At 36.4% G+C, this 133,496-nt stretch overlaps 2 protein-coding genes, 2 long non-coding RNA genes and 1 pseudogene across 10 annotated transcripts; 4 read left to right on the top strand and 1 right to left on the bottom strand.

Moving 5' to 3' along the window:
• LOC102145398 (leucine-rich repeat-containing protein 34-like) overlaps positions 1–7,670 on the top strand; it is an 8,179-nt pseudogene extending 509 nt beyond the window's left edge.
• Positions 7,671–22,408: 14,738 nt separating this feature from the next.
• Positions 22,409–58,932, bottom strand: LOC135966184 (uncharacterized). Its single transcript, XR_010579320.2, has 4 exons — positions 58,511–58,932; positions 42,822–42,999; positions 24,238–24,355; positions 22,409–22,486 (listed from the first exon to the last, which is right to left on the bottom strand). It is a non-coding gene; the product is annotated as an uncharacterized lncRNA (long non-coding RNA).
• On the top strand, positions 29,714–29,892 carry LOC135966085 (small integral membrane protein 30-like). Its single transcript, XM_065523504.1, is given in 2 exon segments — positions 29,714–29,756; positions 29,759–29,892. Coding segments are annotated over 2 exon segments (177 nt in total).
• Positions 58,933–58,985: 53 nt separating the features above from the next.
• On the top strand, positions 58,986–120,681 carry ETNK1 (ethanolamine kinase 1). Of its 7 annotated transcripts, none has more exons than XR_012420074.1 (10): positions 58,986–59,422; positions 79,768–80,027; positions 91,116–91,256; positions 93,088–93,230; positions 100,625–100,727; positions 103,288–103,371; positions 105,157–105,317; positions 111,790–111,976; positions 114,506–114,579; positions 114,909–116,884. XR_012420074.1 is itself a non-coding variant. In XM_045364860.2 (8 exons), the coding sequence occupies exons 1-8, from the start codon at positions 59,267–59,269 to the stop codon at positions 114,979–114,981; spliced, it is 1,092 nt and encodes a 363-aa protein (XP_045220795.1). In that variant the 5' UTR covers positions 59,007–59,266; the 3' UTR covers positions 114,982–120,681. The 7 variants fall into 7 exon arrangements, 2 of the variants coding, with proteins under 2 accessions (XP_073862496.1, XP_045220795.1); XR_012420071.1 differs by lacking the exon at positions 111,790–111,976 and adding an exon at positions 98,152–98,301 and having other exon boundaries at positions 114,909–115,399; XR_012420072.1 differs by lacking the exon at positions 111,790–111,976 and having other exon boundaries at positions 100,625–100,749; positions 114,909–117,785.
• LOC135966185 (uncharacterized) lies at positions 63,800–66,222 on the top strand. Its single transcript, XR_010579321.2, has 2 exons — positions 63,800–65,318; positions 65,492–66,222. It is a non-coding gene; the product is annotated as an uncharacterized lncRNA (long non-coding RNA).
• Positions 120,682–133,496: the final 12,815 nt, after the last annotated feature.

Below are 133,496 nucleotides of genomic sequence, written 5' to 3' on the forward strand. Positions count from 1 at the left end.
CAACTGCCACCATCATGTCTCATCTAGCTCACTGTATCACCTTGCCAAATTGTCTCCCTCCTTTCTTTAGTTACCTATGTTGTTGTGTTTTTTTTGTTTTGTTTTGTTTTTTTCCCCAACATAGCAACCAGAGTAATCTTCTTGAAAGGTCAGATCATGTCTGACTCTGGCTCAAAATATTCGAATGTCTTCCCACGTCACTCAAAATAAAAACCAAAATTATTACAATGGTATATTAATTACCTATTGCTGCACAAAAAAATCAACCCCAAAACTTAGTGCCTTGAAACACCATCCCTTTTATTTGCTTAAAATTTTATGGGCCAGTGCAATTTGAGCTGGACTCGAGTGAGATATTCTTCTATTGGTTTTGCTGGGAATTACTCATGTGACTGAAATTGTGAGGTAGCTTGACTGGGGCTAGATTGTCTGAAAAACGCACTTACATGCCTGGCGGTTAGTGCTGCTGTTGGTTGGGTCAAATGACTCCAGCATGAAGGCTACTAGCTCAGGCTTTTTCATATGGCAACCTCAAGGCTATAAGAGAGGGCAAAGCAAATCACAGGGCCAAGCCTGGAGTCAATGTCGTGTTGCAGGATACTTTCTTGACCCCTTTGCAGGACTTGCAACAGAAGTGCCCCATTAACTCAGTCCACCCCACTCAACCCCTCACAGGTGGGAGAACTTAGGTGCCGGCGGGAGCAAGCTCCACTCACTCAGGTCTGCTGTGCTGCAATCCTCAAGGGAGGGAGTGCTCAGGCGAGCAAGTGTAGGAACCAGCTGCTTTAGTACCAGCAGGAGCAAACTCCACGTAGGCCCCATGGCAGCATCCAGGTTTGGGTGCCTGTGACTCCAAGGCCCCAGAGGGTGTGTTACAATGCTCCCTTAGTTCCACTGTCCACGAACAGCAGTGTCACATGGGGCAGCTGCCCTCCACCAGTGAGGGCGAAGGGCCAGTATGACAGCTTTTTGGGGGTACCCATGCTTAGTGTATCCCGAATTCTTTTCTGGTGCCCAAAAGGAATGAGGTCATACAGACGACCTGAAGCATGGTGAATGTGTAGAATTTTATTGAGTGATGAAAGCAACTCTCAGTGGAGAGGGGAGCTGGAAAGGGGATGGGAAGGGCAGGTCACTCTCCCTTAAGGTTAAGTCACCTCTCTGCTTCTCTCTTCTGAAGTCAAATTGCCTCTTTCTGACATCCAGCTGCTTTCTCTGAAGTCAACTTGCTTCTTCCCAACATAAGCCACTTCTCTCCTCTGCCAGCTAAGTCTGGAATCTTTACAGACATAGGATGAGGTGGAGAAGGCCATAGACAGTTTTGGAAAAGGCAACATTCAATTGGTAGAAAGACATTATTCAGAAAGAACCAATAGGAAGGAAAAGAGTAGGCACACAGGGATGGAAGTTCTCACTTTGGGCACTGGATTTCAGGCTTTTCAGCTGGAAGGTGGGGTTTTGCCAGAGACCCGCCCCGTCTGCCTAGAATTTCTCTTCTTCCAACCTCTATCATTGGATCAGTGGGAGGGACTAACAAGGTATGAACCAGTGGTATGCCAAAGGTGGGACCATGAGAGCAGCCTATCCTAAGGCCAGGCACTAAGCAGATGTATTGTCCATTGAGAATCTTGAAACAGTACTAAAACCTACTGAAAATTACTTTTATTTTTATTAGCATAGTGAGCCATTAATTCTAGATAATGGCAATGATAACATACTCCTTCCTGAAAAATTATTTTGTTGGTTTAGTTTTAATAATTGTTGCAGATACTATTACATTTTATTTTATTTTATTTTATTATTTTTTATGAGACGGAGTCTTGCTCTGTTGCCCAGGCTGGAATGCAGTGGCATGATCTCGGCTCACTGCAATCTCTGCCTCCCAGGTTCAAGGGATTCTCCTGCCTCGGCCTCCCAAGTAGCTGGGATTACAGACGCTCACCACCATGCCCCAATAATTTTTTGTATTTTTAGTAGAGACGGGGTTTTACCATGTTGGACAGACTGGTTTTGAACTCCTGACCTCAAGTGATCCACCTGCCTCGGCCTCCCAAAGTGCTAATATTACAGGCATGAGCCACTAGGCGTGAGGTTGAGAAGTGACTTAACCTCAGGGGAGAGCAACCTGCCCTTCCCATCCCCTTGCAGCTCCCCTCTCCACTGAGAGTTGTTTTCATCACTCACCCAGCCACATTTTTATTACTTTTTAAATAAACATTTTATTCTACATGGTAGCTAATTCAGAGAACTTTCAATTATATAGTTGCCTCCAACATACATAGATTCAGCTACCTGTGTTGGTTGCAAGATTACATTTGCAACATTTATGAATAAATTGAGCTCCCTTGGATCCTGTCTCCAATCTCCATAGCACTACCTATTCCTGAATTTATACAGTAGATTCTAAATTGGAAATCAGGCTGGGCACAGTGACTCATGCCTGTAATCCCAGCATTTTGGGAGGCTGAGGTAGGAGGATTGCTTGAGCCAAAGGGTCAAAGTTCAAATGGTTAGGCAGACAGAAAAGCCATTAAATAAGTCATTGTGCTTTTTAGTATATATTTGCTCTTTATTTTTTATTGGCAGTATTATATAAAAGTTGAATAGAAGAACATTTTTAGTATGTTTCTTTTATGGTCATTATTAGGATTCATTTTATTTTATGATTATTTCTAAGAATAGTTTTTTCATGTCAAAGAGGGAGTTGTTAAAAGTTATCTGCAAGATGAAAAATTTCTGGAAATAGATGCTAGTTATGGTTGCCAACAATGTAAATGTATTTAATGACACTGAATTGCACACGTAAAAGAGGCTAAAATGACAAATTGTATGCCATGTATATTTTACCACAATTTTTTAAAAAAATACTTGCTTGGGCCACACTGCGGAGTATTCAATTGGTATCTCTGGGGGTGGGACCTAAGTATCTTTTATATTTGTTATTTGTAAGTTTGCTTTGAAAGTAGTAAAGAACAGAATAAGTACAGAGAAAATGGGATTTGTGATAGAGAGGGCAGATCTGAGAATTTTCTAAAAAAAGAAAAGTCCACAAAAACAGATCAAAATAATGAGAAAGGAGATGATAAAGATGGAGAAGAGTAAAAAAAAAAAAAAATCCCATTTAATAAGTATAGGATTGCCTGAGAAGCAAATGAGAACAACGGGAACAGAAACAAAAATCAAAGATGTAATTGAGGAAAATGTTGCTGAGAGAAAAATAAAAAGAAAACAACCAATTTGAGCCTATAAATTAGAAAAGTTTCCTGTATTTCAGGTAAAGTCAGTAACAAGGGACGCATACCTTTATAGAGTCTAAAGGGAATGACAGTTTATTTTGCATTACCAATACATTTTGTTTAAAAAATTGTTCTGTGGGTCAACTGTACTAGGTATACCACTGGTATGTATACAAGGTAGCATAATTCACTTGGAACAATTATGGAAACAATCTACCAGAAAGCCTTATGACATAGGTGACCACAGGTGGAACGCGGTGGCTCACCTCTGTAATCCCAGCACTTTGGGAGGCTGAGGTGGGCAAATGACCTGAGCCCAGGAGTTCGAGACCAGCCTGGGCAACCTGACAAAACAACGTATCTACAAAAAATACAAAAATTAGCTGGCCATGGTGACATGCACTTGTAGTCTCAGCTACTTGGGAGGCTGAGGTGGGAGGATCACCTGAGCCTGGGGGAGATCAAGACTGCAGTGAGCCATGATTGCACCACTGCACTCCAGCCTGGGTGACAGAGTGAGACTGTGTCTAAAAAAAAACAAAAAAGTGACCACATATCCTACTGCCTGCTCACTTTAGCATCTTCCTGGATTTTTCATTTTAAATAAAATATGATTATCATTTTAAATAAAATATTATAATGCAATAGATGCATTTTAATAATCTGAGATGATTTTGGTAAGCCTTCACTTTCTATTTCCAGCTTCTGTCATGGTCTCTTCTAGTAGTATGTGAGATGTAAGTGCATCAAACAGAGACTTTAGCTACACACATGTTAAATCTTAAATATGATCAGGTTATCACTCTTTCCCCAGCCCTTTCCAGACATAGAATAACTTATGCTCCATTTTGAAGATACCCATTCAGGGAATCTGTGAATATAAAAAAGTTCACTTGGACATGAGCGGTGAGGGTCAGCTGAATTTGGTCTCAGGTGGCAGTGAGTGAAGTTATTAATTAACACAGCTGTTCCTTCCAGCCACTTAGTTGATCAGCCAGTTGTGCCATGACCTGTGACTGGCATGTGTTTTAGCTTCCAAGATGCAAATATCCACCAGTCTGCCAGTCCCTGGAGATGAGTGAGAAATATAATAAATTGTTGGTTAGAAGTACATTAGTTAGAAGTACAGGAGATACATGCAGGGAATAAAGGCGGCACAGTCCTACTATAAAAGTGTATTGAGAAGTCTGGGAATTTTTTTTTTTTTTGGAATGAAGTTTTGCTTTTTTTGCCCAGGCTGAAGTGCAATGCTGCAATCTAGGCTCACTGCAACTTCCGCCTCCTGAGTTCAAGCAATTCTTCTGCCTCAGTCTCCTGAGTAGCTGAGACTACAGGCATGCATGGCCATGCCGGGCTAATTTTGTATTTTTAGTAGAGATGGGGCTTCTCCATCTTGGTCAGGCTGGTCTTGAACTCCTGACCTGAGGTGATCTGCCCACCGCAGCCTCCCAAAGTGCTGGGATTACAGGCATGAGCCACCATGCCTGGCCAGGAATTTTTAGTACTATATTTTGTCATTCATTGCACAATTCACATATAAAATAACTTACTTATGCTATTGAGTGGTAATGCGTTTTTATTTTATAATAAGCCTTTTTAACAATAATGTACTTAAAAATAATGTAAGCTTATTGTATTAGTCTGTTAAGGTTGCGATAACAAAGTACCTTCAATTGTGGGTTGCTTAAAGCACTTAAATTCATTGTCTCACAGTTCTGAAGGCTGGAAGTCCAAAATCAAGGTGTCAGTGGGATTGGTTCCTTCTGAGGGCTATGAAAGAGAATCTGTTCCATGCCTCTACCCTAGCTGCTAGTGAATTGCTGGCAAACTTTGGCATTCCATGGCTTGCAAAAATATCACCCCAATTCTCTGTCATTATTTTCACATGGTATTTCCCTTGTATTCATGTCTGTGTCCCAATTTCTCCCTTTTTATAAGGACACCGTCACATTGGATTAGAGGCCACTCTACTCCAGTATTACCTCATCTTAACTAATTAAGCCTAAAATGACCCTATTCCCAAATAAGATCATATTCTGCAGTACTGGTGCTAGGACTTTAATATACACATTTGTGGGGGTGGGGTGGGGCATAATTCAACCCATAACATACATGTTTAATGAAAAAATGACTGTGTTTCCATTTCTTAAGAACATTAATGGTGGACATGTTATTTGAACAGCACGTTTGCCACTATTTACATCTACCATAGGGACCGTGGTAGTATCACCGACTGCTGAAAATCCGAAATAAACAAATCAGTTAAAGAAACATTGGCTTCTACTTTAAAAGTGAATACTTAATTTTAAAAGACTGTACCCAGAGACAAAAATTTAAAATACGAAGATGTAGAAAGCCTATTTACATATCACTTTGTGAAGCACACCTTTGAATTAGATCAATGTTTCAATTAATTTTGCCCGTTTTTATTGAAACTTCTTTTGTGCACTTATGAAAAGTGGAGCAATAGCTATTAAGGTGTTGGCTCCATTAGCAGAAGGAAAGGCTTTGCAAACAGTTCAATGGTGGCTGTTTTTTTTTTTTTTCTCCCAGTGTTATCAGATGCTTAAAATAGAATATCAGTTAATTTCAGTAATAGAGTTTCTTCATTTGATTCTTCATTTATAGAATCAAAACAAATCTTTTGGAAGGTCATTTTTCTGTCTAAAGTGAATTACCTAACATTATTGTAAAGGCTCATCTCTTTACAATTAAAGAGATGAGGTAGGGACCTCATCTCTACAAACAATTAAAAAATTAGCCAGGAATGGTGGTGTGCACCTATAGTCTCAGCTACTTGGGAGGCTGAAATGGGAGATCACTTGAGCTAGGGAGGTTGAGGCTGCAGTGAGCCATGGTTACGCTACTGCACTCCAGCCTGGGCTGCAGAGCAAGACCCGGTCTCAAAAATTAAACAAATAAACAAACAAACACCCCCCCCCAAAAAAAACGAATTAGTATTGAATGGTGGCACAGCTGCTGCAGCCTGTGGGGTAAAAGGAGTACGTGGAGCAGCTAGTAGGATGCCACCTCTTGCCCTGGGTGGCTCACCCCCTCTGCCACCCATTGTGGCCACAACTCTGGCATTGACCCCAATGGGCATAACTAGAAGAAGGAAGCACATTAAATATTGCTGTTAATAATTACTTATTGCCAGTAAAAAGAGTAACAGGTGAAGATTTTTGGGTTCTTTCTAGAATTTTAAATAGTTAACTAGCCTGGATGCAGTGGTTCATGCCTGTAATCTTAGAAATTTGGGAGGCCAAGGCAGGATAATCACTTGAGCCCAGGGGTTCAAGGCTTCAGTGAACTATGATAGTGCCACTGCATAATCTTAATTCCTTTTTTTTTTTTTAAGAATCAGTTATATATTAAGAGTTTGGATGTTAGATACAACCTCATAAGTGATGTTGACACATACTATAGTGTAAAACTGCTTCAGAAATAACTTAATCTCATTTACTTAAACCTTATGTTTGATGATACTGGGCCTGAAGGAGGAGTGTTTTTTTGTTTTGTTTTGTTTTGTTTTAAACAGAGTTTCACTCTGTTGCCCAGGCTGGAGTGTAGTGGTACAATCTTGGCTCACTGCAACCTCCACCTCCCAGGTTCAAGCAATTCTCCTGCCTTAGCCTCCCGAGTAGCTGGGATTACAGGCATGCGCCACCATCCCTGGCTAATTTTTATATTTTTAGTAGAAACAGGGTTTCATCATGCTGGCCAGGCTGGTATCAAACTCCTGACCTTAGGTGATCCACCTGCCTCGGCCTCACAAAGTGCTGGGATCACAGGCGTGAGCCACTGCATTCAGCCAAGGTGGAAAATTGATTGGCAAAGCAGTAAATAAGAACAGAACTCTGAAATACTTAAGAATGACTGGAAACAAGATTAAAAATAAGAGTGGAACATTTTTTGCTGCAATGCTGCAAATTAATTCATCCTTAGAGAAAGTAGGTCTGGGTTACTGTGATCTGGGAATGCAAAGTCTGATAGCATTTGCTACAGTACTAACTAAAAACAAAGCCATTAAGGGAATAAACCTAAACTGACCTGTGCAGTATGGCAAACAGAAAGAGTCCACGGCCCACCTAGGCCATATGTTGAAAGAAAATAACTGCCTTGTTCAACTACACATGTGTAAGCATAATATAAAAAACTGTAGTATACAACATTTACATGTTATTCACTGTATCTGAACAGTAGCCTATGCTGCCTTGATATCAGCTGCAATCAAATAACTCAGGATGGAATTATGTATCTGGCTGATGTAAAAACAATATTACCCTAGATGGAGTAGATTTTTCTTTTAACAGAACAGAAATTGCAGGAGCAAAGTATCTCCATGAAATTCTTACTTCACACACTGGGAGTTTTAAAGCATTGTCAGTAGTCAGCAACAACGTAGAGGAGGACCTGCACTTTCACAATCAATGAAGACAAATCCCACATTTTCTAATATCTACATTTGGGGAAACAAATTTAGCCTGGGCAACATAGTGAGACCCCATCTCTACCAAAAAATTACAAAAATTAGCTGGCCATGGTGTTACGTGCCTGTAGTCCTAGCTACTTGGGTGGCTGAGTTGGTAGGATCACCTGAGCCCAGGGAGGTCAAGGTTAGAAGTGAGCTGTGATGGTGCTGCTCCACTCCAGACTGAGCAACGTGAGACCCTGTCTCAAAAACAAAACAGAACAAAAGGAAAACAAATTTGATGAGGCTACATGTGTATTATGTTCAGACATAATTCAAATAGGCCATCTAGAAACAGACAATAGGCCAGGTGCACTGGTTCATGCCTGTAATCCCAGCACTTTGGGAGGCCAAGACAGGCAGATCACTTGAGGCCAGGGGTTCGAGACCAGCCTGGCCAATATGGGGAAACTCTGTCTCTACTGAAAATACAAAAATTAGCTGATCATGGTGGCACACGCCTGTAGTCCCACCTACCTACTCGGGAGGCTTAGGCACAAGAATTGCTTGAACCCAGGAGGCGGAGGTTGCAGTGAGTCGAGATCACGCCAGTGCACTCCAGCTGGGTGACAGAGCAAGACTCTTTCTCATATATAAATAAATAAACAAAAGCAGACAACACAAATGTGGAGTTATTTGTGGTGGATGGGTGCTCACAGAAGTCTCCAATGACCTTAAAAAACATTATTATTGAACACCAACTTATGGAGAAGTTTAGAGCCTCTCATCTAATGCAGATTTTGCTCTTGTTCCAGTAAGTCAACATGTGTGAAAAAGAAGATATAAAATCTTTTTTGTTGTTGTTGTTGTGGGGGATAGACTCTTGCTCTGTCGCCCAGGCTGGAGTGCAGTGGCGTGATCTCGGCTCACTGCAACCTCTGCCGCCCAGGTTTAAGCGATTCTCCTGCCTCGGTCTTTTGACTAGCTGGGATTACAGGCGTGCGCCACCATGCTCCGCTAACTAAAATCGTTTTTATACATTTGTCTTATTGCTTTCACAGAGATTTTTATAGTTTATTAAATTTTTCTTTCATAAATTAAAACAAGTTACTTTTATCAATTGTATAAAAGGTAATCACTATATTAAACTTTGTATAACTGTCCATTGTGGGAAAAAGAAAGCTTTCAGCCCTGAAACATAATTTTTGCAAAAATTACTCATCCAAACACAGATGCTGGTGAGTCACAGAATGATGGTAAAGACAATGATCCTAATGAATTAAGAAATCTGTGGAGCAAAATGTACTAAGAATTGGTTTTGGTGCACAAAATTATGAATTTTATGCAGACATGCAGTTCATAAAAAGAGCTAAAGATGCAAATAAGCACATGAAAAGATGTTCAATGTCATTAATCACTAGAGAAGTACAAATGAAAACCACAGTGAGATACCACTATACAATCTGTACTAGTCTGCTTGGCTATCATAACAGAATACCACAGAATGGACTGCAACAGGAATTTATTTTCTCACATTTCTGGAGGCTAGAAGTCCAAAATTAAGGTACCAGCATGTTGGTTTCTGGGGAGGCCTCTTTTCCTGGCTTACAGGTGGTGCCTTCTTGTTGTGGTCTCACATGGCCTTTCCCCTGTGCATGTGTATTCCTGGTGTTTCTTCCTCTTATAAAGATGCCAGTTCTGTTGGATTACAGCCCCACCCATGTGATGTCATTTAACCTAAATTACCTCCTGAAAGGCCCTATCTCTAAATACAGTCACATTGAGGGTTAAGATTTCAGCATATGAATTTTGGGGAGGACAAAATTGAGTTCATAAGAACACCTATTATAAAGACTAAAATTTTAAAAAAAGTGAGAATATAAAATGTTGGCTAAAATACAGAGCAACTTGAACTCCCATACATTGCTAATGGAGATCCAAATAATACAACCATTTTGGAAAACAGTTTGGCAGTTTCTTATGAAACTAAATATACTGTTAACATATAACCCAGCAATGCCAGTCCCATGTGATTACCCAAAATAAATGAAAACTTATATTTATACAAAGACGTCTGCATGAATATTTACAGCACCTTTATTTATAGTAGCCCCAACTTGGAAATAACCCAAATGTCCTTTGGCTTGTGAATAAAAATAATAATAATTATATATATGTATACACACACACATACACACACATATATATGGCATACTACTTAATAAAAAGAAACAGGCCGGGCGCGGTGGCTCAAGCCTGTAATCCTAGCACTTTGGGAGGCCAAGACGGGCGGATCACGAGCTCAGGAGATCGAGACCATCCTGGCTAACACGGTGAAACCCCGTCTCTACTAAAAAAATACAAAAAAAAACTAGCCGGGCGAGTTGGCGGGCGCCTGTAGTCCCAGCTACTCCGGAGGCTGAGGCAGGAGAATGGCGTGAACCCGGGAGGCGCAGCTTGCAGTGAGCCGAGATCCGGTCACTGCACTCCAGCCTGGGCGACAGAGCGAGACTCCGTCTCAAAAAAAATAAATAAATAAAAAAATAAAAAAAATAAATAAAAAGAAAGAAATTTGTTTGTCCATTCACCTATTGATAGACATTTGGGTTGGATTCAGGTTGGGGCTACTATAAATAAAGTTGCTATAAATACTCAGATTTAAATTATTATGTGGATATGTGTTTTCATTTCCTTTGGATAAATGCCTAGGAGTGGAATTGCTGGGTGGAACTATATGTTTAACTTTAAAGAAATTGTTAAACTATTTTCCAAAATTCCCATACCATTTGCGTTCCCATCAGCAATCCATGAGTCCTGGTAGGTTCACGTTCTCTCCAACATTTGATGTTAGCAGTCTTTTTAGTATTAGCCATTCTAATGGATGGGCAGTGGTTATCTTATTGTGATTTAAATTTGCATTTGTATGATGACTTAAGATAATGGACTTTTTTTGTTTTCTTTTTTTGCTATTCATATATTTTCTTTTGTAAAGTGCCTTTTCAAATCTTTTGCTCATTTTTTTTTTAAAGGTGGAATCTTACTATACTGCCCAGGCTGGAGTGCAATAGTTATTCACAGGTGTGAGGATCGTGCACTAAAACCTCAAACTCCCAGCCTTACGTGATCCCCAACCTCAGCCTCCTGAGCAGCTGGGACTACGGGCGTGTGCTACCATGCCTGGCTTTTTGCTCAGTTTTAAGAACTGGCTTCTTTGTCTTTGTGAATTGTAAGAATTTTGGATGTAAGCTCTTTATCAGTATATACGTGTATGACAAATATTTTCTCTATGACTCACCTTTCATTTTCTTGATTGTATTTTTCAGAGCAAGAGTTCTCATTTCGATAAAGTCCTACGTATTCATTTACTTCTTTTATAGCCCATGCTTTTTATGTACCATCTAAAAAGTCTTTACCTATGCCAAGGTCACAGATTTTTATAACTTTTAACATTTACATGTAATTCTGTGACCCATTTCAAGTTAAGTTTTGTGAAATGAAAATTAAGGATTAAGCTTCATTTTTTTTCCCTCTTGTCTTAATCTGTTTTGTGCTGCTGTGAAGAAATACCTGAGACCAGGAAATTTATAAAGAAAAGAGGTTTATTTTGCTTATGGTTCTGCAGGCTGTACAAGAAACATGGCACCAACATCTGCATCTGGTGTGGACCTCAGGCTACTTCCATCCATGGTGGAAGGTGAGGGGGAGCTGGTGTTGCGGAAATCACACAGAAAGAGAGGAGGAAAGAGCAAGAGGGATGAGGTACCAGGCTCTCTTTAACAACCAGCTCGCTTAGGAACTAACAGAGTGAGAACTCACTTACCCCCAGGAAGGGCACTAATCCATTCAAGAGGGATCTGCCCCATGACTCAAACACTTCCCATTAGGCCACCTCCAACCTTGGGATCAAATTTCAACGTAAGATTTGCTGGGGACAAACAACCCATATCCAAACTCTAGCACTTCTGAATAACCAGTTCTTCCTGTACCATTTGCTGAAAAAGATTATTCCTTTCACATTGAAATACTTTGGCATCTTTGTCAAAAATCAATTGGCCGTGTATGTGTACAGTTCTATTTCTGCCTTTTATTCTGTTTACATCTATATTCCATATATAAAAATACATAATTTATATAAATATATGGAATATATATAGAATATATGTATATATATGCATGCCATATACGGAGTATATATAGAATATATGTGTATATTCTATATGTGTATATATATGCATATATGTATGTATGCATGCCATATATGTATATATTCTATATATATTCCATACACATACATATTTATTTTATATATATTCCATATATTCATATAATGAAGGTCAAGACTTACTATAAAGCTACAAAAATTAAGGAAGTGTGCATGCCAGTACACACTTTCTTAATTTTTGTAGCTTTATAGTAAGTCTTGCAATCAATAAGTGTAAGTCCTACAAATTTGTTCTTCTAGACCATAATATTTTTAATACAGAAAATATTCCCTCTACAGATTCTGAGGTACTTGGGAAATTCAGAGAAAATTCTGCTAAATGGAAGATATTATAAATTTTATTTCATTTGTATTGATATGTAAAATACTTTGGGCTCAAATATTTTCAGAAGTAAAGATTTTTAACCTCCATTCATATTATCTTTTGTGTATGTGTGTGTGTGTATGTGTGTGTGTGTGTGTGTGTGTGTGTAGAGATGGAGTCTCACTATGTTGCCCAGGCTGGTATGAGATTTCTGGCCTCAGGCAATTCTCTTGCCTTGGCCTTCCAAAGTGCTGGGGATTACAGGCATGAGCCACCATGCCTGATCCATAGTATCTTTTTTTAAAAAAGATTTTTTTCAAGATAGACCTTCTTAATTTGTCTCTAGGGTTTGTAAGAATAATTAATCAAATGTAGCTGTGGTAAAACTATTAGATTTATCAATTTCATTCTTTTCATTATAAAATATATTCAAAGAATGAACCTATTATGATGGAATTCAATTTTTGTTAATTTTACATTCTCGTTAAATGTTCTACTTTTTCTTTGCTTTCATAGAGGTAATTTTAATGTCTTCCTGGTTGAAAGTTTAGTTTTAATAATCAGAATTTCCTAAAAACTTAAAAAGCTGAAGTCTTTTGATTCTCCAATGTTTTAATTAAATTTTGCAACTGATTTTGAACAAAATTAAACCCAAATATAGTGTACTAGTTTGCAAAACGTTCAATACCATTATAAAACACTTAGATTGGTTCACAAAGTAATTATTAAAAGGCTCATTTAAAAAATCTTATTCATATTTGAGAACAAAGAGAAAGTATGTACTGTAATGCTAAAATTTTTGATTGCTGTATTCAACCTCAGCTTTATTTTTATTTTTTTATCTTGCTCTGTCACCCAGGCTGTAGTGCACTGGTGCGATCTCGGCTCACTGCAACCTCTGCCTCCCAGGTTCAAGCAAATCTCATTGCTCAGCCTCCCAGGTACTAGGAAAACAGGCATGTGTCACCATGCCTGGCTAATGTTTGTATTTTTAGTAGAGATGGGTTTTCACCATGCTGGCTAGACTGCTCTCGAACTCCTGGCCTCAGGTGATCCTCCTGCCTCGGCTGGAATTATAGACATGACTCACTGCAACTGGCCCAATTTCAACTTTATAACAAAAGTTTTTTTGTTTTGTTTTGTTTTGTTTTTCTTTTTTTGAGAGAGTCTGACTCTATCGTCCAGGCTGGAGTGCAATGGCGCGATCTCGGCTCACTGTAACCTCCAACCTCCCAGATTCAAGCAATTCTCCTGTTTCAGCCTCCCGATAACAAAAGTTTTGTAGTCAGTTTTTCTGAATGGATAGACAGAGAGAGAGATGGATAGATGGATCGGTGGACAGATAAATATAGATATTTATCTTTTATAACTACAATAAAAAATAGAAATAGAGACGATATCTCACTATGTTGCTCACATTGGTTTCAAACTTCTAAGCTAAAGTGATCCTTCTGCCGTGGCCTCCCAAAGTGCCAGGATTACAGGCATGAACCACCACACCCAGACATTAACTACAATTTTTTGATAACTACATATTTCTATTGGTAGAATATAGCAACTTGTTTGTACACAATTATTAATTATGTATGTATTGCAACCAATTTCAAGTACGTTTATACCTCATAAGTTTCTTAATTTAGTAACCACCATTTTTTCCTTAGTGCTATGCTTCTTTTAGACAGATACACACACATACATATACATATATTATTAAAGTCAGGTTTATTGAAGTAAAATTTACACCCAGTAAAAATCATCCTTTTTAGGTATATGGTTATATGAGACTTTATAAATGTATGTAGTTATGTAATGCCCATCACTTTGAAGATTTGGAATATTTTTACCACTGCTAAAGAACTTGAATCAGAATATGTGTAGCTGTTTTATTCGTAGCAGCTAGAAACTGGATCCAACCCACATGTCCATTAATAGGTAAATGGATAAACAAACTGTAGTGTGACATAGTCATTCAAAGTAACACTATTCAGAAATAAAAAGGAATTATGGATACACGTCTCAACATGGATGAATCACAAAAAAATTTTGCTGAACAAAAGACCAGACACAAAAAAGTACATATTATATGATTATACATTGTCTAGATAAGGTGCAGTTGATGAAGTCAACAACTCTAAATTAAATAATTAAATGCAGCCCTCAAAAAGATTACAGAAAAATGTTATGAAAAATATACTAAAACACCATGTTAGAAAAAAACACATTCTTCACAAAAGCACCAGTCACACTATATAAGAGACAGAGGGCTGAGCACAGTGGCTCACACCTGTAATCTCAGCACTTTGGGAGGCCAAGGTAGGTAATTACTTGAGGTCAGGAGTTCCAGACCAGCCTGGCCAACATAGTGAAACTCCATCTCTACTAAAAATGCCTACAGTCTCAGCTACGATCTTGTATTTAATAATAAAGGCATGTTAATTGCCTAAGTGCAAAAGGGCTATACCAGGTCAGGCGCAATGGCTCACACCTGTAATCTCAGCACTTTGGGAGGCCGAAGCAAGAGGATCACCTGAGGTCAGGAGTTTGAGACCAGCCTGACCAACATGGCAAAACCCCATCCCTACTAAAAAACACAAAAATTAGCTGGGTGTGGTGGCAGGTGCCTGTAATCCCAGCTACTCAGAAGGTTGCGGCCGTGAGGCTAGAGAATTGCTTGAACTCTGGAGGCAGAAGTTGCAATAAGCCGAGTTCATGCCACTGCACTCCAACCAGGGCAACTGAGCGAGACTCCATCAAAAAAAAAAAGGAGGGGAGGGCTATACCATTGACCCTTGAAAAATGGGAGTTGGTGCATTAACCCCACTTGCAGTTGAAAATCCATGTATAACTCCCCTAAAACTTAACTACTAATAGCCTACTGTTGGCCAGAAGCCTTACTGATAACATAAACAGTTAATTAACACATTTTTTACATGTTATATGTATTATACACTGTATTCTTACAATAAAGTAAGATAGAGAAAAAAACAAAGAAAGTCATAGGAAAGAGAAAATATGTTTACTGTGCATAATATTAAGTAGAAGTCGATCATCATTAAGGTCTTCAGCTTGGTTGTGTTCACATTGGGTAAGGAGTAGGTGGAAGAGGAGGAGTTGGTCTTGCTGTCTCAGAGGTGGCAGAAGTGGAAGAAAATCCACATATAAGTGGACCCAGGAAGTTTAAGCCTATGTTGTTCAATCGTATAATGTAAAAACACATAATTTGTAGCAATAGACACTTTTATTCCTGAGATATTTTTCACATCTGTCATAATTTGCTGATAGGAATGAAATTTTCTAATTTTAAATATTTTTCTAATCTTTCTTACATTCCACTTACACATAATTGTTACCACAGAGTTATGTCTTACTGTTCCATTGCATTTGTCCAGAATAAAATTTCAAATTAATTTCCCCCATAGCTCCATGTGAAACAGAGTAATAGCACTGAATCAACACACAAATAGTAGCACTTAAGATGAAGAAGGCAAAGATAAATTCTACTATGTCACCTGGTATGGATTAAGAAATAAGATTTATCTGAGAAATAAAAAATTAAGGGTCAGGCTGGGCATGGTGGTTCACGCCTGTAATCCCAGTAGTTTGGGAGGCCAAGGCAGACATATCACTTGAGGTCAGGAGTTCGAGACCAGCCTGGCCAACATGGTGAAACCCCATCTCTACTAAAAATACAATAAAATTAGCTGGGTATGGTGGTGCACACCTGGAGTGGCAGTTACTTGGGAGGCTGAGGCAGGAGAATCACTTGAGCCTGGGAGGTGGAGGTTGCAGTGAGCCAAGATCACACCACTGTACTCCAGGCTGGACAACAGATCAAGACTGTCTTTAAAAAAAAAAAAAAAAAAAAAAAAAGAAGGATCAGCACAAAGAGACATATATAAACTTTAGGCCCCACAAAATCCTAGATCTACTCCTTCCTGGAGATCTTGGGGCCCATGGGAAATTGTAACCTTCCTGCTAGGGAATAAGAAATCACCAGCCTGTGGATAGCTACGTTCATTGCATCCCCATCCACTGGGAGAGGGAGCTGTTAATTGTCTGAGAAGCCTACAGTGAGTTCTCTGGGTCACCTTTGGACAATTCTTGAAGTGCAATACTGAAAATGAAAAAATAAAACCCTCTCTCTTTAGCAGTGTATTACTTAAAATGCTTAAACACTCAAATAAAATTTTAGAATTGTAAATTTTAGCTATTAAATTAAATAGAAAAATAAGTCCAAACACACACACACACACACACACACACACACACACACACACACACACGATATTCCTTCATTGTATTCCTTTTCAATGAAAGCTGTTGTCAAAGGCATTTGAACCAGAACGATTCCGTCTTGAATAAGGGCTGGGTAACATGAGGCTGAGACCTACTGGGCAGCATTCCCAAGTCAGGCATTCTCAGGTACAGTTAAGGAAACAAGTTAATAATGTTTACCAAACAGACTCAGGACTTAACAGACATAGAAAATAACAAACCCGGGAAATGTCCTGAGGTCCCATATCTCAAGAACAAAAGCATTCTTAGTTTAAGAATAAATTTCACTTTAAAGATAATACAGGCCAGGCGATGGCTCACACCTGTAATACCAGCACTTTGGAAGTCTGAGGAGGGTGGATCACTCGAGCTCAGGAGTTAGAAAGCAGCCTGGGCAACATGACAAAACCCTGTCTTTACCAAAAATGCAAACATTAGCCTGGCATGGTGGCGCACACTTGTGGTCCCAGCTGCTTGTGAGGCTCAGGTGGGAGGATCACTAGAGCCCAGGAGGTAGAGGCTGCAGTGAACCAAGATGGATCCCTACAATGCTGTCTGGGCAACAGAGCAAGGCCCTGACTCAAAAAAAAAGAAAAAGAAAAGATAATATATACTACTGCAGAAGAGAGTAGTTACACAAAGAATAATAATCCTTTGTTACACGCCCTTGTAGGACAGCACATCTCCCCATTGGTGTGCTCCCCATTGTTTTCTTTATTATATTATATTTAAACAAGCCTCTACCTAAGGTGGATGTGTTCCTCCTCTTGCTTTATCTGCTCTTGAATGCCCTGCTCTATGTAGTAACCATTCTTACTATTCTTTTACTTCTTAATAAACTCGCTTTCACTTTGCTCTGTGGACTTGCCCCGAACTCGCTTGTGTGAGATCCAAGAACCCTCTCTTGGGATCTGGATCAAGATCCCTTTTCGGTAACACTGTTACTTAACACTGATGAACTTGATTCATTTTTGTCAAGGACAATATTTTGATGTTCTTGAGAATGACTCAGGAAAATATTACTTGAAGTTATTAAATTCATATTTGATTTATTAATGTTACAAATTCAAAAACCTATTTCTTAAGCTTTTAAGTTATGAATCAAATTATTAATTTATAAATCTGACAAATTTTAACAGTTACTTTTATGAGGCCTTTGATTTATATTTGGTTTCATTTACAATTTTAGTTAAATGTTTAAATTGTCCATTTGACAAAATTTCCCAAGAATGTATATGACTTGTAAATCTGGCAAATTAAATATGTATACATATTAATATTGAATCTCAACTTATTTTAGGGGTTAAAATGCCATTTATATAACTAATAACGTTACCTTATACCTTTCAACTTGAAATTGCAAGCCTGAATAAATGAGACATTTTGTATTGGAATCATAAAAGTAATCTGTAAGATACTAAATATACCAAACTTCTTAAAACATAAAACAGTAAAATATATCAACAACAAACAACTTATTCTCAAACCTACTGCAAATATATTAATACTATGACTTTTGTCTGCTTCATCATCTTACTATTTCTTTTTTTTTTTTGAGATGAAGTCTTGCTCTGTTGCCGGGCTAAAGTGTAGTGGCGTGATCTCAGCTTACTGCAACCTCTGCCTCCCAGGTTCAAACAATTCTCCTGCCTAAGGCTCCCAAGTAGCTGGGACTATAGGTGAGCGCCACCACGCAAAGCTAATTTTTGTATTTTTAGTAGAGACGAGGTTTCACCATGTTGGCCAGGATGGTCTCGATCTCTTGATCTCGTGATCCACCCACCTTGGCCTCCCAAAGTGCTGGGATTACAGGCGTGAGCCACCGCCCCCAGCCCTTACTATGTATTTCTTATTAGAATTATGCTGTATTTTGTCATGGAAGGACTATAATTTCTGTGTATATTAATATTAAATGGTATTCTAGTGAATATATTTGTCAGAATTTCGTCTATGATTTACATTTATTATAAGATATAATTTACAATACACTGACATCAAGGCTATTGGAAATTGGTGGAGGGAGGTAGACCCCACCTACATTTAATTGTTAGAAGCTACCAATATTTACAAAAATATTCTGAAAATTGCTAACTGGTGAAATTAAGTTTTCTTGCAACACTAACATTGTCTCTTAGCTCCTATCACAGTGTCTGGCACAGCATAGATTTTCAATAAATAGCTGTTGGATAAATCAGTGCTTAAATCAGTCTCTATAGATTACAAGCTTGGTAATTTTTCTGCTACTACATACTCTGGGTTCCCCTTTTCTAGTTTCCAATAATTGCCTCATTGCCTCTCCAGCCTCCTCTAATGCTCTTTTTGCTGTTTCGCCAGTCTTTATTGACAGCCTCCTCACTGCTTTTCCAGCCTCCTCCAACAGTCTCCTGGCATCCTTCCATTCTCTGTCCACCACCTAGTCCAAAAGCCATTGCTGTGTATTTTTAAGTTTTTGTTATGACTGAACTCCACACCCAGTAGCAATTTCTGTCTAAGTTTTCTGCTGCAGAAGATCAGACTCTCCCAAAAAGCAGAGATTAAACAACAACTAAAGGTTGAGATTCATAGAAGGTAATCAAATCACACAATGGCTATTATTCATCATTCTTTTGATTCCAAATGTATTTCATTTTATGCATTAAAAGTTATTCTGGGAGTCCATACACTTAACTAGAAGACCAATGGAGTCCACAGCACAAAAATAACTAAGAATTCTTTTTTTTTTTTTTGAGACAGAGTTTCACTCTTATTGCCCAAGCTGGAGTGCAATGGCGCGATCTCGGCTCACCACAACCTCCGCCTCCCAGGTTCAAGCAATTCTCCTGCCTCAGCCTCCCGAGTAGCTGGGATTATAGGCATGCACCACCACGCCTGGCTAATTTTGTATTTTTGGTAGAGATCATGTTGAGGCTGGTCTCGAACTCCTGACCTCAGGTGATCTGCCCGCCTTGGTCTCCCAAAATGCTGGCATTACAGGCGTGAGCCACCACGCCCAGCCAAAAATGACTAAGAATTCTTGACTTAGGCAATGGTGAAGAGACAGGATGGAAAAAATCAGGGCCAATTAATGACCATGTAGAGCAGAACCAGCCAGGAAACTTGGTCCAGTAGCCTCAGGATTACATATGAGAAAACTAAATACTTACATTTTAAGTCATTATTTGTTGGAGTATCTTTTCTACAACAGTTTACCTTAAGAAATATACAGGAACCCTCATCAACATAGCAATACCCTGTCTCTACCAAAAAATGGAAAATTAGCTGGGTGTGGTAGCATGCATCTGTAGTCCTAGCTAATCAGGAGGCTGAGGCAGGAGGATTGCTTGAGCCCAGAGATTTGAGGCTGCAGTGAGCTATGATCCCACCACTGCACTCCAGCCTGGGTGACAGAGAGAGATCCTGTCTCTAAAAAATTCTCCTGGGCTCAAACTGATCCACCCACCTTAGCCTCATGAGTAGCTGGGACTACAGGTGTGAACCACCACACCTGGCTGATTTTTATATTTCTCATAGAGGCAGGGTTTCACCATGTTGCCCAGGCTGGTCTCGAACTCCTGGCCTCAAGTGATTCACCTACCTCAGCCTCCCAAAATGTGGGGATTACAGGCATGAGCCATTGTACCTGGCCTAAAAAAAATTCTTTAATTAAAAGAAAAAAAGGAGTTTGCTCTCCATTCTTAGATCATCTCAGCATGCTTATTAGGCATCCATATACCTGAAGATACCTACACTACTGGTAGAAGTTCAGAACCTCTTTATCTGGATGTTTATTTTTTTCCTTTAAAGCAAAGGAAAAAAGAGAAGAAAATGTATGATGAGATCTACTATTTGAACAGATAATGAATAGGATATTCTAGAATTAAAGAATGTCATAAATCTTGAAAATCATAGTGTACACCAAAGTTTAAAATAAAATAATCTGCACTTAGACCCATCATAGTGAAAGGAAAAATAGATTATCTTAAAAGTAAACAGGCGCAGTTGCTCACACTTGTAATCTCAGCACTTTGTGAGGCCAAGGTGGATGGATCACCTGAGGTCAGGAGTTCAAGACCAGCCTGACCAAAATGGTGACACCCTGTCTCTACTGAAAATACAAAAAACATTAGCCAGGCATGGTGGTGGGTGCCTGTAATCCCAGCTACTTGGGAGGCTGAGGCAGGAGAATCCCTTGACCCTGGGAGACGAAAGTTGCAATGAGCCGAGGTTGCACCATTGCACTCCAGTCTGGGCAACAAGAGCGAAACTCCATCTCAAAAAAAAAAAAAAAAAAAAAAGTTAAAAAGATATCCAATGTAGCTGAAAACATTTTCTCTAAATATTGATATAAACTTTAAGATAATCTTTTCCTTAAACTTCTACAATTGTTTATTTCTCATGCCATTTAATCACATAGATACCAAAATTGCAAATGTATCATTTCTCTCTCTCTCTCTCTCTCTCTCACACACACACACACACACACACACACACATGCATTTTTTTAACTATAGAGACAGGGTTCCCAGGCTGGTCTCAAATCCCTGGCCTCAAGCAATTCTCCTGCCTCGGTCCCCCAAAGTTTTGGGACTATAGGTGTGAGCCTCAATGCCTGGCCTTATTTTAGACTTAATAGTAAACCTATGTCCTACGTATTTCTTTTTTTTTTTTTTTTTTTTTTTTGGCCGGGATCGTTGGGGCGCGGGGAGAGAGTCTTTGTCACCCAGACTGGAGTGCAGTGGCATGATCATGGTTCACTGCAGCCTCTTACTTCTGAGCTCAAGCAGTCCTCCTGCCTTAGCCTCCTGAGTGGCTAAAACTGCAGGCACACACCATCACACACAGCTAATTTTTAAATTTGTTGTAGAGATGGGATCTCACTTTGTTGGCCAGGCTTTCCATATATTTCTTAAGGCAAACTAATGTAGAAAAGATGTATTTTTCTTCAATCACACATATTAATAGAACATTTACAAAAAAAGAGAGCAAAGCCAAAGAAAATAGAAAGAAAAATAATGATAGAAAATAATGAAAGATGATCAAAGGAGACAATAAAAAATTAAGAAACGAATTTAATTTTTAATGACATTTTAATCATTAATAAAAAAGCAGTTTGGAGATTGCTATTTTTAATATAGCAATTGTGTAACATTTGTAAATATGCAAAATAGTACTACACAGTGTTAGTATATACATATATGGTTAAAAAAACACACAAACATGAATGGGAAAATTGTACATATCAGCTTTAGGCTGGAGAAAGAGGAAGGAAAACGATTTAGGAAGGCTCAAATTCTTTTTGTTTTTTTTAGAGAGAGAGAGTCTCACTCTGTCACCCAGGCTGGAGTGCAGTGGCAATATCTCAGTTCCCTGCAGCCTCTTCCTCCTGGGTTCAAGCCATTCTTGTGCCTCAGCCTCCTGAGTAGTTGGGATTACATGTGTGTGCCACCATGCCTGACTAATTTTTATATTAGTATTAATAAATTAGTCTTATTAATTTTAGTAATAAATTAGTAAGACTAATTTTAATCTTTCGGTAGAGATGGGGTTTCACCATGTTGGCCAGGCTGGTCTCAAATTCCTGACTTCAAGTGATCTATCTGCCTGTCTCAGTTTCCCAGAATGTTGGGATTACAGGCATGAGCCACCATGCCTGGCAGAAGGCTCAAGTTCTATAATGTTTTATTTCTTAGGAAAAATGGCTGCATGATAGTATTGGTTAATTATGTGTACATGGTTCGTTGTTACATTATTCTTGATACTCCTCTACTTGTTCTCGTTATTTCATTTTTTAAAAGTTTAAGACGTTTATCTCATGTGACTAAAGGAAAATGTTTGATTTAGAGAGGGTAATAGTGGCTCCTACAGAGACCATAAAGCCACAGTTAATTATACACTAGTTCTAATATTGACATTTGATTTTAGTTACCTCTTTAGCTTCATTCATTACCATACCAAAAGGGTGTGTCTTCAGAGTTTGTATCCTTGGGAACTGCATGGTTGCTAGGTTAGCCAATAACAGTCCTAAGATTCACATACTGTTGTCCATGACTGTTACTAAGCTAAACAGAGCCAAAGAGAGGTAGAAGAACTCGTATGTTCTGAGAAAATTAGTAGCATTTCAATCTAATGCTCAACTTACATATGGAACACCACATTAATCCCTTGGAAGAGTTCAGAAAGATCCAGAATGTTGTCACTGCTTTCAAATAAATTCCAACTCGAATTTTAGTTTATATACTTCAAATATAACCATAGGGGAGAGTATGAAAATGAGTGGTAAATATAACAGGAATTCAGAAGCAGAAAAACGTCTCTGTGGAGTGAGATGGCTGGTGAGATTTCAAGAGGAAAATAGAACTTGAGGTGGGAAATCAAGGGTGAGAACTATTCAGATAAGAAGGTGGCGCCGCACAGTGACTCATGCCTGTAATCCCAGCACTTTGGAAGGCTGAGGCGGGCAGATCACCAGGTCAAGAGATCAAGACTATCGTGTCCAACATGGTGAAACCCCACCTGTACTAAAAATACAAAAAGTAGCTGGGAGTGGTGGCGTGCACCTGTAGTCCCAGCTACTCAAGAGACAGAAACAGAAGAATCGCTTGAACCCAGGAGGCCCAGGTTGCAGTGGGCTAAGATTGCCTTACTGCACTCCAGCCTGGTGACACAGTGAGATTCCGTCTCAAAAAAATAAAATAAAATAAAAATAAAAAATAAAATTAAAAAAAAAAAACGGTAAAGGTAAAACAAAGTCAGGATTTAGGATGAGGAAGTCTGGCCATGGAACAGACAGTATAGGATTTGAATGCCTCTTGCTTTATTCACTTCTACTAACTCCAAATTACTATTTTTAAGTGCAAACAACACTATTTTACACATAGGTAATTTTCCTGAGATGTAGAGGTATGGCATACAGAGAATAATTTAGAGCTAAATTTCCATGAAATGAAAGGTAAAAGGGGGGAAAATCCAATGTGAGGTGAAAATTGTGCTTTGTTCTGGGGAAGGATAACATTTTTTTTCTCTTATAGAGACAGGGTCTGGCTTTGTTGTACAGGCTGGTCTTGAACTCCTGGGCTCAAGCAGTCTACCCTCCTCAGCCTCCCAAAGTACTAGTTTTACAGGCATGAGCCACCATGCCCAACCTCAACTAACTCTTTATGTGGAAAAGAGTACAAATATATTTATTATTTAACTCTTTATGTGGAAAAAAGTATAAATATATTTATTATTCTACTTGCTTCTGTATTTTATTATTTGAGTGCCAAGGGTTGGGGTTACCAGTTCAGATAACACCTTTCTCTATATTAATCTTAGGAGACATGCTGCCTATCCCTACCACTGGCCCTTGGATGAATAAAGCCTACCTTCTCTAGCTCAGCAGTATTCTCTAATTTCACACCTCAGAGAAAGAGGGAGCAGAATATTCCCAGAGAAAATATTTAGGATTTTTTTCCCCTCCCAGAAGGCCCTGGGTTCCTTATGCAAATGTGCCAGTAGTCAGTCTCACATTCCCAGAATCACAGTGAGTGACTGATTCAGTGGAGTCATAGAAGATATTTGCTATATCATCACTACAGGGCAAAGAACCCTGCTTGTCTTGCATTTGCATAAAAAATAGGGCCACTCTAGTGACTCTTCAACAAATAAATAATAGGCTGGATGCAGTGACTCATGCCTGTAATCCCAACACTTTGGAAGGCCAAGGTGGAAGGATTGCTGGAACTCGGGAGTTTGAAACCAGCCTGGGCAACATAGTGAGGCCCTGTCTCTACAAAAAAATTAAAAACTTTGTCGGTGTGGTGGTGCACGCCTGTGGTCTCAGCTACTCAGGAGGCTGAGGTGGGATGATCACTCGAACCCAGGAAATCGTGGCTGCAGTGGGCTATGATTGTGCCACTGCAGTCCAGCTTGGGCAATAGATTGAGACACTGCCAAAAAAAAGGAAAATAATAATAAGCTTCTTTTAATCAATATTTTAAAATGTCTTACCCTGCTGTTTATATATATCCATGATACTGCCTTGGCACATAATAGACTAATCAAAACATGTTAATTCTTTTCCCTTCTCTCTTTAGTTACCACCATTCCTGGTATTGGTCCCAGTTCTTCTAAGAATATTTTTGATCCAAAAGCCGTTTTATCTTGAATCCTACATCGCGTATTTTCCATTTTTCCATTCGAATAAACCAACAAGAGAACAATCGAGTGAAGAGAAAGGGTGTTTAAACCTAAATCCAAGACTGAGGTACAAGACCAAGAAAAGTGGGACAGAAGATGGAAAAGAGCAAGTGAAGAATCTTGGAAACAATTCAAAGGCACGTTGGATTCTTTGTTTGTAATAAGAAGTGCAAGTTGGTGTTACTTCTTAATGTCTAACGTTAAAATTTCTTGAATCTGATCTTTATCATATGCATAGTTTTTTCATCCTTGGATAGTTAGACTTTTTTTTATATGTCAGGAACTCATCTGTATTTTTTCATCTATATTTATTCTACATAAATCAATAAATCAAGATGTAATATAAAAACAACTTTGTTGACAGAAAACTTTAGTTTTAGAAACTTTATTTTTTAAAACAGCTCAAAATTGCCTTCATCATATTACTGATTTAAATATTATGGAGAATGTTAAGCACTCACAAAAGTGTTATAGAAAGACTAGCATAATGAACCCTCATACATGCACCACCCAGATTTTGTCATATGGGCTGGAATTTTGTCATATGGGCTTTAGCTACCCTTATTTTCTTTCTTTTTGTTGCTAAAGTATTTTAAAGTCCCTCCAGGACCTCATGGGACTTTATCCTACATACTTGTAATTCTACTGATTTTTAATTAAATTATTGATTAAGTAGTTAACAGAAAACAGGATATTACAGGAAGCATCTAGTGGGGTGCAAGGTCTAGCAATTAATCTTTTCTCATTTAATCAAAGACAGCAGCAGGCCTCTAGTAAAATCAATTATGTTTAGAAATTGAAATTTTTAAAAATTCAAAAACAAGGAAGCGTTTTAAGTATTCTTACAGCCCTCACTTCTGTCTTCCTTCCTCTTGACATATTCCCCATTAACAACTGGCTATTTCTCATCTCTTTTGCCCCTCAATGTAACCAGGATTTATGTAAATCATACGTCTTAACTCAGCAAGAAATTGGCAGGGTCCTAAGACGTAGTTCCAAATAAGTTTTATTTTCACGGTAAAATCCTGGCCCTTCTGTCTGGGAGACCTTTCTAGTCCTTTACATGTCAGCACCACCACTTATGCTAATGTTATAATTGTGTGTTTATCAGTATTTTAACATAATTTTTGTTAGTTTTGCCTGAAAAAGGAGACTAAGAAATAAAATGCCCAATGCTGATGCAGGTGTATATTATGGATATTTTCATGTATTTCTGATGGGAGTATATCTATTTGAACCAAAACCAGTTTGACTATAAGACTTGAGTACCAAGTTTCAATATTTGGTATCTTAAATTTTGTTAACTGGTTTATAACTAAACAGGATAAAAAATTATTAATGTGGAGATGAACTTCCCTCTACCACAAGAGACAATGCTGACTTTGTGTGTTTCATTCCGGCGTCCACCTCCTTTCCCCCAGAGAAGACTCATCTTCTGCCAGGCTGTAGTGATGGACTTTTGATATGTAGAATTCAAAATTGGGAAGGGGTGAAGGCAGGGAGAGAAAAACTAAATTGATCTGGGATAATTTTTAAAAAATAACTGATAGAGGGGGATAGAGAGAAAGAAAGCAGCTGACAAAGGGGGAAAAGAGAATATTGGATTGTGGTTTATAAGTAAGAGGATCCAGAATAATGTGGGGTTGCAGAGAATTGAAAAGAAGAGGTAAATGTGGGAAATGTCACTGAGGTATATGAATGGAATTTATTCACAATTTTAGAAGAGAGCCAAGTAAATTTTACAAGTCCTTTAAAAAATGTTTTGCCTATGTATACTCAGGCTGGAGTTCAGTGATGTGATCAAAGCTCACTGCAGCTTCCAACTCCTGGGTTCAAGCAATCTTCCTGCCTTAGCCCCCTGCTGATACACATTCTTTGACAACATCCTTTTTCTGGCGGCGGGGAGACGGAGTCTTGCTCTTACCCTGTCGCCCAGGCTGGAGTGCAGAGAGGCAATCTTGGCTCACTGTAACCTTCGCCTCCCAGGGTCAGGTGATTCTCCTGCCTCAGCCTCCTGAGTAGCTGGGACTACAGGCACATGTCAGCACGCCCAGCTAATTTTTTGTATTTTAGTAGAGACAGGCTTTCACCGTGTTGCCCAGGCTGGCCTTGAACTCCCAAGCTCAGGCAATCCACCCTCCCCGGCCTCCCAAAGTGTTAGGATTACAGGTGTGAGCCACTGCACCCAGCCGACAACATCTTTTTGATGGCAACATAACATTCTATCCATTGAATGTGCTGCAGTTAATGTACTATTCCTCTATAATTGGATTTATATTATTTCCAATTTTCTGCTATTTAAAAAATACACTGTGATGAATATGCCTATGCTCACAGCTTCTTACGATTTTTTTCACTAGGATAGATTCACAGAAGTAGAATTATGGTGCAGAAGTTATAAATGCTTTATTTTGTCAAATTATTGTTTGTTTAAATGTATCAATATACATAATCCTACCAAAAAGATATGACAATATCCATCATATATATCATCAACATTGACTATTTTGTATCTTAGGATCTTTTTTATGTAATTTTAAAAAAAATTTTTGATATACTTACCAGATCATACATTGGATAAACCTTCCTATTCTCTTAGGAAAACAGTGACTCATCTTAAATTTACTTTCCATTTACTTCTTGAAAAAATCTTTAACAGATCACCCCTTATGTTTTTCCCAAACTCTCTCTCTTTTCTATCATCCTTCCTTTCTGCCTATCTTCCCGCTTTACCTTCCTGCTTTATTTCTTTCCTTTCATTTTTGGTAAAGCTGTTTCGTATTTGTTTTGGAATAAATTTAAAAAGAACAAAAACAAGCTCTACCCTGATAATGATAATCTTGAACACTTTTAGCAATGCAAAGAGAACTCATTGACTCACAAAGTCTCCCTGTCCCATTTCATGTATCTTATTTGTGCCTGGCAGCAATACAAAAATAAGATCCAATCTGTTCTGTACAAAATGCCCTTCAAATATCTGAAGATAGCTGCGTAAGTAGTCTCTTCTCTATGCTAAAGTGTCACAGTGATTTTAACCTTTCCACAAGCAACAGCATTTTTGAATGCTTCACTAACCTGCTCAGGTTTCTCTGGACGCACTCTTAACTTTCTCAGAGCAGCAGGATTTCAGCTGTGGCATTATATATCATTCATACAACTACAACTGAAAATAATTGTCTATTGTGGAGGCAATGCCCTTTAGGAATGGATTCACACAATTACCTAATATTGCTCAGTTTTAGTAAGCAGTTTTTCCCTCCTTGAAGAGAACTATATACTGAATCATGGTTTTCTTTCATAGAGTGGTTGTGAAAATTAATGATATTTAGGCCAGGTGCAGTGGCTCATGCCTGTAATTCCAGCACTTTGGGAGGCTGAGGCAGGCGGATCACCTAAGGTCAAGAGTTCAAGACCAGCCTGGCCAACATGGTGAAACCCCGTCTCTACTCAAAATACAAAAAAAAAAAAAAAAATTAGCTAGGCACGGTGGTGCATGCCAAGTAATTCCAGCTACTCAGGAGGCTGAGGTAGGAGAATCGCTTGAACCCAGGAGGCAGAGGTTGCAGTGAGCCGAGACTATGCCACTGCACTACAGCCTAGGCAACAAGGGTGAAACTCCACCTTGAAAAAATAAAAAATAAAAAAGAAAGAAAGAAAGAAAATTAATGATATTTATAAAGTATCTAAAACACTGGCTGGCATAATGTTCAATAAATGTTAATTATATATTAGTAACTAATTTTTTTTTTGGCAGTTATCTGAGTATCTGTGTGCCCCTTGGTCTATGGATATAGACTAAGAAGAATAGAAGGATGGAATTGAAATGAAATAATAACCAAAAAAAATGAGAAGTATTGCAATGTCAAACCAGGTGGACCTCTCTGAGGGTAAGGGGTTGGCCTTGTCTTTCTTCCATGAATGGAATGTTGGCTCCCATATTTTTAGAAAAAGAAATAAATATTTTTTAAGGGTATATTTCTTAGTTATTATTTCTCTCCTTGATAAATGGAGGCAATATTTTAAAAATCTCAACAGCACCACTGGTGGGAAAAACCAACTGGGATGCTGTTTAACAAAAAGTGGAAAGAGAGGAGACCAAGGGTTGGACATTGTTGTTTTGCCACTGAGGGCCCCAAGCTCTCCTAGGCCTTTTGATCATATCAAGTAGGATATTCTAGAATCGGCCAGCAGCTGGGGCTCTAGAAGTCAGAGATCAGAGCCAGGCAAGGCTCTGGGCTCCCAAACCTGAGCCTTTCCTCTTAGCCGCAGCCTCCCACCAAGGGCCAGCCCCAGACATCTTTCCCACCTGACCTGCTCTCCATACAGAATTCCTAAAGGGTTACTGGCCAGGAGGCACAGATATAGGTTAGATTTTCTGGTTGTATTTCTCCACACCCTCATTAAAAGTCTTATTCTGTTGTATTTATTTTAGTGGCATTATAAATTAATAACAGGCTGGGCACAGTGGCTCGCGCCTGTAATCCCAGCACTTTGGGAGGCTGAGGCGGGTGAATCACTTGAGGCCAGGAGTTTGAGACCAGCTTGACCAACATGGTGAAACCTTGTCTCCTCTAAAAACACAAAAATTAGCCAGACATGGTGGTGCATGGTTGTGGTCCCAGCTACTCAAGAAGCCTGAGGCAAGAGAATAACTTTAACCCAGGAGGCAGAGGTTGCAGTGAGCCGAGATCACACCACCACCCTCCAGCCTGGGTGACAGAGTGAGACCCTGTCTCAAAAAATTTTTTAAAAATTAATAACAATTGTATAAACATTTTATTTGAACCCAATTCAGTGGAACTATTACTTTTCTTGATCGAGATGTTTCTTTTAGTGCAACCTAAGGATTTGTTTTAAATTAGAATAATTACTAAATAACAGAAATAACATTTTTCTGTGCTCTTATCATCTGTGTGTAGATAAGATAGTTATGCATCAAAAGCAACGAAAATGCTTTGATTCCTGTAATGACTGCTTCCTGCAAAGCAGCCTCATGAGGAACCTCTTAGTCTCAGCATCTGGAGCTCCAGAAAAGGAAAATTTCAAGTCAGATAGAATTCTATGTATATCATTTCTTTGGAACCTTCAGCCCTCAAGATTTCAACAGCATGACCTCAGTTTCAACATAGTTGTCCTTAGTTCTCAGGTCACTGTTTTGATGCTGCCTGTTGTTGAAGCAGAAGAAGCCAGTGATGTAATCGCTCTCTTGTTAGGTGTGGTTCTCAGCATTACAGGCATTTGTGCTTACTTGCAGGTATTTGCACTAGAAAGATATGGACACATGTGACTTTGAAGGGCCTACTGAATCAAACCTCAGCCTGAAAACCTTTGTACTATTGAGGCTAAACCTGAGCTTTGGTGTCTAAAAGTTTTCAAGAATCAGTAAATAGGGGAGTTTTACATTCTTCATTGTTTCTATGAAATGGGAACAAACAGATATATGTATATATATGGAAAAAGGAAAGTTTTCTTTACAACAAATTATGCACTGAAAAATTCAGCCTATGATTTGTATTTGCTGGTCAGAAAGGTGGTCAAAGAAGTAAGATGGCTGAAATTTTCATAGTAGTTCATAGTTTTAAAATTTCAAAGCACATAAAATAGAAAGAAGGAAGTTCTTGCCCAGAAGTCTAGGAAATCACCACTGTTCACCTGTAATCACTGCCTCCTGAATCGTTGCAGTCTTTTCTCCATATTTTTATTAGAATTTTGTTTTGTTATCTCCCAAGTTGATATTGTATTTAGATATCAAATAGTCAGCCAAAAAGGGGAACTTTTTATCTCTGGGGGAAAAGAAACATTTAGAAAAATGCATTCAGTGTATCTAATAATGAAATGCAGAAAAGATTTAAAGACATTGGCATAGAAAAGAGATTTAATGTTAAAAAAACCTTTATATTAACTGAGTAACATCCTCCTGATAAGAAGTAGTATATTAAATATAAACCCATTATGTTGCTGAAAAAAAAGAAAATCCTTTAATTATAGTTCAGTTTAAGTACTGTTTAAGACAATTAGTTCAGGTTCTTTTTTGGTAGATTAATTTATGTGCTAGGAAACAAAAGATGAACAAGACAGACGTAGATGTCTAGATTGTGGCTAAACTGAGTTTTCACTTAGAACTACTTCTGAAAATATTTCATCTTCATCTGAAAAATTTTATCTTTATATCAGAATTTTTTTTTTTTTTTTTTTTTTTTTTTTTGAGACGGAGTCTTGCTCTGTTGCCTAGGCTGGAGTGCAGTGGTGAGATCTCAGCTCACTGCAACCTCCACCTCCCTGGTTCAAGCAATTATCCTGCCTTAGCCTCCTAAGCATGTGCCTGGAATTACAGGCACATGCCACCATGCCTGGCTAATTTTTTTGTATTTTTAGTAAAGACGGGGCTTCACCATGTTGGCCAGACTGGTCTTGAACCCCTGAACTCAGGCAATCCATCCCCCTCAGCTTCCCCAAGTGCTGGGATTACAGGCGTGAGCCACTGCACCCGGCCTTATATTGGACACTTTACTCAAGTCTACAGATACGAAAATACCTGTAGTGAGGCTTGTAAAACTAGGATAGTAGCCAAATTAATACCAATGTCACTTTAGTTTAGAATTTAAAAGGTATACCATTCCATATAAGAATATAAATAAAACAATATTAAGTTTACTTTTTAAATAGAATCTTTTAAAAAATTAATCACTGCATTACTGTATTTACCTCTTAGAATATTTCCTTGCATGCATTTGAGTATGTGCTGAGTAGAAAATTCCATTGTTTTGAGAAAGAATGCACAAAGGCTTGCAAAGTTGAAATGAGGGCTTTATAACTCTGTCTGCACCACATTTGAAGTTAAAAGAGAAACACACCAAGCGAAAAATTTGAGGTAGTATCTCAGTGAATTAAGACAGCTCACACACAGTAGAGTATCTATTTTAATAACAGCATACAAGTGTGGAAGATTTCCCTGTTGCAAAAACATTTATTAGTCTATTTAGTTATTTCAGAATCATCCTGCACTTTGCTTAGTAAGACAAACAGTTAATGAGTTACTTGAGGAAGTTAAACACTCGCGTAGAATTGCAAGCCATAGGTCATATTCCACTATCCAGCTCACTATCATGTTACTGGGAAATTAAGATCTCTTAGAACTGTTCTTTGACTTCATAGTAATAAATGCATCACAGCCTGAAGTAAACAGAGTGATCTTTAAAAAGCCAACAGTTCAGATGTTTTTCATAATTTTTAATATCTATGTTAGAGTTGGCAATTTGGTGAGCAATAAAGTCAATTATCAGCTCTGCCAGTAAATCTCCTGTAACCTTATGAGAAAAGGTCATACTAAACAAGTACATTGAGCACCTCATGCTCATGAACATCAATGACTTTCCCAAAATATTCTAGTTATTCAAAACTTAATTTCAACTCTAATGATGAGAAATACAGCCATGCCTCACATAACAATGTTTGGTCAGTGACAGATTGCATATATGATAGTGGTCCCATAAGGTTATTATTCCTTTTAAAAATTATACCTTTTTCATATTTAGATGCACAAATACTTGCCGTGGTGTCATAATTGCCTACATATCCAATACAAAAACATGCTATTCAGGTTTGTAGCCTGGGAGCATTAGGCTATACCGTATAGCCTAGGTGTATGGTAGGATAGACTATGGAGGTTTGTGTCTATGATATTTGCACAGTTATGAAATCACCTAACAGTGAATTTCTCAGACTGTATCCCATTGTAAAGCAACGCATGACTCTATATATGACTGACTTATTAAATAACTCAGTCATTTATGAACTGCCTACTATGCGTCAGGCATTATACCAGGTAGGGAATACAAAAATAAGATATTTTCTTATTTTTGAAGGACACATATCTAGTTATGGGAAAAAAAAACCCAGATAATTAAAATACAATGTGATATAGAAGTATATTATTTATAACATTCCTAGAGGTGGCGTTTGTACTGGTCTGGAAATACAAGTATAAGTTTTTGTCAGGCAGTAAACGGAAGGAAGGACATCCTTCAGATCTCCTACTGTCTTTGTTATAAATTATTAAGCACAATTCACAAGTGGTATTTCTAGCAAGATAAAATTTAATGAAAAGATAACAATTTTATTACACTATGTATTTATTATACTGTTATTAATATTAATATCAAGTGATTTACATGTAGTGTAAATTATTTTCTTCTTAAGTATCATATGTCATAAGTAACATTAATTCTTCCTTGGTTTTAAGGTTCTTAAACTCTTTAATGGCTCTAAAAGTTTTCCAGATGTGATCAAGTACACTCAGGTGGTACGACCATGGACTTCAAAAGTTTTTAAAAGTCTTTCTGCCATCAAAATATGCATAACAAGTTTAACAAGCGATTTTTCTGCCTTAGGGTATAAAGGTAGAACTTTTTTCTAAATGACTTCAATTCTGTTTTATCAAATCCCCCTGACTCATGTCTTAATGATACCTCAGGAAAATCCCATAGATTTTCAGTCATATTCAGTTATTCAAAATTCAGCCTAGTTTGACCTGCTTTTTTTTCCCCTCTGAGACAGAGTTTTGCTCTTGTTGCCCAGGCTGGAGTGCAGTGGCGCGATCTCGACTCACTGCAATCTCCGCCTCCCAGGTTCAAGCGATTCTCCTGCCTCAGCCTCCCAAGTAGCTGGGATTACAGAAGCCCACCACCATGCCCAGCTAATTTTTTGTATTTTTTGTAGAGACGAGGTTTCAGTATGTTGGCCAGGCTGGTTTTGAACGGTGCCTAGTTTTACCTACTTCTGTGCACAAGTGTCCCTTCCCCATCAATGTTAGCCAGCTTGTTGTCCAAGGGACTTGAAACAGGAAGGGAAACTCCTTCCTTCACTCCTAGTTAGAGCTCTTGACAGATAAGTATGGTAGAGTCTCCTTCAGCCCAGGTATAATGAACGATAGACTATGAACTTCATTATTTGTTTATGGGAAGTCAATGAATCCATTAAGCCTTTTATCTACTGTTATCAACCAAGGCTTTCAGTGATGTAGGTCTTGTGTGAACTCAGAATATAACATTTCACAGTTTGTAGTATGTGGTAGCTGCTTTATAACCATACAATACTGTTCATTCAAGAAAGATTTATTACTTTTTGTCAGACACTGTGTGATGTAAGTCAAATGATAACACACGTACACACACAAATAGATTTCATTTGCATGCATCACATTTTAAAAGTGAAAACATGGTGCTAGTTAGTGAAAACAAAATATTTTATTTTTAATGATGTAAAATTAATTTAAGTGATCTAAGCCTCTAAATATCTCAAGGTCCCCACTGGTATTAAGAGTTCAGATTGACATAAACTGACCAGTACTATTAATAAAAGGAAATGTGTACTGAGTAGGTACTCTGCTTTTGTGTTAAGTGATTTATACATTGTATTTAATCTAGTTAATAATCTGACGAGCTAGTTAGTAGAATTATTCATATTTTACAATGTGAAAACTGAGTGTGAGTGGTTATTACACCAGCTTAACTTTACCTACCTGCTACGCAAGCCTTGAACTTCCATTCAGAAGCCAGCTGAGCAGGCCCAGTTGGCTAACTGGATCCATGCTGTTTGTGTAGATAACAATTCTCTACAGTTAAAAATTGGTTAAAAGGGTAAATTTCATGTTATGTGCTTTTTAACCACAATATAAATAAATAAATAAACAAATAAATAAATAAATGTTGTATGACAATAATATGTAGCCAACAAAATTATGCTGTGAATTTTAATCACATGAAAAAATGTATATAATGTGAATGATAAAAAAGCATTATACAAAACCTGATATACAATATGATAAAAATGATGTAAGATACACATGTATATAAAATTATATATAAGTAAATCCATAAATTCATATGTATTTTATGGTTGTATGTTACATATAGCAAATAAATATATATATATATGCATATATACATATATAGATATGTTTTTCTTTTTTGAGAAGGAGACTTGCTCTGTTGCCCAATCTGGAGTGCAGTGGCACAATCCCAGCACACTGCAACTTCCATCTCCTGTATCCAAGTGATTCTCCTGCCTCAGCCTCCCAAGTATCTGGGATTATAGGCATGTGCCACCACAGCCAAGTAAATAAATATTTTGAAAAAAATAGTTCAAACCTTAATATTCGTGGTCATTAGTTTTCACATATTGATTATCTGACTTTTTTTCTCTCAACTTCTTTATATCTAAACGCATTTTAAACAATGATGCTAGCCTTATGCTGATTTTTGTGGTCTTGAAAGGAGTTAGGAAGTGAATATCCAGTTTCTTTAACATTCCAAGAAGCTTTCCAGGAAGCCCATTTCAATCTCACCTCATGGGGATCCCTGAACATAAATAGAAAGGATTCAAAGCATACTACTACAGAAAAATCATGAAACCACAAAGTAAGACAGCAAGAAAGGAAGAAAGAAATACCGTCTCTACAAACAACCAGAAAATAAATTATCAAATGGCATTAGTAAGCTGTTATCTATCAATAATTACTTTGAATGTTGCCATGGTCTGAATGTGCCACCTGAAGTTCATGTGCTGGTAACTTGACCTCCAATGTGGAGGTGTTGGGAGGTGCAGGCCTATGGGGAGGTGTTTGGGTCATAGGGCTCTATCCTAATGAATGAATTAATGCCATTGTCACAGGAGTAAGTTCCTTATAAAAGGATGAGTTTGGCATCCTCTTGCTCTTTCTATCATCTATGTGATGCCTTCTACTGTGTTAGGTTGAAAGTAGGCCTTTATCAGATGCTGATCCCTTGATCTTGGACTTCCTAGCCTCCAGAACCATGAGCCAATACAATTCTGTTCATTATAAATTACACAGTCTGTGGTATTCTGTTATAGCAGTGCAAAATAAACTAAGACAAATGTAAGTGGATTACATTCTCCAATAAAAGACAGAGTAGTTGAATGGATTTAAAAAAATAGGACCCAACTATATACTGCCTGGAAGAGACTCACTTCACTTTTCAGGACACAAATAGACTGACAGTAAAGAGATGAAAAAAGATATTCCATGCAAATAGAAACCAAAAGACAACAGGGGTAGCTATATTTGTATCAAATAAAACAGACTTTAAATTTAAAAAAAACTATAAAAAGAGACAAAGAAGGTCATTATATATAATAAAGGGGCTAATTCATCAAGAGAATATAATAATTGTAAATCTATATGCACCCAACATTGGAGCCCCTAAATATATAAAGCAAACATTTAAAAACCTGAAGGAAGAGATGGATTGCAATATAATAATTGCAATAGGGGCCTTCAAATCATACTATCGATAATGAACAGATCATCTACATAAAAAATTAATAAGGAAACACTGGACTTGCCCTACACTTTAGATCAAATAGACCTAACAGACATATACAGAGCATTTCATCCAACAGCAACAGAATACACAGTCTTCTCAAGAACACATGTAACATTCTCTAGGATAAATTATATGTTAGGCCACAAAACAAGTCTGAGCAAATATAAGAGGATTGAAACATATCAATTAACTTCTCTGACCATGATGGTATGAAACTAAAAATCAATAACAGGAGAAGTTTTGAAAATTCATAAATATGTGGAAATTAAATAACATGCTCCTGAACAAGAAATGGGTCAAAGAAGAAATCAAATGGGAAATTAAAAATTATCTTGAGTTAAATGAAAATGGAAACATAATACACCAAAACTTATAGGATGTAGCAAAAGCAATTCTAAGAGGGAAATTTATAGCAATAAATGCCTATATCAAAAAAGAGAAAGGTCTCAAATAAACAATCTAATGTTATACTACAAGGAAGTAGAAAAACAAGAACAAACTGAGTCCAAGGTGAGCAGAAGGAAAGAAATAACAATGATTAAAGGGGAAATAAATAAAATAGAGACTAGGAAAAAAATAGAAAAATATAAAAAATACTAAGAGTTGGCTTATTAAAAACATAAAATTGATAAACATGTAGCTATAGTAAGAAAAAAAGAGAAGAAAACTCAAAATCAGAAATGAAAGAAGAGACATGACAACTAATACCACAGAAATAAAAATAATCATAAGAGATTACTTTGAACAACTATATGCCAACAAACTGGATAATCTATAAGAAATGGATAGATTCCTAGACATATACAACTTACCAAGAGTGAATCTTGAAGAAATAGAAAATCTGAATTGAACAATAATGAGGAGATTGAATCAGTAATAAAAAGTTTCCCATCAAAGAAAAGCCCAGGACTACAATAAAGTTTCAGAATACAAAATCAATGTACAAAAATCTGTAGCATTTTTATGTACCATTAATGTTAAAACTGAGAGCCAAATTGAGAATGCAATCCCATTTACAATAGCTACACAAAACAATACCTAGGAATACATCTAACCAAATAAGTGGAAGATCTCTACAAGGAGAACTATGAAACACTGCTAAACAAAATCATAGGTGACACAAAGGGAAAAACATTCCATGCTCATGGATTGAAAGAATCAGTATTGTTAAAGTGGCCATACTGCTCAAAGCAATCTATAGATTTAATGCCATTGCTATCAAACTATCAATATCATTTTTCACAGACATATAAAAACTATTCTGAAATGTAAATGGAACCAAAAAAAGCCCAATACCTGAAGCAATCCTAAGTAAAAAGAACACAGATGGAGGCATCATATTACCTGACTTCAAACTATATGATAAGGCTACAGTCACCAAAACATCATACCAAACCAGACACATAGACCAATGAAACAGCATAGAGAACCCAGAAATAAAGCTGCACACTACAGCCATCTAATCTTTGACAAAATTGACAAAAATAAGCACTGGGGAAATGACACCCTATTTAATAAATGGTGCTGGGATAGCTGGCTAGCCATATGCAGAACAAAACTAGACCCCTATCTTTCAACATATATATATAAATTAACTCAGTGTGGATTAAAGACTTATATTTTGTTTTGTTTTGTTTGTTTTTTGAGACAGAGAGTCACTCTGTCATCCAGACTGGAGTGCAGTGCCAGGTTTATAGCTCACTGCAGCCTTGACCTCCTTGGGCTCGGGTGATCCTCCTGCCTCAGCCTCCCATGTAGCTGGCAGATGCCACCAGGCCCAGCTAATATTTTAATTTTTTGTAGAGACAGAGTTTCGCCACAGTGCCCACGCTGGTCTTGAACTCCTGGGCTGAAGTGATCCACCCAAATCCCAAAATGCTGGGATTACAAGGATGAGCCACTGCACCAGGCTTATATTAAAAATTTAAATGTAAGACCTCAAACTATAAGAATTGTAGAAGAAAATCTAGGAAACAACATTCTACACATTGGTCTTTGGAAAGAATTTATGACTAGGACTTCAAAAGCAATTGCAACAAAAACAAAAATTGATAAGTGGGACCTAATTAAACCAAAGAGCTTCTACATAGCTAAAGAGACTAACAATAAAGTAAACAGACAACCTACAGAATGGGAGAAAACATTCACAAACTATGCATCCACGTAGGTCTAATAGTCAGAATCTATAAGGAACTTAAACAATTGAACAAGCAAAAAACCACATGACCTCATCAAAAAACAGGCAAAAGTCATGAACAAATATTTCTCAAAGAAGGTACACAAGTGTCCAAAAACAAGTCATACATCTGATAAGGGATTAACACCCAATATGTATAAGGGATTCAGAAAATTCATTAAGAAGAAAACAAATAACCTGATTGAAAAGTGGGTGGGCCAAGTGTGGTGGTTTATGCTTGTAATCCCAGCACTCTGGGAGGCCGAGGCAGGCAGATCACCTGAGGTAGGAGTTCAAGACCAGCCTGGCTAACATGCCAAAACCCCATCTCCACTAAATTAAAATACAATAAATAGCCGGGCATGGTGGCAAGTGCCTGTAATCTCAGCTACTCAGGAAGTTGAAATAGGAGAATCACTTGAACCTAGGAGATGGAGGTTGCAGTGAGCCAAGATCACACCACTGCGCTCCAGCCTGGGCAACAGAGTGAGACTCTGTCTGGAAAAAAATAAAAAAGAGAGAGAAAAGAAAAAAATGGGCAAAAGACTTGAATAGACATTTCTCAAAAGAAGACATACAAATGACCAACAGATATACTAAAAAATGCTCAACATCACTACTCATTAGGGAAATGCAGTTTAATACCACAAACAGCGATCACCTCATACTTGTCAGAATGGCTATTATCAAAAAAGATAAAAGAGAAATTTTGGTGAGGATTTGGAGAAAAGTAAACCCTTTTACACTGTTGATGGGGATGTAGCTTAATATAGCCATTATGGAAACCTGTATGGAGATTCTGCAAAAAACTAAAAATACAATTACCATATGATCTAGCAATGCCACTTTTGGTATATATGCAAAGGAGATGAAATCAGTATGTTGAAGAGATGTCTGTGCTACCATGTTCATTACAGCATTATTTGCAATAGCCAAGTTGTGGGATCAACCTAAGTGTCCATCAATAGACAAATAGATAAAGAAAATGTGGTATATATTCACAGTAAAATAGTATTCAGCATTAAAAAAAGAGGAAATTCTGTCATTTGAGACAACATGGATGAACCTGGAGGACATTATGCTAAGTGTACTAAACCAGGCACAGAAAAACACATGAACTCACTTAATGTGGAATGTAAAACAATCAAATACTTATATAGCCGGGCGTGGTGGCATGAATCTGTTGTCACAGCTACTTGGGAGGCTGAGGCAGGAGAACTGCATGAACCCAAGAGGTAGAGGCCGCAGTGAGCTGAGATCATGCCACTGCACTCCAGCCTGGGTGACAGAGCGACAGACAAGACATCCTCCCTCCCTCCCTCCCTCCCTCCCTCCCTCCTTTCCTTCCTTCCTTGCTCCCGCCCTCTCTCCTTCCTTCCTTCCTTCCTTCTTTTCTCAAAAAACAAACAAAAAAAAAACCAAACAAACAAACAGAAAAACAATCGAAGCCTTATAAAAGTGGAGAGTAGAATGGTGGCTATCAAAGGCTGGGGATAGTAGGGATGTTGGTTAAAAGGTAATAAGTTTCTGTTAGGAGAAATATGTTTTTTGAGATTATTGCACAGCATCATGACCATAGTTAATAATAAGTGGGAGTTGAACAATGAGAACATATGGACACAGGGAGGGGAACATCACACACCACGGCCTGTCAGGGAGTGGGGGGCTAGGGAAGGGAGAACATTAGGAGAAATACCTAATGTAGATGATGGGTTGATGGGTGCAGCAAACCACTGTGGCACGTTTACACATATGTAACAAACCTGCACGTTCTGCACATGTATCCCAGAACTTAAAGTATAATAAATAAATAAATAAATAAATAAAAATAAATAAAAAAAGATGTAAAAAGTTGCTAAGAGAGTAAATTGCAAATGTTCTCACCACAAAAAATGATATGTATTTGAGGTGATGGATGTGTTAATTAGCTTGATTTAATCATTCTACATTGTATGTATATATATGACATAATATCACTTTGTACCTCATATATACAATAATTTGTCAATTTACAATAAAAATATTGGTTTATATTGTTTATGTTGAACAATGACTTCTACCTTCCTAAATCCCTTTCTGAGCATAAATATAGATATATATGTGCATATATATGTATTTTTTAATTTTAGTTTTTTAACTTGAAAGCACATTACATACAGTTTGATCATCTTATTTTGTTTTTCATTTCAATGGATACTTTTCGTGACTACATTTTAATGTATTGACTGCCTAAGTTTATGCAGCCTGGATAACACAAATTTGTTTCCCACTTAGTATTTAGGTTATTTTTTAAATTTCAGTGTTCATATAGCTCAGACCTATAGAATTAGCTGAAAATACTTAAGAAAAACAGGAAAACCAACTGAAAAATTCCAAAACCAGACAAAAATTATTAAAGATATATAATGATTGAGAAATTGGTAAATGAAGCATCATGTATAAAAGTTAGTTACTGAGAATGTGTTTTGACCACTTTGTTGTTTAGACTAATCACTGTTTGGATTAAATTATTTTTAACGAAACTGTGTGGAGCTAATGTTATTTGTAATGATTGCCAAGTAGAAAAAAAGACACTCTTTCTTTCTTTCTACATTTTAATATTTTATAATTTTAAAAATGAGCATATGCCAAAGAAGAAAAAGTTCTTGCACATCTTTATTCCTGAGTAACTTACTCTTTATGCTGCAAATGCCTGTGCAATCTTTTTTTTTTTTTTTTTTTGAAAAAATATTTTCCCCTGAACTGGTTATTGGTGGCACAACAGAATCCCATTTATATTTGCACATTCTATTATAGCTGAGGTAGCCTTGGCTAAGCTGAAAGAGAGACTGCTCTTCCCATTTCCCCTCCCTGTAGGTTTTTGTTTTTGTTTTTGTTTTTGTTTTTGAGACACAGTGCAGTGGTGCTACCTCAGCAAACTGCAATCTCTGCCTCCCAGGCTCAAACAATCCTCCCACCTCAGTCTCCCAAGTAGCTGGGACTGCAGGTGCAAGCCACCATGTCTGGTTAATTTTTGTATTTTTTGTGAAGACAGGGTTTTACCACATTGCCCAGGCTGGTCTCAAACTCCTGAGTTCAGGTCATCTGCTCACCTCCTCGGCCTCCCAAAATGCTGGGATTATAGGCGTGAGCCACTGCACCCAGCCCCGATATTTTTTTAAATGTTAAGCACAGTGCTTATCTTCTCTTCTCCTATTCTGATAATAAAAAAGTTCTGATTTAGCAGTAGCCCATTTTTGTATATAGTTTTCATATCAATAAATTTGAAAATAATATCAGTGTATATATAGTTTGGATATTTGTCCCCAGTTCAATCTCATGTTGAAATGTAATCTCCAATGCTGGAGGTGAGGCCTGGTGGCAGGTGTTTGGACCATGGAAATGGATCCCTCATGAACAGCTTAGGCCATTCCGTTGGTGATAGGTCAGTTCTCGCTTTAAATTCATGCAAGATCTGGTCATTTAAAAGTGTGTGGCACCTCCTCACTCCACTCTCTCACTTTCACCTGCTTTCACCATGTGATGTGCCTGGTCCCCCTCCACTTTCCACCATGATTGTAAGCTTGGTGAGGCCTCGCTAGAAGCTTAGCAGATGCCAGCACCATGCTTCCTGTAAAGCCCACAGAACTATAAGCCAATTCAATCTCATTTATTTATAAATTACCCAAGCTCAAGTATTTCTTTATAGTAATGCAAGAATGGCCTACTACAATATATTTTAAATTTCCTTTTGACTCAGTTTTTACTTAGAAGAATATTCATTTGCTTCATAATATTTGGTCCTTGTTTTCACCCTCAGGTTGATAATTTTGGTTTTTTATAATTTGTCATGTGTACTGCTTTTATCATTTATTATTTTGTGATCAGCTCAAGAGATAACTACATTAAAGGAGTCAATTTGTATCTATCTAAATACATAAGTTTTGTATTCCTTTTATAGCTAATTAGGACATCTTATATTATTTAGGTTTTTCTACCTCTCTGCCTCTTTCCCTTTTCTCCTCCACCTTCCTTTTTATTTTTTCCATCTGAAGGTCTGTGTTTGGACACCTCTTACATATTTGTTTCAGACATATAGTTTTGGGTCAGGAAGGTGTACCTCAGTTTGGCAATTACTGTTTCTAAGCACTGACTCAGAGGTGTATGAGTGGGTAGAAACTCCTACGGTTTTTTGTAAAATGTCTCATCCTTGTCTCATATAAGTATATTAAAAATCCCTTGGACTGATCCTTAAATAGACCCATTTAGTAAATTTCAGCAGCAATAGTACTGTGAACCATTTGGATAAGAGTTCCAGTCAATTTTCTAATTTATAATACTGGATTCTAGACCATATGGTTTTAATGTGTTGATAAAAAGAAAGAATCACATCTTACCACAGTTCAAATATATTAAATCCAATGTTTCCTCGTTGTCACTAATGGTCTAACACTATCATAAAAGTTAATTAATTGGTACAGTAGGCTCTATTCTTTTAAAGCCATCAGGATTTCGCCTCATTGTACTTTAAACTCTTTTGGATGGTTATTACTGGATTTCTTGACAATCTGTTGTCTAGTGGTTACCAAGGCATCCTGGTTTATCTCGCCAGTTTACAATTAATAGGGCTACATTCTGCCTGTTTTTATAAAAACAAACAAACAAACAAACAAAAACAAAACACACACACAAAAGCACACTAGTATTTCATTTAACTCTTTAGCAATCATCAGAGTCTTCAAAATCAGGAATCCTCCAAATCCATAAAAGCCAATCTCCCTGTGTCTGCAATGGTTTTAGGTGACTTGCAGACATTATCTCTTAGCCACCAGTCACTGTATCACTCTTTATTCCTTGCTAGTGCTCTCTTTCCAGGTCATGTTACTCACAGCAGCTTTAAAATATACAATGGGAAAAAAAGGAGAGTAACATGAGCAGACTTAGTAGATAACAAAGGACAAGAGAAAGTAGGTCCTTGATACTCTCTTTACTTTTTCCCAGCATATTCCCTGCTAGCCTGTGATAAACTTACCCCAAGGAAAGAAAAGAAAAGCAGACCCCAAAGTTTTAACTCAGTTCTAGATTCTGAAGTTCTGGGTTCTGAACTAATTAAAGTTTAAACATCGGAACAATTTCCCTGGATTAAGTTAAGAACATCTTTTACCTCTTCTACTACTTACTAATAATAACATAACTCATGCAATAATAGCTATTATATACCATTTTATTTAATTCAGATAAATATTTAATAATATTGGCTCAAAACATATTTGATCCCTTCCTAGCACCAGGAATTATTTCAAAGACTTGACAATCATCTATTTAAATCTTCTCTGCATCACTGTTGTTATCACTGTTTTGCAATGGTTTTGCAGTGATAACAACAGAGATGAGGAAACTGAGGTTAAAAGAGATGTAATAAATTGCTCAAATTCGACAGCAGGACTGTCTAACTACAAAGTTCACATCCTTTTAATCCCCTTCACTACATCTCTAAGAGCAAGAAAGTCTTAAAAACATTGCATGCGTTGGAGCAAAGCCAAGTAGAATCTGAAGCTGGAAAAAATGGTTCTTGTGTGTCTTTCATATACTGCAGTCACACAAGTAGTTGGCATTAACCTTTTGTAGTTTGTGGGTACATAATTGCTCTGAAATCCTCTCTTCAAAATATCAAAACATTTTTGAAAACATTCCTTATGAAGAACCAAATAGGTGTAAAGATATTAAAAGTTTAACTTAGGAATTGGTGTTAAAGTGATTGCATTCATTTGGGGGAAAGTTGGAATGGTAGTAAAACAATAAAGGCTGATTATTCAATTCAGCATAGAGTCTGAAAAAGAAATTTTAAACTATAATGCAGAACATATTTAGTCTGTCACCAGTTTTATCACTCAACAATTAATTATTAAGTGGTTACTAAATGCCAATCATTACCTAAGCCCTGAGGAAAAATGGATTAAGAAACCTCCAGGATTTAAGCGAGCGAAGTATCTGTTTTTTCATCTTTAGAGTCGTGTATTTGTCACTGAGATACATGTATATTTGTTATATACATAAATATATATTTATAAATTCCTATATTTATATATGCACATATTTATATATTATATACATACATAACATATATGTGTTATATTATGTATGTGTATATATTATATATATACATGTATATATATACTGAATGTATGTATGTATATATTATATATATACATGTATATATATACTGAATGTATGTATGTATATATTATATATACATAATATATAAATATGTATAAATATAGTTTTAGAATATTATGTGTTTGCATTTACATATGCAAATATATATGCATATATTTGATATTTATATAATGATGAAGTATTTATCAGCACTTGTGAATTTTCTATTACTACAACTTAAGCAACATTGATTACTGAAACGACTTTACCAAAATCTGTGAAAAGTAATCTATCATTATCATTATTATTTTAAAAAAGGGTCTTGCTCTGTCACCCAGGCTGGCTCACTGCAGCTTCAACCTCCTGGGTTCAAGCAATCCTCCCGGCTCAGCCTCTTGTGTAGCTGGGACTCTAGGTTTGTACCATGGCCACATTCGGCTAATTTATTTATTTATTTATTGTAGAGACAGGGTCTTACTCTGTTGCCCAGGCTGGTCTCAAACTCCTGGGCTCAAGAGATCCTCCCTTGTTCAGCCTTTCAAAGTGTTTGGATTACAGGTGTGAGCCACTGTGCCCAGCCTCAATATTATTTTTTAATAACTTTCCCCTACTGAGTTAAAATTTTGCCTTTTTTACATTCTACATACCATATATCCTTGAATCTTTCTTTTTGTATTGATCTCTTTATTCCTGTGCTGACCTCACAATTTATGGCTTAAAGATGTGATCTAACATTTGTAAGGTACATCCTTTTTCATTACTCATATAATGATGTTTACAATTTTTCCCTTATATATTTTAGATTATGAAAATTAGGGACAGTTTGGTATGTTTCTTTGTTCAATTAAACCTACAATTATAATTTACAATATGTAAACACAGTGTTAAAACTGCTGAGGATATAAAGGGGAAAATGATAGAATTCCAGCTCTCGAGATAATCTTATGTATGAAATAGAGTTATAATTTATAACTCTATAATTTCTGATTCTAGAAATACAAAAAGAGACAAGATAGAATAAGAACCAAGAGGCAGGTTGTATAGAGTTAAATATTAGGTGTTATAACTGAGTACACATGTAAGTAGTAAGCCTTTCTTAGATGATTAATGTGGTTGCTGCAGCAGTTTTATAGATGACCAGATCCCTTAGTCTGTCTTAAAGTCGAAAAGTGCAGAATAGTGGCAGCCTCATTTTGACGTAGCATCTCTAAAAATCTCAGCCCTTAGTGGCCTTCTTTTTCCCTTGCTTTCATGGAAGGTGGGACAAAGCATGCATGTCTTTGAAGTCTGGTATCACAGATGTTTTGAATTCCTGAATATTCAGTTCTCTCTACAATGACATGAATTAACTGATTTTCTATGAGGTGTGTGAGAGTGATTTCATTTTGAACATGTTTGTAATTTGGTGGATGATCTAGCTGTTAGACATGCCTACATGATCTTGTTTCACAGAATGTTTTCTTCTGCAAATTCTTTATGTTGTTACTCTGTATTGGGGGAACCCACCCCCAATATTTCAATGCAGGTTCTTTCTATTTTCTGTAAGTGTCGGCCGGCTGAGAAATAAAGAGAGACAGTATAAAGAGAGGAATTTGACAGCTGGGCTGCCAGGGGTGACATCACATATTGGTAGGACCATGATGCCTGTCTGAAACTCAAACCAGCAAGTTTTTATTAAGGGTTTAAAAAGGGGAGGGGGTGTAAGAACAGGGAGGAAGTACAAAGATTACATGCTTCAAAGGGCAAAAAGCAGAACTACTAATAAGGGTCAAACAAAGATCACATGCTTTTGAGGGAACAGGACAAAGGGCAAAAGCAGAACTACTGATAAGGGTCCAACAAAGATCACAAGGCAAAGGGCAAAAGCAGAACTACTGATAAGGGTCTATGTTCAGCAGTGCCTGTATTGTCTTGGTAAACATCTTAAACAACAGAAAACAGGGTTCAAGAGCAGAGAACCGGTCTGACCTCAAATTTACCAATGTAGTTTCTCCCCACCTTAGTAAGCCTGAGGGTTCTGCAGGAGACCAGGGCATATCTCAGTCCTTATCTCAACTGCACAAGACAGACATTCCCAGAGTGGCCATTTATAGACCTCCCCCCAGGAACACATTCCTTTCCCAAGGTATTAATATTAATATTCTTTGCTAGGAAAATCATTTAGCGATATCTCTCCTACTTGGACATCCATTTATAGGCTCTCTGCAAGAAGAAAAATACGGCTCTTTTTGCCCAACCCTGCAGGCAGTCAGACCTTATGGTTGTCTTACCTTGTTCCATAAAAATTGCTGTTATTCTGTTCTTTTTCAAGGTGCACTGATTTCCTATTGTTCCAACACACGTTTTATAATCAATTTGTACAAGTGACACAATTATCACAGTGGTCCTGAGGTGACATACATCCTCAGCTTACGAAGATAACAGGATTAAGAGATTTAAGTAAAGACAGGCATAAGAAATTATAAAAGTATTATTTGGGAACTGATAAATGTCCATCTTAAAATGAAATCTTCACAATTTATGTTCCTCTGCCATGGCTCCAACCCCTCTGTTCAGGGTCCCTGACTTCCTGCAACACTTGGTAACTAAATCTAATCCCATTGTAATTAAAACATTTATGACCATGTCAGAAGCATACGAAGCAGAACAACTCCATCTTGAATAGGAGCTGGGTAAAATGAGGCTAACACCTGCTGGGCTGCGTTCCCAGATGGTTAAGGCATTCTAAGTCACAGGATGAAATAGGAGGTTGGCACAAAATACAGATCATAAAGACCTTGCTGATAAAATAGGTTGCAGTAAAGGAGCTGGCCTAAACCCACCAAAACCAAAATGGTGACAAGAGTGACCTCTGGTCGTCCTCACTGCCACCCTCCCATCGGCACCATAGCAGTTTACAAATGCCATGGCAACATCAGGAAGCTACTTTATATGGTCTAAAAAGGGGATGCATGAATAATCCACCCTTTGTTTAGCATATCATCAAGAAATAACCATAAAAATGGGCAACCAGCAGCCCTTGGGGCTGCTCTATCGAGTAGTTGTTCTTTAATTCCTTTACTTTCTTAATTAACCTTCTTTCACTTTACACTGCAGATTTGCCCTCAATTCTTTCTTGCACAAGATCCAAGAACCCTCTTTTGGGGCCTGAATCCAGACCCCTGTCCTATAACATATTTCTAGTGACCACAGGAGGGACTATAGTGTAGAAACCCGGACCCAACAGCTACCTTTGGGTAAGTGTTGGGGTCCTGTAGCATCTTTCTGGCCAATTGTGAAGGGACAATACTAAAGAAACCTCCCCCAACCTGAAGGAAATAGAATGCAACACTGATTGGACGACTTTGGGTAAGTGGTATGGTACCCAGATAAAGAATGGGCTTGTTACAGGCCCGAGTTAGTGGAGTTATAGTCTCTCCTAAGACAGAGTGGGTTAGAGGCCCCTCTTAATAAAAGGCAAGGATGCTTGACTGGCCTTGGGTTAGAGGCCCAACTTAGAAGGGGATTAGAGGTCTTCTAAGATTTAGGGAATTAGAGGCCCCTCTTGATAAAGTTCCTCTTGGCCAAGGACAGCTTCGGCACTATGGGTTGTTAACTGCTATTTTCTTTGGATTAATCTGCCTTGCACTCTATGCTGAGACCTGTGGGTGCTAGGATTAGGCATGTACAGGATTGGGTGACATGGGGAGCATTTTCCTCCCCAAAAGGCAAAACTTGAAAGCTGATAGGATTGCTGGAAAAGATCCCTGTAGCAGCCGCCTGACCTTTTCAGTGTCGATGCAATGGGTGGGTCTTTCTCTGGCCTCCCTGATCATTTTGCCTTCCCCACCCTGCCACAGGCAATGCTTTTCTTTCTCTCCTTTCTCTTTCTTATCTTTTCTATTATTCAGGGTGACCATCTTGCCCAGAGACCACATGTTGAAATTCCTGATCAGAGGTTGGATTAACCATGATGGGGCCCGACCAGGGGCAAGTTTAAGCCTTTCAAGTTTAATAATGGGTGCTAAGCAGAGTGGCTAATGTCTACATTTTGTCACATGTATTTTGCTCTGGCCAGAACAGAAAAAGATAATTTTCCTTTGTGTTGTGGCTTGGCCGTTGGGGCTGTGTACAGCCAGCTGGGTCACTAGGGCTGCTCGTGGAAAGGGAATCCAGAAGCCTGTAATGCCAGCAAAAGGATAAGAATTTCTTACCAGTCAGATTTCTGGTTTCTCTCTCTCTCTCCCCCCCGCTCTCTCTCTGTGTGTGTGTGTGTGTGTGTGTGTGTGTGTGTGTGTGTAAACTGGATGAAGTTTCTCTCTGGTCAGTTATGCCCTTGGGAACTTGACCTTGTAACCATGTGGTCATGCTTTCTCTTTTCACAATAGTGGCCTGGATTCAGGTTTCAATTCCTGGCCTAGGGGATGATCTTGTATCTTCTGTCTATGTATTTATATGTATTATGTTTGTGACATTTACATATGAAATAGCTTTACTTGAAAAATAATAAGAGCTTAATATTTTATCAGAAAAGTAAAAAAGTGTAATGACTTTTAGTCATGTGACTTAAGTAATCTTTGGGAACTAAAGATAGTTTTGTTTTGTTTTTTTAAGATGGAGTCTCATTCTGTCACCAGCCTGGAGTGCAGTGGTGCAATCTGGGCTCACTGCAACCTCCGCCTCCTGGGTTCAAGTGATTCTCCTGCCTCAGCCTCCCAAGTAGCTGGGACTACAGGTGCATGCCACCATGCCCAGCTCATTTTTTTGTATTTTTAGTAGAGATGGGGTTTCGCCATGTTGGCCAGGATGGTCTTGAACTCCAGACCTCGTGATCCACCCTCCTCAGTCTCCCAAAGTGCTGAGATTACAGGCATGAGCCACCGTGCCCGGCCAAGGTAGTTTTAAAAATTATTGGTAAGTAAAGATATTTGGTCTAAATTATGCAGGTCAGATAATAAGTTTACTAAATGCTTTAAGGTCATAAACTGCTTGAAAATTGTTCAATTTACCTATCTTAAAGCCATTAGATTCTAGATAAGGTCTGGGGACATGTGGAATTCACCATGCACCCTAGCTATACAAAGAAAATTATAAAAAAAGAGATTTTATATGAGAAATGATCTTGTATGGCCAATTCTTGTCTTAAAGTAAAATGACTATTGATGTTTAGGGCAAGTCAGAAAGTTCAAGAATGTCTCAGATAGTCTGTGTAAGTCTTGAAAGGATTTGTGGAGGGAATTTATGCAAGAAATGTACAATTCAAAGGTTGTTAGGCCTTCTAAATGCTTCATACAATGCTACCATGACTCTTACTGTACAACTTGCCTGCTTAAGTAAGGTAAGGCCTGGGAACATGTAGAATTAGCCACACCCCCTAGCTATGCTGGAGAGTCAGCTCTTATATGTACTTCTGCCTGGTGTGTCTTAGAGTAGGATCCACACTTAGTACATAATTAAAATCTCAGATTTACCAAGGTTTTCACCAAAAATAGAAGTTGCTAAAAGTTAACATTATAACATGTAATTAAAACTACAAAGAAACAACTTTACATGCAAGGTGTGTAAAGAAAGTAAAATGTGTTTTTGGTGAAAGAGTATAAGAAGTCATGGGAAGGTAGATTTTTTTCTGCCTAAAGTGTTAAAGGATTGTTTAAGAAAGGAAAAATGTCTAATGGTTTATGAAAAATTAACTCGTAAAACAGATTCTGTGTGGACATTGGCTAAAGTTAAAGGGATATTATTCAGTTTTTCTGCAAATTAACCACTGGAATAAAAGCACAACAGGTTTTCCTTTTTTTTTTTTTTTTTGAGGCAGAGTCTCGATCTGTTGCCCAGGCTGGAGTACAGTGGTGTGATCTAGGCTCACTGCAACCTCAGCTTCCTGGGTTCAAGTGATTCTCCTATCAAAGCCTCCCAAGTAGCTGAGTTTACAGGTGCATACCACCATGTCCAGCTAGTTTTTGTATTTTTAGTAGAGATGGGATTTCATTGTGTTGGTCAGGCTGGTCTCAAACTCCTGACCTCAGGCAATCCACTCACCTCAGCCTGCCAAAGTGCTGGGATTACAGGTGTGAGCCACCGTGCCTGGCCTAACAGGTTTTTCTTAAAGCAAAACCCTGCTTATGATCTGCTCTTTAACAAAAATTGTAAAGGGTTGTAAAAGGTTTATGAAAATCTTACCTTTGGTCAAACTGATAAAAATTAAATACATTTATTGATAAGGTTTCATTAAGAATTGGGTTTGATATCAATAATGCACTAATGCAACAGTGACATTTGGCTTATTTGGTATAAAAGTTATATAGGGCCAGGCGCGGTGGCTCACGCCTGTAATCCCGGCACATTGGGAGGCCGAGATGGGTGGATCGCGAGGTCAGGAGGTTGAGACCATCCTGGTTAATACAGTGAAACCCCGTCTCTACCAAAAACTACAAAAAAGTTAGCCAGGCATGGTGGCGGGTGCCTGTAGTCCCAGCTACTCGGGAGGCTGAGATGGGAGAATGGTGTGAACCCAGGAGGCAGAGCTTGCAGTGAGTCAAGATTGCGCCACTGCACTCCAGCCTGGACGACAGAGCGAGACTCTGTCTCAAGAAAAATAAATTACATAGGAAGCATTATCAAATATGAAATGGTGTTTGGTTTTCTTTGGGCTGTAAATGTGTTATTAATATATGTTCCAAAATTATGGGAAACTTCTGTAATTCTAATATGGCTTAGTGTGTGTTATGAGTAATTATATTGTTACATAAAATCATTTTGTGCCAGAGAGGTAACCAAAATTCCTTTGTCAATTGTGTTTTTGACTGTGGCTGTCCTAAGACGTTTTGTCATCCACAGACAATTTTTGTCTTGTTTTAACTCTCCATAGAAGCTGGTTTATAATCAGCTATAGAACTCTAACAGACATTCTTATATGCAGGTTTCTGACACTTTGAAAATTGTGACATTAGAATAGAGGAAACAACTTTCAGAACTGTCACAGACAGCTAAAGTGTTCATGAATATCAAGCAAAACAGGAGTTAACTAAATAACCAGAATCAATAAAAAGCAGAAGTAATCTTTGTGACTTTTTGCTTAAAACATTGCTGATCCTTTGTTTTTTTTTCCAGAGTCAAGAAAACTTTTCTTTCGAGCTATTTACAGCTTGTAGCAATTGAGTAAACTATACTGCTGTGAATAACATTTGGAGCATATTTGTTTCTCTCTATCTGATTTCTCCAGAATTTGGAGACTATTTGTGAGTATTCTTAACGTATGGCAATAAGTTAAGTGTGCTTATTTGCATAAGTGCAATAAGAATCAGTTTTCTTCTGCAACAGGACGCAATTGGAGAAATTGGTTATTTTACCAAGGCTTTAACTGGAATGGTGTGCTTTCCTTTAAGGAGTCAAACTTGACTTGTAAAACCAATGAAAGCCCTTTGGGGAACTGGACTCATACTTTGCCTACACAGTCCCTTGTACAGGTTTTCTACCTGTGGTAAGTAAAGAATGTCACTTTTTCTCAGGTCCAGAAGCCCCAAGTTATCTTGGGACCCCAAGAGGAAAGGAATTTACTCAACTTGGGTATTTGAGGGTACAAACCCATGGCAGGACTTGGCTCTAAAAAAGTCTTATCTGAGATTCCTTATGGAACAAATTTCCATCAAAGCCAATTAAAAAGCCTATATGGCAAATTATGATTTTTGCTACACTTTATACAAATAATCAAGCCAAGTATAATAAAGCAAATTGGTCTTACCATAATTTGTCTTTAGTAACAATGGGAAACTGGAGAGAGATTATGTTTCAGTAACTATGGTATACTTGCTATTAAACTCTAGTCTCATCTGTTGTTTTTCTTTCTGCAATTTAGGCCAGCCCTGCTTATTCCTGTAAACCAACTAGTGATCTCTGACTGCTGCTCAGAAGAAACAAGATGGATGGCTGATTAAACAGGTTGCAGTAAAGGAGCCAGCCTAAACCCACCAATACCAAAATGGTGATGACAGTGACCTCTGGTTGTCCTCACTGCTACATTCCCACCAGCACCATGACAGTTTACAAATTCCATGACAATGTCAGGAAGTTACCCTATGTGGTCTAAAAAGAGGAGGCATGAATAATCCACCCCTTGTTTAGCGTATCATCAAAAAATAACCATAAAATAGGCAATCTGCAGCCCCTGGGGCTGCTCTGTCTATAGAGTAGCTGTTCTTTTATTCCTTTACTTTCTTAATAAACTTCCTTTCACTTTGCACTGTGGATTCGCCCTGAATTATTTCTTGCATGAGATCCAAGAACCCTCTCTTGGGGTCTGAATCCACACCCTTGTCACGTAACAACCAGAGCACCCCTGGGTTCATATTCAGTGATCCTTTCATTCCCTCATACAAATGCTCATTATGTAACAAGTTAGAAACAGCTTTTCTAGTCTTTTGTATGTGGTATAATCATTATGACTTAAATCTACAATGTGGGTGTCATAAGGCAGAATTTTGTAGGTGTTTTAACAGATATATAAGAGGGAGAAGTAAATTTGGACTAGGAAAATCCAGATAAGCTCCATGAAGAAGATTGCTGGAGAGTTAAGCTTTGAAGGATGAGTAAGGGTGTAAGAAGCAGACATAGGAGGCAGGACATTCCAGGTATTGGAGGGTCCCAATGCCATGTGAAGTATGGGAAAGGGACTATTAAATGTGTTGTATACTTCAAAATAATGTTACATCTTTATAGCTATGTTATATTCTCTCGACCTGTGTTGCAAGATGCTGGAATATTTTACTGACACCCCGTAGCTAAGATTTTTTTCCAGACTCAAAGATAACTAGTGGGCTGGCCAGTGGCCTAGGAAATGATCAGGCAGGTGATTTCAGCATAATGAGTCAAGCGGATACAGCCCCTGGCTGAGTGCTATTCTTATGTGAGACTGGCACAGTTTCAGGACTAATTAGGTGGACTTAAGCATTTATTATCTTTTTATGTTCTAGGCACTATTGTAGGCAGTGGAAATGTGGCAATAGACAAGTTGTGGCTCTGCTTTGCTGGCATTAACATTCTAATACGTAAGAGGGACACTAAAAAGGTAAATAAAACATACACTGATTTTAGCTGATCTCATTTCACAGAGGTCAGCGCACTCTCCCCTCTCTGGGAGTGTTACTATGCTTAATAAACTTTTGCTGCTTTGCTGGGAAAATAAAAGTGAATACATTGATTCCAAGGTAACTCCCATTGTTTTATGATATATAAAAAATAAAACAGGTCGTTGTGATAAGGGAAGTGATGGATGGAAATGCCCCTCCAGAGAACAACTTTTGAGTAAGATCTAAATGATAGGAAGCCACATGAAAAGAAGCCAGTACACAGAAATCATGAGGAAGCAAAACCAGACAATTAGAAACAGAAGATAGGTAAAAACAGGTGGAGAGAAGAGACAGAGAACTCAACTAACCAGAAGGGCTGTTGGGTTTCCAGAACTATTGCTTGAATTTCGACTTCTAGGACCGCTGTTGCCTCCTGAATATGTGCATAAGTAGATGCATATGTTCCATTTGCCATCTTTATTCTGTCATAATATATTCCTATCTCTCTAACATCTAATGATCTGTTGATCTAACTATCCATCCACCTAATCATTTTCATATTGTGGGACAGTTAGACTGCTGCCAGTTTTTAGCAATACAAGGAGCAAGACAGCAGTGAACATTCTTGTACACACTTTATCATGTACATGGTATGGGATTTTCGCATCTACCTGGAATTGAAACCGCTGGATGGTAAAGAATGTCTACCATTAACTTTATAAAAATTTGCAAAATTGTTTTCCAAAGTTTTTACAAATAAATATACTTCTCCACAAGAAATGTATACTTGGCATTATCAGACTTCAAAATTTTTCCAATCTAATGGGTGTGAAATGGTATCTCATTATTATTCTAATTTACATTATCTTAATTATTAGACATTACAATTAGGGAGGTACCGTTTCAAAAGCTTATTGGCTATTTGGATTTCTTTTTCTTCAAACTGCTATTTGTTTGCCAGTTATTCTACTGGGTAATTAACTTCCTTATTTATTAGTAGTCCTGAATATAAATACTTTTTTGATCATACACATTGCAAATATCTTATCTTTTTATGGCTTGTCATTTATCTTCATGGTATTTTCAGTCATGAGGTTTCAAATTTTAATGTTTTCAAATTTATCAATCCTTTTTCCTCATAGTACGTGCTTTATGAGTCTGTTTAGGAATCCTTCTCTAACTTACAATCATAGAGATCTGATTCTATATTTTCTGACTGTTTTATTCATTTACATTTATTAACTACTACAGCAAGGGAGTATGTTGACTGACAAAAATACAAATATGAACTAAAGTCCACAATTTATATTCAGGTTCACTCTTTGTATTGCATAGTTCCGTGAGTTTTGACTAATTTATAATGTCATGCATCCACCATTATAATATCATATAGAATAGTTTCATTGCCCTAAAAATCTCCTATGCTCCATTCTTCCCTTCTTGTGACTTGATCCTACATTTCTTTTCATCATTCAATAATGTTCCATTTTATGGATGTAGCAGTTTTTATTGTACATTCATCTATTTTCTTGGTTGCTCCAATTTTTGACAGTTATGAATAAAGGTGCTAGAAGCATTAGTGTGCAAGTTTCTGTGTGGACATAAGTTTTCAGGTCATCTGGGTAGGTACCAAGGAACATGACTGCTAGATTGTATGGTAAGACTATGTTTAACTCCGTAAGAATCTTCCAGACTGTCTTCCAAAGTGACCGTACCATTTTGCATCCTACCAGCGATGATAGTTCCTCTTCACATCTTCATAGCATTTGGTTGGTTGTGTTTTGGATTTCAGCTATTCCAATAGATATGTAATAGTATCTCATTGTTTAGATATTGAATATGTTTTCACATGCTTTTGTGCCATCTGTATATCTTCTTGGTGAGATATCTGTTCTGATCTTTTGCCCATTTTAAAATTGGGGTTTTCTATTGTTAAGTTTAAAGAGTACTTTGTATAGTTTGAATAGAAGTCTTCTATTGAATATGTTTTGCAAACTTTTTTTTCCAGTCTGTGGCTTGTCTTTTCATTCTCTTAACTATCTTTTGCAGAGCAAAAGTTTTTAATTTTAATGAAGTACAAGTTACCAGTTTTCTTTCATGGGTTGCGCTTTTGATGTTGCATCTAAAGAGTAACTGCCAAACCCAGAGTCACCTAGATGTTCTGTTACGTTGCTTTCTAAGAGTTGTATAGTTTTGTGTTTTATATTTATGTCTACGATCCATTTTAAATTACTTTTTGTGAAAGGTGTAAGGTCTGTGTCTGGATCCTTTTTTTTTTTGCAAGTGTATATCCAGTTGTTCTGGCACCATTTATTCAAAATTTGAATTGCCTTTTTCCTTTGTTAAATATTAGTTGACAGTATTTGTGTGGATCTATTTCTGGACTCTATTTTGTTCCATAGATCTATTTATCTATTCTTTTGAGAATACTACACTGTACTACATGTCTTTTTTTCTTTTCTTTTCTTTTCTTTTTTTTTGAGACAGAGTCTCACTCTATTACCTAGGCTGAAGTGCAGTGGCGTGATCTTGGTTCACTGCAACCTCCACCTCCCAGGTTCAAGTGATTCTCCGGCCTCAGCCTCCCAAGTAGCTGGGATTACAGGTGCCTGCCACCACGCCCAGCTAAGTTTTATATATATATATATATATATATATATATATATATATATATATATATATATATATTTTTTTTTTTTTTTTTTTTTTTTTTTTTTGAGACAGAGTCTTGCTCTGTCGCCCAGGCTGGAGCGCAGTGGCCGGATCTCGGCTCACTGCAAGCTCCGCCTCCCGGGTTTACGCCATTCTCCTGCCTCAGCCTCCCGAGTAGCTGGGACTACAGGCGCCCGCCACCTCGCCCGGCTAGTTTTTTGTATTTTTTAGTAGAGACGGGGTTTCACTATGTTAGCCAGGATGGTCTCGATCTCCTGACCTCGTGATCCGCCCGTCTAGTAGAGACAGTGTTTCACCATGTTGGCCAGGCTGGTCTCAAACTACTGACCCCAAGTGATCCACTCGGCTTGGCCTCAATACTACACTGTCTTGATTACTGGAATGTATACTATTATTTTTTTCTTTTTTTAGACAAGGTCTCGTTCTGTTGCCCAGGCTTGGGTGCAGTAACTTGATCATGGCTCACTGCAGCCTCAATCTCTTGGGCTCAGGCAATCCTCCTGTCTCAGCCTCTGAGTAGCTGTGACTACAGGTGTGCACCACCACACCTGGCTAATTAAGTTTTTTTTGGAGAGATGAGGTCTCACTGTGTTGCCCAGGCTGGCCTTGAACTCCTGGGCTCAAGTGAACCTCCTGCGTCAGCTTCCCAAAGTGCTGGGATTACAGGCATGAGCCACTGCACCCAGCTATACTGTCTTCAAGTCTGTTTTCTGACTTTGTTTTTCTTTAATATTGTGTTGGCTACTCTGGCTCAACCGTAGATTAGGTTGATAAGAATTGATATTTCTTGCACATTTTTAAAGTTTTGCTTTTAACATTTAGGTTTTTAATCTTCCCCAAATTAATTTTTATGCCTAATAAGAGGGAGGGATCAAAATTTTTTTCTCATACAAAAAGCAACTGTACCACTTCTGTTCATTGATCAGTCTGGACTTTCTCATTAATTTGTAATGGTACTTTTGTTATATACAAAGTTCTCATATGTGTATGGGTTTTGTTCTGGGACTTCATTATGTTCTAGTAGCCTATGTGCCCATACCTAAACCAATATATAATACATCCTGGTAGGATTGGTCCTCCCAATATATTCCCTTATCTTACCTGTCCCCATTCCTCTCTCCCCAATTACAGCACTTTTCTTGGACCTTAACTTTTGATATGAATTTCAATGTCATTTTAACAAGTTCAGTAAAAAAACCCTTTTGAGATTTTAACTGGAACTGCATTATATGTACTGATTAGTTCAGGGAAAATTGAGTCCTTTATATTAATCTTTTCTCATTTATGAATATGGTTCATTTCTCCATTAATTTTATCCATGGATCCTGTACATTTTTGTTACTTTTTTTCTCAGGTACCTAACAGTTGTTTTTCTTTTTCTTCTACTTGTTAATGGACTCTTATTTACCATTACAAACTAGTGCAGTTTGCAACATAATTTTAAATTATTTTACAATTCTTAAAGTTTTAAAATTCTTAAAATGTCAACTGCTTAATAAAAATACATTTTATACAAAAATGCAAGGGATACTATCTGAAATGTGAAAGTATTAGTATATTTACGATTTCTCCCCCAAGTGGAAGGAACACACACTCTCATGTTTCTAGTAGAAAATTATGCCTAAATCGGGCAGGGCGCGGTGGCTCATGCCAGCGAGGCACCGCGCCCTGCCTATAATCCCCAGCGCTTTGGTAGGCCGAGGTGGGTGGATCACCTGAGGTCAGGAGTTCGAGACCAGCCTGGCCAACGTGGTGAAACCCGTCTCTACTAAAAATACAAAAATTTGTTGGGCGTGGTGGCACGCACCTGTAATCCCAGCTACTCGTGAGGCTGAGGCGGGAGAATCGCTTACACCCGGGAGGCGCAGGTTGCAGTGGGCCGAGATCGCACCATTGCACTCCAGCCTGGGTGCAGAGTGAGGCTCCGTCTCAAAACAAATAAAAACAAAAAGCAAGCCAAAAAACCCACTAAATTTGAAAAATGTTAAATCAACTTCTTTGCTGTTTTATAAAGCTCCATTTCCACCCCTCTTTTTAGTTTAGGAAGTTTACCGTTATAGGTGAAGTAATTATTTTGTGAATTACAAAGGTAAGTAGGTTCTTTCTTTAACAATCAGGATGTAAACTTAATGCTGGTGAAGTAATTAAACATTTTGAATGTTAATGAAACTCAGTCCAGTTAAGGGTTTTATTTACTACTAACAAACGTATTCACCAAGTACTAAGTGCTGCAGAGAATCCCAGACCGTTTTCCTCCATCAAAAAGGAAAATTAGGAGGCCCCAATACTTTACTTGTAGCTTATCCAGTTTCTACCATTCCCTGTAAGGCACTGAGACGCAAGATTTCATGGCCCACTCGGGGTACCCTGGCACGGACATCGGGTCGTTCTAGTGTTGAGCTTCAAAACTATTCCTTTCCTTCCCTTTCTTCTATATACCAGACTCTAACCTGTTCTCCCCAGCTTCTAATTATTTTCTGTATGGTCGAACATCTTACTCCACAAATAACTTAAGTGTTGCAGTTTTCTTACCCAAATACCTGAACTCAGCTTGTCCCGAGTACTGCGATCCCGTGTACTGTAATGGGAATACAGTTAACCCAGCTAGTATGAGGTCCCCAGTACACAGCAGCTCCAAGATCAAGGCGACTGAGTAACACTGCTTGCCTAGACTCAGCACAAGTTCGGAGAGTGATCCTAGGGTTATTTTAGAACGTGTTCCTTGCTTCCCACAAAAATTCAGTCTTTAACTCGAGCCCGGATCCCCACGATCTTTCGGATCAGGTGAGCTAAAGCTTCAATGCCTTGAGGGGCTTGGCAGGGCTCGGGCTCATCCCGGAGAAGCAGCCCGGCTTTCCAGACCAGCAGTTCCCAGGGATGGGTGTGTGCTAATCGCAGGCCGATAAGTCCATCGCGGTACAGCGGTTCCATTGTGACGGAAGGCGAGAAACCCCGCCTCCGCCCCCTGACGCAGCGCAGGCCCCGCCCCGCGCGTGACGCCAGCGTCAGGCCAGCCCCGGCATGCTCCGCGGCCGCCCGCGGTCGAGAGCCGACAACAGGAATTTTTCCCGAGAGCGGCCCGGGCTCAGTTTAGCTGCTGTCCAGACCCGGATCGGCGACAGTGCCGCCTCCAGACGTTCTCCTGCCGCTCGCCCGCCCGTCCGAGCGCCCCCAGCCCTCCTGCGAGGGCGCCCCGGGACGGAAGGATCCACCAGTCTGTCGGCGCCCGCCGTTCTCGTGGTCGCCGTCGCCGTCGTCGTGGTGGTAGTCTCCGCCGTCGCCTGGGCCATGGCCAATTACATCCACGTCCCTCCCGGCTCCCCGGAGGTGCCCAAGCTGAACGTCACCGTTCAGGATCAGGAGGAGCAGCGCTGCCGGGAGGGAGCCCTGAGCCTCCTGCAACACCTGCGGCCTCACTGGGACCCCCAGGAGGTGACCCTGCAGGTAACGCCCACACCTCAGCTCTGGGTCTCTTATGTCCCTCACGCGGCTGTGGGGGTCCTCACCACAATCGCCTCTGTCCCACGATGACCGAGGAGGACCTAGGGCAACATCTCCTCCCTAAGTCCGTTGGGAAGTGACCCTGTATTTCCCCTCACACCTAGGAAGGTCACTCCCCCTTCCCGTCGCAGTTGCTCTTTGAGATTGACCTGAGGGCACATTTTCTCTTTCCAGAAGCGGCTGCGTAAGTGACGCACCCATCCACAGGGGGGAGATTCCTGTTGATAGTTGCCCCTCCTCCCACTCCCCAGTCCACGGTCACTGCAAAATGAACCTCTCCACTCCCCTTGCACGGGGTCGTCGACTGCCTCCTCCCGTCCCACCAGTAATGCAGTCATTAATCCTCTCTGATCTTTTCCTTCCTCACCCCTCCCCCTGCGATGTGCTTTCATTGATGCCTCACACTGCGTTTTGTCTTCCCAAACCCTCCGATTGGCGAGCGTACTCTATTCCCAAAGTAATGACCACGACCATGCATCGCTAGGTCGGTTCTTAGGTAGCACCACACACATTGTTTTGAGTCGATATTTCTGAATTATTAAAGTCGTCTTAGTGAAATTAATACCTGATACTAGAAGGAGCAGTGGCTTGTGACTCTTTCCTTTTCATGGGACACCGTATTGATAGATAGAGAAAAAATTGGGAGGAGAAAAATCCCTGAGACTCTAGGAGTTTTCTGATAAGTTGGAAGTTATGATTTCCACTACGTGATTTTTTTTTTTTGGAATACTAATTTGTTTTTAGCTTTAGTTTCAGGAACTAGATACGAAAATAGATCTCATTTTCTCCTTTTCCCTTGCAAACAACAAAAAAACTCAGTAATTTTCGAGGCTGGGATATTTGGGATTTGTTCTAAATCTGAGCAATAATGTAAGAACATTCATTTGAATTAGCCAAACCATCTGCCTGGTTTGATGACTAATTTATTCACCAGTATTTGTTGATTTATTTGCTAAATTCTTTGCTGAACTAGCCAGCCACCCATACAGAGATGAATAAAACATGAGCAGTGCCTAGGGCTCAGAGCAGTTCCCGACACTTGGGTTTTCACGCGTTAGTTTCAGTTCTTATTGCCTAGAAGAGTTTTTAAAGCAGCTTAAAAGGACCCGTATGTTTTGGAAAAGAAACTGTTAGACAACACATTTTGAAATTTAAGGGAGTATTTGTTAGCCGAGTATACAGGAAATAGTGAACGCGAAGTGATTTTTATGTCATTTAAAAAATATATTTCCTTTAAAGGAAATGCATCTTCCAAATTGAAATTCAGTAGTGGTTTAGTTTATCAATTTATTTGTATTTTATTATATAAGGCTCTAAAATTTATTAAGATGCTTTATTTTCTGGCAGTTATTTACACATAAAATATTATTAATTAAAGAGTGCTACTTCCTGGTAAACTCCAGCGTTGGCAGATCAGTTACTTTTAAGCAGTGACTTTAAAGTTTGAAGCTTTGAAGACTGGAATTTCCTTTGATGTATTTGTCTGTAGAATAGTAATGATAGCTACTGTGGGGTTAGGTAAGTTATATTTTTTTATTTTAGTCGTCCAAACAACCATATTAGGTAGACACTATCTCTTTTTTAGGTGAAACTCAGTGAAGTAAGCCAGGATGTAGGTAAAAAAGGGCAAAATGTAGTGACATTCAACTGTTTTTGCTTGTTGGAAAGTAACTACGTGTGATTAAATATTGGTATCTTGTAGCAACTTTTAACCTAAAGACCTTTGGGTTTATAATCTGAATTTTTAATATTTGTAAGTGCAGGTAAATACAACCATTTATTTTTCCCTAAGATGATTATTAGTTAGAAATACATTCCCTCCATGTGCAAGCAAAGCTTTGGTCTAGAAGCTGGCCTAAAAGCATCTGCTAAGCTGAATTGATGAGTTCACCTTTCAGCTCAATAGATCTGGCGCCTTGCATTCTAGGTCATTACAAACTCTACTTTCATAATGCTTCAGAATTTCTTTAAATTCTGAAGTAAATTTCTTTCAGAATTTCTTTAAATTCTGAAAGTAAATCTCAATGGAAATATTTTCTTTTGAGATTTCATTGTATTTCCCTTGAAACAGATACAAATCATACCTCACATTTCAGAAGAAGTATGTATTATATAGTTAACAGAATATAATGTAATTTTAGAGCAGTCGAGTATCAGTAATTTAGCCTGTTTTTTTTCCTCAGTATTTTTCTAACATTTTTGTATGTTTAAGATATACTTGAAGTATACCTTAGAAACTTACTGTAGTGATACTTATCTGGTGATTGATTATTCCTGCAAGCTGAACTATCCAGAACATATCAGAAAATAAAAAGAAAAAACAAGCTAAAAAAAGACTAGAGTCAAAATGATAGAAAGCCCAGTCTTCGCTCAAAACTTGTGGGCACATGCAATAATATATCTCATTTTAGATAGAATTCCTGTTCTTACTAGATTAAAAGAATAAAGTATAAAGGAGGTGGTGAGGTTTTCAGAGTATAGTAACAGAATAGGCAGAGTAAATCTAAAACAACAATACAGCCACAGTGCTTTTGTATTTAATAGTCCTTTACTGTTTATAAAGCACTTTTCACATACATTCTCCCAACTATCCTGTGAGGTAGATGTAGATAGTACTGTTAATATATATTATATAGTTAATGAAACTGAATTTGCTGTTTACAAATGGCAGATCTGAGATGAGAAACCATCTTATGAATTATTGTTCTTTGACCAAGAGTTTTGTTTGTATATTATGATTAAGGCAGGGAAAGTGCTTCTGTATAAAATTAATTTCTTAAAAGCTTTGGCTCATAAAAAGATTCTACTTTCAAGTTCCCTTGAACATAAATTTGCATTACTTTTTTCATACGTGATACCATTTTAGGAAAAAGGGATCACTTCAGCTTTCCTTTAGGATAGTGACTTTTGTTGTGTAACAACTCTCTAACTTACTTGAAGATTTGGATTTTTAATTTTTGATACTTTTCTTTGGATAGTCATTGTATAAAGGAATAAAGAATCAAGTCACGTCTCAGGTCCAAAATATTTCTCAATGGACTCTTAAAATTGTTTTTCATTTTCTGAAGAGCCGATGAATTAGTGTTTGGAATATTCCAGTTATGTTGTCTCAGGATCTTTCTGTTTGCTGTATTAAGCAATGTTGTTTTTCTCGCTAACTTGTCACTGTGAATTTTTCTATTACTTGGAACTTATAGTAGATAATGACAAAGGCTTCATAGGTAGGATATTAACACCATAATTATTATTTAACCTTACAAAACTAATGTATTTATTCCTTTACTGGGTCTAAATGAGATTGTTTGCTATATGGTACCTTACCTTATAGCAACTTTGTTTTTCAATAACAGTATGTTACAGTACTCAAGAGCATGAGGTTTGAACACAGTGCTAGTTTTGAGTCCAGATTCTGTACTTTACTAGCTTTGTTACCCTGGTCAAATCATTAAACTTCCTGTCCCAGTATCCTGAGCTGTAAAATTGATCCAGTAGTTGTCCCTACCTCAATGGGTTATTGTGAGGGTAAAATAAATGCTATCTTTCATGATAATCGTTATTGCTGCTGCGCACCTACTATATATTGGATGCTTGAATCAAAAAACAAACATTTGCTCTTTGAAATTCCTAGTCCGATGGGGAAGACAAATAAGAAAATTATAACAACGTAATGTTTATGGAATGAACATTCAAATTTAGTTCACATGCAAAGATTACACAAGAAGTTTCAAAAATGTACTGTTCTTTCTGCTTTACTACAGGTTTTTGCATGTTTTTGAATGCATGTTTTTAAAAATCTTTTCATTATATTTTGTAAGCATATGTGAACTATCATGGAAACTTATGTTTGTGTTAGGTTGTGTAGCTACACAGCAGTTTTCATATCCTTCCTCTTTCTAACAGTGTTGGAGGTAGTTACCTAAATAGTCTATTAAGAACCTGTAACCACTCTTAATATTGATAGTTAATATTTTATATTGGTCTTTGTCTTAAAGGAAGAAGAAAAAGCCAGATCTATACAATTGCTCTCTTAAGTTATGTCTCCATTAGTGTTCTAATATAATAATCGATTTTCTTTTCTGTTTTTAAAAAAATGAGTTTGTTCCTTTCAGCGGTAGCTTCTGAAAAGTCTTAGGTAAGCTAATATATTAAGTTACGGCTAATTTTTTAATACATTAAAAAAGTAAACAATATATTAGTTTACTTTCCCTAAGAATTATAGGAAATCTTGAGTCCTGTAGATACGAATAAGGAGTCATAGTTTATATTCAATGTAACTTTTAATATTAGTGGTTATATCCAGTTTTCCGTTTCCTATTCCCTCCCTGTTTTCAGCATTTTAGAATAATAAAGTATATAATGTTTAATAGACGCCCATCAAAAACATGAAAAGTTTGTTAGGCTCCCATGTATTTTATTAAGATGTGACTATGCAGTCAGGAGCCTAAAGTGCTAGTTTGTTTTCATGTATAATAGCCGTGTAACTTGGACTATGTAAACTGCATCACGTCTTTTTGGGGACTGAGCATAATATGGAAAGAGGATGGTTTTTCAATATTATTTCCAGCCGTTTGTAACCTTTGGCAAGTTTTAAAGTCCCTATAAAATGGGATTACCTTGGAAAATAGTCATGAGAATTCAATGATATACCTACAATTACGCATAGTATGTTTTGGTACTATATTCCTCCACCTCTCATTTCCAGTTCTTCCATCCCAACTGAGAGAATTGTGAGCTCCTAAAATTCAGTAATTCTAACACATGTTTTTTGTACTAGGTATAATGCTAGTTTTCAGTAAGAGTCCTTGGACAACTAACTGTGGCCCAAGGTAGGCATGGAAGAATGTAGGACAGAGGGCTTCATAGAAGTGGGGGTACCTGAGCTAAGCTTTGAAGGGTAGATGAGATCAGACTGAAAGGAGAAACATTTCTGAGCAAGGAAAACTGTCTCACAAAGGCAATGAATCTAGACTTTGAGCAGCTTGCTCATCATTTAGGACATCATGGGAAGCCACTGGATGTTTTTATTTTTGTATTTTATTTTATTTTTTTTGAGACAGAGTCTCGCTGTTGCCCAGGCTGCAGTGCAGTGGTGTGATCTCAGCTCACTGCAACCTCCACTTCTGGGGTTCAAGTTATTCTCTCGCCTCAGCCACCCAAGTAGCTTGGATTAGAGACCTGCGCCACCATGCTTAGCTAATTTTTGTATTTTTAGTGGAGTTAGGTTTCACCATGTTGGCCAGGCTGGTCTCGAATGCCTAACCTCAAGTGATCCACCCACCTTGGCCTCCCAAAATGCTGGGATTACAGGCGTGAGCCACCACGCCTGGCCTGGACATTGTTAAGCAGGTAAATTATATCACGTATTAGAGAAGTGACAGGCAAGAATGTAGAGAAGGGTTGTTTGAGGGAAATGTTTTAAATAGGGAAATAAGTCATCACTCAGAACGTTGGTTTTGAAACTGGTGATTACCATACATTAATAGGATGCCAAATCAATACTGTCTTGAGACCATTTCAGTTTAAAAAGATGAGTTAGAGTACGTAATTGTAGAGGATACATCAAACAGCATTGCAAGTAGTAAGGTAAGTACTCTTTTTTTTTTTTTTTTTTTTTTTTGAGATGGAGTTTTGCTTTTGTTGCCTAGGCTGGAGTAGTGCAATGGTGTGATCTCAGCTCACCGCAACCTCCGCCTCACGGGTTCAAGTGATTCTCCTGCCTCAGCCTCCCGAGTAGCTGGGATTACAGACACCTGCCACCACGCCCGGCTAATTTTTGTATTTTTAGTAGAGACGGGATTTCTTCATGTTGGTCAGGCTGGTCTTGAACTCCCAACCTCAGGTGAGCCACCTGCCTCGGCCTCCCAAAGTGCTGGGATTACAGGCGTGAGCCATTGCACCCAGTGGTACGTATTCTTTTGTGAAGCATGCTTTAGTTTTATATAAAAGTATCTATGTACTGCCGGGCGCAGTGGCTCACACCTGTAATCCCAGCACTTTGGGAGGCCGAGGCAGGTGGATCACAAGGTCAGGAGATCAAGACCATCCTGCCTAACTCGGTGAAACCCTGTCTTTACTAAAAAATACAAAAAATTAGCTGGGCGTGGTGGCGGGCGCCTGTAGTCCCAGGTACTCAGGAGGCTGAGGCAGGAGAATGGCGTGAATCTGGGAGACAGAGCTTGCAGTGAGCCGAGATCGCACCACTGCACTCCAGCCTGGGCGACAGAGTGAGACTTCGTCTCAAAAAAAAAAAAAAAGTATCTATGTACATATTATATCAAATGATAAATATATTTCTTCCAGTGTATTGCATTTAAAAAACTTGAGGAAATAATTTGAGAGAGACTGTTGCGTTAGTCCAGACAAGAGGCGCTGGGGCCCAGATTAGGACAGATGAGATGGAAATAAGGTACAGATTTCACATTTCAGAATATAAATGTGCAGGACTTGTTAATTGATTGCAGGTTAGGGAAGAAGATTAAGGTGTTTTTTGTGGGGGAAGGAGTGGATGACAAAGATAGGGAAGTAGTAGAAGACCTTTATTTAAGAAATCAGAGGTTCTATTTCTCTTTATTTTGTTTTCTAAGGAGTTATTTTACTCTTTGATATACCAGAATGGCTATAAATACATTTTTAACATTCTTTTAAAAATTGTAAAAAAAAAAAAAAAAAGCAAACATGTAGAAAAATGGACGAATCATAAATTGTTGTAAAACGTTTACCCACCCCAACCCAGAAAAAGAAAACTAATTTCCAGCAACCGAGTATCTTCATTTTCCTTCTTAGTCTTGATCTCTCCCTCCCTCTAGTGGTAATCATAATAGCAGATTTTTTTTTCTAATTAACAAAATAGAATGTTTTGAATTAGTTATTTTTTTAAAGTAAGTACTCTGAGAAAAATAATAAGCGCATGAAGGTCTTTGTACAAGAAACGATATGAACATGAAATAATTTAGTTTTACTGAAAGGTTGTACCACGACTGAATAGGAGAAAAAAAATCAATTTCCTGTCATCAATATTCTATTCACAACTGTTTTATTTTTATTACCGTCTACTTCTCCTAAACCTATTTTACATATTTGCAATCATATATATAATTTTATATTCTTTTTTTCACTAACCCTTTATAAACATTTTCCCATGTTTGAATGGGAGTATAATTTTTGGTAGTCACAAACCTAATATTTGATGATCATGTTAAACATAATGTGACTTAGTTGTTATTTATTATTTTTTAAATTTTTACTTTTTTTTTTTAAGGGATGGGGTCTCGTGCTGCCATCCAGGCTGGAGTGCAGTGATGCTATCATAGCTCACTGCAGCCTTGTACTCCTGAGCTCACGCGATCCCTTCTACATCAGCATCCAGAGTACCTGAGACTAAAGGTGCATGCCACCATGCCTGCCTAGTTTTTAAATTTTTTGTAGCGATGTGGTCTTGCTGTGTTGCCAGGCTGGTCTTGAACTCCTGGCCTCAAGTGACCCTCTTACCTTAGCTTCCCAAAGTGCTGGGATTACAGGTGTGAGCCACTGTGCCTTGTGTCAGTGTTTTGCCTCTTTTTGAATTTTATATAATGGCATCATTTTTTTAAAATTTTGATTTGGCGTAGGCCCAGATTTTGAGAGATTTATTCAAGCGTGTATAGTTATTGTTCTTTTCCATGACTGACTATCATTCCATTTTAAGAATACACCTCAATTTATTTGTCTCCTACTGTTAATGAACACTTGGGTTGTTTTCATGTTTTGGCTATCACAAATTGTGCTTCTTACAAATACACTTTTTTTGAACACGAATATCCATTTCTGTTAAGTGAATACCTATAAGTAGACTTTCTGAGTCATCTAGTTTGTGTATTTTCAGCTTTGTTAGACGCTTTCAGTTTTCTGAAGTGATTGTCCCGGTTTATATTCCTAATAGCAATATGTGAGAGTTTCAGTTATTGTATATCTTTACCAGTAATTGCTATTGTCTGCCTTTATTTTTTCTTTCTGGTAGGTATTGGAGTATCTTATTCCAGGTATAATTTGCATATTCCTGATAACTACTGTTTTGTGAAAGGGCCATATATGCAAAGCAACCTCTAAATGTGGAAGGAGCTGAGAAACCAAAAAAGGAGGCAGACAAATCCAGTTCGTTGGTTTTGGGTGACTTACTAGGGGAAGTTAGATGCAGAAGTGTGGTCTTGGGTGGCTACAAAACAGGTAGATCTCTACCTCACAACCCCTCAGACCCACGTCTTATGTCTTGGGGAAAGTATGCATGCTCTGGAAGGAATGCGTAGGTGGCTATGGGTGTCACAACTTACAATTTCTGCAACCCAGCATCAAGGGTTGTTTTGGGTGAAACTTACAATGAATGGACATTTCTACAGAAAGACATTTTTTAGGCATTCGTGGACAACGGTTAGTCAGAAGTTACATGGTAGATTAACATTTTAAAATAAAGTTGCTCTTGTTTCTACAATTAGTGCATCTTTTTTCTGTGTGTGTGGGTTTTTTTTGTATGTGTTCTATTTTGAGGTTCCTGTTCAAGCCTTTTGCTGATTTTTCTGTTGGATTATCTGATTTTTTTCTCAATGATTGGTAGATGTTGTTTATATATTCTAGATGAGTCATCTCTTAGAAATATGTTTTCAATGGTTTGTAGATATTCTTTATATATTCTAGTTGCGTCCTCTTTTAGAAATATGTTTTCACGTATTTTCTCCTGCTTTGTGGCTTACATTTTCTTTTTTTTTTTTTTTTTTTTTTTTTGAGACAGAGTCTCATTCTGTTGCCCAGGCTGGAGTGCAGTAGTGCAATCTAGGCTCACTGCAACCTCTGCCTCCCGGGTTAAAGCGATTCTCTTGTCTCAGCCTCCTGAGTAGCTGGAACTACAGGCACACGCCGCCACGCCCGGCTAATTTTTGTAATTTTACTAGAGACGGGGTTTCACCATATTGGTCAGGCTGGTCTCAAGCTCCTGACCTCAGGTGATCCACCCACCTCGGCCTCCCAAAGTGCTGGGATTATAGGCGTGAACCACTGCGACTGCACATTTTTATTCTTAATATTGTCTTTTGATAGTATTAAGACTAACTTTTCAATTTTTTAATGGATAGTATGTTTTGTGTCTTGAACAAGAGATCTTTTCCAGTGCCAAAGTTATGAAGATATTCCTATTTTCTTCTAGAAGCTTTATTATTTCATATTTTACACTTTGATGTATAAGCCATCTGGTTTATAATTGATTGTTATGTATGGTTTGAGGTGGAGGGTTTATGATTCATTTTTTTCCCAAATGGCTGTCGGTTGATGCAGTATCATTTGTTGAAAATACTTCCCCATTGCAGTGTCACTTTTGTCATAAATCAGATGGCATTATATGTGGATCTGTTTATGAATTCTGTTGTTCTTTTTTTTTTTTTTTTGAGACATAGTCTCACTCTGTCACTGAGGCTGGAGTACAGTGGCGTAATCTCGGCCCACTGCAGCCTCACCTCCCGGGGTCAAGTGATTCTTCTGCCTCAGCCTCCCCAGTAGCTGGGATTACAGGTGCCCGCCACCATGCCCTGCCAATTTTCTTTTGTATTTTTAGTGGAGATGGGGATTCACCATGTTGGCCAGGCTGGTCTTGAACTCCTGGCCTCAAGTGATCTGCCCGCCTTGGCCTCCCAAATTGCTGGGATTACAGGCGCGAGCCACTGCACCCCGCCTGTTCTTTTCTTTTGGTCTGTTTTGTCTGTTACTGCAGCAGTACCACTCTGTGTGGATTACGCTCAATCATTGCTACAGGACTTGGTATTTGATGTAGTTATTATAGGCTTTGGTATAGGACTCCAGCTTTGTTCGTTTTTGAGATTGCCTTGACTATTCTTGACTTTTTAAGTTGCCATATAAGTTGTAGACTCAATTCTGGAATTCCCACAAAAGAAACTGGACAGGATTTTGATTATATTTTGTAGAATCAATAGATAGATTTGGGGAGAAGTGAATTCTTTTAACAAGATTGAATCTTAAAATTAATAAACATCATATATGCCGTTTGTTTAGGTTTTTAATTTCTCTCAAACTTTTGAAGTTTTCACTGTGGAGATCTCGTGTTTTATTTGATTTATCCCTAGGTATTGATGCTTTTTGATATTATTGTAAAGGGTGTCACTTAAAAAATTACTTTGTTGTTGGTATATAGGATTATAATTAATTGTTGTATATTGAATTTTTCACATTCTAAAGGTTTTTATGTAGATTATTTTTGCATTTTCTCTATGTAAAATCTGAAAATAATACATAATTGCTGTCTGTCCTTCTGTCTTTTTGTCTTACTGCACTAGTAAGGACCTCTCTAACACACTTGAAAAAGATGAAAGTTGATAGTGGGCATCCTTTATTTCCCAGTCTTAAGGAGAACATTTTCAGTAATTTATTGTTAGGTATGATATATGCTATAGATTTTCTTTAATGACTTTACCAGATTAAGCAAGTTTCTTTTTATTCTTTAAGTATTTTCATCATGAATGATGAATTTGGCCAAATGTTTTTTCTGCATTTCATGATGATTATAAGATTTTTCTTAATTTTTCTCTTATTGAGGTGAATTACTTTGATTTTAAAAAAATTTAAATGTTAAGTAACCTTTGCATTCCTGGAGAAAACCCTATTTGGTTGTATATATTCTCTTTTTTATTATTGTATCAATTGCTAATATTTTGATTAGGATTTTTGCAACTCTGCTTATGAAAGAGATTGGTCTGAAATTTTCCTTTCTTATAATGTCCTTGACAAGTTTTGGTACCAAGTTCGGAGGTATTTCTTTTTTTTTCTATTTTTGGAAGAGTTGCTTTTAATAATACATGTTTAAGGTCTGTAGTGAAGTTCATTTCTTTATCATTTGTGTCACTTTATTGTCTTCATACATTTTGCTAAGAAGTTATCAACTGTGTTAATCTTTTCAAAGAATAATTTTTGTTTGTTTTGAGGCAAGGTGTCACTCTGTTGCCCGGGATTGAATGCAGTGGTGCTATCATGGCCCACTACAGCCTCGACCAGGTGCTCGCCGCATGCCCAGCTTGCTTATTTATTTATTTATTTATTTATTTATTTATTTATTTGAGATGGAATTTCATCATGTTGCCCAGGCTGGTCTTGAACTCCTGAGTTCAAGCAGTCTGCCCACCTTGGCCTCCCAAAGTGTTGGGATTACAGGCATGAACCATCACATCTCAAACTTTTGAAGTTTTCAAAAGTTTGCTATTTTTGAAGTTATTAAAAAATAACAATTTTTGACTGTTGAGTTTTTCTATTTTATTGATAGTTTTGTCCTTCGTTATTTCCTTCCTAATCCTTTTTTTGTTTTCGAAGGTTAATTAGCTGTTATTTTTCTAGCTTCTTGAGCTAGAAGCACTAATTTTTTGCCTTTTAAATTTCTAATATATTGTTCATTACATGTCTTTGTAAGTATCCACAAGTCTTGACTTGTGTTGGGAAAGGCAGTCTCATGCACGCAGTCCTTCCATCCCTTCTCACCAAATAGAAATGGGTTTTGGGCCTGAAACACTTTCTTACCAAGAGGTAAGAGTCCTCATAGCCTGTGCTGGACCTATTTTTTCCTGTGTGGGAATATTTTTTCCTGTTTTACACTCAGTGTGTACTCCTTTGCTCTGCTTCAGCATGTGTGTCGTATGTCACCTGGCTCACCTACAGTGTCTCCCCAGTGGGGAGGGGATGGAGGGATGGGGTTGGTCTGCTGTAGCCCAGGAGGGGTTTGTGTAGGCCAGTTGTTGGCATCAGCTGCTGGGAGGCACTTGCCCACCATGGGAGACCAACACCCATTACTGAAGCTGATCTTGCTTTGTCTCCTCTCTGTGTGAGTAAAGCGTTGTTCCATGCAGTGCTTGACTGCGCATCGTGTGTTCTTTGGTGACTGTGATACCAAGAAACAATGAACAGAAAGAAGTTCTAAGACTTCTAGTGTTGATATTAGGTTACAGATACCACTTGCTTGACAATATGTGTTTATTATCATTTAGTTCAAAATGTTTTCTAATTGCCATGGTGGTGTTTTTTTTCTTTATCTCACTTATTTTACATGTGTATTTGATTCCTTTCCATTGAGTTGATGCATATTTAATTTTTTAAAAAAATTGTTATAAAAACATAAAAATTCATTATCTTAACCGGCTTTATTTGGTGTGTATGTTATTGATATCTAACTCATACCCACTGTAGTTTGAGAAGATACTCTAAGTGATTTTAATCCTTTGATATTTGTTGAGGCTTGCTTTATAATGAAGCCCATAGTCAATTTTGGTAATGTTTTGTGTAGCCTTGAAAAGAAAGTATGTTCTTGGCTGGGCACGGCCCAGCACTTTGGGAGCCTGAGGTGGGCAGACTGACTCCAGGAATTCAAGATTAGCCTGGCCAACATGGCAAAACCCTGTCTCTACAAAAAAATGCAAAACCTTAGCCGGGCGTGGTGATGCACGCCTTAGTCCCAGCTACTCAGGTGACTGAGGTGGGAGGATTGTTTCAGCCTGGGAGGTTGAGGCTGCAGTGAGCTGTGATTGTGTCACTGCACTGCCGCCTGGGTGAACAGAGTGGGACCCTCTCAAAAAAAAGATAAGAAAAAGAATATTCTGTTGTTGAGTGTAGGCTTCCGTGTATGTCAATTAATTTGGATTTTTAATTTTGTTGTTTAGAGCTTTTACTACATAATGATTTTTCTCTGCTCAAAAAAATGAGGTCTTGTAAAAAAAATAGTGTTATCTATAAACATTAAAAAAATTAAAATTGAGGTCTTGAATGGTGTGCTCAAATTTCCTACATTTATTATGGGATTTGTTTAATTCTGTAAGTTTTTGCTTTGTATCTTTTGAAGTTGTATTGTTGGATGCATACACATTTAGAATTTTTATATCTTCTGGGTGGATCAATCCCTTTGTCATTATAAAATGTCCCTCCTTATCTTTAGTAATATTTCATTAAGGTCTATTTTATCTGTTATGAGATAGCTAGCTACATCAACTTCTTCTCTATGTGTTTTGTAAGCAGCATATAGAGTTGTCCTTTCATATCCATGGCTTCTGCCTCCGTGGATTCAAGCAACTGCGGATTGAAAATATTAAGAGAAAAAAAAGATGGTTGTTTCAGTACTGAACACGTGTAGATATTTTTTCTTGTCATTATTTCTTAAACAATACAGTATAACAACTATTTACATAACATCTACATTGTATTAGGTATTGTAAGTAATCTAGTGATGATTTAAAGTGTATGGCAGAATATAAATAGGTTATCTGCAAATACTACATCATTCTATATAACAGACTTTCAGAACATGTAAAATAATATGAACAAAAAAATGTAAAACAAAATTTAACAGGCTTGAGCATTTGTAGATTTTGGTGTTGTTGTGGGGGTGGGGTCCTGGAATGAATCCCCCTCGGATACCAAGGGGATACAGTGGGGCCATTTGCAGATCCTCTAGAGTGCTGTCTCCTTTCTGTCTGTCTCCCTGTCTTTCCGGTTTACTACTCTGTCCTGCATACTCTAGCTGTTTTGATATCCTCCGATGCTCAGTTTATCTCAATTAATGAAGTCCACACAAGCTCCATCTGGGTTCTCTTTCCCTTTGCTGGGACCTGAGAATTCTCTCAAGACATTAAGCTGGGGGCAATCATAGAGTTCATATTGTTTGTTTCCCATCTCTCAGGAATCACTGTTCTCTCTAAAGTCCATTGTCTTAAAAATTGTTATTTCATATGTTTTGTCTGGTTTTTATTTGTGGGAGAGAGGTTGTTTCAAGTAAAAGGGTAAATCCTGTCCCCATTACTTTGCCTTGGCCAAGAGTGAAAGTGGCCCATTAGATGATTTTTATCAGTGATTTTCAACCTTTTCTATAGGGTTAGAATTCTTTGTTTAAATAAAATTTTGTCCCCAAGTGTCATGTATATGTGAAATAAACGAGGGCAAGATGGTGGTAGTGTAGTATATGCGCACATGTGCGTTTGTATGTGCTGGGGATATAGCAGAGCTTTTTTGCCCACTTGGATTCCCATTCCCATTCCTTGAGGGCTTTATAGCCCAATTTGAAAGTCACTAATATAGAGAGTACAAATAGGTATATTAAAAAGTAAGCAAATGAGAAAATAAGCCAGTTATTAGTTAAAGAGGAAACAAACTATCCGGAAAGGAAATTTACAGTATATCTCATGTTGGGGTTTGGCAGGATGTGTACAAAATAGTGTAATTGAAGATTGATAAAATAAAAAATCTGATATACTTATATTGGGTAGAGGAAGATAGGAGAAGTGACAGAGAGAGAGAGAGAGTATATGTGTGAAGAAAATAAGAAAGCTCAGTCTCATAAGAAGTCTCAGATAATGTGTAGACTTTACAGAAAAGCAGTTTAAGAATGGTATTTAAAAATAAGGAATTAAATAGCATGAGAGTTGAAAAGTAGTTTAGCAGGAGGTCTACTGTTGATTGATAAAAATAAAAATTACCAAAAAAAAGCAGATGGTAGGTTTGGAAGTGGAAATAATTGAATACAAAATTCTCTTGCAAGAAATTTGGCAGAGAAGGGAAGGAGAAAGAAGTTGGCCTCTAGAAGTGGGTGGGATACATGCCCGCATAATATATTTTTCCGTCCCATAACACTTGGACCTTTTAACTTTTTTTCCCCCTTTTTAACCTGTCTTTAAGGTGTTTTGTTTTGTTTTGTTTTGTTTTTTTGAGACGGAGTCTCACTCTGTCTCCCAGGCTGGAGTGCAGTAGAGCGATCTTGGCTCACTGCAACCTTTGCCTCCTGAGTTTGAGTGATTCTCCTGCCTCAGCCTCGTGAGTAGCTGCAATTACAGGCATGCACCACCACACCCAGCTAATTTTTGTATTTTTAGTAGAGATAGTGTTTCACCATATTGACCACGCTAGTCTCGATCTCCTGACCTGAAGTGATCCACCTGCCTCGGCCTCCTGAAGTGCTGGAATCACAGGCATGAGCCATCATGCGCGGCCTGTCTTTAAGTTTTATCATTTACTTGTTTTGGAATCTGCTAGCAAGTGAATGTTACATACTTGTGCTATATTATATTATGTAATTCTCTAATAGAAACTCTAGAATTTCTCCTTGATCTTTTATATTTTGTAATTCTCTAATAGAAGCTCTAGAGTTCCTCACTTACACTTTGATTAGTTGTATCATGCAAGTTAAAAACTATAATTTTCTAACATACTCAAAATTGAGAGAATAAAATATTTGTATATAATCCAGAATCCATATTTGCTTCATTTGGTTTTTAACCCCTTTAAAGTATTCTAAAGCAAATCTCAGTCAGACCTTGTCATTGTCTTTGTGTATTTCCATATGCATTTGTAAACATAAAAATTTTTTTTTTACATGATCACAGCACCATTATAACACCGAGCAAAATTAGTAGTAATGTCTAAGTACTGTTTAATAGCCAGTTCATAATAAAATTTTACCTCAAAAAATATTTTTATACATATTTGTTTGAGTTAGGAAACAAACTAGATGCATCTGTGTGTTTCCTAAGCCTCCGTAAACTAGACTGCCATACTATTGACTATTGGTGGGGCGTTTGTGTAGAAAGACCCACATTGTGGATTTGTATATTTTTTGTTGTTCCTCTTTGTGGTGGTTTTTTGTTTGTTTGTTTGTTTTTTTAGAGAAACGGGGTATCACCACGTTAGCCAGGGTTATCTTGAACTCCTGACCCCAAGTGATTCTCCTGGCTTCCAAAGTGTTGGGATTATAGGCATTCATGCCACTGTGGCCAGCCATGTGGTGTTTCTTAGGAATAGGAAGATCTGGCTGGGCATCGTGGCTCACACGTGGAATCCTAGCACTTTGGGAGGCTGAGGCGGGTGGATCACTTGAGATCAGGAGTTCTAGACCAGCCTGGCCAACATGAGGAAACCCTGTCTTTACTAAAAATACAAAAATTAGCCAGGTGTAGTGGCAGGTGCCTTAATCCCAGCTACTTGGGAGGCTGAGGCAGGAGAGTCACTGCGCGACTCTGTCAAAAAAAAAAAAAAAAAGAGAGAAGATCTAGAAGCTTGATTAGATTTCAAATCATGGGTAGTGCAGTGTATTTCATATTGCATCACATCAGAAGGTATAACATGTCAGATTGTTTCTTGAAATCAGGAGGTGACAAATGACTCCTACCATTATAAAATTACCTGTCAATCTTTCATCTAATGGTCTTATTCATTGAAGATTGTTTCCTGATACTTTTTCTGTTGTATCCTCCACATTTGTCAACTGGAATTCTTTGGTACATAACTTTCTCTCATTAATTAGAGCAGTTTGGATATTATGAAATGTGGTTTACATAAAATGTAGGATAAACGCTTAATTCTACTTAATTGCCAATTTTCATAGTAACATTGATAACTTCATCAATATTAAGCAGTTAAAAAATAGACTCCTGGGTTGTTGGAATTTGTTAAAGGGTAAGTTTAAATTGTATTTTTAACCAATATAGATGTTGTTTTTAAAAATTACGTGATGAGGTAAGGCAGAGAACAAATTGAGAATCCGTTATTAATTTTCCTAGTATTTAAAAGATGTTAATAATTAAACTAAAGATTAGAAGTGATTAGTAGCTAAATTTACTAGCTTAGTAGTATACATTTTAGGGATTAAAGTTTAACGGGATATAATTCGTCGTGCAAAACCAAATGCATATAGGGTAATACTAACTTGAGAGAGTAACATTGAATGGCATTTCTAACTAAGTTGAAAGCCTTTTTTTTTTTTTTTAGATGTGAAAGAGAATTTGCCCAGAAATGATATTTAACATTTAGCTATTTGGATTTAAGCTACTTTTAGAGACATATTTAAAGTATTGTTTTTAAATATTGTTTTAACATATATTTTAGTCTTAATTATTTTATAATTTCAACATTATTTTGCTGTTTTGTATTGAAATTTAAATGTATAATTGGCTACATTTACAAGCTTACTGAGTGCCAAGCACTGTTCTAAGTACTTTTATGTATATAACATATTAATCTTCAGAGCAATGCAAGAAGTAGATTCTAATATACTGATTTTATATATGAGATAGAGACACACAGAGGGTAAGTGACTTGCCTAAGTTTACTCGGTTTGTATGTAACAGAGCTGGGATTCAAACTCAAACTCTGGCTCTGTAGCTCATCCTCTCAACTACTGCCGTGTGAAATACTTAACAAATAGTGCAGGATAAGCCCCATTAAAAGGAGCTCACTAAGATTTATATTTTGTCTCACCTCTACTGAGGTGGAATTTTATATTTCTAGTATATATTTAAGATAGTATACATAGCTAGAGTGTGTATAGTGTATTTTAATAACATATTTTAGATGGTTCAGCACATTGAGTTACTTGTGGTTTATATATGAGGTGGGAACAATGCATAGGTAAGAAGTATTACCTGTACATCTTTAAACTGAAGTCATTGTTCTCCAGCGAGAGACCGGTAGAAACTCACCTGTAGCTGAAGAAGTTGGGTTTATTACTCACTGCAGTGAGGGAGAACTACATCATTGAGAATGGTGGGGATTTGTCTGTGATTTGGTGGAGGGTTCGAGGTAAACAGGGTATTCTCTGGATTGGATGCTGTCAGGAAGGAAGTGGGATAAGTCTATGACTTAGGGGTATCTTAATCTTACCTAGAAGGCTGAAGAAATGAAGCAGGGCCAAAGTTTGACTGGAAAAGAGCAGCAGTCCCTCATATTAGCCAGGATAAGGAGATATTTGGTAATTTTTGTCATTTGGACAAAGTTCGTATTTTTTTTCCACCTTCAGACATGATTACAGAGTGGTTTTGTTGTTTTCTGGATCCATTATAATCACAGAGTGACCTCATCTGATGTTGAATATTGATGTTTTGTAAAACTATGTTCAGCATGACTTCAAGGCCTACTGAGTGCCAGGCCATTGTTTTGCTACTGATTTTTCCACTAGTAAACCAGGTTCATTGCTGTAAAAATACAAGTTAGTAAACATACATAAGCCAAAAGATAAAAGGTTAAATTACTTACAGAGAAACAAAAAAATAAAGAAACAAGATTTAAACTACCTAGTATCTTTGTAGACAAATAAATCTTTATATATAAAATATTTTGATAAATGTGGAATTATATTATTCACATATCTTTTCATTCTAGAGGTTTCTTTGCCTATCATTTCATTGCCAATTATGTAGCTGTTGTGCAATACAGAAAGTTAGGGCCAGGGTCATTGGAGTTGTGACACTGTCATCTTTATATATGTTTAATTAGTGTTTAGTAATCTGTATTGAGTAATCATATCTGTCTCTAGCCCTTAAATGTATACATCTTTTTATGTTTGCACAAATAAATGTGTATAATATAGCATGGTCAATTTAGGGATATGTTTGATCATTATAGGCAAGAACAAGAGAATGCAATTTTTTTTTTTTTTTTTTTTTTTGAGACGGAGTCTTGCTGTGTCCCCCAGGCTGGAGTGCAATGGCCAGATCTCGGCTCACTGCAAGCTCCGCCTCCCGGGTTCACGCCATTCTCCTGCCTCAGCCTCCCGAGAATGCAATTTTTATAAGCTGGATGAAGACATTAATGTTGGTAACTATATGAGTTCTAGTGTTAAGCACCTAGTATTAAGTATTAAGCACCTACTATTTGCTGTGAAGATTCAGAAAATGGAGATGATGATTTCTGGAGTTTGAGGAGCCCAGAGTTTCATTCATTATAAACATTTCAGAATGTTAAAAGGTTTCTCAATCTTTATTACTGTATTGGAAATATTTTATCTATGACATCTGAAGAAGTTACAGAACAGCATGTGTGAATTGATAGTGGCATTGTGATAAGAAATAACATGTTTTTCATTGCAGATTTTAATAAAATTACAATTATGATAAAAAATACTCATTTTAAGTATATATACTTCCTGACAGTGTCTTTCATACAGTCTTTTTGAAATCTAGGTGGAAAGCAACACTAGTATGCACATATCTAAAAAATGGGGATATTCAAAATAAGTCCCTTTACACTAGTTCATGAAGTTTTACTGCATTATGTGAAGAAAGGTAACAGCTAAGACCTATATATAATAAAAACCATTATCTCAACACTGGTTAGTTGTATATTATTAATAGTTTTAGTAAATAGTTTGACATCTTTTTTCATATGTCATTTAATGTCATATCAGTCTAATTGAGATAGAAATAGTTACCCTCTTTCTCAAGCATTAGTTAAATGTGTATACATACTTTTAAAACTTCTGTTCTTTTTTCCTATTCTTGCCCTGTTGACATGGAAAAAATGTCCTGAATTCTTGCTTTCGCTTTCTTCTTTTCTCCCTTTGTTCCACTTGGGAGCCTCCAAAAGTTCTGAATTATAATAGAAGTGAAGTGTTAGTTCTAGTGTCAGATTAGTACAGAGGAAAATGAAAATTATAATTTTTAATAGACTTTTATAATTAGTATTGCTAATCACCTGTTTCCTTTTGAAATACACCTTCTGTGCTCAGATCTAAAAAAGGATTTAAAGTACTTGACTTAAAGGTCTTGACAAGCCCCAAAGTCTCATTTAAAAAAATACCATAGAAATCTCTACTTATCTCTTTTGTCTTTCTGTAAGGTTGTGTTTTTGTTTATAGCCATATTGGTTAAATTATAATAGTCAAAACTGTTATACCCTGAGTGCATAACACAATGTTTAATGCATGTTATGTTAGATAATCTTTAAAATTAATATTTAAAATTGAGTTTTTAGTAAGTTGGAGATTTGCCATAATTAAATTATGGTAGATTATATTTGTATATTTAGTAACAAGTCTATGAATGTTGTTAAGGACTTCTATAAGTAATGAACCATACCAGGAATAGGGCAGTGTTCCCATTCTCAGAGACTTTCCGATCTGTTGGACATAGGAGAGATTCCCTGTATGTGTACACACACACATATACACACACAGATGTGCAAAGATTGTGATACGAGGTGGACTGTAAGAAATGGCATGTATCAAAAAAGTTATATAGAAATATTGAAGATAGTGAATAATTAACACTTTGGATCAAGGAAGGCATGTTATATGAATTAAGGGCAACATATTAACATTAGTTGTCCCCTTAGTTTAAATATCGAATTAAAATTATAGATGTTAAATAAAATTGTATTCAAAGATGGTTCTTTTATGTTAAGAAGTTGGTGTTTTCTTTAATAAGTATTTAACTCATGATTTTCAATTTATCTCCTGTTCTGTAAAGATAGATAATTCCTTTTTTTCCCCCATTTTTAATTTTTATTTTTGGCAGCTCTTCACAGATGGAATCACAAATAAACTTATTGGCTGTTACGTGGGAAATACCATGGAGGATGTAGTCCTGGTGAGAATTTATGGCAATAAGACTGAGTTATTAGTCGATCGAGATGAGGAAGTAAAGAGTTTTCGAGTGTTGCAGGCTCATGGGTGTGCACCACAACTCTACTGTACCTTCAATAATGGACTATGCTATGAGTTTATACAAGGCGAAGCATTGGATCCAAAGCATGTCTGCAATCCAGCCATTTTCAGGTACATACATTTTTTTCTGAATTTTTCCTTTTGAAAAATATGGGCATTTAAGTGCCTTAAGGAAATATTTTTTAAAATTGCCTTTTCTTTGTTTGAACAACTATTTGGTTAACTTAGAAACTTTCTTTAGCTAGGGTTTTTGTTTTTGTTCTTGTTTTCCCTAAAAAGAAAGAAGTAAATTTCTTTATATCTGCAGTTCTCGTCACTGACTCTTTGCAAAGGAAAAACTACAAGAGCTTTTGGATTAACCAGCTGCAGAGAGTCGAGGCTTCTGCTTAGTGTTTTCGAGTTAGTATTTGAGTTGACGTGTTATACATTTGTTACTAACAATTGCTTATTACTTAATTATTCATGTTTTCAGAGTTCTTGCTTAGTAAAATTTTATTAATTTGGTTAACAATTCTTTGTTAAGTTGTTCATTATTATTGTGCTTTCTATAAAGAATAATGTCATATATGCTTGATCATTTTTCCAAAATCGCCAATTTAAATTCTCTTTCTGCTCTTGAAAACTCTAGAAAATGGCCTTTTTTTTTTTGAGACGGAGTCTTGCTCTATCCTCCTGGCTGGAGGGCAGTGGCGTGACCTCGGCTCACTGCAAGCTCCGCCTCCCGGGTTCACGCCATTCTCCTGCCTCAGCCTCCCGAGTAGCTGTGACTACAGGTGCCCGCAACCGCGCCCGGCTAATTTTTTGTATTTTTAGTAGAGACGGGGTTTTACCGTGGTCTCGATCTCCTGACCTTGTGATCCGCCCGCCTCGGCCTCCCAAAGTGCTGGGATTACAGGCGTGAGCCACCGCACCCGGCCTAGAAAATGGTCTTGATTGGAAAACAGCAGGTTACTTCATAGGTTAAAGCAGCAGTTCGCAACCATTTTGGTCTCAAGACCTCTTTATAGCTCTTTGAGGCTGGGTGCCCAAAGAGCTTTGTTTTAATATTTGATTAACGTTTATTAATATTTGCCATATTAGATACTAAAACAAATTTTTTAGAATAAAAGAATATCAAGTACATGTCCTGTTAGCTGTCATTGTGATGAAATTATCACATATCATGTAACCTCTTGAAAACTACACTGTACACTTGTGAGAGAATGAGAGTGAGAAAGGTAAATAATATCTTGTGAAAATAGTTTCAACTTTACAAAATTCCTGAAAGGGTTTTGGATGGCCAGGGGCTCCCTGATCATAGTTTAAGAATTGCTAAGTTAATACACTGGTAAAAATGGAATGTACCAGTATCACTTACCTATTGTAAACCTATATCAAATAATATATTAAAATATTTTGGCATAGAAATCTGTTCAAACCCTAGTTTTTAGCCATTACATATATTTTCTTCTTTTACATGAGTCTGATCTTTAGATGTATTAAGAGATTCTGATTAATACATTTGTGTTTACTGTATATCAATTGTTCGGTAATCTTTAGGCTTGCATGTATTTATAAATCCTCAATCTGTTCACAGTGGTTGGCAAATACCTATATAACAGCAGTAAAAATGAATAGATGCATAAATTGGATCCCCCCCAAAGCTGGTTTTGTATATATACAAAAACATATTTCATGAAGTTCCTAGAGAAAGGCCACATGAGTTTCCTTCTAACTAAAGCAAAGAGTAAAACATGATTTATCTTTTTCAGTAACCTCAAATAGAAAAAATAAATTATAGTTTTTGATCAAGAACAGTGAAGGTTTGTCAAGGCCGACTTTGGTATTTGATACAATGTTATAAACATGTTTTCAGTAAAAGTATCCTTTTCTATGCTTTTTGGTTAGATCTACTTATATATTATTTCTTTCCAAAATGCCAAAGCCTTTGTTTATTTTTCTCTACTTAGATCTTTTTAAAGATATATTTTTTATTGATACATCCTCTACAGACATCCTCCCTCATTATGAATATCAGAGTGGTACTTTTGTTATAATACACAAACCTATATTGATACACCATTATCACCCAAAGTCCGCAGTTTACATTAGGGTACACCCTTGGTGATGTACATTCTGTGGGTTTGGGCAAATACATAATGCACGTATCCACTGTTAATAGTGTCATACAGTGGAGTTTCACTGCTCTAAAAAAATCCTCTGTGCTCTGCCTATTCATCCCTCTTTTCCCCTTAACCAGTGGCAACCCCTGATCTTTTTACTGCTTCCCAGTTTTGCCTTTTTCAGAATGTCATATATTTGGAGTCATTTAATTAAGTAGCCTCATTAGATTGGCTTCTTTGACTTAGTAATATGCATTTGTTTCTTCCATGTCTTTTTATGGCTTATTGGCAGTTTTCTTTTCAGGGTGCTGAATAATATTTCATTGGATGTACACCAAATCTATTTTGTTCATTCAACTACTGAAGGACATTTTGGTTGCTTCCAAGTTTTAGCAACTATGAATTAAGCTGCTATAAGAATCTCTATGCAGATTTTAATGTAGACATACAAATTTTTAACTCCTTTGGGTAAATGCTGACGAGCATGATTGCTGGATTGTATGGTAAGAGTATGTTTAGTTTTGTAATAAACCGCCAAACTTTCCCAGAATGGCTGTGCCATTTTACATTTCCACTAGCGATGACTGAGAGTTGCTGTTGCTCCACATCTTCACCAGCATTTAGTGTTGTAAGAGTTTTGAATTTTGGTCATTCTAATAAATGTATAGGTATCGTATTGTTTTTGTTTGCATTTCCCTGATACGTAATATGGAATATCTTTTCATATGCCTATTTACCCATCTGTGTATCTTTGATGAAATGGGGTTGTTTGTGTTCTTATTGCTGAATTTTAAGAGCTCTTTGGTGTATTTTGGATAATAATCCATTATTGGATATGAGTTTTGCAAATATTTTCTTCCAGTCTGTGCTTTATCTTTTTATTCTTTTGGCAGTGTCTTTTGCAGAGTAGAAAGTTTTCATTTTAATGAAGTCCAGTTTATCTGTTCTTCCTTTCATGGATCATGCCTTTGTTGTCGTTTTTTAAAAGTCATTGCCAAATCCAGGGTCATCTACATTTTCTCCTATGTTATCTTCTCACAGAGTTTTAGTTTTGGATTTTACATTTAGGTCTGCAATCCATTTTGACAAAATTTTAATGAAGGTGTAAGGTATATGTCTAGATTCATGTTTTTGCATGTGAAGGTCCAGTTGTTCAGCACAATTTATTGAAAAGTCTGTCTTTTCTCCATTTTATTTCCTTTGCTCCTTTTCAAAAATCAGTTAACTATTTATGTGGGTCTATTTCTGAGTTCTGTATTCTGTTTCTTCATCTGTTTGTCTAATCTTTTGCAGATATCACACTACCTTAATTACTGTAACTTTATAGTAAGTCTCGAAGTCAGGTAGTGTTAGTCCTCCAACTTGTTCTTCTCTTTCAATATTGTGTTGGCTATTCTAGGCCTTTTGCCTCTCTATAAAAACTTTTTTTTTTACATTTTAAAATTGACTTTTTAAGAATTTATTTTTAATTGACAAATAATAATTGTGTATATTTGGGATACATTATTCATGTAAACTTTAGAATCAGTTTTTCGATATCACAAAATAACTTGCTGGGATTTTGGTAGGAATTGCGCTGAATCTGTAGATCAAATTGGGAAGAACTGACATCTTGGCAGTATTGAGTCTTTTTATCCATGAACATGGAATATCTCTTATTTAGTTATTTGCTTTCTTTTATCATAGTTTTATAATCTTCCCCATATAGATCTTGTACATAGTTTGTTAGATTTATACCTAAGTATTTTATTTTTGGGGGTGCTACTGTAAAAGGAGTGCGTTTTATTTTCAAATTTCACTATTCATTACTGGTATGTAGGAAAGCAATTGACTTTCATATTTTTTTTTTTTATCCTGCAAGCTTGCTATAATTGCTTATTCCAGGAGGTTTTTTTGATCCATTCTTTTAGATTTCCTCCGTAGAAAATCATGTTGTCTGCAAACAAAGACAGTTTTTTTTTTCTTGCCTCTTATTTTTTTTTTTCTTGTCTTAATGCATTAGCTAGAACTTTCAGTACAGTGTTAAGAAGGATTGGTTAAAAAGTGATGTTCTTTCTTTATTCCTGATCTCAGTGGGAAATCTTCAAATTATTTGTCATTAAGTAGGATGTTAGCTGTAGTTTTTTTGTAGATATTCTTTATCAGATTGAAGATACTGTCTCTTTATTCCTAGTTTGCTGAGTTTTTATGATAATGGGTGCTGGATTTTGCAAAATGCTTTTTCTGCACATGTTGATAGGTTCGTGTGATTTTTCTGTTTTAGTCTGTTAATGTAATGGATTACATTAACTAATTTTCAAATATTGAACCAGCCTTGTATACCTGAGATAATCCCACTTGGTCACAGTGTATAGTTTATTTTTATACATTGTTGGATTTGATTTGCTTATGTTTTGTGTCAGCAAATATATAAAAAAGAAACATTTAAAAATAATGTTTTAAATAAATAGGAAATACAAAAATGTAGTGTTTTCTGTTGTATATGATATTTGCTAATAGAAAACAATTGAGGTACACTTGATTAAAGTGTTTCTAAGAACTCTTCTTTTTCAATGAGCATTTTATTTAGTTAATAAAAATTTGATTTGTTTATAGTTGTTCTGAAAAAATTTGATTATGGTAAGTACAACATAAAATTTACCTTTGAAGCAGCATTTTTATCTGGGGTAATACCTGAGGTTGGTTGTCTCACAGCTACAGAAAACTAGGATGCAGACAACCAGAGTGAGATTAAGAGCGCAAGTTTAATAGGCAAAAGAAAGAGAAGAGCTCTCTGTGCAGAGAGGGGTCCCAGAGAAAATGGGTTGCCAGTTCTGTGCTGAAACGCACGGGGTTTTATAGATTAACTGGAGGAGGCAGTGTTGGATTTGCATAGGGCACGAAAGATTGGTTGGACCAGGTGTGCCTTTTGCATAAAGCGTGTAGAAGCTGGTGGCCCCACTTTAATCTTTTATTATGCAGATGATTCTCTACCTGGCCAGTGCCATGTTGCCTGCTTCTTTTACTGGACACATGATGACAAAGAAAAGGGAAGATGTGGAGGCTCCATGTTGAATATACCTGGCTTCCAGGTAGCCCTTTTCTATTGGCACAGCTGCCGGCATTTACCTATGCAAGCTTCTAGCTTGCTTATCTATGTCTGCAGCTTGAATTTTCAGGCCACTCTGTTAGAAGTGATTTGGGGGCTGCTTTCTATTAAAAGGGAGCCCTTGCCAATAACTCCTTTACCTTCACTATCTGCCTAAATAATTTCTTCCTGGCTCCTGTGTCACCATCTTAACTGTTTTTTAACATGTACAGCTCAGTAGTGTTACTGCATTCACATGGTTGTGCAACTAATTTCCTGAAAAATTTTTTTTTTTTATCTTGTAAAATTGCAATTCTTTTTTTTTTTTTTTTTTTTTGAGACAGAGTCTTGCCATGTCGGCCAGGCTGGAGTACAGTGGTGCAATCTCGGCTCACTGCAACCTCTGCCTTCCAGGTTCAAGCGATTCTTCTGCCTTAGCCTCCCAAGTAACTGGGACTACAGGTGCTCACCACCTCACCCTGCCAATTACTGTATTTTTTAGTGCCCACCACCTCGCCCTACCAATTATTGTATTTTTTTAGTGCGCACTACCTCGCCCGGCCAATTATTTTATTTTTTAGTAGAGACGGGGTTTCACCATGTTGGCCAGGCTGGTCTCGAACTCCAGACCTCAGGTGATCTGCCCACCTTGGCCTCCCAAAGTGCTGGGATTATAGGCATGAGCCACCAGGCCTGGCTGATTCTATGCTTTTTAAACAACAAATCTTCTTTCCTTCCTCTAGCCCCTGGCAACCATCATCTACCTTCTATCCCTAGGAATTTGACTACTTAGGTACATCATGTCAGTGGAATCAAGTCTTTTTGTGACTGGCTTATTTCACTTAGCATGAACACTTCAAGGTTCATCTATGTTGTGTAGCATGTGTCAGAATTTTCTTTTTTTTCAAGGCTTAATCATATTCCTTTGTATTTATATACTACATTTTGTTTATTCATCCATGGATGTATACTTGGGCTAGTCAGTTTTGGCTATTGTGAATAATGTTGCTGTGAACATGAATATGTAAATATGTTTTTGATACCCTGCATTCAGTTCTTTTGGATAAATGCCCAGAAGTGAAATTGCTAGATCATATGGTAATTCTGGTTTTAATTATTTGAGGAACCACCATACTGTTTTCTGTAATAGCTGTAGCGTTTTATATTCCCATCAACAGTGCACAAGGGCACCAATTTCTTTACATTCTTACCAACAGTTATTTTATTTTTTATAGTAGCCATTCTAATGGATATGAGGTGGTATCATATTGTGCTTTTGATTTGCATTTGCCTAATGAGTAGTAATGTTGAACATATGCTTATTGACCATTTGTTTACTTTTTCTGGAGAATCACCTATTCAGGTCCTTTGCCTATTTTTTCATGGGGTTATTTGTTATTTTTTGTTGTTGAATTGTGGGAGTTTGTTACATGTTCTGAATGTTAACTCCTTGTTAAATACATGATTTCCAAATATTTTATCTTATTCTGCAGGTTGCTTTTTCAGTCTTTTGATTGTGTCCTTTGGTGCATAGTTTTTAATTTTGATGTGGTAGAGTTTATTTTTACTTTTGTTGCCTGTGCTTTTGGTGTCATATCCAAGAAATCAGTGCCAAATATCCAGTGTCATGAAGCTTTATCCCTGTTTTCTCATGAGCGTTTTAATACTTTTAGTTCTTACGTTTAGATCTTTGGTCCATCTTGAGTTAGTTTTCGTATATGGTATATGGTGTAAGGAAAGGGGCCAGCTTCATTCTTTTGCATGTGGATGTCTAGTTTTCCCAGTACGATTTGTTGTCCTTTCCTCATTGTTCTTCTCTTCCCATTGTTGTCCTTTCCTCATTTAAGGTTCTTGGCACCCTTGTTGAGTACTGTTTGACTGTATAATTGTGGATTTGTTTCTGGGTTCTCTGCTCTATTCCATTTATCTATATGTTTTTCTTTGTGACAGCATCATACTGTTTTGATTACAGCAGCTTTGTGTAATAAGTTGAAATCAGGAAGTGTAAGACTTCCAACTTTACTCTTTTTCAGTGTCATGGACTCTCGGGTCCCTTGAGAGTCCATGAATTTTAGGATAGATTTTTCTGTTTCTGCAAGAATTGCCTTTGGGATTTTGATAGAGATTGCGCTGAATCTGTGGATCGCTTTTGGTGGTATTGAAATATTAACAATATTGTTTTCCAATCCATGAACATGGGGTGTCTTTCTGTTTATTTGTGTATTTAATTTTTTTCAGCAGTGTTTTATTATTTTCAATTTACAAGTCTTTCACCTCCTCAATTACGGTTATTCCTGAGTGTTTATTTCTTTTTGATACTATCGTAAATGGAATTGTTTTCTTAATTTCTTTTCTGGATTGTTCATTGTTAATGGTGTAGAAGTGCAACTGATTTTTCTGTGTTGATTTTCTGTTCTGCAGCTTTGCTGAATTCGATTTTTAGTAAAAACTGTTAATTTTCTTAAAAATCATTCTTTAAAATTTTCATGCTTTGTTCAGTCCTTATTAATTAAAAATTTTAGATGAGTATGGAACTTGTGATTAGGTCATAATTTTTTAAAATCTCTTCAGAAAGCCTAGTTTTTAAGTGTATATAGGTGGCTGCCACGGTTACAATCGAAGTATACTTATTTCCATGAGAAGATTTGTATTGTAAATCAACTGCCTTCCTTTCTGCTATGATCTGAATATTTGTATCCCCTCAAAAACCTTTTGTTCAGACCTGATTCCAGTGAAATAGTATTAAGAGGTGTGTCCCTTTGGCAGTATTAGTCATGGGGGTGGCGCTCTCATGAATGGCATTAATGCCCTTATAAGAGAGGCCCAAAGAAATTTGCTTGCCCCTTCTACCAGGCGAAAACGCAGCAAGAAGGTGCCATCTATGAGGAACAGAACTGTGAGAAAGAAATTTATGTCATTTATAAGCTACCTTGTTTATGGCATTTTTGTTAAAGCAGCCTGAAAGGACTAAGACACTTTACATGTTAATTGTGTTATATAAAAGATAAAAAAGACCAGTAATTTTGAGACCTGTAGATACTGGCTTGAATTCTGGAGTATGAGAAGAAGGTGATGTGGCTTTATTATCAAAGAATAGGCAGTATTTTAAGTGGATGCTCATTTGGTTTTTGTGTAAGAAAACCTTTTTGTTTGTTACAATTATTAGTGCATGAGATTATTAAAAATCCAAAATAGATTTTAATCCACCTGACATTTCAGTTACTATCAGCTGAGTAACTGGACAACTTCTAACATTACATTTTTTTAGTACACAGAAAATTGAAGTAATTTAAAAACTGCTTTAGATTAATCTTGAAATATATATTTGCTCTGGAATGACCATACTGCAGCATGATTCTCATGAACTTCAAAATACTTTATTTAAAAAACAACTTGAGGCAGCAAAAGTATTATAGTTGTCTGACTTTATCCGTGTGATGTGCAGGGCCTCCTTGTCTCTTGATCTCAGTAAGCTCACACTGATCGTTTCAGATCAGAAGAGCAGAAACGGCTTAGTTCTAAAGGGACTGCTGGGAAAACATTTCCAAATAACTGCTACTTCCCTGAGTTTTGCTTATTCACTGAAAGCAGAACTACTGTGCCGAGCCCTCCAGTGACACGGGCCTTCTGCTCTCCCAGACATTTGCCTCTTTTCCCACCTGCTCTGAATCCAGCATGGAGCAGATGAGGAAGTCATGGAGTTCTGTCCGTTCCAGCATGTGTGTCCCCTTTGCAAAAAGGAAAATTACATTTTGTAAGAGACCCCAAATCAAGGTCTCATATAAACCCTGGGGTAAAACTGTTAGAAATGATATTATTATTCATTTATTTTTTAAAAATCACAGCAAATAAAGTTTGTTAGAGTTAAATATGTGTGACCCCCTCCTAAATCATCTGTTTCATTTCTTTAGTAAATATTTCTAAGACATAATATTCTGTTGACACAGATCACCCCTTGTGTTTCATGTAACACAGATTGTATCTTTATTCAAGCTTTTTGTTTCCCCCTCTTCTCTGAAGTTTTAAAACCAGTTTTAACTGGCTTAAAGTGTGTGTGTGTCTGTGTGTGCATGCGTGTACATGCATGCATTTGTACTTTCCTTTGTTTTGATTTTATCACCACCTGGCCTTTTCATCAAGTTGCCTGGTGCTTAAGTACCACAGTTCATTTGGGCTTAGCTTTCTGTGTATATATGCGACTGACATAAAAATAATTTGTTTTCTGTATTCTTGTGGACATGAGTTTATGGTCTTAGGGAGGGTCATTCAAAATGATTTAGTTTGTAAAAGTAAATGTTTATTTACTCATTTGTTTGAGAGGTATGAACCAAAGTACACATATATAAAAAGGTTATGGATTTTAATATTTTAATAATGTATTAGATTAAAGATGAGACTAATACTGTTGATTGAGGATGATAATTTGACAATTTACAGTGACATAAAGGAGAAGGAATTTATTGGTACTTGTAATTGCGAATACTGAGTTCAAACATGGGGTAAATCCAGGGACTCTAACAATGTCATTAGGAATATCACTTTATTCTGTTTATTCTTTTACCTTTTTTTTTTCTTGCAAACTTTCCTTAGGATTCTCCATAATAATATCAGTTGGTTTCTCTGACCAGTTTAACCACCCCAGGGGGAAAATTTTCCTAATTTTCTAATAGCTTCAACAAAAGTGAGATCAAGTCTCTGGCTTGGCTTGGGTGATATGTGCTGAACCAGCCTGAATGATAGAATGCTCTGAGCAAGTCAGGGTCATATGTTCACTCACTATTGAAGTGAGTGATGGACATGGGATGCAGTTAGGGTTGAAATCAGTTCTGTAGTAATGACATGAACTAAAAGTAAGAGGGACAGAAGTTTCTCCAAAGGAAAATCAGGACTCTTTAGTTACTAGGAATGAAACAAAAACAAGAATATTCACAATAATATAGAAATGTAATATTAAACGTGTTATTTAAGGATTGATATAATGCTAGATTCTCTGTGGGCCTTAAGTGGTTTTCAAATGTTTTTACATATTAAAATGACTCGGGAAGGTTTTAAATATCTCAGTGTCCTGGCTGCACACCAGGCCAGTTAAATCAGAATTTTGTTAGTTCCTGTGTAATTAATTTGTTTTGAAGTTCCTTAGGAAAATCATGCTAACAAGAACTGGGTAGACAGAGCTGGTAGAGCCGAGGTTCGAAAAGATGGATTTCAGGGGACAGAGAAGTTCACATGGGAGAAGCAGGATCCAATGGAGAGAACAGAGGGGCCTCAAAGAGAGACAGAAAGAAGGACCTCCAGCCTAGGAGGTACCTTTCAAAGGAAGCCTGGGACTCAAATCTAGTTTCAGAGAGTACGCTCAAAATCTTAAGTATTAAAGTTCTTACCAGCTTCAATGGATATTCAGTGGTTCAGGAATCTGATTCACCAATGGATCCCCATCAGTCAGTCAGAAGTGAATTCAAAAGTGCAAACATAGGGTCCTGGGTCCAGTGATGAATTTGATTCTGAGTCACAGCACCATAACTGTTAAAGAAAAAATTATTAGTGATACTTGCTAAAGCATGATAAGGCCGACTTTCTTCAGAATCATTGAGTTACAGGTATAGGGACCACAGCAGTGGGATTTTGGAATTGGAGAAGAGAGACTGGGCCCAACTCCAAATGCAGCATGCGCAAGTAGGAATGTATATCCAAGGAGCAGGGTAGGGGTTGGTGGGTGGAAGATTAAGAGTAACATCAGAGTAAGGGGTTTCTGGGTAAAACAACCTAATGGTTCTTGCTGAAGATGGCCAGAGTAATTAATTTGGGGAATGGTGAAGGATAAGGAACCTGATCAGATATCAAGGGTGGGGATACTCTCGCTAAACGGACTCAGTAGGATTCTTGCTAAAACTGGTTTTAACAACAGGGAGCACAGGTAGGTCTACAAGAAGATTCAGGAGACTGACTCAAGTTTCATCAAGAATCTTTGTCAGTAGACTTGACCTTTTTGATACTTAAGTTTTTCTTTTTATGCGGTTTTGTTTTAAACAGGCTAATAGCTCGTCAGCTTGCTAAAATCCATGCTATCCATGCACACAATGGCTGGATCCCCAAATCTAATCTTTGGCTAAAGATGGGAAAGTATTTCTCTCTCATTCCCACAGGATTTGCAGATGAAGACATTAATAAAAGGTACAATTATTTTTACATTTGAAATTATGTTTTATGTTGCTTTGCTTTATGATAGGGTTTCAAAGGTAATTGTAAAGTTTCATTGTATAAAATCAGGTTTTCTTTCTTTGCATTGAAGTAAAATAAGCATTGATTCTTTGGCTGTCAGATGGCACTACAGAAAAAACTGCCTCTCTATCCCCCTCAGTGTCCCCTTCCAAAAAATATGCCCTACAACAGCAAGGGGCAGAGGTGGAAGTAGGGGAACACCATTTAAAAATAAAAAGGTAGGTGGTAATGGTGAAGCAAGATTTTTCTTGACTTTTTAAGATACTGCAGAATTGAGAGGCAAGTCTAGTATTATATAGAATAAGAGCACAAGAGCCTGGAGCCAAACAGATTAAATCTCAGTCCTACTGGTTAACATTTCTGTTGTGTAACTCACTCAACTAGGGAACTTACCTAACTGTTTTCTTATCTATAAAATGGAAATTACAGTAGTAGTGTATTAACCCTAGAGAGGTTTTGTGAAGATCGAGATAGTATATGTAAAGGTCTTTATAACAGTGCCTGGTCATCATGTAAGTGTTGAGGTAGCTGCTGTTTTAAAACTTACTATTGTTATTCAAATAAGGTTATTAGAGTTGTATTTCTTTCCTAGGCTCTCCAAGGTTTATTTGAAATCCTTAAGGTTAATGATTGTTTGGAAAAGCTGGAGGTGTACTATGGTAAATAATAGGAAGAAAACCCTTACCCCAGTAGAAAATAATACAGCTAGAACATAACACACAATTAAAATATTAAATACATTTTGTATTTCTTTTATTCCATTTTGTTTGTTCATGATTATAAGTTTTATAATCCTTTGAATCCCACAATTTTCATTCAACACTACCTTTAAAAAAAAAAAAAAAAAAAAAAAAGCACTGCATTTTTGACCAGTCATACCATTTTGAAAAGAGCATATGAGGACTACTTGTGGAAGTTGTATGTAGAGAAGAATACAGTAGTGGGGAAAATATAGGTAGAAACCACCTGAACAGGCAAATTAAGTAATGTAAAAAGAATCTGTGTTTGTACTGTTAATGGAGAAGCAAGGAGTAATTCGAGAGACTTTGGAGAAAGAATCAAGACGTCATCAAGTATTAAGGGAAGGAGGGAAGGAGTATAGCTGTTTTGTAAGCCTGATTGGTGCTATTGAGGAATGAGTGGTAGCAGCCAATTTTGTTTCCTTTGATTTTTTAATTAAATTAATACAAGTGTAGATAATAATCAGTATAGATGAGGACAGGACAAAAAGCCACAATTTCTAGTCCAGCTCACCATGCTGCCTCCCACCCTTCACAGTCTCACTACTCTGTGGCGATTTCTGTAATAGTTCTGTTTTTAACATAACTGGATTATATAAGGATAACTTTATTTTTTATCAACTTTTATAGACAGTAATCTTTTGACTTTTCTGAGAATTTAGATTTATATTGCATTTACCCTTTCAACCTTGAAATACGTATTTTTAATTTTTAAAATAGTCTTTGTAACTTTAAATAACATTCTTAAACTTCTGTTTATTAAATGCTTTGTCTCTTTGTTTTGTCATCTATAAAATTGACATAAATGTAAATTACTTAGAATAGTACTTAGTAATTGTTAACTATTACCTATGTATATCACTTAGAAACACAAGTTTTTAGTGATTTTTTTTTTTAACTTTTGTCCTACATTTTAATTGCTGCTCAGTTTCTTTTATTCATGTCTAAACTTACTATATAGATTTTCTTTATTCTAACTTTTGACATAATCAAACTTGAAAAAAAAGTCACACCAGATATAACTCTTCTTTTAAAACTAAAAGGTTCCTAAGTGATATCCCAAGCTCTCAGATTCTTCAGGAAGAGATGACTTGGATGAAGGAGATTCTTTCCAACCTGGGCTCACCTGTTGTGCTTTGCCATAATGACCTATTGTGTAAGAATATAATCTACAATGAGAAACAAGGTAGGTATTTGACCTTAGCAGTAAGTAAAATTGATTTATTTTATGTTCTTAATGGTCATTTCATCTCTATATCAATAAAATAAATTCAAATGCAAGGAGTGAGATCATGCATGAAACCTTTAAAGATTTTCTTTTAGGTTATCAAGTTACGGTAACTGTGATAATTTAGGATATATATTCTTTTAATATTTGTATAAAATATGTTTTTTAGAATTGGTTAGAAACAGATTGTGATTTCTGTGGGATTTTTAAGTATAAAATGATGAAATGATTTTGTTTATAAATTTAATTGCAAAACTTACTTGGTTGTTCATGAATTGAACATGTACCTGCTTATAACGGGGGATGTGGAAAATCAACAAAGTGACATTGAACTGCTTTATAAATAGAAAAATTTTCTCACAGTGTTGGGAAGGACAACAGTATTAAAAACAAATGTGTCTCCAGGTTTCTCATTATCTATTTATTATGTTGATTTGTTAGTTATTTTGATGCTAAGGAGAGAGCTAGAGATGGAGGAGATATTATTTGTAGTTTCTCAAATTTATGTCTACTAAAGTAATCAAGAAATCTTGGTAAATAATGTCAACGTTTTTTGAGGTAGCCTGATACTTTTTGGTGAAATGTTTTTGTGTTCATATTTGTACACTGTATTCAATTTCTTTCTGTTTTCATATTTAAGAACCACTCGGTTGTATTATATTACTGGCTAAAGTGGTTTGAGGTTTGGTTGCTAAATGATAGATGCCCTTCAACGCTAAATTGAAATTTTAAAATGAAATTTTAGTTGAAGGATTCTTACTAACAAAAAATGTTTTTGAAACTGTGTTTTCATTTTATAGGAAACTAGTTTTTTTTACTTTTTTATTTCTTTTTTGAGATGGGGTTTCGCTCTTGTCACCCAGGCTGGAGTGCAATGGCATAATCTTGACTCACTGCAACTTCCGCCTCCCAAGTTCAAGTGATTCTCCTGCCTCAGCCTCCTGAGTAGTTGGGACTACAGGTGCACATCCCCATGCTCGGCTAATTTTTGTATCTTCTTTTTTTCTTTTTTTTAAGAAGAGAGAGTTTCCCCATGGTGGCCAGGCTGGTCTTGAACTCCTGACCTCAGGTGATCTACCCACCTCGGCCTCCCAAAGTGCTGGGATTACAGGCATGAGCTACCGTGCCCGGCCTTCTCTGTTTTGTTTTGTTTTGTTTTTAAAGTGATGGGATCTCACTATGTTACCCAGGCCTGGAATGCAATGGTGTAATCATGGCTCACTGCAGCCTTCAACTCCTGGGCTCAAGCAGTCCTCTTGCCCCACCCCCCTGAGTAGCTGGGACTACAGGTGCATGCTACCATGCCTGACTAATTTCAAAATTTTTTTTTTGTAGAGATGGAATCTTGCTATGTTACCCAGGCTAGTTTTGAATTTGTGGCCTCAAGTGATCCTCCTGCCTTGGCCTCCAAAAGTGCTGGGATTACTGGCGTGAGCCACTGTGCCTGGCCTGAAAACCAGTTTTTGAAGATAGTTATTACAGTTGAAAGAGCCGATTTTGAATCAAAATTGCGCTGTTGTAAATATACTAAAGCCTAAGAATTCACATTAGCATGGTCATAATTATATTAAATTACTGTTTATGACCCTTCTTAGAGTGTAAGGCGGGACTATTCAAATACAAAGGTTGATAGATATAGCTGACTTTCACTTTAAGAAAACGAAAGGTACACTGTCGAGTGGTAGGCTTACGCACATATTGCCAAAAATATATTCGAGAATTTTTTATGTTTGATATTTCAATGTCGATTAGAGATCTATTTTTCAAAAACATACTGAACTAACATTTTTGTTTTGAATCATCTTGAAATGCTTGTGTGGAATCATTTTTAAAATTTCGAGCGTACCCTAAAATATTAAGTACTTGACAGTGTCCTTTAATGTCTTTTTGTCTATTATGTATAATTATCATAGTATATATGCACTACATTATATACTGGTAACCAAATCTCAATGCCATTTGTGAGACTAGAGCATTAGTTACGCATTAAAGCAGTGTATGAGCTTGTAAATTCAGTGCAGGACCTAATAAAACATTTTATATAATGGAATTTCAAGTGAGGGACTTCATCTTACATTTGAAGTGGACACTCAGCTTTATTTTTAACTGCAAGTTGATCAAAGAGAATCTGTTATTTCCTTTAGAATATAATTTTAAACTTTCATATTTTTATTTTTATAAGTTTCTTTTGCATATTCATTTCACAGAACAAACTTGTTTATAAAACCAAAAAATAAGGGACCAAAAAAATCAGATTACTTTGTCTTGGGTATTAAAAAATACATTTTCACTTTTTTATTTAAATGGTCACTTATCTCTAAACTATCGATCAGTTATGTGAAAAGTTCCCATGTTTTCACATAAAATCTTTATTCAATTCAGCCTTAAGAATGCAAGGTTGTCATTTGTTTTTGTGCCAAGTTACTTGAATCATACTTTTGTGTCAAATTTTCCTTTCACAGAAAATTTTTACAGCTGTACAGGTGAACTGTTTTGATACATTTTTTAGAATTTGCCTTTTTTATTGAAGTCTCTTTTGTATCATTTGTTTTTTTCTTAGTCTTTGTGGTTATGTATGTGTCTTACTTATAGAAATGTTCTGGTTTTTTTAATCTCCTTACCAGTGGTTTTATAATGTTCACTAGGAAGGCTAGTTTTGATCCCATGGTATCTGTTTAAAAAAGTAATTTCTGTGTGATTAGTTGAAACATAAGCATTAAGAAATATGGTTAGAATGTTCAAATAAAAATCTAAAACTAGAGTATGACAAGACACTTACTTAGCCTAGTCTTTAGTGTTACATTTGAAATTAGGAGCTGATGGTTTTGAGGTAATTTAACTATATGACATGTTTGAGTGTTTACTATAAGTAGAAGATACCATGCCTTAAAAGGTATGAATTATATTATTTAATAAATTTAATAGACAAAAATAGTCAATATTGAGTAAATTTAATATGCAAACTAGTTATATGTTTGCATTTAATATGCAAATAATATATGCATATAATATAACTAGTAGATATGTTTGCATATTAAATGCAAGCATATAACTGGTAAATATAGGACTTAATTAACAGATAGATATGACATGACGATTCAGTTCACTAAAAGTGCAACTTTTAGTTTCTATCTTAACTATAACTTGAGAGATTAATTTTGAGATTTATATTAATCTCTATAATATAACTTGAGAGATTAATTTAGATTAATTTAGAATTAAGATGTGTATGTATATGGGTATATGTATACATAACATATTTATACGCAAGGCACACACACTATGAGCACCCTGCAGTTTGTAGGCATTTTTACATGCAAATGTTTTTGGAACCGATAGGCATCACAGGAATAAATTTTATATATTTGAGATTGTAGCATAGCATTAACACTTATGGCAGCAATTTTGAAAAGGGTAATTAAAGCTAGAGATACAGACTGCAGTTATTTACCTTCTTAAACTAGTTGCCTTATTATAGCGTATAAATGCCATGTTGACTCTTTTGAGATAAAGATAATTTCCATATAAAATAAATGATTAAGCTGCATATTCACAAACATGTTTGATTTGTTATTACTTCTTAAGTCATTCATATGACTTGAGCTCCGGGTTTCATTATTGTGTACCCATCTTTGAGATACCAATAGATAAAACATAGTAAGATGAAAGCCAAGGAACTGGCCTTGAAATCATCAAGCTCAGTCTTTGTCTGCAGTATGTTTCAGACCCTTAATTTCTCAGAAGTACAAATTTTAGGCAAACTTCTTAAATTTATACTGGATTATCTGGATGTCTCTGCATATATGTTTAAACCATAGTAACTTAGATTTTGTACTAGAAAATCTCTGACTCTTAAAAGCAGATACAATTAAAGCTTGGTTACTACCAAGAGAAGTCAGAAAGAGTATAGATTTTGGAAGTAAGCACATTTGAGTTTAGATCCCTACCCAGTTACTTACAGAAGTAAGTAGTATTAGACATATCATTTTATCTCTTTATGTCTTTATGTAAACACAGACTGTTCTTGACAATTTACATCAGAATCACCTATGGTACTTGGGAAAAATTTGGATTTCTGGGCCCCACCCATGACCAATTAAACAATAATTTTTATAGATAGGCTTAGAAATTTTGTGTTTAACAGATTCTGAGGCAGTTTTTGTGCTACTGATAGTCTAGAACTTTAGTTTGCTTTATTTGTAACTTAGAGACAGTATCTACTTCAGATGGATGCTAACAAGATTTTAGATTATGCATATAAAATATATAGTACTGGACCAAGGACTTAGCAGCTCTTAGTTGTAGCTATTATACTGACAAAGGGGTTGGCAAACATTTTCTGTAAGGAGCTGTGTAGTACAACTTTTAGGCATTGTGGGCTGGATAGTCTCCATTGCAACTTTTCAGCTGTGTGTTGAGGCATGAACACAGCGATAGACAATACATACCTAAATGAGTGTAGCTGTTTTCCAATAAAACTTTTTCCAAAGATAGGTGGTGGATTGGATTTGGGCTGAAGGTACATGGTTCGCCAACCCTGTATTATGTTTATAGCGTTTGTTTTACAAAGTGTATCTGATTCTGAAAAAATGAAAAATGGTTATTATAGGCTAGATGGTAGGACTAAATTAACAGATAGATATGACATGACAATTCAGTTTGCCTTAAGTGCAACTTTCAGTTTCTATCTTAACTATAACTTGAGATATTAATTTAGAATTACAAATGTGTGTATATGTATATATGGGTCATATTTATACACAAGGCACACATACTATGAGCACCCTGCAGTTTGTAGGCATTTTTACATGCGAATGTTATTGGAACTGATAGGCATCACAGGAAGAAATTTTGCCTCTACCTACTCTCACCATGTCAGTTGACAGGACTCAGGACATGGGAGAAGAGTGAGCTTCCTTTCTGAAGTTGATGGTAGCTGTCAAGATTTTTGAAAAGTTAGTGCCAGGAATTAGGTGATTGGTAAGCAGCGGCCCATTCCTTGCCTTCAGTGAAATGACATCCTAAAAAGGTAAGAAAAGAATACTTAATGATAATGATGGTAGAATTTGATATATAATAAGGAAACCAAAAGCAGTGGTTCTTGCTCCAAAACTATAGGAATTATCAGTCATCTTTTAAATCAATCATTAATTTAATAGACTTTATATTAAGCAGAACAAATTGTAATATTGCCTATGACTAACTTTAAATCTAATATTTTAATTTCAACTAATCATTTAACTACTGACATCAAGAAATTACTAAAGCTGTTGAGATTTCTATCTCATGTCTTGATGCTCTCTCAGAATGTTTATTGGTCTCATGACTTTTGGTGACTTTCATTTCTCCTCCTCTCTCCCATTTCTTCCTAAAAGCTCATGTAAATACCTAATATGTAACTTTAAATGTCAGTAATGGCAATCACTGTTTATTTTCTCTGTCAGCAAAATACAAGAAGCTGATTTACAGCTGTTTAAGGAAATAAGTAGAAGAAAAGGAAAGCTTTTTCTGGGAATTAAAGAGTAAATCAGGTTTTGTTTTGTTTTGTTTTAAGAGTTCTACACAATATAAATAGAAAATGGGTGAGTCCCCATAGTCACTTGTTTGGCTCTAAATCTTATCCACTGTACTATTACTCCTGAGAAAGCTTTGTAGTTATCATGTTATTCATGTTTTAATGACTGAGAAGAGTTTTTACATTGGTACTTTTAAAAAATTTAAATAAATACAAATTGATTTTTGTGTTTGGTAAACTGTGTTTTCTAGGGTGGTGTTTCTAAATGTAGTTTAATCTTTAACTCTGCTTTAATTTGTATTCTCAACCACTAGTTAGCAGAAAATAAAATGTAAGTCAGATAATAAAAAACTTAAATGAACTGTAAAAACCTGAAGCTATTAAGAAAGAGGGACCTAATATAGGTACTAGTTTGTTTGTTTGTTTTTTCATTCATGCATTCTGGCCCACTGTGTTCAGTCTTGTACTTGAATGAAAATGTCAGAAACACCACATTTTTCCTTTAGTTTTCCATGCTTTTTTTTCTTTCCCCCTACCCCAGCAAGTGTGTTATTGTGTGTCAGCATTTTCTGCAAAACTTCCATTTTTTCCACTAGCATTTAAATATTTCCTGTGTCCTAGGGATTGCTCTGTGGATTGCATGATGAAAGAGGAAGGGGACCCTACTGCCCCTCCAGGAGGCTGTGTGTCATGTAGTGGAGAAGTCCAATCACTGAACAGATACCTACATTTAGAATGATGAGTGCCTTGGTGAAGGGGTACAGAGTACTACAGGACACCAGCATGAGGATTGAAGGGAAAGTGTTTCAGACTAGAATACTCCCTTTTTCTGTATAAGACAGAAAACATTTTGCTAACATTAGGATTATAGTTGCTTTTCGTATTGTTCTCTTTGAACCTGCCTAACATTGCAGAGCAAGTAGGGTGAATTGGAAAGATTTTTCAGGTTCTCATATTGACTGTTTTGCTTTTCATTTTTATTCCTTTCTCCTAACAACAAAATAAAGGAATTCAGACAAACATGTCATGTGATAATTAGACAGCTTTAGGTAATACATTATTATTTTTTGGTTTTAAAGTACCTTAAAAATTGGCAGACTGTTTTCAGTCTTTTACTAAGATTTGAACAGTTTAACCAGTAGTGTGGGGATTTGATTACCCTGATAAAGATATGCAAGAAATAAAGTAATAAAAGACAAAAATGTAGGTTTGGAAAATTCAAATTGTAGTTTTATCCATTAATTATATACTTTACCCATTATGTGCTTGTCGTTGTGATAATTATATAAAGATAACTAAAATAACACTCCTAGGCCTTAAAGTAGTAGTTCTTTACTTTTTAAAGGTCAAGGGTCCCTTGAGAATCTGAAAAATTGAGAATCTCCTCCTAAGAAAGTGCACATACACATAAAATTTTAGGGAATATTCTAATTGTCTTTTCATCCTTGAAACCCCAATTAAAAATTCGTATCTTAAAGAACTGACAAGATGATCTTGCTATATGAGCTAGTTAATTTTTATTGCTGATGTGGATATTCATTTAAATAAAGGGAAATTTTAGAAATCAGAAGTTAACTTTATAGAAGGAAAAAGTGTATTTTCTGTTGTTAGGAAAGCATTTTCCAGTAATTTGATTTTTCTGGCACCCTAACTACGAGAAGTTGGCTTTTTAAATTTTACTTTGTTGCAGAAGATTAAATTTAAGGTTGAGTTCCACTTTGTTTGCAATAGTTTGAAAAAGAATAGCTAATGCAGATTTTTTTTTTTAAATTTTTTTCCTTTTAAGCTTTGTGTCTTGTACAATGTGAGTTTGCCAAATTTTCTTCATCTGCTACAGATTAGGTATGCCATTGTTGCTGCCATGTGGCGGCGCACCCCGTGCTTCTTAAACGCACTGACTGGAGGTTTATCGCATCACTTGTTCACATGCACGGAGCCTGGTAACAGCCTCATCTGTATCTTGTTAGCTTCATTTTCTTATTTTTAAAATTTCATTATTTATAAACTCAACATAGCATTTAAAAATAAAGGCTAGTTTTAATTAATTAATGTTACTACAAAAAGTCATTGCTAAAATTTTCATAGTGAAACAGATTTTAACTTTTGTTAAAATGTGCTATGCTTTAATTAAATTGTATTTACTCTACAAGCAGGCATGTTTTACCTGCCATTTTAACTGTATTTGCCAAATTCTAAATATAATTTTGAAAATTGAAATTGAAGCTTATGTTTATGTGGCAAAAGTAAGCTTCAGGACTGGGCTGTGTATTTTTATTGGCATGTAACAGTTAATATGAGCTCTACAAGAATTTGTTTTAGAGAGCTAAAGCTATCAACAGCTGCAGATTTTAAAAATTACATATTAAAACTGTTAGGTTAGATCAGTTGTACAACTTAGTAAATCTTGTATCCTGAGTTTCTGAAGTCTGGTGGATAGATGTCTCTGAAATCATTGGTTTTAGTCTTTTTACTGATAGTTTTGTATAGGGAATTCATCTTTTTCTCTTCTAAAATAACATTTTTCCTCTAATTTATTTCTATTACTTATTGTACATAAATTTTAAAATAAAATTTTAAAATAAAAGGAAAAAAGTCACTTGTCTATCACCTGTTAATAGTTTAAACATTTTGGTTTATTTCCATTCATCCTTCCCCACATGCATTATTTACATATATATTTTTTCTCTGTAGGCATATTTTAATTTGGATCACAGTTTACTACTTAGTATCTCCTTTTCATATGACATTTGTAATTTCCCTGGTCATTATTTTTGAAAATGAGATTTCTTCATGGTTTTATTTCATTTTACTTTCATGCCTGTGAGTATTTTATCATGATGGTTGTCTCTTCACTCTCCTACTCCCAATGATTCCTAGAAAAGAAACTTTAAAACATGTTTCTACTTCCCATTCTGCAGTTTAGTAAAGTGATTTGGTTAACTCTAAGACTTGTGGAGTAATGTTCTGTGAATTCAGGTATACAGACAGGAGGATCACTTCAGGCCAGGAGTTCAATACCAGCCTGGGCAACATAGCAAGACCCCCGTCTCTACAAAAAACAAAGAGAGAAAAAAATATATAATACTTGAGGTAGTTGAATTGCCGTGATTTATTGTCACCAATATTTTAAAATCTTATATTTATTATTATAATACACATTACATTTTTATAACTGGGTTATAACTGATTATTCTCACTTATTTTATTCTAGATGTGACTTATTTATACAAGTTTAGAATTATATATTAAATACAATTATATTAAAAATATTTGCTTTTATGTAAAACACAATTTGCCATGACATTTTTTGTCATATAATTTTGTTTTTGTTTGTGTTTGAATATGATCAAATACTTTCCAAAATTAAACTTACAAATGTATATCAAGATACTATAATTCAAAAGCTGTTTTTATTTGGGAAATAAATAACAATGTGAAAAGACCAGGAATTTGTTCTCCTACCTAAGCCTGATGATTAAAAGACAGTGTAACTATGCAGGTGTTAAACATTTTCTATATTCTTACAGCCATCTCTGTTCATATATCCATTTTAACTCCACACCCTATAAGCCTTTGAGTTTGTGATCCCTGGTGAAGACAGTGACCCACATTGATTTTTTTTTTTTAAGGTTTCTCTCTGTCTCTTTTGCTTTTTCTTTTGAATATAGGACCTATATCTTTGTTAAGGCAAATCCTTTATAATATTACTCAAAAGTTAAAAGTTCCTGAGTAGTAGTATGAAAGAACTAGATTATCTTTGGAGAGCTATAATGACATGCCTATATATGTAGCAGTAATTTAGAATAGGCATCTATTTAGCTTATGTAAAAATTTCTCACATTTATAAACGTTAACAGAAACCATACTTTTGCTTTTTTATAAGATAAAACCACCACCTTAATGCTGCTCAGATATGGAAACCTTAGGTAGTATTACAGGAAAATGTAAGCATATGATAGCAACTAACTTCTTGTTAGTGATCTTACTTAATTTGCTCAGCAAGTATTATAGCATTATTGCAAGATTTACAGAATTCAGGTCTTGAAAAGTTTATATTTTATTTCCATATGTAGATAAGCTTGTCAGTTTACTCTTGGAGTATCAAAATTTTTGTTAAAATTACACAGATTATTAGCAATTTTCAAAGATAAAAATTTTGTTTCTAATTAAACTTGAATTTTTAAGTAACTGGTGCCCCCATGTGGCGAAAGATGTATTTTGCTTTTGTTTAAACTTGGAGAATGACTGTCTTTTCATTTTTCTTTAAAAAAGTGGACATTAGTGTTTACAAAGAAGCTGTTGACCAAGAGAAATAATTTGAATTTTGTAAAGCTCATTGCCATAAAATTCACAGCCTTACCCTGTATTGTCTCAGAAGTGCATGTAATCAAGCACGTACAGTGAGACAAAATATTGGAAGCTATTTAATTACAAATAGCATAGGGATTTTCTGATCTTATATGTGATTTCTTAATGTCTTTGTTTTTGTGTCTCACATAGGTGATGTACAGTTCATTGATTATGAATATTCTGGATACAACTACCTGGCATATGACATTGGAAATCATTTCAATGAATTTGCAGGTATAACTAATAGAGTAACTTATGTAGCTTTGAAGTGGTATTTGCAGAATATTTTATTCTTTTTTAAAGCAAATAAACTGGGAGCAGGAGCAACATTTTCCCATATGTTGTTGACCGTTTTTCTTTGCTTTTGTTTGTCACTGGAGGAAAGCAGAGATGACCAAAATTTCTTCCTTAATTGCCATCAGAAAGTAATAGGAGAAAGATAATGATTGTGGCTTCTGTTGAGACCAGACATAGTATAAGGTGCTTCATAAATCTTACCTCATTTTTTTCTCCACAACAGCCCTACAAGGTAATATTCCCAGTTTACATATCAAAAAGAAACTTACCAACGTCACAGTAAAATACAGAGAACTAAGATTTGAAGCTAATTTTTAAGCATTTAAAAAGCCTTTGCTGTTTCCAGTGTAAACTGGGGCTTTTGGAATGTTGGTTCACTAAAAAACTCAATAACCTTTTTTTGTCTTTGGCTATGAATATTGAAAAGTTGGTCATTTTTACCCCTAACTTAAATTAAAATTACTGGTTTTTTAAATGTAAATGGAAATAATTTAAAATCCATTTTATCACTCTTTATTTAGAAATATGAAATGCTGTAAAAGCTAAAGATTAGAACATACCCCTGAATGGTTTATACATAGTAGAAATTTTTTATTGTTGAATTTATATTTGTGTAAGTTTATGTATTTATGTATTTTTATATACTTCAGATTACCAGACTGGGAAATACTCTGGGGAAAAATTTTAATTTGACATTTCCAGTTGTTTTGGACTACCAAGCTTGTCATATACATATAAGCTGTACATATTTTTACATATCTCATCTATGGAAAGGGAACTAGCTGTACATATAATGAAATATTACCATATTACTAATATAGACAGTCATTGCCGTCGATATGAAATAGAAAACTCCAGTGATCTTCAATGATTTCGTGAGCAAAAAAAGTGAGCTAAAACTTGTGAGTTAGGTAGAATTTGGATGTGTAAAAAACTACTTTTATAGGATATAAAATTCATGAAGGAGCCTAGAAAGTTATGGTACTAGTGAGGTAGATTTAGACCAACTTATAAAGAACCTTGGATGCTAAGGAAAATAGTATGAACTTTGTCTTCTAGGTTAGTATTTTCCAAACTACAGATCATGAAATTAAATTTTTGGGATAATGACTTTTTTTTTTTCAAAGCAAGGAATGGAAAAGAGAAACAAAATATCAGAGTTGGAAAATGTTGTTGGGGTAAATACTGTTGTGTGAAATTTAGTATCAGCTGGTTATATGTATAAGGTCTCAAAAAAAATGTATTCTTGGTTGCAGTGAACTGAAATCACGCCACTGCACTCCAGCCTGGGCGACAGAACAAGATTCCGTCTCCAGAAAAAAAAAAAGTATTCTTACCATGAGTCATGTTTTAAAAAGTTTTATAGCCACACTTTGAGGTGGTTCTCCAAATGTCAGCATGCTTAAGAATTTCCTGAGTTGCTTCCTAAAATGCATATTTTGGGTTTGTGATGCAGCTGGTTCTAGCTACATACTTTGAGGAAAAATTGAAGCCATGAGAATTGATTTGGTGATCAACAGTAATGTGCCTTAGCGTTTAAGCTGAAATACAGAATGATTGGTTTATTATTTTAATAAATGCTATTTACTTAACAGGTACCATTCTAGCCAAAATGGAACTTTTCATTTTTTTATGAAAAAATGGTGGTTTTAGGGATTATTAAGGTATGCAGAAGAGTTTATGTTTTAAAATTTTTCAGTGTATTTTTTTTTTCTTCTAAAGGTGTAAGTGATGTAGACTATAGTCTGTATCCAGATAGAGAACTCCAAAGCCAGTGGCTGCGTGCTTACCTTGAAGCCTACAAAGAATTTAAGGGCTTTGGGACTGAAGTTACTGAAAAGGAGGTAGAAATACTCTTCATTCAAGTCAATCAGTTTGCATTGGTAAGTTTAAATGTACAGAATTAATGAACGGTTCTTACTGTAATTTAAAATGCCTCTAAATTTTTGTCATCTTAGACAATTTCTTATTTTAAGTTTTGTGAATTTTTGTTCAGAATAGTGAAAATATATGACCATTTACAGTATGCATTACCCCATTGCATTGCTTTTAAGACAATTTTGTTTCATTTCCTACTATATCCCTATCCCCTAGAGCAATGCCTGGCCATATGGTAGGTACTCAGTAATTATTTGTTTAATGAGTGGATTCTTATTAGGGTTAAGATTGATGCATAAAACAATTTCTTAGTCTATTCCTTTCTTTACATCAAAGTCAGATTTTACAGGAAAGGAGCTTTTCCACAACACATTTTATAGTTAGATCTTATATGATAAATGTAGGTTGGAAGAACCAGTAGGATTATGTTTTTTATGACTTATCCAGTGTTTTGTCTTCTTGACCTTCATTTGATAAGCAGTTATTTCCAGCTTTATTGGTATCTTAAAGCTTTATTATTAAGACCTACTTCTCTTTTCATGCATTTATATTTTAAAAATTAGCTCATTAAATTATCTTTTGAGAACAGTATGATACATTAGAATGATCTTTCAACTAAGGTGTTAGATAATTAAATGGAATAATAAGCCAAGGCTATTTTAGCTGCTGCTTTTCAGTTTTAATATAATTTTGTACAGTTGACACGGGAAATATTTGTTATGTTGTCTGTACAGATAGACCCTAGTGGTATACAAGTATACCATTTTTATAGTCTTAAAAGTACCGTATGACCAGAGTTACTCAGAATACATCCGAAGTAAGAGAGTGTCCTGAAATGTTCCTTTACCTGCTGTTCTTATATCTATTTTTGGTACAACTACTGGGTCAATTAATGACATGCTCTACAGCTGGTCCTAGGATGTCTGCTGTTTCTATTTATTGTATTTAAGCATGATTTTAGAGAATGTAGGCCTTTCTTTCTCTTTAGGTTACTTAATGAGCTTCAGAATAAACCTAATATTCCATTTATTCATTGAATTAGTTAATTTCCATGTAAAGTACACATAGCTCATCAATTCTTAGTCATCAGTCCCACTGTTTGCTGTTAGAAAGCTGATTTGGATTTCCTTGCAAACTTTTGATGACATTTAACATTTTGGGGGGATACTATGACTGTATCTGTACATGGCATTGAAAAATACCTGTACTTCTGATTCATTAATCAGATACTAAGTACTTATTGTTATTCTAGGTCAGGTGGATTGGAAGAATTTTAAAAAATGCATTCTTTCAAAATGCTTATAATTTAGAAGGCCAAATAAGATGTACAGAATAACTCTTTTACTGGTAAAATTTGACAGTCATTTCTTTTAAAATTGATTTTATTTTAATATTTACTTACTTTTATTTTTATTTTGAGACAGTCTTTGCTCTATCATCCAGGCCTGGAGTATAGTGATGTGATCACAGGTCATTGCAGCCTCAACCTCCCGGACTTAAGCAATCCTCCCACTTGAGCCTTCCGAGTAGCAAGGGCCACCATACCTGGCTAATTTTTTAGTTTTTTTGTGGAGATGAGGTCTCTCTATATTGCACAGGCTGGTCTTGAACTCCTGGGCGTAAGTGATTTTCCCCGGCTCAGCCTCCCAAAGTGCTGGGATTACAGGCATGAGCTACCATGCCAGGCCTATTTTTTATTGGATACAAGGTGTTTGTCACCCAGGCTGGAATGCAGTGGTATGGTCATAGCTCACTGCAACCTCAAACTCCTGAGTACAAGGGATCCTCCCAACTCAGCCTTTCAAGTAGCTAGGACTACAGGTACACGCCACCATGCCTGGCTGATTTACATTTAAGTCTTTAATCTGTCTTGAGTTAATTTTTGTATAAGGTGTAAGGAAGGGGACCAGTTTCAGTTTTCTGCATAAGGCTAGCCAGTTTTCCCAACACCATTTATTAAATAGGGAATTTTTCCCCCATTGCTTGTTTTTCTCAGGTTTGTCAAAGATAAGATGGTTGTAGATGTGTGGTGTTATTTCTGAGGCCTGGGTTCTGTTCCATTCCATTGATCTATTTATCTGTTTTGGTAGCAGTACCATGCTGTTTTGGTTACTGTAGCCTTGTGGTATAGTTTGAAGTCAGGTAGCATGATGCCTCCAGCTTTGTTCTTTTTGCTTAGGATTATCTTGGCTATTCAGGGTCTTTTTTGACTTCATATGAAATTTAAAGTAGTTTTCTCTAATTCTGTGAAGAAAGGCAATGGAAGCTTGATGGGGATAGCATTGAATCTATAAATTACTTTGGGCAATATTGCCATTTTCACGATATCAATTCTTCCTATCCATGAGCATGGAATGTTTTTCCATTTGTTTGTGTCCTCTTTTATTTCCTTGAGCAGTGGTTTGTAGTTCTCCTTGAAGAGGTCCTTCACATCCCTTGTATGTTGTATTCGTGGGTATTTAATTCTCTTTGCAGCAATTGTGAATGGGAGTTCACTTAGGATTTGGCTCTCTGTTTGTCTATTATCGGTGTATAGGAATGCTTGTGATTTTTGTAAATTGATTTTTTTCTCCTGAGACTTTGCTGAATGCTTCTCAGCTTAAGGAGATTTTGAAAAGCCCTTTATTTATCAAGACAGTTTTTGTTTCAATTCCTGTTCTTATTTTATCAGAATTCTGCTGATCGTCTGTTGTGTGATTTTCCTGCCCTTCTGGGATGTCACAACTTTCTTGCATCAGGGCCTCTGTTACTACCTTCTTTTGACATACCTTCTTTTCTTTTTCAAGACTTTCTGTAGCTTCTTTTTAGCTAGCCATTTACCTTCCTCTTTTACTAACTCTTAATTTCCTCCCACTGTTTATTGAGTATGTGCCTGTCACATCTCAAGCATTTGAAGGAATCAATAATTGTGATTGCAATGTGAAATAAAAGGAAACCCTCAATCTTACTCCCTTGTCCTTCATGCATTTCTCAGACACTGCAATCTGCCTTTTCCCTCGCTACTATAAAAAGAAAATCAGGTAAGGCTTACCAATCATGACATAATCGCTAAGTCCAATGTAAATTTTTCAGTCCTTATCTTCCTTGATCTGTCAGTAGCATTTGGCAGTATTTACCATTGATTTAAAAAATATTCTCTCGTTGACTTTGTGATAGTTTTATATATGATGAAAACAAGGAAATTATCAAAGTCTAGTTTCATGAATTACACACTTTATTGCCATACAAAGATAATTTTTTCCCCTTAGGTTCACAATGCTTAAAGGGAGGAAGAACAACCTGAACAAATCTCACAGGGAATATACTCAATAGATGAGGTACATTAACTATATAATGAGTGAGTTCCAAATTATTAAAAGTCCAGTCCAATTAGGATGAAAGCAGGAGAGGATTGAGCTATACCTTTTTACAATTAGTTTCTTGGGCTTGACCAACATAGGAAAGATCCTTGAAGACACCTGAAGTTCCTGAATGCAAGAAGGTAGTGTTAGTGTTGTCATGATGAGACTTCAGAGCTCCAAGGCCTATAGAGGCCTGAACTCTGCTTTTGGAGAAGTAGCTGACAGAGTGCAGCCTGTCACAGACTAAGTGTTCGGAGTGTCAAATTGTTATGTTTATATGCATTTTGAAGTCCACTAGTTGAGGTCAATTACTCACATGGGTTCTGAGAAAGTGTAATGTAACATTCCAAAGAGGAGAAGGAGTTCACCCCAAGCACTCACATATGGAATTTGTGTTAGTGTTCCCCAGAGGGACAGAGCTAATAGGATATATGTATATGTGAAAGGAAGTTTGTTAGGGAGAATTGGCTCACATGATCACAAGGTGAAGTCTCACAATAGGCTGTCTGCATGCTGAGGAAGAAGGAAGCCAGTAGTGGCTCAGTACAAGTTTGAAAGCCTCAAAACCAGAAAAGCTGACCATGCTGCCTTCAGTCTGTGGCCAAAGGCCCAAGAGCCCCCTGGCAAACCACTGGTCTAAGTCCAAGTGTCCAAATGCCGAAGAACTTGGATTCTGATGTCCAAGGGCAGGAGGAGCAGGAGGAAGCATCCAACATGGGGTAAAAGAAGGAAGCCAGAAAACCCGGCAAGCCAAGTTATCCGACTTTCTTCTGCTGCTTTGTTTTTGCCAGGCTGGCAGCCGATTGGATGATGCCAGCCCACATTGAGGGTGGGTCTTCCTCTCCCAGTCCACAGACTCAAATGTCAGTCTCCTCTGGCAACACCCTCACAGACACACCCAGAAACAATACTTTACCAGCCAACTAGGCATCCCTCAGTCCAATCAAGTTGACACCTAATATTAACCATCATAGGGCCTGATAAGACTTCGCATTCTCCTAGGGTGTGGGAGTAGTTGCATTTTCTTACATACAGGATCTGATAGTTCTCATATTTGTGGGGTTTTTTTCCCCCTCCAGTATGGAGTCTCTATCGCCCAGCCTCGAGTGCAGTGGCGCAATCTGGGCTCACTGCAACCTCTGCCTCCTGGGTTCAAGCAGTTCTCTGGCCTCAGTAGGTGGGATTATAGGCGTTTGCCGGTACACCCGGCTGATTTTTGTGTTTTTGGTAGAGACGGAGTTTCACCATGTCAGCCAGGCTGGTCTTGAACTCCTGACCTCAAATGATCCACCCACCTTGGCCTTCCCGAGTGTTGGGATTACAGGTGTGAGCCACCTCACCTGGCCATATTCTTGCAGGGAGGGGGAATACATCATTTTAAAGCCGTGTGACAAATTCTCTTTTTGTACTGTCTTGCTCAGTCTCTTAATCTGGCTCCTCTTTCCTCCTCTTCTCCCAGCCCTCTTACATGTTAGTAGTATTCCCTAGTGTTCTGATTTGGGTCTACCCCTTCCAAGTCTGTTCTTGCTTCCTAAAATGTTCTTGATTTCATCCCCTTCTCCCTTTATTTTTGACTTTTGATTGAGAACTTAATATCTTACTAACATTAGCCTTTGCTGGTCTCTTTGCCTTCAGTTTGTTGTTGTTGTTGTTTTTCCTGTCTTTAATTTATCGTGTTTATTAAGAAAGTGATCCTTTCTAGTAATTAGAATTTAATTTGTCAATTAGTTTGTGTCACTTTTCTATTTTATGGCTCCCTGTGACCTACAGAATGAAATCCAAATGACAGCATCTGCAAACTCTTATTTCCCACTACTTCACACCTCCTACATCAGCCCTAGCGGAGTCATTTTGTGCCGACATACTCCATGATGTTTCATGTCTGTGTACTTAGAAGCTTATTCCTTCTACCTGGAATGCCCTTTACAGATTTCTTTCCCTGCATCCCTTTACAGATTTCTCTTATTCCTTATGGATGTGTCTTAAGTGCTGTTTCCTCCTCAGATAGTTTATGAAGCTGCTTTGATAAAAAGAAAAGCAGGTCTGAATAATAAGATCAGGGTATACGTGTTTTGAAATATTACAAATGGTTAGTAAATGTTTAGTGCTCAGGCCATGATACAGACTTCTGAAGATTATAAGACTTCACTTGTCATTGATTGTTTAATGTTGAGATGGTGGCAAACAAAAGTAGGTATATGCATTATAAAACCAAACAGAGTATACATAATGACTTTGAGGAGTTTTTCTTTTTTTTCTTTTTTCCCCATTATATGCACACTTGGGATTTATTTTAGTTATTTACTTACCATATAAAGCTTTGAATATTTCTTTGCAACAGGGGTGAGTAGTGTAGAAATTAAAAGACCTTTTAACAGAGAGACTTACATATCCATAACCTCCAAATGTAAAAGAAATAGTATAGTTACAGAATTTATTATTTTTTGGGGTGTACTTATATTTTGGGGGGATGCAAATGACCAATGGGCTATTTTCTGCCTTTGCTTCTCATCCATTTAGAATCCACTGTTATATATTAATTTATCACTTTTCCCCCTATAAAAATGGTTGCCTACACAAATGAGATTTCAGTGAGATTTTATGGATAATGCTTCTTTAGTGTAGAATCATTTAATTTATTTAAGTATATGAATAAAAACTAATTGAGAAATATAGTTACCATCTCTGCTTGACAATGGTGAGAAGAGCTAAGTTGGTATGTTTTTAAAATGCAGAATGATTCTTGATTTCTCAGTCTTTTCCACTACAGAATAAATTTAGTAGGAAGAAGAGATTAGGATACCATCTATAGGTGATTTTATATCAATGTAAAATATGCAAGGCGATTTAGACTAGTGGTTCTCAAAGTTTTCAATCTTAGGACCTCTACACACTTAAAATTTTTTTGAAGACCTCTACAAGCTTTTGTCTTTGTGAATTAATTGGCATTATTTACCATATTAGAAGTCAAAATTCAAACATTTAAGTATATATATATATATATTTAAAATAAACTCATTACATTAACGTAAATACCATAAATAGAATAACTATTTTTCAAAACAAAAAACAATTTAGTGAGAAGAATGGCATTATTTTACACTTCTGCAAATTTCTTTAATGTCTGGTTTAATAGAATACAGCGGGATTCCCATATCTGCTTCTGCATTACATCTTTTGTGATGGATTGTTTCATTTCAAGTATATGAAAAAAAGTTTCACACATGCATGCTGGAAAAGAGGAGTATTTTGCCTTTTCAGATAATTGTGGATATTCTTTTTTGATACTAGACCAAAACTCAACAAGTGATAGTTTCTTAAAGGTTAGTTGCTGTGAATAATCTGAACATATCAATTAACTTTTTACTGTATTACATTAAGATCTACTGGTTTATCTTGCAGATTGAATGATTCTTTTACCTGTATGTGATTTGGTAATTTTAGCTTATTAGTTATTTGGAAAATAATTGATTCATTGAGTTGTATAGATCTTCCAAATGTTGACACATCTCATTATAAGATAGCTAAAGATCACATGTGTTGATATCACCACCAGTGTCATCAGAAAAACTTACAGTACTATATTGAGAAGCTGTTAAGCTCACAGAATCACATACAACTTTTCTCATGTTCTAATTTTAGGGTGAAAACTTGAATTTTATCATTGGCAACAAATACTGTCAGTTATTTTCACTGAAATGACAAGTTATCTTTTTTATAGTTGGGAAAATGTCTGCCAAATACCCAAGTCTGATAACTCTAGTTTGATAACTCTAGTTTGTATATTAGTCATTTTTTTTCAAGTAAAAATGGTGTTGCATTAAAAATGTGCAAATTCAACTCAAAAGTCAGTTACCTAAGTGTTTTTCCTGAGACAACCATTGTACTTTGGATATGCAGTAGACATGCTTTATATGTACTGCCTATTTCCTCCCACAGAATACTAGAGCTTGTATTTCAGGGTAGAGATTTGATAAAATTAATAGTTTTAATGGTTTCACAAAGGACATTCTTTAGTGGCTTTTTACTGTTATTGTGTGATGGTGAAGAATAAAACTGTTATACTAGTGTGATTTGCTACGACTGCCTTGACTTAAGGTAACAGTAGCTTCACCCTCCACTGCTTTTGAACCATTGGTGTAAACGTTAACATAGTCAAAAAGGCAAGTAACATATCAGTGTAATTATGAAAGTAATTTTGGGCCTCTGAAACCTCCCATGGGTTCATCGACCACTTTAAGAACCTCTGATGTAGACTTTGAAAAGAAGAAAGTCCTCTAATTTCGTAACTTCATTTCTCAATACCCGATACACTTTTTTAGATAGAAGACCATTTTTGAAAATCTTTATCATTTTTAATCATTCTGGTTTCATGTAGTAAGAATAGCTAGCATCCTATTGAATATTTGTTATATGCCAGGTATAGGCACTATTATGACCTACATTTTACAGATGAGGAAATAAAGGCACCGTGTTTGGTGCTTAAAGCCACACACCAGAGCCCAGCTTTTTTTTTTTTTTTAAACTATTATGCTTCATGTGCAAGTGACTTTACTTGTTTAGTCTTTGCTACATTGTTTATTCTTTTCTATCCCTGTATTAGATAAGAAATTATATTCTTGTTCTTTTTTTTTTTTTTTTTTAAGAGATAGGGTCTCACTCTGTTGCCCAGGCTGGAGTGCAGTGGCGTGCTCCTCACTGCAGCCTTGAACTCCTGGGCTCTAGTGATCACCAGCCTCCTGAAGAGCTGGATGGTTAGTGATATTTTTTGGGGAAGCCAAAACCAAAGTGCAGTGTGCTTTTTAAATAGAGATCTTTAGGTTGAAAATTTGTTTTTACATATATTATTTCCTTTAGTCTTTAAAACAATCCTATGTAGAATACAGAATGGCTGATATTCCCATCTCGTAAATGATAGATCTGACACTAAAGTTTGTGACTTATTAAAGGTTGCAAAGGTACTCAGAGATAGAGCCTGGACTGGAACCTCTACATCTTGTAATTCAAATTAAGAATTCTTTTTGATATACTGTGCTGCTTGACCTTGGTATTTAAAAATATCAGGGTCACGGCTGTTGAGTACTTTTTTGTTAGAGCCCCTTTGTTACTGTTGCTATAATGAATTTAGCTGAAACAAAAACCTTGTCTTTAATACTTTTTCTACTTAGAATTTCTAGTTAGAATATAGTATTTCTTGGGAAGTGAAATCTTGTTCAAATTTTAAAATATTACCATGTTCAACTGAAAATAGATTGTAAAGCACACATAATTATTTTATAGTTACTGATTACATACTAAATTTCCCTGTAAGTCCAAAGCCCATATTTTTCCTGACATAAGTTGTGTTACTTTATGTTGTAGTCTGTTATGCAGAATTAAGCCAATAAGACAATTTTCAGATGTTTTTCACCCCTAGAACATTTTTTACATTTAAATATATTTATTGCTTGTGAGATTTGGGTTTTCTTTTGTGTTTATATTTTTATGTCAAGAAACAAAGGCCTTTGATATAATGTGTAAGCCTGTTAGCAATTATAACCTTTAAAAACACTAACATCTATCAGTGCTAATAGTAAACTTTGCTTTATAAAAAAGCAGGTCACAGTAACTGACCTCTATTTTTCAAGTGATTGTAATTTACCATAACCTCCTTTGGTGTTGACGAAAGTGATCTGTAGCCATCTAGCAGGTGTAGACTTCAATATGATCTAGGTTTTAGACACTGTATATAAAAAGAACAGCAAGAAAGTGTGGTGCATGGAGTTGATTTAGAGGATAGAATTAGCAATTCATATGTGTTTTACAGAGAAATTCATTATCATAATTTTTTATTTTTCTTTCCTTCTTTTAAGGCTTCTCATTTCTTTTGGGGATTGTGGGCTTTGATTCAAGCCAAATACTCCACTATTGAGTTTGATTTCCTTGGGTGAGTTAAATTTTATTATATGGATTACATTGGTCTCTGCTTTTGTTTGGATTAACATTTAGAATTCACAGGGAATATTGTAGTTATTTGCAATCAATTATAAAAGTTGCATACATTTAGTAATTGGTCTGTGAAGAAATTGCTATAAGCTGTTAAGTGCTCACAGGATTAGAAAAGTGTCCAGTAGGTGGTGCAGTAAACTAAAAATATGTCCTTTGAAAATGTTAAACTTTAAAAAAACCAGCTTAGAGAGGACTGAGTGGAAATAAGGGGAGGACCAAGTTTTTCAGCTTTGACTAATTTTTTTGTTGTTCTCTTTTTCTCACTAGGTATGCAATTGTTCGTTTTAACCAGTACTTTAAAATGAAGCCTGAGGTTACTGCATTAAAAGTGCCTGAGTAAAGAAGAGATTTAATTATTCTCCAGTAGCTGAGCAATGCTTGTGAATCTTTTCTTAAGAAATCCCAAAAAGTCAATATTAGTTAAAATTCTGTTATTTAATTTGGTTATCTTGCTTTATAAATTATGCCTCTAAACAATCAATCTATTTTTTAAATAGACTGAATGATGTCAAGAAATATACCTACTGCTCTCAGTATGTGGTGGATTAGAAATGTGTTAAATCTGCAAAAGGTATAAAGATGTCAGTTTAAGCATTTCTTTGATAATTTAACCTATGTTGTATGTGAATTATTTATTATAAACTTAACAGGATTCTGTGACTGTTTTTCTCTGTTTCATGTTTGTTGAGTGTAAGCAATGAAAATGTCCCAGATAAATTGTTTTCAGTTTTACTTTAATATTAATTTCAGTAAACATTCTAGTTGTTCAGTGTAACCTTTTTATCTTGATGCATTGTAAGTAAAATGAATCATTTTCTCTTGAAATGCCAGTCATTGACTGATGTAGATAGTTTAGGATTTTCATATAAAAATATCTGTTTAGGAAGGTGAAATACATTCACTGTCTGTGTTGGTGGTACATCTTGTTGAATTCAATATTAGAAAGTATTTCTTTTTGGGGTAATATAACTTAGAATTAAATCCCCATTTCTCTACGTAGTCTGGCAGTATAAATATAAATATTTACCATATAATCTTGGAATAAGTATGAGTTAATGTTACCAAAATCTGTATTAAATAATGTTTTCAAATGCTAAATATGATCAAGTTACTATTTTCAGTTTTGAAAATTTTACAGTATCAAATTCTTTCTAACCAAAAATTTTCTTTTACTTTTAGAGATGCTTTATGTTTTTGATTATTAGTCAGTAGTATTGCTAATTTTTAAAACAAACATACAAAGTTTATCATATGTGGAAATAAGAAAATATTGTTTAGGCTAATTATTTTTTACCTATCCAGAGTCATTCCTTGCATTTCAGTTTCATGTTTTAGTTTCATGTTTCGTTCCTTACATTTTAGTTTCATGTTTTAGTCTGGTTCTATGTTTTTAGAGTGATAGCAAATGATTACTTGATATATGTAAGTTCAGCGTTATATGTTGAGGCAGTTATGTAATTAAATAAGGAACACTTAGGGCATTGATCTTGTACACTTAAAATCTGACAGATGACAAAATGTGAATTAAGCAGAAATAGTCATGGCAGGAAGGTTTTTGTTTATTTCTCTTGTTTTTGTTTAACTGTATTTTTAATTTAGTTTGGTGGTAAGAAGGAGGTAATTATTATATGGAAAGAAGTTAGATCTTTCAGATAGATAAATAGGCTTCAGGTTTTGAAGTCTGCTGTTGTAGTTGGGCAGTCATGGTTAACTTTACTTAGAAAATTAGTCTGACAAGCTTTGCACTTCGGTCACATAAGTGCCCATGTACAAAGTTGGCTTACTGGATCTGCATATTCAAAATATGCAACTACAAATTTATCCTCTGAGAAATCTTCTGAGGAGTCTGATGTATTCCAAATGACTTAATATTCTCAGACAAATGCTTTAAAATACTTGGATTATCTCAAGATTTTTAAAGCTAATAAAGTAAATAGAAACACAGGCCATTTTAAATGGTAAATTCTAGTTACATAAATAGAATCTTAAAATATGTTTGTATCTATAACAGTGTTAGACCAGATTTGGTTTCTACCTCCCCAATGTTATAAATGTTCACTTTTGTTTTTACAAACCATATTACTGTAAGATCAATAGAACTTTGCCTAGTTGATTAAGTGAATGGAACCAATTAAACAACTAGTAGCTTTTTATAATGTTAGTGTGAACTTGAAAAATTGTTTTTGGTGGAATTTTTGTCTATGGTTGGAACATTTTCATAAAACAGATAAAGAATGTGTTAATACTCGATTTTTTTTTTTTCTTTCTGCCTTCTAAAGTGCAACAGTATATATCTTGTAGAACTGTGGGAGGAGAGAAGATAATTTTTCTACCTTACTCCATGTTCTTACTTCAAACTGTTTTGAATAGAGATTCACTGAGCCATTGCTGATAGACTGTGCATAGCTACTAGCTGTCACACTATTGTAAGTTTTTTGGAGAGATTCATAGGGAAGTGAATGTCACCAGGAATAAAGGCTCTCACTTTAGTTCTGGGAATATGCAGTGGATCTTGGGAACAAAATAAGATACTTAATCTATTTTCCCCACTCTGGCTAGATTTTGGGTGTTGTGATGCTCCCACTTCCTGTGTAGGTTTTTGGGATCGTGGTGCAGGCTAGTAATAGGGTTCAGAATTGCTTCTCTTTTATATCAACCGCTTAAGGGATTCTAAAGAAGGGTAAATCTCAAAGTGCTCTAAAATCATCCCTCTAAAATTTGTCCTGTGGTGTGCTGAGATGTCTGTTGCCTTTTTATGTTAAGCTAAGGAACTTGAATGCCTTACCTAATAACTCAACTAGTAGTAAGCTCATTTTGTAAATATGAAAATGGCTGTAAGAAGTGGCATTCATGTATATTCAATGTTAATCAATAGACCATAGTGGCCTGGATGCTTTAACAAGCAAAATTCCACAAATTTTTTCATTATTTCCCCTTCATACTTGTATGATCTCACCTGACCAGTGATTTCTTTTCCTCCTAACCCCATGCTACCACCATATTCTGGAAATCAAAAGAGATGTGGTAGTACATCATACAGTACACATGATCATCTGAGATCAATATGAGCACAAAACTCATCAAGTAGGTCTGCCTGGAATGTATATAAAATAATGTAAATAAAAATTTGTAAATTAGTGTGAATTGTATCTTGCATTGTGTATTGTTTTGCATTCTCTTCCCTTTTGTAGAAATTTTTCTGTAAGGAAATGATTCAGCTTGTTGGTTTTAGACTAAAAATAGCCAACAGTTGTGGCTGCACAGTGAGATCACAGGAACTGGAAATAGGGTTTGTCGGCTTTGGTTAATGTCAGTTCTTATTTATTTAGCCTCTCAATGCTTAATAAGACTTTTCTTTATTTTTTAGTTAGCCGTTAGGTTTTGTGAGGTTAGATTCCTGGAAGCAGTGAATTTGTACACTGTTATATGAATAGAGCTCCATTCTTTGACTCATGATTCCAAGCTAAAGGAAATTAAAAATGTAATTTAATAATTTCCTATTTTTAGGGTTGTTAATTTTTTTCTACAAAAAAACCTTGAAATTTTATATATCCCAATGTGAATCTAAGTTCCATATATACAGAAACAAGACAAATAATAAGTCTTTACTTCAACTTAAGCATATCTCAAATGACTTCTTTAAATTTAAAGTTGATCCTGATAGGATCATAAAAGACAGAAAAGACATAAGTAATCTTGTAATGACAACTGTTTCCATTTTTGCCGAACTAAAAATATTTAACTTCATAAATATATGTTACTACAGCTTCCAGATTTAAAGAAAAAAGTTTCCCCCAAACACTCTCAATTAAAAGTTAGAACCCTCCACTTTTAAAATTATATAGTTATTTCTTTTTTACATTACACAGAAGCCTTCTGTACCATTTTACGAATTCCTGTCTTCATAATATAAGTGAAAATACTGTCATTTCGATTTTCTGCTTTAAATTGCTTTTAATAAACATTCCAAAGTGATACAGACTTAAGCTTTTAATCAATCAGTCATTCAGTTGATAGACAAAGTTACGATGCTTTATGCTAGCAAACTTGTTGACAGCAACTTGTGCTACTTTATGCAGAAAACAAATGCTAGTAATTATTATGCACAGAGGAAAAATAATTTTAAGTATGTGGTAAAGCAGCTTCATTTTTCAAAATTGATTTGCTCTGCTTTTTCTTTAGTCCATTAGATTCCAGAATATCCTTTTACTGGGAATTTAGTTACATATTAAGATAACCTGTTATCAGTTTGTTTTGAAAAGAAGACATTGTTAGTTATATTGAACCACCTTATTTTAAAATTTTTAACTTTTATATACCACTTGTGTGATTCCAGTGTCATGTCTTGGGTTTGATGTCGTTGGACAGAAAAGTGTATCAATTATTTTAAGTGAATTTTTCCCCATGTTTGAGGCTTAGTCTGTAAATGTGTTGCTGTAACAGAAAATACTTGGGTATGCATTACTTGAATACTTGAAGACTGAAATTAATAAGATGTATTACATAATGAATTAGATTTTTCTGAACAGTTTTTTACACTGAAAATCTTCATTTCTGGATTACAATTTGAAATGGAATGAAGACCTGAATTATTTGGATAGGAAAAAATTATGATATTGCTTATGGGAACTGTAAACTCTTTTGTGTTTGACGCATCAAACTTCAAGTTTTTTGTAGGTTTCTCTCCTGAAATTTTCTTTCTCTTCTATACTTTATGCACTTACTATACTACTGATGTAATAAAAGGGCAGGGTTAAAAATATTGTATCTGTATTCATTGTGAATCCTATAGCTTTTCTAGTTATCAAAAAATTTCTTTCTAAAATACTCTTAATCCCATTGTTTTGGTTTACATCTTACCAATTTGTGGTATTTCAAATGCCATTAATCATTTTAGTACAACACCTGTGTTTATAAAAATTTGAAAACATTACATATTGTATTTGAAACTAATTAGTGAATGGTAAGAAAAAAACTGGCCGACAGAATTATAGGTGATGCATTAGTTAAGTTTCAAAACTCATAATAAAGGAACCTTCAGAGATAAGTTGAAACCCAGTGGTATCCCTGGATACCACTGGGGACTGGAAAAGACCCCAAAAAGGCAGTGGAGAAGATTAGTGTTTACTTGCTGTGGTTGTGGTGTGCTGCTACTTAATTACAGGTGGTGACACACTGAAATTCTTATTGTCCAATAATCTGAAGTAGTTTCCGGTATTTATCTGTACTAAATTGGCTATAAATTGAGTCTGCAAAGAGGAAACTTTTTGACTGTACTGTATTTAGGAGCCTTTGTACAGCTAGGTCAGATCTCCACGATATGAAGTATTTGAGTTTTAAAATATACTGTTATTAAAAGGAAAAAGACATGGCCATTTTTCCATGTGCTTAAATGATAATTTCCTTATTCAGTTTCAGAAGAAAAAGAATGAAATTGAGTAACTGTCATTGCGTTAGCTCTATGTTGAATTGGGAAATTGTGGCATAAAGCTTAAATTCGTGTTTATCAAATGTGAAGCATAGTAGTATAATGCTGCTTTGTATATAATGTAAGTGCTACAAATAGTCTCAGCACTGACAATGTATTGATACCTCTTAAATGAATGCAACTTTTGATGTAGGTGTTTTGATATGCCTCAGAAAATATCTGAGTGTCTAAGAATTTGTTAATCTGTTTGGTAATGAAGATACTTCCTGTGGTTTTGTTTCATATTTTCATGTTTAAAATTTAAGTTTTACATTTTTACTACTGTTAATTTAAGTAAAATTTGTTCTGTGGTTAAAATGAGGTTGGCAGTGAAGAAAATTAAAAACAGCCTCATTCATGTAACTGGTTAAGTAAAAATACATTTTCACTATGTGTTCATAAACTTTTAATGAAGCTGTTTGTCTTTCAGTTCAAATATAAGTGATGTTTAGGCTTTATTTCTGTTAATAAGGCTTTTTACCATTGATTAAATGAAGGAATGTATCTTTTTGAAGAGATTTATATTCTGTAAATAAAAATTGGTTGTAACAATAAAGTTGAGTTCTAACTACAGTGTATTCATAAATTTTGTTACTTCAGCTTATTTTTGAGGTTTTCCTTGTGAATATCTGCAAACAAGACTTTCCAAAGTTAGTATATAAGTGTATATGTGGAGTGATTCTTTAAATTCTAATTCTAAATTCTAGATTTTTTTTTTTTTTTGGTTTGGTTTTAGTTTTATATACATTAAAAAGTATTGTGGGATCTGGCCAGCAGCCCACAATGCAACAGGGCTCTTTCTTTGCTCTCAGGCAGATCAGCAGGTGGAGAAATAATAGACCCACACAACATAGTGAAAGCTGTTTCCAGGGGGTCACCACCTTCTGGTACCACGGTGCCGCCAATGCACTGGATATACCAGCATTTATTATTAAGTTTAGTGAGAGCGGGGGTAGGTTAGTGAGGGATTTAGGGTCATTTGATTATTAGGTGAGATGGTCACATGAGGATGAAGTAATTCTTTAATATAACGTCTGTATGCAGAAGTACAATATACAGAGATAAGAATTTATAATATAGTGTGTGCATCAGTAATTTCTAACAGAGCCTTAAAACAGAAACACGGTCTTTTCATAACCCATGATAAGCAAGATATTAATCAGCAGTAACAGTTGCAGCAAAAACTGGTTACAAACAATCCATAGAAACAGGACGTGAAGCTAGACAACCGGTTAGACCAGAAATTCTCAGAAGGGAGTATGCCTTAAGCCTAAAGAGGCCTAGAAGAGCCAAGGCAAGATGAGGGCATTTATAGCCCCATCTTATCCATATGGACAGGCACACCTCATGCATCCGTTTATAGGCTCTCCACAAGGGTCGCATTCCATTCCCAGAGCTATGAACATCTGCTTTTCTGGGATAGGAATCTTGGTGATGTGAAACCTCCCTGACTGTACGTGTCACAGGCTCTCTGCAGGGGGAAGCACATCATGCACTGTTGGCTCATTCTGGCAGTCCAAACTGGCATTGTCTTTACACAATCCTGCATGCAATTTTATATTTACAATAATCAGGAGCATTTCTTCTTTTATTTTGTAGCAATAGTTTCAAGGGGTCTCCCTACAAAAAAGTTTTGAAAAAATGTTTACTTTTGGAAAAATTTGGTTGAGATGAGACTATGGAATATTACATAACTTATAAACATTCTGTTTACCTAGTTTAAAAATTCACTATTATTCTGACTATTATGCTTTGTGTCTTCACTATTCTTTGGAACCAGAGTTGGGAAACATAGAGGAATAAAGACACTGAGACGTAGCATCTTATGGTCTAGGCAGGGATTATCCATTTAAACAACAAACTCTTAAAATTATCAGATAGTGTGATAGATGATCTCTGCCTTCAGATGATGTTTATTTGCCATGAAGGTCAGTTGTCCGTAAACAAAAATAGTCATTAATTTGTGTTCATGTGTGGGGTTTTTTGTAGAATGTTTTCCAGTTTGGGTTTGAGAATTTCTGATGATTAGCTTGCAGTTATGTATCCCCAACTGGGGATAACATCAACAAGTTCCTCATCTCACGTGTGATACCTTAACAAGGATACATCACTTACTAATTTTGATCACCTGGTTGAAGTATTGTTCTGTGTCTTCACTGTATATTTTCCCCTTGCAACAAATAGGCAATCTGTGGGAAAGTGCTTTAGATTGAGTATTTTGCTCCCCTACAAACATCCCCTTTTTCAAAACTTCCCTGATTTAGCAATACTTGATAATTCTCATCCAATCCAGTCTTTATTATGATGATTGTAAAATGGTGTTTTAAAAATATTGCTATGTTCTCCTTTTCTCAGCATTTTACTGAAAGGAATTGTCCTCTTATTTGCACCTATCTACCTACCTACCTATCAATCATCTATCATCTATTTGTATTTTAAGTGTAGACTCATAGATTTCTGTTTTATTCAGTGGATTATAATCTGCTATTAATACTATTATTTATTCATGTCATTGTTAAAATTGTCTGAGATTGGTCTTGAGGGAGCCCCTCAAATTTGATTCCTTTTGCTATGCTCCCAACATGTTTTGAGCGCTTACTTTCTGGCAAAAGAAGACATTCTAGATTCATCGTGTACCTTTTGTGCCTCAGCCCTGGAATCAGCCATTTCTCCAAAGAACCTAGAGGTTCCATTTAGGAGGAATGGTGTTTAGAAACTAAGATCTGAGAACTTGGTGTGCTTATTGACTCCTGAGATATCACCGATCCATCCTAGGTTCTTTTGACTGGCAGAGCAAGAAAGCACACACACACACATTTATATATAAATCTCTTTTTTAGAGATTGTGAGTTCATACTGTTACCTCCAATTTCTACACTTGATCTTAGCCAAAAGGCCAAGTTATACCTCCAGCTTCTAACTAGAATTTTTCCTTGCCTCTCTCATTCATATTTGTTTCTCCCTTTACCCACTATGATTATGTTTGTGTGTGTTTTTAAGAATTCCACAGAATTGATGTGCTTGTTTAGAATGTATCATGAGAGTTTATAAGATGTTAGTATACAAATTACTAGTTTTTGTAAACTTTGATCATTTGATTAAAGTGGTATCTGCTGGATTCCTCCCAATTCTCCCTCTCCTCCATCCCTCCTTTTTTCCACCCGTTTTCCCCTTTTAATTAATATCCTGTGTGGGAGTGGGGGAGGGATACTTTGAAACTATGCAAATCTTTTGCCATTAATTTTAGCATCCATTGGTGGTTTTGTTTGCAACAATTACTGTGTTTGTCTAACACTGATTTTCCATTTCCCTCTTCTACATTTGAAAATTGGAATTTTGCTGAAATAAGGAGGGATACCTTTTTTACACTTATTTATTTAACTAGATCAGTAAGGACTCGGATACTTAATTCACTGGCCTATAATCCACTACAATAATTTTTTTGGCCAAGTTGTTGACCAAAAAATAATTTTGTTGCTCAAGTTTTTCATTTTGGCAATTGGGAACTTTTTCAGCTTGGCTTCTGTATCCTTTCAACATGCCTACGATACAGGAATTAAGAAGAAATTACTGATGCAGATATTGAGGGTACTGAAGTCCTCAGTATGGTTTTCCTTTTAACTTGGTAGCTCACACATGTAATCCTAGTACTTTGGGAGGCCAAGGCGGGCGGATTGCCTGAGCTCAGGAGTTTGAGACCAGCCTGGGCAACACGGTGAAATCCTGTGTCTACTAAAATACAAAAAAATTAGCCAGTCATGGCAGTGTGTATCTGTAGTTCCAGCTACTCGGGAGGCTGAGGCAGGAGAATTGCTTGAATCCCAGAGGTGGAATTTGCAGTGAGCTGAGATCGGGCCACTGCTCTCCAGCCTGGGCAACCTAGCAAGACTCTGTCTCAAAAAAAAAAAAAAAAAAAAAAAAAGGAAAGGAAAGCAGCCCCAAATCATTTTCCCTTCTAACAAAGAGCCGCCTGTAAAATTGAGCTGCAGACATAGATGCCGGCAGTTGTGCCAATCATGTTCAGAATGGCAGCTGGTCTTCCCTTCTCTGCCAGCCACATGTACAGTAAGGAGCAGATAAGATGGTGCTGGCCAAGGGGAAAGTTCATTTGCATAACAAGATGAGGGTGGGGCATCCAGCATTCCCGGGCAATATGATGGAACCAATCTGTGAGCCCAATCTGTGAGCCCTACATAAATCAGACACTGCCTCCTCAAGCCAGTCTATAAAATGCAGACATAGGTGGCTGAATGGCCTTTTCCTCTCCAAAGTCCCTTCTCTCTCACTAGACAGAGAGCTGTTTTCCTTTCTCTTTCTTTCGCCTTTCTTAAACCTCTGCTCCTAAACTCCTTGTGTGTGTCTGGGTCCTAAATTTTTATGGCAGGAGACGACAAACCCCAGGTATTTCCCCCAGACAATGTAGCCACTTCAGCTACAATAATTATTTGTATGTATTTATTATTATTTCTTAACCTCTAGCATTTGCAGTGTAAAGCTACATAATTTTTTGAGCACTTCTTTTTCTAACATGAGGTGTTTCAGGCTCATCTTGTACCTTCCCTGCCTCAACCCTCAATTCAACTATTTCTTCAAGGAGTTCTTATTTCTTTTTTTTTTCTATTTATTAGAGAATGGTATTTAGAAATCAAGACCGGGTGCCAGGTGCTTATTACTACTGAGTTCTTGCTACTTCTTTTTTTTTTTTTTGAGATGGAGTCTCGCTCTGTCGCCCAGGCTGGAGTGCAGTGGTGCGATCTCAGCTCACTGCAAGCTCCGCCTCCCGGGTTCAAGCGATTCTCCTGCTTCAACCTCCTGAGTAGCTGCAAGTACAGGCGCACGCCACCACACCCAGCTAATTTTTGTAATTTTATTAGAGTTGGGGTTTCACCCTGTTGACCAGGATGGTCTCTATCTCTTGACTTGGTGATCCACCCGCCTCAGCCTCCCAAAGTGCTGGGATTACAGGCGTGAGCCACCATGCCCAGCCTGAGTTCTTGCTACTTCTACATTCCATCAGTGGACATTTTAGAAAATAAATATATGTAGACTACTATACACACACATGCCTCTATACTTTTTCATCTGTGTTTGTAACTTTTTATTTTGAACTCATTTCAAATATACAGAAACGTTACAAGAATCATTTAGTGAACTCCTATTTTTTCCCATGCCCTCCAATAAATATTTGCTTTGTTTTATCATTTTCTCTCTACATCTATATTTCTTTTTGTGAATTATTTGAGAGCAAATTGCACACATAACTCTCCTTTATTCCTCCATTCTTGTATTTTCTAAAAACACTGTTCTGACCCCCACTGTTTCTGATGAGCAGTTGATCATTCAGATGAATGTCACTTTGTACATAATGTGTTATTTTTTAGTGACTACTTTCAAGATTTTCTTTTTTCATTTGGTTTTCAGTAATTTGATTATGGTATGCTTTGGTGCAATTTACTTTGTATTTATTATCTTGCTTGGGTTTTGAACCACTTGAATCTATAAATTTACACCTTTTATGAAATTTGGGAAATGTCATTCTCATTTTTTTGTCCCTATGATATGTTAAAGTTTGATATGTTGAAGTTCCTGATCGTTATGTGATTCTGTCAATTTCACCTTGTATCTCTTGTAGTTTCTGCTTCATATAGGTTGTTGCTGTGTTATTCGGTGCAAAAATATACATATTGTTAGATGTTCATTGTAAATTGTGGCTTTTACCATTGTAAGGTTTCACTCTTCATCCCATTTAATACTTTTTGGTCTGAATTCTACTTTGACATTAGGATCATAACCTTCCTTTCTTATTTCTAATTGCCTGGTTTATGTTTGTTTATCCCTTTAACTTTTTTGAGTTACTGGTTTAGATATGTCTCTTATGTATAACATATAATTGGATTTTACCCTGTGAGTCAGTTTGAAATCTTATCATGTTAATGTACCCATTCATATTTTTTGTATGACTGATATGTTTGGACTCAACTCTGGCCATGTTAGTCTGTGTTAAAATTACTATGTATTGTTAATATTTGTTATTTTTTCTGCGTCTAGTTTGTCTTTTTTGTTATTTTGCTATCTGTATTCAGGAAGGTTTGTATTTTTGTTCTAGTGATTTTCTTTATATAATTTTTATAGGGGCTTTTTCTCTTATTTAGCTTTTCCTGTCTTGCCTGTCAGTTTTAAATTCTATCCTCTGACTCCATCTTATTTACTGAACAGTCGGTGATGTTACTCTACTTCTCTGTCTCTCTTTTTTCTCCCATTTTATTTAGTTAACATTCTTTGCATGTTAGAACATATAACATTTCCATATAGGCAAACAGTGTCCCTATCCTTGTTTGAGTCTTACCTCCACAATGATATACATTAAATTCATTTTTGTTGTTGTTGTTCATACTTTTCTTCTAATCCTCTTGACCAGGTTAACTCCTGCTCTGTTAAAACTTTTAAAAACTGCTTTGGAGGTAAGACTCTCGGAGAGCCATCTTTCTGTTCGTCAGCTGTCTTTTTGCCCCCATCCCCTGTCTCAGTGCAGTGCTCTAGGAACACATTCCACAAAGACACAAAGACAGGATTTGATTTTGGAAAGAGATTAAAAACTCTGGAAATAATTGTCCAGAATCATTTTTTTTTCTGAGTTGATATGACGCTCTTAAATCTGCTGCATTGAAGAACCTGTACTTCGTTACTTTGGAAGTTGTGAATTCATTTTTTTAACCACATATTTCTGTATGGTTTGGTTTTAGTTTATTTAGTTGGGCCTGAATTGAGGGAAGTATTTAAATACTTTGTAAACTGCCATTGATTTCCTAGAGGCGACTAGAATTCAGTCTTCTTAGAATCTAGCATCCCTGCAGCTTTTAAAGTCCCACCAGTGTATGGTCTTAAAAATGTGTGTCCATAACATTGAAACAAGCATTAAACGATTTTATCTCTCTAGATGAGTTTCAGCCAAAACCTATAATTATTTTTCTCAGACTATTACATAAAAGTCAATAAAACTCAAGCCAAGCATTACCGACTTTTGATACCAAAACTTTATTTTCAAAAATGGCTGTTATTAAGATTTGGCAATTGCACTGCTTTATCTCCTCTGACCCCTTCTCTCAATGAGATTATCACAAAAGAAGAATCAGCCTAAATCTCTTCTTTGACATATCAGGTATTTTTACTGTATTATTTTAATTCAACACAACATCATGAATCAAACATTCTGGTTTCTACTGCAATTTCTCTAGCTGGTTTTCTCAACTATATTATGAATCTTAATAGTTGAAAATTTATTTTGACTCTTATAAAAATATATATTTAGTAATTAGTTGATAAGGATTGCCATTTTAATCTTCTCACCACATTTCAAGAAGCTAACTAAAACCGTTCCCTTTTTTTTCTAGTTTTGTAACACTTGGAAAGAATTTAAAATGTTATTGTGCTTCTTGCAGGTTTTCTTTTTTCTTTTCCACATGGAAACAGAAGGCTGTGTAGGTGCCTTGTAAAAGTCTGTCTTGGTGACATCCCTAACAAGAACCTAAAGCAATCTTGCTAAAAAATATTTCTGAGTTACAGCTTTGAAATATTCTAAAACAGAAAATTCATTAACTAGAAAGAAAATGTAACCATTTGACCACATTTGCCAGTGAATTTCCTTACTTAGCTAGAGGAGGAGAATTCTTTGTCTTAAATTACCTGGTAATTGTCTTGACAATATCAGCTCATTTGCCTTTGCAATACAAATGAAGAATGAGAGGGGGGTTGCTAATTTCACAAGTCTTTGTAAAGGTTGAATGGAGTTTCGTTTTTCTCTTGTTTATCCTTGTCAACCCTGAGTATCTCACTGGAGACAGAAAGTAGAGGTAAAGTGTTATATAGTAGAAAGGCCCCGTTCAGGTGGCAAGAAGTCCCATTAATGACCATGGGTTTTCTGGGCTTCATATTCTCATTTATAGAATAATCAGATTAAATGAGATTACCTCTAGAGTCTTTTCTATTTGTAAAATACTAAGATATGGTAACCAAAATGTTACCAGAAAGGGGCCCCAATCCAGAGCCCAAGAGAGGGTTCTTGGACTTCATGCAAGAAAGAATTTGAGGTGAGTCCATAAAGCGAAAGCAAGTTTATTAAGAAAGTGAGGGAATAAAGAATGGTTATTCCACAGGGAGGGCTCATAGACTTGTGGATATTTTCTTAGCCTCCCACTGCTATCTCTTGCCAACAAACACTTGCACTATGCAAAGTTCATGAGACATGCCTATGTCACACCCGACTTATCTTTCCTATTGGTCATTTCCTATTCTGGTCGCTCTTTCTTCCTCATGAAGAGCTTTAGTATCTCTGAGTCCCAGTCTCCCACTGCTGCTATCACCACAGGCAGCTTACTTGAGAATGACCCTTCCAGCAACTCAGGCTGGAAGCGCCTGGGCGTTTTCAAATTTTAGTATTATTCATTTCCATTTTATATCAACTTCCCATGTGGATAGTCATAATCTGTGCCTAACTCCTGACCTGAAAAATGTATCACCACTGAAATGTAAAAACTAGTATCAATCTTTGGCTATGCTTTTCTATTCATCCAGCTTTTTTCATTTTTTTCCCTTTCACTTCACCTTTTCTTTTACCTCGTAAAACCTCCAGACTTTGGACCGCATTCATTTCTGTCCAGATATCCCCCTTTTGGCCTATTATTATCTAGGCTAGATGATGGCATGTCACCTCAGGTCCTCCTGCCAGCCTTTTTAACTACTGGCCACCACCATCTTTCTCTCACCAATATCCAGCCAATTCTTAGACTTGGATATATCCTGCCCCTGGGGTTGGCCCTGCCCCGTGACAACTTTGTTAGCTGATGCTCCCCAATTCCAAAGTCTCCATTGTAGACTGCACCTTTAAGAGCAGTTGACTTCAGGAATAGATAGCTGAGTTAATCATGCTCTTCTGTTAAAGCCATGTTAGCATTGTTTGTCCTTGCAAAGCACTTCTAGTCAGTTTGCGCTCTAATTTATTAATTCATTTCCCTTTTACCCATGCCTTCCACTCTTATTCCACTGCTCCTAATAAGCAGCCATTTTATTGTATATATTTTTAAATTTGAATGTAGTTTTACAATATGTGTATAGTTTTATGGCCATTTAAATTCACATAACATTAATTTAGTCATTGCATTCTTATTCTCACTTTTTTCACCAAGCACTGTATTTCCAGGATTAATTTTTGTAGCTCTGTGAATATGTATTTCTAAGGTATTGTTTCTGTTAGCTGCACAACCATTTAGTGTGCATCGAAAACATTTCACCTATGCTTTCTCCCGGTGATGGACACTCAGGTTGCCTGTAACTTTTTGACACCACAAACAATAATGTATGTCCTCATCATATATCTCCTAATGGACATGTTATAATTTTACTGGGATATAATTTTTTATTATCATTGTATAATGTTACTAAATATATCTGTTATCATTATTTCATAAGAAATGTACCACATAACAATGTTTTGGTTAATGATGGACAATGTATATAATGGTGGTCCCATAAGATGATAAGGAAGCTGAAAAATTCTTATGGCTTAGTCTGGATAATCTTGACCCTGTATAGGCATAGGCTAATGTGTGTGTTTGTGTTTTATTTTTTAACAAAAAAGTTTTTAAAAAAATTTTTAAATAGAAAAAAGCATATAGAATAAGGATATAAAGAAAAAATATTTGTGTACAGTTGCACAGTATGATTGTGTTTTAAGTATTATGAAAGAGTCAAAAAGTAAAAAAATTAAAAAGTTTATTCAGTAAAAAAGTTACACTAGGTTAAAGTTAATTTATTATTGAATAAAGAAAAATATTTTGAAATACATTTAGTGTAGCCTAAGTCTTCAGTGTTTATAAAGTCTACAGCAGTATACAGTAATGTCGTAGGCCTTCTTATTCACTCACCAGTCATTCACTGACACCCAGAGCTTGACTTCCAGTCCTGAAAGCTCCATTCATGGAAAGTAGCTTATACAGGTGTATTACTTTGTATCTTTTGTACCATGTTTTTACTGTAGGTTTTTAATGTTTAGATATATTTATATACACAGATACCACTGTGTTCCAATTGTGTACAGTATTCAGTATAGTAACATGCTGTACATGTTTGTAATCTAGGAGCAATAGGCTGTACCACATAGCCTAGGTGTTTAGTAGGCTGTATCATTTAGGTTTCTGTAGTTACACTTCATGATGTGCACACAATGATGAGACTGCCTAACAACGCATTTCTCAGTACATATCCTCATGGTTAAGCAACATTTGACCTACTTTCACTAATGATGAACTAGGATGGTGTGCTAGCGGATTGAAATCCATTGGTGTAGCATGATTATTCAGGAATTTTAAATGAATAAGGGGAATGATAAATATAAAGATAATTGAATTGAACTGTTGTTATAAATTGCATTGGTAACCTGTAGATGGATAAAGAAAAGCTGAGGTCAGTTAGCAAACAATTGAAAACTAAATAACAGAGCTGGTCTCTTTGGTAACTTACAATGAATATATTGACTTGATGGTACTCTCTTGGGATATGCAATTTAACATTCTAGTAAGGGCTCCGGGGGGTGATGCAAACTTGCTACCAGGGCAAAAAATGATGGCCCACATGAATGAGGCTGAAATGCCTGAATTGCCACGACATACATTAGAAAAAGATATTACCGTAAAGGGTTGAGAACAGTGGACAGGCTGGACATATAATATTGTATATATAAGGCCAGAAGACACATCAGAAGGGTATGTTTTATAGGGAGGCAAAGAGGACACATCGTTTCACCAAGGCTGTCGGGAATAAGCTGATGAAAGAGCCACCAGTCAAGAGGTTCAGTGACAGTTCTCTGTAAGCCAGTTCTGCAGATAGGAGAGGCTACCACAGAACTTTTCTCATTGGTGGTATTGGAAATGATAGTGCTCTGAAGCGTAGAGGCCAGATGGTTGTGCTTAACTGCCAGAAATGAGGGGGTCACGATTATCAACACGATCAAGAAGCTTGAAGTAACAGCCTAAGGAGCTTGACCAGTTAAGAATTATGGAGACTATTACCATCATTAGATGTGAGCAAATAGAGTCCCCTGCCGTGGTCCCCATGCTTTGGTGTACCATCTTGGTAATTTTAAAAGTCTCTTTTTGGTACTGTGACCAGCTGAGATTGAGACTGCCATCCAGGTGGTATGCTCCAAGACTAGACCAAGACCTTTGTGAGTTCCGGTTCTCATTTCTCCCTTTTGACCTACTAAACTGCACGGGGAGTCAACCATATGCCAAGGCTTTGTTAGCATCATCATGATGTGCCATAATATAGTCCAAACAGATCTAGACCATCTGGATACCCTGGAAATCATCATACCAATCCGTTACATCAGTGACATCCTGCTGATCAGGCAGGATGAACAAGAGGTAGCTAACATGCTAGAGGCCTTGGCAAAACACATATGTGATAATCCTTAAGAAGATTTAGGGACCTATGACTTAACACAATTAGGGGTTCAGTGGTAAAGATCATGCTGGGGCATCCCCTCCAAAGTAAAAGACAAATGTTTTATTGTGCATCTTTGCCTACGAAGAAGAAATCATAGTACCTAGGATATCTCTTTGAATTGCAGAGACAACATATTCTACACCTAGGAATACTGTTTCACCCCATGTTGTTGGTGATATGGAAGATGTCAGATTTGCGTTGGACTTGGAGCTGATAAGACCTTTTCAACAAGTCAAGCCTATGGTGAAAGTAGCCTGGCCACTTGAACTATATGTTTGGTAGAGCCTATGACGTTAGAGATGTCAATGGTGGAAAAAGATATAATACGGAATTTCTCCCTGTGGAGAAAACCCTTAGGTTTTGGAGTAGTCTTGCCATCTGCAGCACAGAATTAATTGCCTTCTGAAAAATAGCTGTTGGTGTGCTACTGGACCCCAAATAATCAAGAGATGGAGCACTTGATTATGGGACCCCCAATTATTATGCATCTTGAACTGGCCATCATGATCTGGATTCTGTTGGTCCTACTAGATTAAAAACTCAGACAGGCCCAGTGGCAATTCATTTTAAATTTAAAATAGGAAACTGGGGACTAGACATGAACAGGACAGAAGATAAAAGCAGGTTGAATGGGTGGTTAACCCATCCCCCTATGCTGTTCATCATATTGGCATCATCACCCCTCCCCCACTTTATACATGGGTGGTCTTATATGACCAGCTGAAGGTAAAGGAGAAAGCCTGGGCTTGCTTTATAAACAGGTGGCCTTATATGAGCGTAAGCTGGGTGTGGATAGCAGCTGAATTACTACTCCACTCTGGATGGTCTTGAAAGACAGTGGTGAAGGAAAATATTCCTAGTGGACAGAGTTTTGGGTGGTTTATTAGGCTATCCAGTTTGTATGGAAGGAGGTTATGCTGTACAAGGACTCATGGGCAATGAGGAGCTGGTCAGAGATGGAAGGAAAGAAGATGTGAAGATTAGTGACAAGATCTGGGAGAGAGACATATAGTTAGACACAAGGGAGTAGGCACAAAATTTAAGGATCTTTCTGTCATACGCTAACATGCCCCAAACATGGAATCCACCATGGATGAGCCACTAAACAACTAAGTAGACAAAACGGCTTGGCCATTTCATATTAGCCAGCTTTCATCAGTGGCCACCCCAGGGCTAACATGATGGGCGCATGCATGAAGTGGCCACGTTAGCAGGGATGGAGGCTATTTTTAGGCTCTATTTGAGTTTCTACCAAGCCTCATCTGCTGCCTCTGAAGCTCTGACCAGTCAACAACAGAAAGCAACGCTGAGCCCCTCATAAGACATGATTCCTCTTTCATAGGTGTTACTCCCTGATGAACTTTTCTACTCTCTACTCTCTTTCAGTCTCTGCTTCCCAGAGAACACCACCTGGGACAACACATTATTTCCCAAGAAGACATCATTTGCTGCGTTTTTCCCAAAAACATGTGATACTTCTAAAACCACTGTCTGACCCTTGTACCCCTCTTTCCCTCGCACTTGATCTTGCCTCTAATTTCACAGACAATCAATTAAAATGTCCCACCGCATTCCATCCTCAAAACTAAAAATATTATGGATCCTCCTCGTCTACTTTTCTTCAACCTCAGAAGTAAAAATGCTCTTTATCCCATTCAATACCAGTGATTTCCTTTATGTCCTCTCTTCTTTGTTCAATTAGTTTCCTCTTAAGAATGTTCCCCATAAGACAGGAAATGCAAATGTGTCTTCTTATCTTAAAACAAACATGATAACAATAAATATTTTCCATTACCTGAACCCTTTCAACATCATAGCTGAAGTTCATGAAAACTCAGTGTACTCTTGGTATCTCCATTTTTTTTATCTTCAGCTTTCATTTATTATAG

The sequence above is a fragment of the Macaca fascicularis genome, chromosome 11 (genome assembly GCF_037993035.2).
Source record: "Macaca fascicularis isolate 582-1 chromosome 11, T2T-MFA8v1.1".
NCBI lineage: Eukaryota > Metazoa > Chordata > Mammalia > Primates > Cercopithecidae > Macaca > Macaca fascicularis.

Coding starts and splice junctions, on each gene's coding strand:
- ETNK1 (XM_045364860.2), top strand. CDS start 59,267: ATGGCCAATTACATCCACGTCCCTCCCGGCTCCCCGGAGGTGCCCAAG. Junction 91,257..93,087: donor GATGAAGACATTAATAAAAG/GTACAATTATTT, acceptor TAAAACTAAAAG/GTTCCTAAGTGATATCCCAA. Junction 93,231..103,287: donor AATCTACAATGAGAAACAAG/GTAGGTATTTGA, acceptor TGTCTCACATAG/GTGATGTACAGTTCATTGAT.